Source organism: Triticum aestivum, chromosome 6B, assembly GCF_018294505.1.
Source record: "Triticum aestivum cultivar Chinese Spring chromosome 6B, IWGSC CS RefSeq v2.1, whole genome shotgun sequence".
NCBI lineage: Eukaryota > Viridiplantae > Streptophyta > Magnoliopsida > Poales > Poaceae > Triticum > Triticum aestivum.
In genome coordinates, this window is record NC_057810.1 from 382034798 (window position 1) to 382178976 (window position 144179).

A 144179-nucleotide genomic window follows, 5' to 3' on the forward strand; every position below is an offset into this window, starting at 1 on the left:
ACAGTTATAATTAGCATGATAATGATGTAGCTGATCAGGCTAGTAATGACGTGATGAAGTATTAAACTTATTAACAATAACGTACTGGAAGTACTGAATCACAGTGTTGATTTGATTCACAAATCGGTGTTCTCGGTTAACGACAACCTAGAACCCCTGGAGTGACTATGACGGGGAAAGGTACTACTTCATCAGAAATTCATAAGATGTAGTGTAATGGGTTGATATCCTCGAGATACCATGGGGTAATACTCGAAGGTTGATCAAAAATAGAGGTTGGGAAGGCGTACTGATCTGAAGAAAGCAAGTACTTTAACTTGTCTGAGAAAAGGAATTAATGAATAATAATATGATCGAAACCATGATTGCAAAGGACAAAATCATAGATACAAGTTCAAATTATGCTAAGTGAATAATTATTTGTTACGAGAAGCTATCATGATAAGCTCAACATCGTTTCCATGGGCATGAACACAAAGTTCAAGGTCGACTCCCACTTCTCCAAATGTATAACCTTTCATTCACCTCTCACTTTCGAAGAAGTTGTAGTGTTGAAATTTTATTTAGCAAAACACCAGAAGAGTATGACTCGTGAAAACTTTCGAGTTCACACATATTAAGGAAGGCATAGGTTCAACCCATGACGAGGACATGACTACCTTGGATATGACCAAATATATTGCATACATGTATACTTGTGAGGTGATTTCTAATGCAAACTATGCAATAGTTTATTTATGTCATCCAGGACAAAAATACTTCACAAACTTTTGTGCCATGTCTAATTGCAGGTGTATGGGACATTTGTACAATACACATATGAAGATAAGGGAGAAAGAGATGTTTACTTGCTGTTCAAAAAGTTCTCTCACGTCACTTTTGGCCCAAGAGAAGATAGAGTCCAAGTCTCTCACGTTCTGGACTCAGATTCGGACTACACAGACACACCTGATTCAAAACGCCAAGAACTCTTTCATCCGGACTCCGAATTGGGTGATTCTTCTTTTGTTGGAAAGTAGATTTCCTGCTCTTTCCAACCCAATTGGAATCACCTTCAAATCCGTCCGGAGCATCGAGTTATGGACGAAACAATCTGACACTGCAGCAGAATCCGAGTCAAACTACAAGTCCAAAGGTGTTACGTCATCTCCACTTGGGCCCATGAGCCTTGTACGACCTAGGGTTGGTTTTAGGCTGCCTTGGGACATTCTCCCATCTCCTTGGCCGCCACCCCTTGCTCCTATATAAGTAGATCCATCTAGTAGCCTTTTCCTTGGGATTTGTTTCGTTAAAAGTTAGCCATTGCAACTTCGTGTACTTTGTTTGTGTCCAACGAACAGACCAAGACCGCTTACGGATCCCCACCTTTATCAATACTTCATATATACTCGCAATATTCCGATTGCTTTTATCATATTCTTGCTTGTTCTTCGATTGCTTGCAGGAATAGACCTTCGTGGTCAGGTTGATTGTGCTCCGGCGTGGTCAATAACCTCTCAGAGTTGGTTTAGCGATTGCTAAGGCGCAACGAGTCGTGCATGTTTTTAGTCGGATCGTCAAAGTCGTCTCCACCAAATCGATAGTTATCATCTCATCGAAAGATCGGGACACCCCGCCTCTATCAACCCGTCAGGGTATCGTGGAAACATATACCACAAGCTTCAGGAGTAAATAACACAAGCTCGAAAGCAGAGCATGTTCGACAAGGCAGAGGATACAATTTACCAAAGGCATTATGTATCCAAGTAAAGACTTAGAAAGTTATCAAATATGAAGGATGTTGTCAGATAAAATCCAATAAGGATCTGGTGGTCCTCAAGGGATCTGAAGTGAGCATCGGTACTCAACCAGAAGAAGAAGAAAGCGAGAAGATCAGATTATCGAATCAACTGATTAATTCAAAATCAAATGCAAAGGAATTATGAGCTCCAACTCAAGGGATCAAAAGCAAACGCTCTGGTTAAGGATGGATAACTTGAATAGACTTAGGGGTACAATCGACAACAAATTTGATTGGTCGAGAACCAGCTCGAGCTAAAAATGATGGCTGAGCCGGAAAGATAATTCATAAGGATCATCTGATGATTGCGGGCATTCGCAATGTATTGAATCACGGACTCAAAATTGTAAAGACAAAGGATGCCAATGAAGATGACTAGATATATGGAATTAACTATATTGCAGGAAGGTAAGAACTTCAGTAGCAATAAGGTGCTTAGGATTTTTAGAAGGCCGAATAGCATTTCGAAGAATCTTTGTGAATTACATGGATTAACTGAGGATGAGTGGATACTCAATAAGTGCGAGAAATTATTTGTAGGGTGTGTTCAAGTGGTAAGAACTGCAAGGCAGTAAGCTCAAAGGATTCTCGGAGCAACGGAGAGCAGTTTGGGGCATCTTCTAATATCAAGATCAATGGGATTGAATGTAAGAATGGCACGTGTATATAGTTATCCATAAGGATATAACAATGGTAGGGAGTTTGTAAGGGCGGTGGGCACAAGTGTCTCGGGAGAACATCGTAGAGTATCTTCGAAATCTTCTGGTGCACTAAGCAATCATCAGGAGTGAGGGTTCTTTGGGAGGAAGTAGTTACGAGAACCGAGAGTCAGTGTTAGTAAAATCATTTAACCCGAATAGAGAAGAGATCGGAGTGCCAGAGTAAAGGTCGAGGAGTAAAAGATCCTAATACCACCCAATGGCGACGTGGGCCCATAAGACTCACAACCATGTTAGTAAAAGTTTTGTAGTGACTAGGGTCGACTTCGGCCAAGGAGCGTGGAAGGGGGATTCCTACAGGCAGTTGGCTCTGATACCAACTTGTGACGCCCCCGATTCAATCATACACTAATCATGCATGCAAACGTGTACGATCAAGATCAGGGACTCAGGGAAGATATCACAACACAACTCTAAAAGTAAAATAAGTCATACAAGCATCATGTTACGAGCCAGGGGCCTCGAGGGCTCGAATACAAGTGCTCGAACAGAAACGAGTCAGCGGAAGCAACAATATCCGAGTACAGACATAAGATAAACAAGTTTCCATAAGATGGCTCGCACAAACTGGGATACAGATCGAAAGAAGCGCAGGCCTCCTACCTGGGATCATCCTAAACTATTCCTGGTCATCGTCAGCGGCCTGCACGTAGTAGTAGGCACCTCCAATGTAGTAAGAGTCGTCGTCGACGGTGGCGTCTGGCTCCTACGCTCTGGCATCTGGTTGCGACAACCAGGTAGAAGGGAAAGGGGGGAAAGAGGGAGAAAAGCAACCGTGAGTACTCATCCAATGTACTCGCAAGCAAGGATCTACACTACATATGCATGGGTATATGTGTAAAGAGGCAATATCGGTGGACTGAACTGCAGAATGCCAGAATAAGAGGGGGATAGCTAGTCCTATCGAAGACTACGCTTCTGGCAGCCTCCGTCTTGCTGCATGTAGAAGAGAGTAGATTGAAGTCCTCCAAGTAGCATCGCATAGCATAATCCTACTCGGCGATCCTCCCCTCGTCGCCCTGTGGAAAAGCGATCACCGGGTTGTTTGTGGAACTTGTCTGGTTGTGTTTTATTAAGTATCCGGTTCTAGTTGTCATAAGGTCAAGGTATAACTCCGGGTCATCCTTTTACCGAGGGACACGGCTATTCGAATAGACAAACTTCCCTGCAGGGGTGCACCACATAACCCAACACGCTCAATCCCATTTGGCCAGACACACTTTCCTGGGTCATGCCCGGCCTCGGAAGATCAACATATCGCAACCCTACCTAGGCACAACAGAGAGGTCAGCACGCTGGTCTAAATCCTATGGCGCAGGGGTCTGGGCCCATCGCCCATTGCACACCTGCATGTTGCGAGGGCGGACGGAAGCAGAACTGGCCCCCTTAATACAAGAGCAGGCTTACGTTCCAATCTGGCGTGCGCCGCTCAATCGCTGATGTCACGAAGGCTTCGGCTAATACCACGACGTCGAGTGCCCATATCTTTCCCTCGTAGTTGGTTAGTGCGTATAGGCAAGTGGCCAGACTCAGATCAAATACCAAGATATCGTTAAGCATGTTATTCTTAAGTAACCCCGGACGCCGACCAGGGCCAGGCCCACCTCTCGCCTAGGTGGTCTCAACCTGCCATGTCGCTCCGCCACCAAAGTAACAGTCGGGGGCCGTCGGGAACCCAGGCCCATCTCTACCGGGATGGAGCCACCTGTCCTTCCAGCCCCCACATCGAAATCACTTGCGGGTCCTCAACGAGCTGACCCGACTTTAGTCACCATCTGTATAGTATATGTATGTATAGTATATACCCGTGATCACCTCCTGAGTGACCACGGCCCGATAGTATAGCAAGGAAGACAGACAAGAATGTAGGGCCAATGATGATAAACTAGCATCCTATACTAAGCATTTAGGATTGCAGGTAAGGTATCAAAAGATGTAGCAACAATGACAGGCTATGCAACATAATATGATTAATCGAAACAGTAACATGCTACACTACTCTAATGCAAGAAGTAGAGTGTAGAATAGGCGATATCTGGTGATCAAAGGGGGGGCTTGCCTGGTTGCTCTGGCAAGGAGGGGCCGTCAACTCCGTATTCGAACTGGGGTCGCCGGCAGTCTCGGGGTCTACCAGAAAGAAGTAACGGAGGGGGAACACAATAAATACCAAAGCAATCAAAGCATCACAAAGCGTAACATGGCAATAGGCGGTGTTAGGTGTGCCCTAACGCGGTAGTAATTGATACCGACGAAGGGGGGAAACATCCGGGAAAGTATCCCCGGCGTTTCGCGTTTTTGGACAGATGAATCGGAGGTGAAATGTTGCAGGTTCGCTATGATAGCGACGTGTGGCTGACGAATGGGTTGCGTATTCCGATTCGTCTCGTCGTTTTGAGCAACTTTCATGTACAAAGTATTTTCATCCGAGTTATGGGTTATTTTATATTAATTTTCAAAGTTTTAATTCATTTTCTAATTTATTTTAATTTGAAATTAAAGTTAAATTGCTAGATGTACCCAGCACAGTGCACACAAAAATTGTACACTGGCTGACAAGTGGGACCAGGGGGACCCAGTTGACCAGTCAAACTTTGACTGGTCAACAGGGGGTGGGGCCCCCTCTCATTGACTGTCTAGTTAACTAACAGGTTTAGTTAGGCTAATTAGATAGTTAATTGGTTAATTAAGCAACATTAATTAATTATTCTTTTTTAACAGGGGTGTGAGGGGGCCCCACTGGGCAGTGGCCCAGGCAGCCACTGGTGCGACTGGATTCGAGCACGCACCAGGGGGGCGAGGCCACCACCAGAGGCGAACGACAGGGGTCGGCGGCCATGGAGTGCGGGGAGCGGCGCCGAGCACCGACATGGAGGTGTGGGGATCGGTTGTCGAGCGGGGGATGCGGTCGCGGGCCGCCATCGGTGAACGAGCAGTCGCGGGTAGCGGCGATGGCAATCGGGTGCGGCCAAGGAGCGCGCAGCCAAGCGCGGGCGCACGTGCTAGAATGGGCGCGCTGGGCGAGACGTGCGTGTGATGGCCACGGCCAGGGGGTGCGCCCCGGCACGAGCGTGCGTGTGTGCGGCCAGTGGTGGTGAGCATGGGCGCCCAGCGAGCTCTCGACGCGGTGGTGCGGCGAACTCCGGCGACGAAGAAACGGAAAGGGGGAAACGGGGAGAGCGAGGGGGATCACATCAAGCGGCAGGGGAGGTCCGTGAGCTCGCGGGAGGCCATGGTGGGTCGGAGAGGTGGAGACGAGGCGCGGGCCGGCGGTGTTGAGGCGGTCGGGCAGGGGCGATGACGGGCGGAGCACAGGGGCAAGCGCGGGCATCAGGGGACGGAGGGAGACCAGATCCGCGATGGGGCCTCCGGCGAGGTGGGCTCCAGCGAGGTCGCCGGCGGGACGCGCGAGGCCGGGGGTGTAGGAGGCGCACGGGACGGGGCGTTCAATCCCGATCCCGATTGGATCGGGGGAGAGGGAGAGTGGGGGCGCGAGTGGGGGGGGGGAAGTGGGGGTGTCGATGCCTAGGGTTTCGGCACCAGGGGGTTAAGGGAGTGGGGATGGGCCGGCCTCGCACGTGGCTGGGCCGAGGCCCGGTGGGAGGGGGGCCTTTTGTCCTTTTATCTATTATGTTATATATATATTTTTACTTGTTCTTTCCTATTTCCTTTTATTCTTAATAGTTTATAGTTTTACCAAAAGAAAACCCCAGTTAAAATAGAGTTATAGTTCCAACTACTGCCACAAAAAGGTTTACCCCTCAACAAAATAGTTTAGTATTTTATAAAATCAAAAAGGCATTTATTTAATTGTTTTACCTATTGTTTTAATTACTTAAGTGCATTTAAATCTTTTATAAAAATGTGGTTTCTCCATCATAAGTACCTATGCATTATTTGGCACAACCCGAACAATTTAGTTTTAATATTTGAAAACTTTTGTTGTTAGCCTTTGATTTAAATTTGAATTTGAATCGGTTTCGAATCAACGCGAGATTAGCAACAGTAATCGAAGTGACGTGTCATCATTAGCAGAGGGTTGTTGTAGCTTAATTACCCGGCGTCACACATAATTATCAAGATTCATATTGCAAAACATAGATCTAATAGGAGACGCATCAATAACTTTAAGATCCTCATCATTATTTTCATGGAAACTAGAAGAACATGCTTTTATAAAGCTATCTTTCTTTGCACGATATCTAGTGGTTCTTTCCTTGCACTCATCAATGGAAATTCTCATTCCTTTGAGAGACTTTGATATCATGCTTGGGAGGAGAAGATCTAAGTTTAAGAGAATCAACATCAAGTGAAAGTCTATCAACGTTCCTAGCCAAATCATCAACTTTGAGCAATTTTTCTTCAAGCAAAGCATTAAAATTCTTTTGAGAAATCATAAATTCTTTCACACTATTCTCAAAATCAGAGGGCATCTTATTAAAATTACCATAAGAATTATTGTAGGAATTTCCATAATTATTAGAGGAATTACTAGGGAACAGTCTAGCATTAAAGTTTCCTCTATAAGCATTGTTTCCAAAACTATTCCTACCAACAAAATTCACATCCATAGATTCATTATTATTCTCAATCAAAGAAGACAAAGGCATATCATTGGGATCAAGAGGAGTATTCTTAGTAGCAAACAATTTCATAAGTTCATCCATCTTTCCACTCAAAACATTGATTTCTTCTATAGCATGCACTTTTTTACTAGAAGATCTTTCAGTGTGCCATTGTGAATAATTAGCCATAATATTATCAAGAAGTTTTGTAGCATCTCCTAACGTGATTTCCATAAACGTGCCTCCCGCGGCCGAATCTAAGAGATTTCTAGAAGCAAAGTTCAAACCGGCATAAAAATTTTGTATGATCATCCATAAATTTAAACCATTAGTAGGGCAATTGCAAAGCATCAATTTCATTCTTTCCCAAGATTGGGCAACATGCTCATGATCAAGTTGTTTAAAATTCATAATATCGTTCCTAAGAGTGATAATCTTAGTGGGAGGAAAATACTTAGAGATAAAAGCATCTTTGCACTTGTTCCAAGAATCAATACTATTTTTAGGCAAAGACGAAAACCAAACTTTAGCACGATCTCTAAGTGAAAATGGAAATAACTTCAATTTGACAATATTGTTATCCGTATCTTTCTTCTTTTGCATATCACACAAATCCACAAAGTTGTTTAGATGAGTAGCAGCATCTTCACTAGGAAGGCCGGTGAATTGATCTTTCATAACAAGATTCAGCAAAGCAGTATTGATTTCACAAGACTCAACATCATTAAGAGGAGCAATCGGAGTACTAAGGAAATCATTATTTTGGTATTCGAGAAATCACACAATTTGGTATTATCTTGAGCCATGGCAACAAGTAATCCAACACACAAGCAAACAGAAAAAAGGCAAGCAAAAAAGAGAGGACGAGATAGGGAAAGAGAGGGTGAATAAAACGGCAAGGGTGAAGTGGGGGAGAGGAAAACGAGAGGCAAATCGCAAATAATGTAAATGCGAGGGAGATGGGTTTGTGATGGGTACTTGGTATGTCTTGACTTGAGCAAAGACCTCCCCAGCAACGGCGCCAGAAATCCTTCATGCTACGTCTTGAGCTTGCGTTGGTTTTCCTCGAAGAGGAGAGGGTGATGCAGCAATAGTAGCGTAAGTATTTCCCTCAGTTTTTGAGAACCAAGGTATCAATCCAGTAGGAGGCTCCTCAAAAGTCCCACGCACCTACACAAACAAACAAAGAACTCCCAACCAACGCAATAAAGGGGTTGTCAATCCCTTCACGGCCACTTGCGAAAGTGAGATCTAATAAAGATAGTATGATAAGATAAATATATTTTTGGTATTTTATAATATAGATGCAAAAAGTAAAGATGCAAATAAAAGTAGATTGGAAGCAAATATGCTAAGAGATAGACCCGGGGGCCATAGGTCTCACTAGTGGCTTCTCTCAAGATAGGATAAGTATTACAATGGGTGAACAAATTACTGTCGAGCAATTGATAGAAAAGCAAATAATTATGAGATTATCTAGGCATGATCATGTATATAGGCATCACGTCCACAACAAGTAGACCGACTCCTGCCTGCATCTACTACTATTACTCCACACATCGACCGACTCCTGCCTGCATCTAGAGTATTAAGTTCATAAGAACAGAGTAACACATTAAGCAAGATGACATGATGTAGAGGGATAAACTCAAGCAATATGATATAAACCCCATCTTGTTATCCTCGATGGCAACAATACAATACGTGCCTTGCAACCCTTTCTGTCACTGGGTAAGGACACCGCAGATTGAACCCAAAGCTAAGCACTTATCCCATGGCAAGAAAGATCAATCTAGTAGGGCAAACCAAACTGATAATTCGAAGAGACTTGCAAAGATAACTCAATCATACATAAAAGAATTCAGAGAAGATTCAAATATTATTCATAGAAAAACTTGATCATAAACCCACCATTCATCCGATCTCGACAAACACACCGCAAAAAGAGTTTACATCGAATAGATCTCCACAAGAGAGGTGGGGAACATTGTATTGAGATCCAAAAAGAGAGAAGAAGCCATCTAGCTAATAACTATGGACCCGTAGGTCTGTGGTAAACTATTCACAACTCATCGGAGGGGCAAGGATGTTAATGTAGAAGCCCTTCGTGGTTGATTCCCCCTCCGGCACAGTGCTGGCAAAGGCTCCAAGATGAGATCTTGCAGATACAGAAGGTTACGGTGGTGGAAATTGTGTTTCGTCTGCCCCCTGGATGTTTTCGGGGTACGTAGGCTTATATAGGAGGAAGAAGTACGTCAGTCGACGCCCGAGGGGCCCACGAGACAGGGGGGCGCCCTATGGGGGGGCGCTCTCCTCTCTCTTGGAAGCTTCGACTTCTTCTTGACTTGCACTCCAAGTCCTCTGGATCATGTTCGTTCCAAAAATCACGCTCCCGAAGATTTCATTTTGTTTGGACTCCGTTTGATATTCCTTTTTTCGAAATACTGAAATAGGCAAAAAAAACAGCAATGTGGGCCGGGCCTCCGATTAGTAGGTTAGTCCCAAAAATGATATAAATGTGTGAAATAAAGCCCATAAACATCCAAAAGGGGTAATATAATAGCATGGAATAATAAAAAATTATAGATACATTGGAGACGTATCATTCACCAACTCTGAATTCCCACTTTTGGATTCTTTTGTCATGCCATCTTTTAACTTTCTCTTTGAATACTTTGGAATTTTCCTAAGCTTATGTTCTCCATTCATCTAGTGAGCTAATATCAAATAACCTCTTTTAACCGGCAATTTTGAAATCATAATTGAGTTCTTTAATTGTCCAATATGCTTTATGTTCTAACTTAAGAGGCAAATGACAAGCTTTTCTGTAAACCATTTTATAAGGAGACATACCCATAGGATTTTTATAAGCCGTTCTGTAGGACCAAAGTGCATCATCCAATTTCTTAGGCCAATTATTTCGGGACCTATTAATAGCTTTTTGTAATATTAATTTTATTTCTCTATTGTTAAGTTTAACTTGATCACTAGATTGAGTATGATAGGGTGAAGCAATTCTATGGTTAACATCATACTTAGCAAGCATTTTATGGAAATCACCATGAATAAAGTGTGAACCACCATCAGCCATTAAATATCCAGGGACTCCAAACCTTGGGAAAATAACTTCTTTAAGCATTTTAATAGTGGTACTATGATCAACACTACTAGTTGGAATAGCTTCTACCCACTTAGTAATGTAATCAACAGGAACCAAAATATGTGTATACCCATTAGAGGAAGGAAAAGGTCCCATGTAATCAAAACCTCAAACATCAAATGGTTCAACAACAAGTGAATAATTCATAGCCATTTCCTGACGCTTACCAATATTACCTATCCTTTGACATTCATCACAAGATAAAACAAACTTACGAGCATCCTTAATGAGAGTAGGCCAATAGAAACGAGATTGCAATACCTTATGAGCAGTTCTATCTCCTGCATGATGTTGGCCATAAGCTTCGGAGTGCTGTTTCCGTAGGATTTGTTCCTGTTCATGCTCAGGTACACACCGTCTAATAATACCATCTACTCCTTTATAAAGATGTGGGTCATCCCAAAATTAATTTCTAAAGAGAGTAGGCCAATAGAAACTAGGTGATATAAATTTAGCAACAATATAAGTAGCGTCGCCAGCATATCAAGGAGTATTATGACAAAAATTTATTGCAGCTAGTTGTTCATTAGGAAAGCTATCATCAATGGGTAGTGGGTCATCAAGAATATTTTCTAACATAGATAAGTTATCAGCGACGGGGTTCTCAGCTCCTTCCCTATCAGTGATATGTAAATCAAATTCTTGTAGCAAGAGAACCCACCTAATGAGTCTAGGTTCAGCATCTTCCTTTTCCATAAGATATTTTATAGCAACATGATCAGTGTGAACAATTACTATCAACAATGTAAGATCTGAATTTATCACAAGCAAACACAACTGCTAAAAATTCCTTTTTAGTAGTAGCATAATTTCTTTGGGCATTGTGTAGTGTTTTGCTAGCATAATGTATAAAATTTAATTTCTTATCAACTCTTTGTCCTAAAACAGCACCAACAACATAATCACTAGCATCACACATAATTTCAAAAGGCAAGTTCCAATCAGGTGGTTGAACAATAGGTGCAGAAGTTAAGGCTTTCTTCAGTGTTTCAAAGGCTTCTACACAATCATCATAAAAAACAAATGGAACATCCTTTTGTAAAAGATTTGTAAGAGGCCAAGAAGTTTTAGAGAAGTCTTTAATAAACCTCCTACAGAAATTAGCATGACCAAGGAAACTACGAATACCTTTAATATCTTTGGGAAATGGCATTTTCTCAATTGCATCAATTTTAGCTTTTTCCACCTCAATACCTCGTTCAGAAATTTTATGCCCCAAGACAATACCTTCATTAACCATAAAGTGGCACTTCTCCCAACTCAAGACAAGATTGGTTTGTTCACATATCTACAAAACTCGATCAAGGTTGCTTAAGCAATCATCAAAAGAAGTTCCATAAACAGAAAAATCATCCATGAAAACCTCAACAATCTTTTCACAAAAATCATAGAATATAGCAATCATACATCTTTCAAAGGTAGCAGGTGCATTGCATAGACCAAAAGTCATACGTCTATAAGCATAGGTTCGAAAATGACAAGTAAAAGTGGTCTTATCTTGATCAGGTTGTGAAATAGGTATTTGAGAAATACTGGAATATCCATCAACAAAACAAAAGTGTCTGTTCTTAGATAATCTTTCTAGCATTTGATCAATAAAAGGCAGAGGGTAATGATCTTTTCTAGTAGCTTTATTTAATTTTCTAAAATCAATTACCATTCTGTAGCCAGTAACAATTCTTTGTGGAATGAGTTCATTCTTATCATTAGGAACAACTGTAATACCTCTTTTCTTAGGGACACAATGAACATGACTTACCCATCTACTACCAGCTATGGGATAGATTATACCTGCTTCGAGAAGTTTTAGTATTTAAGTTCTTACCACTTCTTTCATCTTAGGATTCAGACGTCGTTGATGATCAACAATGGGTTTAGCATTAGGTTGTAGTCTTGTTTTGACATAGAGTGGGACTAATGGCCTTAAGACCATCAAGAGTATATCCAATACCAGCACGGTGCTTCTTCAGAATTTTCAATAATCTTTCTTCTTCATGTTCAAAAGGTTAGCACTAATAATAACATGATATATCTTTTTCTCATCAAGATAAGCATACTTCAAAGTGTCTGGAAATTGTTTTAATTCAAACACAGGATCACCTTTAGGTGGAGGAGGACCTCCTAGAGTTTCAATAGGAAAATTGTGTTTAAGCAGAGGTTGTGTTTCAAAGAAAATCTTATCTATTTCATTTCATCCACGCAAGTGCATATCATTTCATTCACGTAGGAGGTACAACAATATAAGGAAGACCAATTATTTCATCCTTACTAGGTCATTCTTTCTTATGAGGTTGTCTACTAATCTTAGATAAATTCAACTCATGAGACTCATCACCAAAGCTAACATTGACATTTTGTTTATGGCAATCTATAGTAGCATTGACAGTGTTCAAGAAAGTTCTACCAAAGATAATGGGACGAAAGTCATCTTGTAGGGAACCAAGAACTAGAAAATTAGTAGGATATTTTATTTTCCCACCCACAACTTCAACATCTCTAAAAATCCCAAGTGGCGTGATGGTGTCTCTATTGGCAAGTTTAATAGTAACATCTATGTCTTCTATTTGGTGCTATGTCATTCATAATTTCTTGGTATAAGGTAAAAGGAATAACACTCACGCTAGCACCTAAGTCACATAAACCATGATAACAATGATCTCCTATTTTAACTAAGACAACATGCATGCCAACAACATGTCTCTGTTTATGTTTTTCATCGGATTTAGCAATTCTAGCAGCTTCATCACACAAATAAATAATGTGCCCATCAATATTTTCTACCAGGAGATCTTTAACCATAGCAACACTAGGTTCTACTTTAATTTGGTCGGAGGGTTTAGGTGTTTTATATTACTTATGCGAACCATAGTTGATACCTTAGCATGTTCCTTTATCCTAACAGGGAAAGGTGGCTTTTCAATATAAGTTGTAGGCCCAACTGGATCAACATTGTAAATAATAGTTTCATCTTTAGCTTTAACCGGTTCTTTAACTTCTTCTTCAATAGGTGGATGATGTTTAAAGAACTTCTGCTTAGGGAGATCAACATGAGTAGCCAATGATTCACAAAAAGAGGATACTATCTCTGAGTCAAGTCCATATTTAGTGCTAAACTTGTGAAAAGCATCGGTATTCATAAAAGATTTAGCACACTCAAACTCAAGCTTAATACCTGACTTTTTACCTTTATCGAGTTCCTAATCTCTAGAGTTACATTTAATTCTATTTAAAAGATCCTACCTGAATTCAATAGTCTTCTTCATAAAAGAACCAGTACAAGAAGCATCGAGCATGGATTGATCATCACAAAAAGCCGAGCCTAAAAGTTCTGAATAATAATTTCTCTCGAGAGCTCATGATTGGGGCATGAATATAACATTGACTTAATCCTCTACCAAGCTAGTGCGATACTTTCTCCTTCACGAGGCCAAAAATTATATATATAATTCCATTCAGAATGAACAAGCAAACTATGTATTGAAAACAAAATCTATCAAAACAGAATATTCTGTAATGATATGGAAAACTACCATACTTATGCTACTCCAAAAATGATGAAAAATTAGGAGAACGTAGGTAATTTGTATATAAATCATTTGTAAACAATTGAAGAATTTATCATGTTCCATAAGAGCAGATCAATTCCTTTGCTGTGTGCAAAAGTTTCTGTTTTTGCATAGAATCAAGTCAACTATCCTCCACACTATCCCAAAGGCTTTACTTGGTACTTTATCGAAACAAAAGCTATAAAACATGATTAATATAGTAGTCTAATCATGTTAACACACAAAAACAGTAGGGGTAGATATTGGGTTGTCTCCCAACAAGCAGTTTTCTTTTATGCCTTTTAGCTAGGCATGATGATTTTAATGATGCTCACATAAAAGTAAAGAATTGAAACATAAAGGGAGAATCATGAATCACATGACAAGCACATTTAAGCCTAACCCACTTCCTATGCATAGGGATTTCATTAGCAAACAATTTATGGGAGTAAGAATGAACTAGCACAGGAAGGCAAAACAAACTAAACTTCAAGATTTTCAACACATAGAGAGGAAATTTGATATTATTGCAATACCTACGAGCATATGTTCCTCTCTCATAGTAATTTTCAGTAGCATCATGAATGAATTAAACAATATAGCTATCAGATAAAGCATTCTTTTCATGATCTACAAGCATAGAAATTTTATTACTCTCCACATAAGCAAATTTATTCTCATGAATAGTAGTGGGAGCAAACTCAACAAAATAACTATCATGGGATTGAAAATTAAATCATGATGAAAGTTTCATGGTTATGATTATTCCTTATAGCATACATGTCATCACCATATTTATCATAGATAGCAACTTTGTTGTCATAGTCAATTAAAACCTCTTCCAAAATAGTGGATTCATCACTAAATAAAGTTATGACCTCTCCGAATCCACTATCATCAATATAATCATCATAAATAGGAGGCATGCTTTCATCATAATAAACTTTCTCATCAAAATTTGGGGGAATAAAAATATCATCTTCATCAAATATAGCATCCCAAGCTTATGGCTTTGCATATCGTCAGCATCATGGATATTCAAAAAGTTCATACCAAAAACATTGCAATCATGCTCATCATTCAAAAAAATTTGTCAAACATTTTATAGAATTGTTCTTCTATCAATTGAGCACAATTTTCCTTTCCATCATTTTCATGTAAGACATTATAAAGATGAATAATTTGATGAAACATCGATTCAATTTTTTGTAGTTTTCTTTTTATAAACCGAACTAGTGATAAAACAAGAAACTAACAGATTCAATTGCAAGATCTAAAGATATACCTTCAAGCACTCAGCTCCGCGGCAACGACGCTAGAAAAGAGCTTGATGTCTATTACACAACTTGTTCTTGTAGTCTCATGTTGGGCCTCCAAGCACAGAGTTTTGTAGGACAGTCGGAATTTTCCCTGAAGTGGATGACCTAAGGTTTATCAATCCGTGGAAGGCATAGGATGAAGATGGTCTCTTTGAAACAACCCTGCAACCAAATAATAAAAATCTTCTTGTGTCCCCAACACACCAAAGACAAAGGTAAATTGTATAGGTGCACTAGTTTAGCGAAGAGATGGTGACAAAAGTGTAGTAATGATAGTAGATATTGATTTTTGTAATAGGAACAATAAAAAACAGCAAGGTAGCAGTTGATAAAACGGAGCACAAATGGTATTGCAATGCTTCAAAATGAGGCCTAGGGTCCGTACTTTCACTAGTGCAATCTCTCAAAAATGCTAATATAATTGGATCATATAACCATCCCTCAATGTGCCATGAAGAATCACTCCAAAGTTTTATCCAGTGGAGAACATAAGAAGAAATTGTTTGTAGGGTACGAAACCACCTCAAAATTATTCTTTCCCATCAATCTATCCTAGAGTTTGTACTAAAATAACACCAAGCCATTCTTTCCGATAGATCTAACCAAGAGTTCATACAAAAATAACACCACATGATACACATCATACAACTCTAATGTCACCTAGATACTCTAATGTCACCGCGAGTACCCATGAGTTGATTATACCATATGCATCAAACAATTTCAGATTCATAATACTCAATCCAGCATAAAGAACCTCAAAGAGTGCCCCAAGATTTCTACCAAAGAAACAAAGAAGAGACGTTCATCAACCCCTATGTATAGATTACCCCAATGTCACCTCAGGAATCCGCGAGTTGAGTGCCAAAACACATATCAAGTGAATCAATATGATGCCTCATTGTCACCACAGGTATCCATAGCAAGACATACATCAAGTGTTCTCAAATCCATAAAAGTATTCAATCCGATAAAAATGAAATATCAAAGGGAAAACTCAATTCATCACAACAAGATAGAGAGGGGAAAACACCATATGATCCAACTATATTAACAAAGCCCGCGATACATCAAGATCGTGACATCTCTAGAATACGAGATATAGAGAGAGAGAGAGAGAGAGATTAAACACATAGATACTGGTACAAACCATCAGCCCCGAGGGTGGACCGCTCCCTCCTCATCATGGTGGCCGCGGGGATGATGAAGATGGCCACCAGCGATGATTTCCCCCTCCGACACGGTGCCAGAACATGGTCTAAATTGTTTTTTCGTGGCTAAAGAGGCTTGCGGTGGCGAAACTTCTGATCTATCGACTCCTTGTGGGTTTCTGGAATATTGGAAATTTATAGGGCGAAGAGGCGGTGCAGGTGGTCACCGAGGTGGGTGAAGAAGTCCTGGATTAGGGGCTATCCGGACAGCCGGACTATATACTTTGGCCGGACTGTTGGACCGTGAAGATACAAGACTCAAGACTTTGTCCCGTGTCCGGATGGGACTCTCCTTTGCGTGGAAGACAAGCTTGGCGATCTGGATATTATATTTCCTTCTTTGTAACCGACTCCATGTAAACCCTAGCCGTCTCTAGTGTTTATATAAACCGGAGAGTTTAGTCCTGAGAGACAGAATCATAATCATCATAGGCTAGCTTTTAGGGTATAGCCTCTACGATCTCATGGTAGATCAACTCTTGTAACACTCATATCAACAACATCAATCAAGCAGGAAGTAGGGTTTTACCTCCAGTGAGAGGGCCCAAACCTGGGTAAAGCATCATGTCCCTTGCCTCCTGTTACCATCAACCTTAGACGCACAGATCGGGACCCCCTACCCGAGATCCGCCGGTTTTGACACCGACATTGGTGCTTTCATTGAGAGTTCCTCTGTGTCGTCGCTGCAAGGCTTGATGGCTCCTTCAATCGTCAACAACAACATGGTCCAGGGCGAGACCTTTCTCCCCGGACAGATCTTCGTGTTCGGCGGCTTCGTACTGCAGGCCAATTCGCTTGGCCATCTGGAGCAGATCGACAACTATGCCCCTGGCCAACAGGTCAGGTTCGGAAACCTGAACTACATAGCCGATATCCGTGGAGACTTGATCTTCAACGGATTCGGGCCTGGGGCAGGAGCGCCGGACAGTCACGATGAGCACGGCTTAGACTTGTTGTCGGACAATGCTCGGGATATCACCCCTGCAGAACCCCGGACCTAAATCCGGAGCAAATTGCATCGCCCGAGGACGGGTGGATGGACCCCACCCCGGAGGCCGCACACCCGTTGGCGGTAGAGCCGAACACAGACTTCACCCCCAAGGAAGCCTGTGACATCGGACCCCCAGACTCGTATCCGGCTGTAGGTTCCGGTCCGCGCACCTCCGAGCCCACCGAATTTGGCTGGGCTCCGGTAATGGAGTTCACCACTGCGGATATCTTCCAGCACTCGCCCTTTGGCGACATGCTGAACTCTTTAAAGTCCCTCTCTTTGTCAGGAAACTCTCGGCCGAACTATGTCCGGCTCGAGCGGGAAGCAGGCGATGAAGGAATTCGTTACCCACCCACCACCCACTTTGTTGCCACGTAACCGATGTGCTTGACTTCGACTCCGAAGACATCGACGGTATGGACGACGATGCAGGAGAAGAACAGGAACCACCGCTCATGGGGCGGTGGATATCCACCTCCTCATATGATATATATATATATGGTGGACACTCCGAAGGAAACCAATGGCAACGAGGCAATGGAGGATAACCCCTCAGGGAAGAAAGCAAAGCATGGGCGTCGTCGGCGCCGCTCCAAGCCCCGCCACACCAATACTGGCACAGGAGACGAAAACAATCCGGATGGTGCCAAAGAGGAATACAACCCCGATCAGCTCGCCTTCGAGTAGGCCGAGCAGGAAGACGGGCAGGTCAGCCCAGATGAACAGGCGACAGACTGATATCCGAAGGAGGACAACTACATGCCCCCCTCCGAAGACGAGATTAGCCTCGGCGATGATGAGTTCGGCGTGCCTGAGGACCCCGTGGAGCAGAAGTGCTTCAAGCACCAGTTTATGGCCACTGCAAGGATCCTGAGAAATGAGCAGCAGAAGCTTCAAGCTGATCAAGACCCGCTCACAGACAGATGGACCAAAGTCCTGGCAGCTGAGGAACACGGACTAGAACGCCACGCGGCTGACCGGCCACCTCGCGGCAAGAATAAAACGGCATATCAGCCCGAATACCAGCCCGCACCCCCACGCCAATACAATATGGCCCGGGGCAATAGGCAGGACCTGCAAGATATACTGGAAAACAAGTCAGGACAGCCAAGATCGATCTACGGATCGCGAGGGCGCGCCCCAACACGTAACGATGATCATCACACCAAATACACTATGAACAAGTCCGGTCGGGCCGAATACAGCCACCCAGACTCATTCAAACTGCGTAGCCACATAGCCCGGCATAGAGGCGCCGCACACTCCCTCTGCTTCACTGACGAAGTGATGGATCATGAATTCCCAGAAGGGTCTAAACCCGTAAACATCGAATCATACGATGGCACAACAGACCCCGCAGTATGGATTGACGATTTCCTTCTCCACATTCACATGGCCCGCGGAGACGACCTAAATGTCGTCAAGTATCTCCCCCTAAAACTCAAAGGACCGGCCCGACATTGGCTAAACAGCCTGCCGACAAATTCCATTGGCAGTTGGGAAAACCTAGAGGACGTGTTCCTCGACAACTTCCAGGGCACGTACGTGCGACCACCGGATGCTGATGACTTGAGCCACATTACCCAATAGCCCGGAGAGTCCGCCAGGAAATTCTAGACTCCGTTCCTAACCAAAAAGAACCAAATAGTCGACTGTCCGAACGCCGAAGCCCTGGCGGCCTTCAAGCATAATATCCGTGACGAGTGGCTCGCCCGACACCTCGGCCAGGAAAAACCAAAATCCATGGCGGCCCTCACGACACTCATGACCCGCTTTTGCGCGGGCGAGGACAGCTAGTTGGCTCGCGGTAGCACCACGTTTATAAATTCCGGCACCTCAGATGTCCGCGACAATAACGGAAAGCCATGGAGCAACAGGCATAAGCGGTGGAACAACAGCGACAACACTAAAGACACGGCAATCAACGCCGGAATTAGTGGATCCAAATCCGGTCAGCGGGAAAAGCCGTTCAAAAGAAACAATCAGGGACTGTCTAGTCTGGACTGCATACTTGAACGCTCGTCCCAAATTCACAGCACCCCTGGCAAGCCAGCAAACCACACTAATAGAGACTGCTGGGTGTTCAAACAAGCCGATAAAAAAATGCCGAAAACAAGGACAAGGGGCTGCACAGCAACGATGACGAGGAGCCCTGGCGTCCGAACGCGGGGGGACATAAGAAATTTCCTCCCCAGGTGAAAACGGTCAACATGATCTACGCCACCCACATTCCCAAACGGGAACGGAAGCGAGCGCTGCGGAACGTCTATGCGATGGAGCCAGTCGCCCCAAAAATCAACCCATGGTCAGCCCGTCAGATCACCTTTGATCGCAGGGATCACCCTACCAGCATCCGCTATGGCAGTTCAGCCGCATTGGTGCTAGACTCAATCATCGACGGATTCCACCTTACGTGAGTCCTTATGGATGGCGGCAGCAGCCTGAACCTGCTTTATCAGGACACAGTGCGCAAAATGGGCATCGACCCTTCGAGGATCAAGCCCACCAAAACCACCTTCAAAGGTGTAATTCCAGGAGTAGAGGCCCGTTGCACGGGCTCCATAACACTGGAAGTGGTCTTCGGATCTCCGGATAACTTCTGAATCGAGGAGTTAATCTTCGATATCGTCTCTTTACGCAGTGGCTATCATGCACTGCTTGGGCGAACCGCATTCGCTTGATTCAATGCAGTACCACACTATGCATACCTCAAGCTCAAGATGCCAGGACCTCGCAAGGTCATAACAATCAACGGAAACATGGACCGCTCTCTTCGTACAGAAGAGCATACTGCAGCCCTCGCAGTAGAAGTACAATGCAGCCTTCTCCGGCAAACCACCAATTCGGTGACAGCAACCCCGAACACCGTCAAGCGAGTCCGGAGCACCCCGCAACAGGATTGCCAGACACGCCAAGAGCACACTAGCAGTCCGGCCTCCGCTCAAGCCCTATCAAAGCAGCATTCGTGCCGCGCGTACACAATTACGCACTCAAAATACCATGGGCATAGGTGGAGGTGCAATAGCGACTCAGTCAACAGTATGGTATAGCCGCAACATACTTTAATAACCCCCCTTTATCTTTCAGGACACTGCTTTCGGGCAGCCTCTTCAGAAGAGCCTGATTGTCGGACTTACACAGGAGAGAAAACCAAGGAGGCAATAGGCTTTGCGCACAAAGGGAATACCCAGGTGGAATCTGTTCACGATCCTTATACCTGTTTTATATACCTACATGCAGCCCGCCCTTGGATAGGACATGTTAAATAGTCCTACTTATTTCTGCTTAAACGCATTCATTGTAAACATACGCTTAAACGTATTATTCATCAATGGGAGATAATATATAGCGTCAGCTTATTATTCCTATTTCCACGTTTCTCCTATAAATGTTTATTTAATATTGCATCCATACACCTTGGTACGTTCAGTTTGGCAGGGGCTTCTAATGGCGCCCCATAATACGGCAAGATAAGTCCAAACACTTTCAATAGTGCGGCACCCAGAACTTATAACATTATATGCATCAGCTCTGAATCATGTCTTGGGTCAATAGTTGGGTTTGGCCGGCTCCCTTGTTTTGGTACCTTACGTTCTGTTATATCGGCTAAGGTAGCGCAGGGAGAACTACTGCGATTGTGTCCCGGTTCTTCTGGACGAGCACCTCAGTAGAGAGAGCCGAAAACTGACCGACATGATGCGGCGAGAGCTGGTCGCTGTTCGAGAGGTCATAAAATCCTTAAAGATTTTTTCCGCTTTAGGTGAGGAACCGGCTTCATCCGATTTAGGCGTATATAGCGCCCCAGTTCGGCTTTCCGAATTCTAGGGGCTTCGCCGAAATTTAAAATTGTAGACTTCTATGGCTAGGTAAAAGTTATAAAGCCGCATAGTCTGATTGCATTGTTCGCTGCGCCAGACACCTCCTTCAGGGACCAAAAATTTGGATAAAGAGTTTCTGGGTTTTTCCAGGAACACCCCGGTACTAGTTACATGGGGGGCGGAAACCGACGACTGTCCTACTTTCAGAATTTTATAAACAGCCGCACAGAAGGTAATATTTTAAATCAAAAAGTGCTATATAGCGCAAGTAACTTCATCTTTATATTACAACAACGACAAAATTACATTTACTCAAGAATCGTGTCCTTGGTACATTCATCGGCCACGAGACGAGCGCCTTTCATAACGCCATCATAATATTTTTTGGGATAGCGATGCGCCTGGCCCTCCAGCGGCCCATCCTTCACCAGCTTCTCCGCATCCAGCTTGCTCCAATGCACCTTCGCACGGGCAAAGGCCCGGCGGGCACCCTCAATGCAAACGGATCGCTTGATCACCTCAAGCCGCAGATAGGCGTTTACCATCTACTTTATGAGGCCGAAGTAGCTGGCAGGAAAGGGCTCACCAGGCCACATCCGGACTATGAAATCTTTCATAGCCACTTCGGCCGCCCTGTGGAGTTCAACCAACTGCTTCAGTTGGTCACTCAGAGGCACCGGGTGTTCGGCCCAAGCATACTGGGACCAGAACAGGTTCTCCATTGAGCTCCCCTCCTCGGCATGGTAGAACTCCGCAGCATCAGACACGCTGCATGGCAGATCTGCGAATGCCCCTAGAGAGCTCCGAATCCGGGTAAGTAAAAGAAATGTCTCCTCCACATGCTTGCTTTGCATAAAGAATGTCTTACCCGCCGCTATCTTCTTGGCCGCCTGGATTTCCTGCTATGCCTTTTCGGCTTCAGCCTTGGCGTCTTTCATACTCACAAGGGCCTTCACAAGCTCAGACTCTTTCATCTTGGGATCGTGCTCCAAGGACTCGAACTTCTTGCCGAGCTCCTGAAGCTCTTGCTGTACCTCGCCCACTCTAGCATCTTGCTTTTCGCGCTCTTTGTGCTCCATGGCCGCCTTGTCTTCGGCCTCGGACAGCACTTTCTTCAGGGACGCCACTTCGGTTGTGGCCCCTATTTCAAAGTCATGACGCTTTGTCGTTAGAATCACCAATTTTGTCTATTCTTTATGATATGCGAACAGGGAATCACAAACCTTTGTTCTCTTTGAGCTGCCTCTTCGTGAGGTCGAGCTCTCCCTGTGTCTGCTCCAGGTCCCGTTTGAGTCCGGCGACCTCAGCCGTGCGTGCAGCAGCGACAAGCAACACTGCCTGCTTATTCACATGCACACCTACTATTAGACTCCTGCGGATTTTAATTGACCCTCCATTTGGCTTTTCTTTACGAACACCAAACAGAGCATCAGCGGATACTACCTATCGGGTGATAATTTCACACATTTTGATTACTTACCTCAAAGCCTATCAGGAGGATGGTGCAGGCTTCGGTTAGCCCGCTCTTGGCAGACAGAACCTTCTGAATCACCACACTCATAAGAGTACGGTGCTCTTCATCCACGAAAGCGCCGCGAAGCGCTTCCAGTAGACTAGCCGACGCCTCTGGCGTAACGGAAGTCATCGGCACGGATTGCTCGCCCTCCTTAGCGAGGGGCCGCATGCCTGAATCCGGAACCATTGGAGGTTCCTGCATAGTATCCGGCTGAGAGCCCGGCTTGCTGCGGCTCTCGTCGGCACAATCCGCGGGGATCTTATACCCCGTGTGACAGGCGTCTGGAATTCCGCCTTGGGGCATCTCCAGAGTCACTCCCCCCTGCTCTGGGAACCTCTGGGACAACACCTCTGTGTCATCCGTAGGCCGAGGGGTAGTGGCCGTCGGGAGCGAGTTCATCACTGAATCACTCAAGGACCCATCCAAAGAGGATACCTCAGGATGGACCCTGGCCGGACTGCATATACGTGTTCGGCGTTATAATAGACTATGAAGCAAAGTCGTACTAAAGTACAATAGAGTGCAGACACTTACGATCTTACTAGGGGCTTCCCCCTAGGCAGCCACTCCTCTTCGCTATAGGCGACAGTGGTGGAGTAATCCGGAAGGGACACCTTTCCCTTCTTGGGCGTCCTAGCCTCCCCCTCCAGGGCGACTTTCCTCTTCTTCTCCTCCCTAGTGCGGGGAGGCAGAGTTTCTTCGTGTTTCCCCCCGCCTCCATGGGAGGAATCTGCCTCGTCGTCTTCGGACGACGAGGGTATGACGGCCTTGCACCAGGGACCCTTCCCGGTCCCTAGGCCGCCTTCCTAGGCCCCTTGTCCTCTCCAGATGGGGCGGCCCTTTCCTCTTCCTCCTCCCCTTTGGGGGAGGAGTGTGCCTCATCATCTTTGGACGAGGCGTCCGGTGTGACCTTACGCCGGAGACCCTTCCTGGTCCCCGGGGCCTTCTTGTCACCCTTCTTTTCCGGCGCCTTGTAGGGCGCCGGGACTAGCATCTCCGTCAGGAGAGCATCTGCTGGACCTTCTGGCAGTGGAGCCGGACAGTCAATCTGCTCCGCCGTCTCCACATACTCCTGATCAAATGCACACAATGACTTAAGATTCCACCATGAGTACATTGGGAAAAACTGCATCCGGTGGTAGTCAGAAAACTCACCAGACGGGGAGTCGCGTGTCGTGAAGTCCGCGGTCCTCGGATGTGGGAGGAGGTATTTTAGAGGCCTTGAACAACACCTTCCATGCTCCCTTGTGCGTCATGCCGTAGAGCTTTTGAAGTGTCTGGTGTTCGATCGGGACGAACTCCCACAGATTAAAAGCCCGCCTTTGGCACGGAAGAATCCGGCGGACAAGCATGACTTGGACCACGTTGATGAGCTTGATTTTCTTGTCCTTCATATTCTTGATGCAGTTCTGGAGTCCGGTCAGCTCCGCAGGCTCGCCCCAGGCCAGGCCTTTCTTTTCCCAGGAGGTGAGCCGCATGGGGATTCCGGATCAGAATTTGGGGGCCGCCACCCAGTTGGCGTCGCGCGGCTCGGTGATGTAGAACCACCCCGATTGCCACCCTTTCAAGGTCTCCATGAAGGAGCTGCCAAGCTAGGTGACGTTGGGCACCTTGCCAACCATGGCACCTCCGCACTCTGCTTGCTGGCCGCTCACGATCTTCGGCTCCACGTAGAAGATTTGTAGCCACAAGCCGAAGTGAGGCTTGATGCGGAGGAAGGCCTCGCACATGACGATTAACACCGAGATGTTGAGGAGGAAATTTGGGGCTAGATCATGGAAATCTAGCCCGTAGTAGAACATGAGCCCGCGAACGAAGGGATGAAGTGGAAATCCCAGTCCACGGACGAAGTGGGCGAGAAACACGACCCTCTCATGGGGTTCCGGAGTTGGAATGATCTGCCCTTCGTCCGGTAGCCGGTGCGTGATGTCTGCGGCCAAGTATCCGGCTGCCCGGAGCTTTGCAATATGCTCCTCCTTCACGGCGGAGGCCACCCACTTGCCTCCTGCTCCGGACATGTTTGGCTGTGCGGAGAAGGCGTGAACTAGGGCGCTAGAGCTCGAGGGTGTGAGAATGGATAAGCAGAGGAGGAAGAAGGCATGGGTGAAAATGGGGAATCCTTATCCCTTTATAGAGGCGACAAGAACGATGCGCCTCCCCACTTTCCTGTTGAGAATCGCTTATTTCCCAAGCGCCGCCATTGATTACGCGGTTGGGTTACCCATACCCGTATTGATGGGAATCCCGTGATAAGCGGACATGATCTCTGCTTTGACTAGACGTGTCGAGGAAACCGCCTCGCAATATGCGCTAGGGCTAGTTGTGGGGAAACGGTTCGAATAATGACCCGACCGTAGTGTCGTGTCATGTTGTCTAAAGTTGTCAGTAGATTACATTTGTGAAATATCATTCTCTCTATGGTGGTATGTGAAGATCATCTTGCAGATCCGGACATGGTTTAAGTGTTCGATAATTACTTTGAAGTATTCGGAGATGGAACCCGCCTTGCAATGCCGAAGACAAAACTGCGCGCCGGACTCATCGTCATTGAAGCCTGGTTCAGGGGCTACTGAGGGAGTCCTGGATTAGGGGGTATCCGGACTGCCGGACTATATACATTGGCTGGACTGTTGGACCGTGAAGATACAAGACTCAAGACTTCGTCCCGTGTCCGGATAGGACTCTCCTCTGCGTGGAAGAAAAGCTTGGCGATCCGGATATTATATTTCCTTCTTTGTAACCGACTCCATGTAAACCCTAGCCCTCTCCGGTGTCTATATAAATCGGAGAGTTTATTCCTTAGAGACAGAATCATAATCATCATAGGCTAGCTTCTAGGGTTTAGCCTCTACGATCTCATGGTAGATCAACTCTTGTAACACTCATATCATCAATATCAATCAAGCAGGAAGTAGGGTTTTACCTCCAGTGAGAGGGCCCGAACCTGGGTAAAACATCGTGTCCCTTGCCTCCTTATACCATCAGCCTTAGACGCACAGATCGGGACCCCCTACCCGAGATCTGCCGGTTTTGACAACGACAGTGGGCACAACCCACATGGGCGCTCTTAGGCCTCCTGGCACGCCCAGGTGTCTTGTGCTCACCTCGACCCTCCCCTCCCATGCTTCTTTGGCCCACTGGGTGTCTTTTGGTCCAGAAAAAATCTCCAAAAAGTTTCGCTACGTTTGGTCTCCGTTTGGTACTGATATTCTGCGAAATAAAGACAAGCAAAAAAACAACAACTGGCACTGGGAACTATGTCAATAGGTTAGTCCCAGAAAATGATATAAAGTTGCTATGAAATGATTGTAAAACATCCAACAATGATAACATAATAGCATGCATACTTCATAAATTATAGAAACGTTGGAGACATATTAGTGGGCTCCTATTTCTATGACAAAAAATCATGATAGAAAATAGGCTTTTCGTACTAGGCTGGCTAGGGACGCACCTGCATGACATTCTGTGGGTCGTCCATGACATAAAAAATCATGGTAGAAGTGAGAGAGAGGAAATTTTAGCGGAGTTCCTGATTACGGAGGGTGGTCGGGCCAAGCGATGCAGTGTGGTTTGCGAGTTTCTCTCTCGTACGCGCGCGTGGTGCAAGCCGTGTTTGCTATAACTGAACCCGAGTGATCGCACTCCTACATACTGAAGTCGATCGATCGTTGATCCCTTCGCGGCTAACTGAACCCGACTGACTTCACTGCTAACTAAACCGGATCGGTCGTGCCGCTGCTGCTTACTGAAGCTGATCGAACCCCCGTGCAAGACGTAGCTAGCCAGTTGGGTTGCCTCTGGATGAACAGTGCCCATTACTTCCGGGCCTGCGATACGTAGAATGAGTTGAGACGTGGTGAGTCGAGCCGGTTGGGTTGGGTGTGGATGAACAGTTCCCTGTGGGGATTGGATGAACAGGACTCCGGCCGTGTGTACACAGTTGCCGCTGGATGAACAGGACCCCGTGGTTGTACGCGGTTGTGCTGGATGAATAGGACCCCGAGGAGGCTACCACACACGCCCAGCCGGTTGGGGTGGATGAACAGGACACCATGGAGTCTGGATGAACAGTAGCCCGTGGGTGAAAAGTGGCTGGTGGAGGCTGGAGGAAGTCGAAGGTGGATGAACAGTAGTAGTGGAGTCCCGTTTTGTGGTACCCCACACACCCCTCCATTGAACAGGACCTCATTTTGACCATAGGCAGTTAGAGAGAAGTTTGTTTCATCTATTTTGCGATATGCCAGACCCCTCCCAATGAACAGGACCCCATTTTGATCATATGAAGTTGGAGAGAAGTCCGTTTTGTCCGTTTTGTGGTACACGAGACCCCTCCCAACGAACAGAACCCTGTTTCGACCATAGGCGGTTGAATAGAACTCTGTTTCCTCTGTTTTGCGGGACGCGAGACCCCGAGTCGATGAACATGGCCCTAGTTGGGCTGTTCCGTCAATGTCGGTTGGCTCCTAATGAACAAGATGCATTCTGACCTAGTCGATTGCCTCCCGATAAACATGACGCGATTTCCTCTGTTCCGACCCAGACGGTTTGCTACCAATGAACAGGACGCTGTCGCTGTACGCGTTCGAGACCCCGCCCATATGTACGTATGTAGACATACTTACTTTCTTGCAGCGTGGTTGTACGTACATGTACACGATTTAGACAGGTTTGGGTCAACTGCTATGTCACATGTGCTGCTCCTAGCTCGACCATGGTTCATACTTGCAGAGAGACTGTCGATGCAACAAACCCTAGCGTATGTTGCCTGGACTGTACACAGGCTCGAGGGCAAGTTTATAACATCCAAGTCAAGGCCAAGCAGAAGATATAACTCTTTGAGGAACCAAAGGGCGGATCAAGAAAACCAAGACAAGCCAAAGGAGCGAGATATCACAAAGGAAAAACCTCCCTTGCCGGGCAGGCGAGCCCGGTCTGGTCAAGGCCACACCAAAGACAAGTCCCAGGACTTCCCTGTCAGGCTTGCCGGGGACGCCGGGGACGCCGGGGACGTCAACCCCGCCAAGACATGACTGCTCCACTAGACAGCGACTCAAATCACTTATAATTGCAGTGTCGAGCCCCCAAGTGATTAAGTAGCTGTCCACTGGCACGTGGTAGCCATTCAAGGAGAATATCCACCCTGCATGACACCCATCCTAAGGTGTGTCAGGAAGGCAGAGCAAGAGACAGCTAAAGTGGCACAACAAGGCTTCACTACAAAAAAAATATATACTTCTGTGATGATACATGTTTGTCACAGTAGGCCACGTTTTTTGTCATGCATGTACATCCATGACGATTTTATGACAGAATCAAGATAGTCATACATGTGCTGTTGTAGAAGTGTTCCCTGACATTACAAAATTATCATCATGGAAGTGTCCACTTCCATGATGATAAATCACGTGTCATAGAAGTGCTTTCGTCAAGGGTGACCAACACGTGGCATACACCGTAACGGGTCGCCCTTAAGCTATTGGGTTCCAGTTTGGATCCGATAACCCGTTAACAGCTGGGTCCAATGAGGATTTTACACATGTAAAATTATCATTGGCTATAGCAACCACGTGTCAGCACCTGAAAAGGACAAATGTCAACCTCCCATAAACGACCGTGCAGGATTTCAGTCATATTCAGCCATGTCTGACATTCGGCCTGTTAGAGGCCCACAGTAGATTTGGGCCACTTCTAGCCTATTGTGATTTTTGGCCTGTTAACATCGGACGAAATCCATGAGTCATATGTGGCCCAAAATCACATCGGGCCTATTAACAACCCATATAAAATTGATACTAATCAAGCCCGACCGAACTTCTGGCCCGTTAAAGGCATGTGTAGTAGGTCGGTGCATTTACGGCCCATCTGAATTTCAGCCTGTGAACGATCTGCATTGTAAATGGGCCACCACGAGCTGAGATACATTTTGGCCTGCTAATGACCACTGGGTTATTTGGCACAATCAGGGCCCAAACTCACTTTCGGCCCATTAAAGGCCCATGTTATTTATGGGCTCGAGATATCTGCACTGCACTTTAGAACCTGAACCTTGCTGGTGTGGCAATCCTTGAAGATTTGCACTACATTCGGTTCAGGTTCTTTTTGGTCCACACAGGCTTTCCTTTATATTTGGAACAAGTCAATATAGATACGATAATATGGCATAGAAAAAAGAAGGAAGTAGCAGCTACGTACAAGAGCCTCACAGTCTGCAATATAGCTACGAGATCCTGTTGTCTGTTGGAATTTCACTTTAGAAAGGTTGGTCTTGTTCTTCAAACAGTTAGCCTAGAAGAAGATACACTTGTAAGGCACATACGTAAATACTAGTTCAATATGTGATCTGATCAAATACATATACCCTACCTGATACTTTGGATCGGACCAGTGTTTAACAAGGGTTGTCCAGTCTTCATCTATAATATATTCCACTTGAGATGTTTGGGAGATTTCATTGTTAGCCTTGCCTTCAAAGTGAGTTTTTCTTAGGTGATACCAATACTATCGCGGAGCAGATTGAAAAACACGAGTGCATGCTTGTTTAGTTGCATCATCTTTCAGATCCAACTGGAACCTCATCTATTGAAAAAAGAATGTGACTCTTATTAGGAGGAAGCTAGAAACTATGGGACAGAGCAAGACAATATTAGCAATTGCGATGAATGACATTACTTACAGATAAATGGTCAAGGAAGGTGTAAAACTCAGTATCGTCTTTCTCATTCATGTACTGGATCCACATTGGGAGGATACGTGCATGATACATAATGGCAATGACTGCCTCTGATACTAACTTGGCTAACTCTATAGAATCACGTGGCCTTTTTAAACCTGCCTCAAAATGGATCTCCATTCTTCCTCCTTTATATTTTGTTCACCTGTTAAGCATTATCCCTGATGTCTGTTTCCGCTTGCACCGTGGTGCTAGTTCAACAACGAATATGGAAAGTGTTAGTGCACATCAAACTATGAGAGTACATATAAAGGAGCATGCAACTCCAACTTGACTCGGTCATGTACCGTCTTGGTGTTGATGCTCATGAGGTTCATCGGATCTTGCCAAGTCATGTTGTGTTTGTAGTGCTTCGGAAGTAGTGTTAGGTGTGAAGGCAGCTTGGGAACTGGCCAGTTGCGGAGCAAACGAACGAGTAACTTGTTGAGATGCCAGTACAGTTGAAGCGGATGCTGCAGCTAGTGGTGCAGGTGATACTGTGTTTGTAGATTTAGCCGGTGGACTTGGACCTTCTACTGCACTATAAGTACCAGCAGAATCTCGAGGGCAGATCCTTTTCTGTTGCACCCGACGAGTAACACCATTCGCTCTTCAGAACTCATTGATGCATGATACAGACAAGCAATGCTTTGATCTAAGACAACTGTATAAGGATGGAGTATGTAAGAAAAACAGGACAGCGTGACATATTCACAGCTACGATGTGTAAACTAAGCAGAAGGATTTTCAAGAAAATAGAAGTAATGCAAGCTAGACAACATTTGAAAGATGCAACCAATATCACTCAGCCAAGTTAAAAGTGTCTTGTCATAAGTGGCATTTCAAAAAATTAGAAGCAGTACAACCTAGAAATCAATGCAAGATGCAACCACTATCAAACTGCCATGTTAAAAACATCCAATCATGAGTGACTGATGCGGGATACACAACATCAGTACTTTGATATAAGAACATGGTATGATAGATAAATGCAGTGTATTCTAGACACAGAAAGGCATGTCATATGCGCATGTATAACGTATAAACTCAGCAGGTGCAATTTAATCAAAATATAAGAAATACATGCTAGATAACATACGCAACAAGAAACCAATTATCACACTGTCAACTTAGAGCAAGCACCTGCGATGGTGGAGTACGGGAGATGAACTCATCATGTAGACTTGGCACTTCAACTGCATTAGCACTAGGAGTGGCAAATCTAGAGAGTCTTTATTTGCGTCGGTCCGGAGGACCACCAAAATCCCCTAACTTACTCTTTTCCTTCCTCTTTTATGATATTGCCTTATGAAGTCAAAACCACAAGAAGATGAATAAAATTAGCTCTGCATAACTGGTTGGTGCATGATACAGACGAACACTCTACTTTGATGTAAGGCAAGCGCAGGGTAGGAGGATGGAATATATACAAAAAAGACAGCATTGCATATTCACACATACGATAGGAGGATGGAATATGTATGAAAAACAGTAAGCAGAAGGCATTTCAACAAAATTAGAAGAAATGAAAGCTAGGCAGCATATGAACATGCAACCAATATCACTCTATGAGGTAAAAAGTGTCGCGTCGTAAGTGCCATTTCAAGAAATTAGAAGCAGTACAAGCTAGAAGACAATGCAAGATGCAACGTACATCACACTCCCAAGTTAAATGTGTCTTATGGGTAAGTGATTGTTGCATGTATAAGTTGTAAGCTACGCAGATGCAATTCAACAAAATTAGAAGCAATACAAACTAGACATCATACGGAACATGCAACCACATATAATAGTTCCAAGTTAGAGCAAGCACCTGTGATGGTGTAGTAGGGGAGATGTGCTCATCATATACACAGCTACATTAACTGTCCAACCTTGTGTTGCCTTGCGAATCTTGTTGGGAGGATGGCGGAGTAGAATCTGTAGAGATCCTCTGTTTGAGTTCCTCCGAAGGACCACCATCATCCAATGTCGTACTAATTTCCTTCAGCCATATTGATTTTGCATTATGAAGTAAAACCGATAAGAAAACGGAATAAAATTCGCTCTTTAGAACTGATTCATGCATGATACTGATGAACACTACTCGGATGAAAGGCAAACACATGATACAAGGATGGAATATGTACGAATAACAGGACGTCGTGACATATTCACACCTATGATGTTGTAACTAAGTAGAAGGCATTTGAACAAATTAGAAGCACTCCAAGCTAGACACCATATGAAAGATGCGACCAATATCACTCTGCCAAGTTCAAATTGTCTAGCGTTTCAACAAATTAGAAGTAGTACATGCTAGAAATCATATGCAAGACGCAACCAAGATCACAGTGGCGACCTAAAGGTGCCTTATCATAAGTGACTGATGTGACATATGCCAGAACAATAGTCTGATGTAAGAACATGGTGTGATCAGATATAGTATGTTCTAGAAATAGGAATACATGTCATATTCACAGGCACTATGTGTAAAGTAAGCAGATGGAATTCAACAAAGTTAGAAGCAATACAAGCTAGACATCATATGCAACATGCAACCACATATAATAGTGCCAAGTTAGAGAAAACACCTGTGATGGTGGAGTAGGGGAGATGTGCTCATCATCTACACGACTACGTTGATGGTCTATCCTTGCATTGTCTTGCGAATCTTGTTGGGAGGATGGCTGAGTAGAATCTGTAGAGACTCTCTGTTTCAGTTGCTTGGAAGGACCACCATCATCCAATGCCTTACCAATTTCCTTCCACTTTATTGATTTTGCATTGTGAGGTCAAACCGACAAGAAAAAGGAATAATATTCGCTCTTCAGAACTCATTCATGCGTGATACTAATGAACACTACTCTGATGAAAGGCAAAGTGATGATACGAGGATGGAATATGTATGAAAAACTGGACGGCTTGACATATTCACACCTATGATGTGGTAACTAAGCAGAAGTCCCTTCAACAAATTAGAAGCACGACAAGATAAACACCATATGGAAGGTCCAATCAATATCACTCTGCCAAGTTAAAATTGTCTTGTCATAGGTGGCATTCATCAAATTAGAGGCACTACATCCTAGAAATCATATTCAAGACGCAAACCAATATCACAATGCCAACTTAAAGGTGTCCATAAGTGACTGATGCAGGATACACGAGAAGAGTAGTTTCATGTAAGAACATGGTGTGATAGACAGATATAGTATGTACAAAAAACAGGAAGGCGTGTCATATTCACACGTATCATGTGTAAGCTAAGCAAATGCAGTTTACACTAATTAGAAGCAATACAAGCTGGACACCATATGCAACATGCAACCAGATATCACACTGCCAAGTTAGAGGAAGCACCTTGGATGGTGGAGTAGGGGAGCGGAGACTTGGAACTTGTAATGCACTAGTAGTACGAGGAGAATCCGTACAGATGCTCCATTTACGTTGCTGTTGAGGGCCACCATCATCGCCTTCCTTACTCTTTTCCTTCCTCTGTTTTGATTTTGCCTTGTCAAGTCAAACCCACAAGAAAAAGGAATAAAATTTGGTCTTCTGAACTCACTGATGCATGATACTGATGAACACTACTTTCATGTAAGGCAGCCGCATGATAGGAGGATGGAATATGTAAGAAAAATAGAACGGCATGACATATTGACATGTATGTTGTATTAAGAGTAAACTAAGCACATGGTTTTTGAACTAGTTAGAAGCAATGCATGCTAGAAACCATATGAAAGATGAAACCAATATCACTCTGCCAAATTAGAAGGGTGGCCTCATAAATGTATTTGACCAAACTAGAAACAATACATGGAAACATGCTATAAATAATATGCACTATGCAACGAATAAAGGTGTCTCATCGTAGGTTATTGATGCAGGATACAAAAGAGAGGTAGTTTCATGTAAGAACATGGTTAACAGATAGATGTAGTATGTACCAAAAATAGGACGACATGTCATATTCGCAGGTATAATGTGTAAACTAAGTAGATGCAATTTACCCTAATTAGAAGCATTACAAGCTAGACACCGTATGCAACATGCAACCACATATCACACTGTGAAGTTAGAGCAAGCACCTACGATGGTGGTGTAGGGGAAATGCGGTCTTCAAATATAGAGCTACATTTAATATCTTCATTTAGGCTTGCTGATTCTTGAGAATCATGTGGGGAGGATGAAACTGCACTCCTTGTAAGAGTAGCGCGTCTCATACTAACACACGGGCATGACTATCTCATCATAAGTGAAAGATGCCGGATACACAAGAAAAGTAGTTTGATGTAAGAACATGGTGTGATAGGCAGATGTAGTACGTACCAAAAATAGGAAGGCGTGTCATATTCACATGTATAATGTGTAAGCTAAGGAGATGCAATTTAAAAAATTAGGAGCAATACAAGCTAGGCACCATATGCAACACGCAACCAGATATCACACTGCCATGTTAGAGCAAGCACCTGGGGTTGTGGAGTAGGGGAGATGAGATTTGGAACTTCCATTGTAGTAGGAGTAGCAGTAGAATATGCAGAGATCATCCTTTTAGGTTGCTCCAGAGTGACACCATCATTCTATGCCTTTGTCCTTTTAGATTTTGCCTTGTCAAGTAAACACACAAGAAAAAGGAATGAAATTCGCTCTTCCAAATTCGTTGATGCATGATACTAAACGAACACAACTTTTATGTAAGGCAACCACATTGTAGGAGGATGGAATATGTACGAAAAACGCTAAGCAGAAGGCATTTCAACAAATTGGAAGCAATGCAATCTAGACACCATATGAACGATCCAATCAAAATCACTCTACCAAGTTAGATGTGTCTCATTATAAGTGGCACTTCAACAAATTAGAGGCAATACATGTTTGAAATGATATGCAAGATGCAACCAATATTACACTGTCAATTTGAAGGTGTCTCTTCAGAAGTGATTGATCAGGGATACACAAGAAAAGTAGTTTGATGTAAGAACATGGTTAATAGAAAGACATAGTATGTAGCAAAAACAGGAAGGCATGTCATATTCACAGGTATAATGTGTTAACTAAGCAGATGGAATTTACCCTAATTAGAAGCATTATAAGGTAGACACCATATGCAAAATGCAACCACATATCACATTGCCAAGTAAGAGCAAGCACCTGCGATGGTGGTGTAGGGGAATTGCGGTCATCAACTAGAGAGCTATGTTGCCTATCTTCATTTAGCCTTGCTGTTTCTTGAGAATCATGTGGGAAGGATGACACTGCACTCTTTAAACGAGTAGCACGTCTCACAGGAACACACTAGGGTGGTTGTCTCATCATAAGTGATTGATGAGGGATACGAAACAACATTAATTTGATGTACGACATGGTTAATAGACATATGTAGTATGTATCAAAAACAAGAAGGCATGCCATTATCAAAGGTATAATGTGTAAAGTAAGCAGATGCAATTTAACCAAATTGGAAGCAATACAAGCTAGACACCATATGCAACATGCAACCACATTTGACAGCGCGAAGTTAAAGCAAGCACCTGGAATGGATGTGTGTGGCAATTGAGATCATCAACTACAGAACTATGTTTACTGTCTCCATTTGCTGAGACTACACCCTTTAGAGCGCTGAAACGCTTAGTGCTCACCTTCGAATTACACTGGAGCGACTTCTGTCTTTTCTTTTGTGTATTCGTCAACACCGCGTTAGAGTATGAAATACCCATGCATAGAAAAACAATAGTGTGAGTATGGGTGAAGTGTGTGCACAAGTAGTACAGTGTAAAATTAGCAGATAGCGGGTCGGTGAGAAATAAATGACGGGAGACATATGATAGCTCTATAACATGCATGGCACACAAAATTACTAGATTCTAGGATTTTGAAATATGATCACAGGGATGGCTGGGAGATGGAAATGCTCCTCCAGCACACCACAAGGTGTGGTCCAATGAAAATAATAGTCAACTTAAAACAAATACGTTAGTCCATTTTTTCTGCATCATCCGATGTACAAAGAACGAGCAGATCGCCTTCATCTACCTCCAGCCAGTCAGTGTTGACGATCTTCCTCGAAACGCCAGCGACCACCGGCCTAGTCCCCTGCCTACACCCCCCCTCGATCTCACCGCACCGCCGTGCTTGGCACCACCCCCGGACATCCCTTCAAGCCCCGCCGACCTCCAGATCGGGTGCAAGCAACTCCTGAGCCCCACACCCCTATGATAGACATCGATGTGCTACTTCCCCGGCGAACAGGCGGACTAGGTGCTACGCGCGCCTAAGCGGGTGTTGCTTCTTTTAATTGCGAATCAATTGAACCTGAATTGAAATCCAGGCGGGCTACTGACCTCTAGCCAAGGTGAAACAGTAAATGGGAGGAAACCTTGTGCATTTAGTATCATGAAGAAGATGCAGTAAGAAGCGCACAACTAGTTTCTTTCGTGGGATGAGTACAGTGTTAGAAGAGATGTAAGATTTGCACGAATAAGGGAAGAGGAGTGCCTCTTTCTACTGGCAGTGTTGTTTCCTCTTTCTGTTTTTCCAACGATCTTCTTGTGGTTCGCTGGAAACGAGAAGTTGTGGAGGACGATGGATCCTTGGACGAACCCATGGCCAAGTTGTTGAGTGTGGTGCGGTGGCCGTCTGTCGGCGGCGGGGAACTAGATCCAAGGCGGCGAACAACAACGTAGCGGGAACAGCTCCAGTGCGATGGACGGTTGTGACAGTGGAGTGGCAGCGGTGAGGCGTAGGATGGCATGGTCGAAGTGGTTCTGGTCGGCGCACGTCGGCGTCGATGTCGTGGAGCCAGCTGTGCCTTGGCTTCAGCTGCTAAGTCCTTGAGGGTGTTGCGATTGTAGTTGTGTTGGACTAGAACGTCGGGGTACCAGCTCCGGCATGATGGAGGAGGGCGACAGTGGATTGGGCACGATGGGGTGGAGGATGGAGGAGGGTGGGGTTTCACGGCTGGTGGAGAGGGTGTTTTTGCGCCTATGGAATATGAATGGGGAAATGAAGGGAGGGGGAACTAAGGGGGGACAATGTTTTGATTTCGGACGCGCTTGTTTGAAATTTGGGAAAGTTACAAACTTGCCCCCATCTAAAATTTCGGACATATTGCGGGTTGGGGGTAGGACAGTAATCTCAGGTGTACCAAATGGTGGGCTGGATAGATTTCGGCCGAGCGCATGGGTGTTTAGGCGCCCATGTCGTATGAATGCTTCTCAGAGGCGATTGAGACTGGCGTCTTGGTGAAGTTACAAACATTAGTCAAACTTCAGGCCGATAGGCTACAAGGGCCATAGTCAGGACAGTAATTTCCTACCACCAAACATTAGTCTCACGCGGTCTCGGGTGACCAGAGGCTTATTTGGTGCTTCGCTCAATATTTTTGAGCGGAATCATTAATGTTTTTGATTCTCTTGAATTGAATATTCAGGATTTGTCAAACATCACAAATCTTGACTCATGAAAATCCTAAAACTATGATTATTTTTGGAATGGAGGCGGTACATTTGAATATACATTATACATGAGTATATATTAAAAAAATATGCAACTTACCTCAATTCATGCATGGTTCCAGATATAATCTCCTTGGTTGCAAAAAAATAGTTAGACATGCATATGAATATATAGCACGTTCAAACGCACAACAAAGATTGATGCCCCATTTTAGAACTGATTTACAAATGCCATTATCTCGAATTCAAATAGATGAATGCACTTCCTATGAATTCGAATCTTCAAAACCCCCTTTATGTTGAATTAAACATGTATTCTACTTCGTAGCTAGCAATTTGGAATGTATCCATGTAAGTGACAAATGTATAAAGTGCTTGACACTAAGAACATGGAGTGCACTAATTAATGTGTATATATGAATTGCAAAAGCAATGCATTGTCTGGATTTCAAACCACTCTCACTCTATGGATCGATAATATGAAATAAACCCATGCACATGCTAGAATTCAATAGAGTATGGGCGTCTGATAGGCCGATGTTCGTTCATACGCAAATTGCAAAATTCATGATATCATCCAAAAATAACAATGCCATTTATATTTTAATTTAATGCGTAGAACCGCCTTTTACACGTAGATGCACTATGCGTCGGACCGTTCTCACACACGCGCTATATATCTCTCTATCTAACGCATAAGTGCACACACTTTATATACATCAACATTTCTCTCTCACACATGCTCGCAATCTCTCTAGGGGTGTCTCACGCACACACTCTCTATATATCTCCCTCTCTCTTTCTTACTACTATGTACCACCCTTTTCACTAATCTCAGTTGGAAAACACTATTTCTCTCACATGCATATATACAAACGCATGGTCTCTACTAGCCCTCTATAGGCACATATATGTGCCTATGTGTCTCCCGCACACACATTATCTTTAGGCCTCTGTCACACACATTGCCCCCCCCCACACCTCTATCTTAGTAGTTGGCAGATATGAGTCCATCAGATCATTCGGTAGGATATCCTAACTATTAGGCTAGATGGTAATACGAGGCAAAGTTTTACCCAAGTCCAGGCCCTTGCAGTTGAGGAAAAAGCCTACTCCTGGTACTGTATATTTGTGATGGGTGTGTGTGCAAAGTACACGTGAATACCAGGCATTGTGCATGTGTGTATACTATCAACGAACTAGCCCCCGGGCTTCTATGACATACTCGGGGACTAGGGTTACAAATCATATATAGTCGGCTTATCATCAATGGGTATAGAGTCCTCCACGACTCTGGTAGCTTCATCTTGTACGCTGAGTCCTCCACATGGGTCTTCGTATAATGCGTCTCGGTCCAACCTATGTGGTGCGGGATGGAACTGGCCCATGAGTCCTCACATTGACCCACCACAACTAGAAATGGTGTGCCCACCGCACCCCATACGCAATCGGCCACTAAGAAAATAAGCATATACAATTGTACAATGTTATACATGAAAGTTAATTGCATGGTGCATCCAATAATATTTGTTCTGCATTGTGAATGTTTATATTTTCTCCTAAAATATTAGTCACAGGAAAGAGAAACGAAGGGCATATCTCTCCTTGTCTCCACCAGACACCCCCTCTTTCTACACCACTTTCACGTACTCACACAAACTATCTCTCGACCCTCTAAAAGTATGCATGCCCCTGACACATTCACGCATGACAGTCATTGTATTTCAAACGAAAGCACTATACGGTCACTTGACTTCACAATATGCTCATTATGGTCACCGTATACATTCTCGTGGTGGTCATACAATATCTAGCTCATGACATGTCTCCGTATTTTGTTGATGACACCGACGGACATTGTATTTGATGTCTGCTTCGTATTTTTTTGGCGAAACTTACGGTCATTGTATTTGAAGCGAAAGCACGATATGGTCACTGGACTTAAGAATAAGCTCATCACGGTCACCATGTACATTTTGTGGTGCTAACCAACCTGTGGTTGGATGGTTAGGAGGACAGTGGTTTCCCCAGCCCACCAGGGTTAAAGTCCTGGTGCTCGTATTTATCCTGGATTAATTTCAGTATTTTCCGTCGATGTGCGTTCAGTGGGACAAGACGTTCCCCTTCACTACGAGGCACCTATGGTGACTTCATAAAATCTCAAGATCATATGTTGGCTCACTCTCTTGAAGGTGCTCATAGGGGTAGGGTCTGCATGTGTGCGCTTATAGTGGTGACTGTTTGCGCATATATATGAGCGCTTGCGTTTGTACTTTGTTTAAAAAATACATGCCGCGATCATACGGTCACTGGCTCACCCGTACAACTACGTAATTTGTTGATGACATGATCAATTGACCAGTCAAACGTTCCATGTGGCGCACCTAGTATTGCACCATCAGAGCGCGTAACTGTGGGGCCCACCTTTCAACACGTATATGAAAGATAGAAATGGTAGTTTGAGTCTGTACCGTGTTAATAAAATACATTTTATGGTGATCATACGGTCACTGGCTCACCATACAACTCCATAATTTCTTGATGACACAATCAATTGACCAGTCAAACGGTCCACATTCACCAGCGCACATTACCATAGGGCCCACCCGTCAGCGTGTATATGAAAAATAGAAATGGTAATAAATTAGTGGTCGGTGGGGGTTCAAAGTCGTGAGACCTCTGGTTTGTAGCCCGCGCCCCCTAACCAGAGCAGACAAGGATCGCCTTGTGATGATATGCTGAGCCGGCCGTTTTAATTGCACGCAGGCACGAGCCACTGTGGTGAATACAAACACATCACACATGCGAACAAACACGCCCGCAACGCCCGCAAGCATGCATGCAATAATGACACGTACACATGCACGCACACAACACTCACATGAACACACGCACGCATGCAGGCATGCAACACTGACACGTACACATGCACTCACAAACACACACACGCGCACACATGCATGCAACACTGAAACGTACACATGCAAGCACGAACACTCGCATGCCTGCATGCAACACTGAAATATACACATGCAAGCATGCAACACTCGCACGCCTGCATGCACACAGCACACGACGCAAGACACACGCTCAACCTATACGTGCATGCACCCTTTGTTAAGGATATGGATTGTTACGGGTATTAATCAATCTTATCTGTGATAAGCAGAACATTGATGTTTGCAGCGGTATTTATGAATCACAACATATCGAACGGGCTATCAACGTATATATGAAAAATTTAAAATTCTTTTACATTATATAGTAGGCTTATCTACTGAAATAGATGACGTCACACTCAATGAACAATCATCGGTTTATGAGATGCCCGCTTCTGACCCCCTTGGCCAACCAAAAGCTCCCCTGTCGTGCGCTGCCCGTGTTTGGTCACTGACATGCAGGCCAGGTACACAACGAGCCCACACGTCTGCGGAAAAACGTCGCATGTTGTACGTCAGAGTCGAGGGCGCCACTCGCTGCATGCCCGGCTGAACACGCCTTCTTGGTGCATTCAAATGCCTTCATGAAACCCGTGTGTAAGCCAAGAAACCCTCTCGAGACACACGTACGTTCATGACCGGGCCAGCATTAAATGCAACGCCAGCCGAGCTCCTCCTGTTCGCCATCTATTTAATCTCCAATTTAAACGAGGCCAGACGCCGGCCAAGAATCGCACACCTCCACCACTCCCCTGTCTCCTCCTTCACCATTTTCTCCACTCTTGCAATGGCTTACGTAGAGTAGTTATCCAACATCCAAGCCGGCTGGGTGGCCCGCTGAGCCCTCCACATATGAGGTATCTAGCTCGCTGATCCACCTCCTTCCCCTCGGCCGATGGAGCTAGTTGCCGCCCCAAGCTGGCGCGCGGTTCAGCAACTCGCCACTCCAGGCCAGCTTGACGAGGAGCGGCGAGCTGCTCGACGCCGGCACGACGGGGAGCACAGGCGTCGTTGCTACCGTCCAAGCCGCCGCCTCGTACCGCGCCTCCCATGTTTGGCACCGCGTCTCACATTTTTATGGCCGAGACTCCCATGCCTGCGGCCGCGCCATGCAAGTAGAGAAAAAAAGCGGGTGCGTGGAGAGCGACGAGTCGGTGGCCAGCGCCTCCGTCTCCGCCGCCATCATGGAGGAGAAGTAGAACACGGGAGGCCGCCACCGCTTGGGTCCCATGAAGGCCACCGCCGAGGAGACGCCGACGTACACAACAGGTGTCTTGCCAGATCATTTTTTTGCGAGGACCTTCATCGACCCCGCATGGGCTCCATGGAAGCGGAGAAGCCCCCTTCAGACTCTATCTTGGGCATCAGCCAATGATGTTAGTTGAGCGGTGGTGAAGCAAGCGGTCCTTTGCGCTGAAGCATATACCTTTGGGGCTCCCGGTAGTCTGGTGATCATGATGCCTGACATGAGGAAGACAAATGGATCGGCCGGCGACCATTTAGGCTAGGTATTATTATACATGTGTTGTTCAGGAGTAGCACCACTTAGTTGATTTGAATGTAATGAGATCCATCATGTTTGTATGAAAATCAGGTATTTTATATGAATTCCGTCTTTGTTTATATGAAATATCACCGTGTTTACATGAATTTCGTCTGGTTGCTTGAGTTGCTATCAGAATGTGTGCGGCTACGGTTGGATGGCGTAATTTGAGGGTCGCCGGTCAGTCTGCGACCGGCTCGGGCGGCGTGGTGGGACAAAAAAAGCACAGCTCGTGCGAACTCGTCTCCAACGTGTGCGCTGGAGGATGCATAAGCACCCGATCTCTTCCTTGTTCATCGGTTGTAAAGGCACGGGTGGACATGAGGGTCGCCAATATTTTGGCTAGCCCAGGCAAGATCCAAACAGCCCCTCCCAGCCCCACCCATCCTAGAACATTCAAATCCCTTGTTCGCCGTGAAATTTTGCCATGTGTTGTTTTCATGGATACTCCTGCTCGCTCGAGTATTTTGTCGTGTGAAAACAAATTTAAATATGAACAAATAATTGGTGTCCGCGGTCTTCTGCCGGGACACAGTTGGATGGCCTCATAGTAGTATTAGTGTAGAGTACTACTAGTACTACTAGATAGTGATTGTTTACTACTGTATCTACGTACTAATTGCAACGCATGCATGTGTTAGAAGTATAATGACCATGTACGAATTTGTTGGTAAGATTTGTGTAAGTTGGATGTCATATTCTTGCTCTAACATGTGGTCAAAGTTAGCCTCCAAAATGCATTTTAGACCCTATATGGATTGAGGGAGTACATGCAACTTTTTTATTGACGCTTGAAATGTGAACATGTGAATGGGAGGGACTACTACAACCCTTCCAAAAGAATTGTAGTACTAATGGTATCGTACTCCCTCCGTTCACCATCTCACAGGCTCAGTACTTCTGTAAACTATGGAAGTAACAAACTTATTCCACCACTCAGAATCTATTATGGATGCATTGTGGATTTCAAATTGAGTCATATAGACCAGAAAGTAGGCACTTAGGGCATCCACAATATATGCTTTTTGTTTAATCTAAGCCCTCTCTCCTCTTAGAGTCATGCCTCTATACATTGCATGAACTGCCTCTAACAAAAAATTTGCTAGCACCGTGTCTAACCTTAGAGGCTGCCTCTAACAATGTAACAATCCATCTGGTCCCACTTGTCAGCCTTAGGAAGCATAAGAAAATAGGAGTACAAGAGAAATATTACTAATTGGGCAAATGTGTTGCTAATCAATACTTTTTAAATTTCTGCTAGGGTCCACCTTAGAAGTTGGTTAGAGTCTCTATACATTGTGGGGTTTTCATTTGATAAGACACATACCATGTGGGGCCTACCTTAGAAGAAAGGCTCTATACACTGGAGATGCTCTGTACGTATTACTTTTGATGTGTCCCATCAACTCGCAGAACAGGGAGAAGCTTGCTTAGTACGCCCTCTCCCCAGTCCACAGGTGCGGTGGCTCGTAGAGTCCCAGGATGAGGAGAAGCTTGCTTACTACGCCTACGCCCGCTACCCCACCCATGGGCGTGGTGGGTTCCAGAGTCGCAGGACGATGAGAAGTTGCTTACTACGCCTATGCCTGCTCCCTCGCCCATGCGCGCGGTGGCTCGCATAACGAGGAGAAAATTTTACTACGGCCTCTGTTACTCCTCGTGACTACCTTTATTAGATAGATTATCATATTGTTTGAAATATATGTCTTTTAGTAGTAGGAGTAGTACAGTGGTACATAGGAGTAGTACTATAGCAATTTCCTTAGAGTCCGTGGTGCAGCAAGCTACCCTAGGCTATGTTACTACTCCCTCCTTTCCGGTTGATGGCTCAATTTCAAAATCTCTCCAACCAAGGTAGACGGTGATGGTGGAATTAATTTCATCGTTTGCACAAGTAATTAGTATGCTCATTTTTCTCAAGAAGTTATGTTTACCGATGCAATAATTACAACGGATGCATGCATGACCACTAAATTTCCATGAACTTCTACATGCATTGATGAGTTTTCTCTTGATACTGCTTGCATCGGGTGATTTAATGCACCTCGAAATCCAAACATGTGATGGTACTACTAGTAGAACTGAGACTTATAAAATGGAAAAACACATTTTTTGAGATGACCCCTATAAACCGGAGAGGAGGGAGTAGTAAGTAGTACTACCTCCATACTGGGTACGTACTCCGTAAAATCAGATTTTCCCAAAACTAAGTTGCTCAATCTTTATTTGCTTGTTTCCCTTCTTGCCTCGTTGCCTCGAACAGACTATGTCAAACTCCCATACCTGCCGCGCGGGAAAAGACCCGCGCTTGCCTTTTTTAGTTCGAGTTTCTATCGATGGATCACGCGAACTAGCAAAACCCAAGCCATGTCTTGTACTCCTCCGTCATACTAAAGGAGTGGAGACGCTCGCTTTCATGAATTCTATACTTCCTCTCGCCGACATATGGGACATATAGTAACCGGGTCGACGTGTCATGCACAAAATAACAGTGCAGAACAACAGGGGGACGCACCTCACTAGTCGTAGCGCCCTAGTAGTAGTAATGAGAAATGAGGCGTCAAATCACAATGCCGCTCCTTCCCAGACGGACGAAGCAACCATTATTTCACACTTCGCTGAATCAGCTTCGCCATCATCTCCTTGAAGAAAACCATGTATTGCTTCTGCCATTGTTCTGCCTCAAGAGGGGCGCGCATCGCCTTGGTACATCATGACACGTGGAACCGCATAATAGGCCATGCTCCCCAGCCCACCGCTCGATAAAGTCACCTCATTTTTACTACTTCCTCTGTCTCAGTTTACATGGCATGCACGTCATTCTAGGTTGAGAATTTAACTAGCTATATATGTGATGAACAATATATGTTTAGAAACTACATCCGCTTAAGAATCCAATGATATACTTTTTGTGACATAGTAACTCATATTTAGTTACTCAAATGGATGATCTAGAACTACATGCACGCCCTATAAACCGAGACGGAGGGAGTAGTATCTTTTAGATGAATATAGTCATGATTCACCAAGGAGCAAAACCAAGTGGTAGGCTGCTCCTATCATGTTGGCATAGCAACTCAAGCAGGGTCAATCGGCACACAAAATGGCGACACACTTAACAGGACCCCTTTGGCCGACATGTGGCTCATCCACCATCTTGCTTCACGTGTGGTGCACAAGATTACAGTTCGGAGCAGCGGTTGGACATGGAGGCACCCCGGTAGTACCGACCCAGTAGTAGTAAATGAGCGATGTGGTGTCAAATCACAAAGCCCCACCTTTCCCGCATTAAGCTAGACGGACGAAGCAACCATCATTTCACTCTAGGGCACAAGAGCATAAAGAATAGAGAAAACCAATGATGCATGCAGCAGCTACCTAGGTCACCCTAGGGTAGGAGCCTCCACTACAAATCCGCTTCTCCCTCGTCCTCTTGAAGAAAACCGATGATGCGTGCGGCGGGTATGGTTTGTAGGAGTACTATGGTGTGTGGGGCCTCAGTGTAGTAAACGGGAGAGGGATTGAGTTCGAGTCGATGCCTTAGCACGGTGGGCCGCTTGGTTTACGGGAACGAGGTATCATTTTGGGTTCGGGATCAGTGGAGATATACGTACTACAAAAAATTGTGGACGTAGGTTCGACCCAAAGGCAATGATACATGGGCCCCGCATTTTCATATACCCGCGGCCGCGTGAAATTTGCTACTCAAAATTATGCATAAAAGATCCTTTGGAAACATCTATAACTAATGGGAAGTGAATTTATGTGTCATGGGGGAACCACGGCCACCTATGGGGCTACGAGCCCCTTTCTGGTTCTGCGGGGGGACGGCACAATGCACAAAGAACGGAGGAGCATGAGAAAGCACGACAGAGATCACACGGGCAGTTTTTACCCAGGTCGGGCTGCCGCGAGGCGTAAAACCCTTGTCGGGGGAATGACCCCCGGGTACCCCAATGGTGGCCAAACAACGCTTCAAGATATCGGGGCGGCCAACGCCCCTCAGTCCGGCTGCTCCGGCCGGCTCGCCACCCGGCCACTCCAGACAACAGTTGGATGGGGTGCCCGCCCGCCCGAGCCGACCGCTCCTCTGGCCGGCTGCTCCAACTTGCGCCAGCAGCCGGCTGCCCCAGCCAGTCGGCTCGCCGAAGTCAACTGCATCCCCAACACCGACAAGATGGCCATACCATGGACGAGATGGCTGTAACCGACACTGCTATAGTGGTGCACTGTAGCACGTGTCACGCGTCACCTGGCATAGTGTCCCTTGTCCCTCGGCACTATTTATGAAGTGACCCAGGGGATAAGGATGACATCCATGCCATGCCCACCATGCCCCTCACCTAGCTTAGGAACTAAGCTAGCTCCCACTATATATATGAGCCTCCATCCATCCATCCATCTAGGATGGACTCACACACACCACGCGCACTTGCATGGCTCCCGACCACTAGCTCACTTGGCCACAGCCATACACACCCAAGCATTTATATACACATATACGAGATCAGATGCCCGTAGCATTGATCTCATATACAGCTCCAGGAGCACTTTGTATTGTCAGATGTACACTTCACATATATATTCAGACATGCAGGAGTAGGGGTATTATCTCTCGGAGAGTCCCAAACCTGGGTAAACCCCCGCGTGCTACTCGCATACCTGTCCCCGGATATTCCACGACAGTCTTGCCCTCACCTCAAGCCACCCTGTGGCACCTGTCGACTCGCAGTATCCCCTACCGATTGACTCGAGAATACCATGACAGTTGGCGCCCACCATGGGGCTAGCTACTGCTGGAACCACGATCTGGGCGGGACCCTCTTCGTCATCTCTGCCGCGACGTCGCCGCCATCTCTCTGGCCACGCTTGAGGGCTCGACATCAACTCGCCCCCGGGGCGGTCGCACGGAGCAGCGTGTCCTCGTCGTCGGCCTCGCCATGTTCATCATCATCGCCGCGACATCGCTGCTGTCTCTTCGATCGCGCTCGGAGGCTCCACATTAACATTCCTCCAGGGCGACCGTGCGGGACGGCGCGTCCTTGTTGTCAGCCTCGGCCTCGTCACCACCGCTGCAACATCGGTCATCCGTCCGCGCGCACCGCGTCTCCTTGCTTCAGTCGGCCGCATCCATCCGTGCGCCGCTCGCGTCCGCTTCCTTCCACGCTGTGTCCATCTCCGGCCGGAGCACGCAGTCGCTCCTCCAAACACAAGCCGTATAAGCCTCATACACTACACGTACACTGCCCATACTCATCCCAGACTATGGATATATGCTGCATATACCTTAGTCAGACACACGACGGATATTGCATGTACAATAGCCAGACGCAATCTCAGATGCAAGCAAGATATTCCCCATATACAAACCAGATATTGCGTGTGCCATGGCCGTATAATAGCCAGATATCGCACAGATACTACCCATACAGCACTCAGACACAAGCTATACAACAGGCAGACAATGGTCTTGCCTCCCATCTCGTCCGCCGGCGACTGCGCGCACAGCTCTGGTGCAGGCCCCGCTGCGTATGGCCTGGACCGGCCGGCACCCACCCCCGTCCTGCATTCCCGCATGCAACACCACGTCCAGCCAGGCGTTCTGCGCGTCTCTCCTGAAGCCACAGTGGCCGTGGCAAAACCAGCAGCACTGGCGCCCCACGCCTAGCTCCCCCGCCTCCATGCTCCTCCTGAGCGGCTGCTGGCCACAGGCTCCAGTGCGACCCCGCAACCCCGCACTTGGCCAGCGGCGAGCACGTCCGCCGTCGTGCGCCGCTACGCGTGGGGCCCCACCTGTGCTCCACCGCTTCGCGCATCGTGCCGCCTCACCTTGACCCTGCTATGCGCGCCCGGCCTCCCCGTATGTGCCGCCACCGCCCCGTGGCCGCTGCGCGTTGCCGGCTCCGGCCTGGCCGCCCTCTCCACGAGTGCCTCCTCGGCCTCTTGTGCGCTGCCTTGCCGCAGCCCTCTCCGGCTCTGCGCCTCCCCTCTACGGCAGCCTTGGCCTCCGCCCATGACCAGGCCGCCTTCGCCGTTGCCCTCCCGCGCGCAAGGCCGCCACCGCGCGCTGCTCCGCCCCACGGGCCTCACTGTTGAGGATATTGTTTGTGTATGTATATTGTCTTTCTTACGTTAGGCCCAACTCTCTAGTTTGTTGTATAGATTGACGTAGAGGCCCCACATTATACTTATATATACCGTTCACATTGCACCAAATCAATACATCATGCAATTCATACATCTTCATGGTATCAGTTTTTAGGTTCTAAACCCTAGCTTCCGCTGCCGCGCCGCCACGCCTCCTCACGCGCCACCACCGTTGCCCGTGCGCGCCTCCCTCGCTGGCCGCAGCCGCTCCTTCCTGCCGCATGTTCAAGTAAGGTCTCCATCGATCACTTCTGCCACTGTCCCGATCGCCATCAAACCCACTGGCCTCCATGTCCGGCGTCTCCGTCGCAGCTACTGCATAGGCGATTCCCGCACCGTCGTCTCCTATCCTCAGCGACGCCACCAAGCCGCCGCCGCCGCCCTACAGCACTGCCACTCTGCCGTCTCCCAGCTTCAACAACTCAGCCGTGTCACCGGTGCCCTACGGTGCCGCTGCTTCATTCTAATCTACTCGCGTAATTCCGCCGCCGCCGCAGGCATACGGAAGCCATGCGGTGTATGGCGCCCCGTACACAGCCATGCATGCGGCGTGTGGCCGTCCGGCTTCCTGGTAGGGCTCCCATGCGCCTGGCATCCAGCAGCCGACCATGGTGCATGCAGCTCATGGCGCGATGCATGCATCTCCTGGGGCTATGTAGCAGGCCACGGTGCATGCAGCTGGCGCCCAGCAGCAGGCCTCGATGCATGCATCTCCTGGCAACGTGGTGCACTCCCTCGGCTATGCAGCAACAGCGCCATCCCATGGCGCTGGCGCCGCGGCCCTCCCCGACTTGCCGCATGGCTCGGCCCCGCTGGCATATGTCGACGCCCCATCGCCGGCGCCCTCCGGCGCGGCTCCCGACACACCGTTCTCATGTACGGGGCGTATGAGGTTCCGCCCGTCTACGGGTCTCCCGGGTACTGGTGCAAGTCGTCAGTAGGCCAGCACTTACTCGCTAGGCAGCAGCCTGCCGGCCCTAGCACCTAGAACATCTATTAGCGGGCCCGCAGGGTCTTTCGCCGGACTATCCGGCCGGCCCTGCACCGCAGTTGCCGCCGAGGCTGCTATCCATACCGTACGCGGCTCCGTAGCCGTATGGCGAGTAGCCACCGCCGCAGCTGAGCGGCGGCTACGACTTCCCCATGACGTCTCCGTCCCCCCCGCCGGCCCTGCCGCCGGTGCCCTGGGACCCGGTGCTCCTCAGCGGGCTGCATCCCGCTCCTACGCCGCACAACTCTACTGGAGATGGTGACTGGTACATGGACACCGGTGCCACGGCTCATATGTTTGCTCATCCTGGTAATCTTGCCTCCTTCACTCTTGTCATCACCGACTGCCGCATTATTGTCGGTGACGGTTCCACACTCCCTATCACACGTGTCGGTCACACTTCTTTCCCTTCCAATTCCATGCCTATTACTTTGTCTAACATACTTGTTTCACCTTATCTTATTAAGAACCTTGTTTCAGTTCGTTGTTTAACTCGTGAAAATCATGTTACTGTTGAATTTGGCGAGGTTGGGTTTTGTGTCAAGGATGCTCGAACCAGGATGGTACTTCACCGATGTGACAGCCTCGATGAGCTCTATCTGGTGCATTCGCCGTCCACCTCCACCACCGCACCGGTTGCTCTCTCCGCCGGCGTCGATCTCTGGCACGCTCGTTTGGGTCATCCCAACCCCGTCACCCTTCGTCATATTCTTAGGAGTTTCAGTTTCAGTTGCCATAAGATAGAGGATCACACATGTCATGCCTGTCGTCTCGGCAAACATGTTCGCCTCCTGTTTAATACCTCCACCACCATCGCTTCTTTTCCTTTTCAGTTTATTCATAGCGATGTGTGGACCTCTCCGGTTCCTAGTAATTCGGGCTATTTATATTATCTGGTTATACTTGATAACTATTCTCATTATGTGTGGACTTCTCCTTTGCGCAGAAAATTGGATGCACTCTCCACCCTGACGGCTTTTTACTCCTATGTCAGCAGGCAATTTGGGCGTCCCATCCTTGCTCTTCTGACTGACAATGGAAAAGAGTTCGACAACCTTGCTTTCCGCAAATTTCTGTCGCATCACGACACAGTTTTCGTCTCACATGTCCGTATACTTCCCAGCAGAACGGTCGAGCCGAACGCGTCCTTCGCACTCCGAACGACTGCGTTCTCACACTCCTGTTTCATGCTAACGTGTCGCCTCATTTTTGGCCGGACGCACTCGCTACTGCTTCACTTCTCCTTAACCTTCGCCCTTGCCGCCCACGGTGGAACTATGCACCTCACCATCTTCTCTTTGGTACGCCCCCATCTTATGATGGCTTGCGTATTTTTGGGTGCCTTTGCTATCCGAGCATTGCCGACTCCGCTCCTCACAAACTCGCACCTCGTTCTGTCGCTTGCATCTTCATCAGCTACCGTCACATTCCAAGGGATATCGATGCTACGATCTCGTCTCCCATCGTCTGTTCACTTCCCGGCACATTTACTTTGATGACCATGTGTTTATGTTTCACCAGGTACCCCCGGTTGTTCCTCCCGCCACCGGTGATGCGAGCTCCTCGGTACCTCTCCCAGGGCGCTAGCGCACCTCTCTTGGCCCGCCCCCGGCTTTGAGGCGTGCCCCCCGCATGCAGCACCTCCTCCAGCCATGGCGCTAGCACCCCCGGCGCCCCTGACGTTGGCCCCCGCGGCCCCCTTGGCGCCCCCGGTGACAGCGGCCCCCTCGGCGCCCCCCCCCCCGGTGCCCCCGCCGCCTGTGGCCGGTCCAGTCACCCGCGCCCGTATGGGCGTCTTTCGCCCGAGCTCGCGCTATGCCTCGGATTACTACGTCCATGCGACATCCACCTCTGAGCCGTCGCCGTTGTCGTCCTCCGTTCGAGCCGCTCTTCGTGACCCGCTCTGGATGGCCGCGATGCAAGAGGAGTTTGGCGCCCTGTTGCACAACCGGACGTGGCAGCTTGTTCCCCGTCCACGGCATGCCAATGTGATTACCATGAAGTGGGTCTTTAAACACAAGCTCTGTCCTGATAGTACCCTTGTTCTCTACAAAGCACATTGGGTCGTTCGTGGCTTCCGACAGCGTGCTGGCATCGACTTCATCGACACCTTCGCTCCGGTCATCAAGCCCAGCATGATACGCACGGTTCTCCACCTTGCGGTCTCCCATGCTTGGCCGGTGCACCAGATGGACGTCTCCAACACCTTCCTCCATGGTCACCTCGAGGAGTAGGTCTTCTGCCAGCAGCCCAACGGGTTTGTTAACCCAGCGCTTCCCGACCATGTGTTCCTGCTTTCGCGGTCCTTGTACGGACTCAAGCAGGCTCCGCGCGCTTGGTACCAGCGCATCACGATGTTTGTCTACCAGCTTGGGTTCCGCTCTACCCGCTTGGATGCCTTGCTCTTCGTCTATCATCAGGGCTCTGACACGGCCAACTTACTGCTCTATGTCGACGACATCATCCTGACGGCATGTACGGCTGGTCTCCTAAGTCAGCTCATGGCTCGTCTTCGCGCTGAGTTCGCCATCAAGGACTTGGGTCCTTTGCACTACTTCCTTGGTGTCGAGGTGGTGTGCCGCCCGGATGGCTTCTTCCTTCATCAGTGGAAGTACGCTCATGAGCTCCTGGAGCACACCAGCATGCTTAACTGCAAGCCCGCCGCTACGCCTGTTGATACGAAGGCGAAGCCTTCTGCCACGGATGGTTCTCCCGCTTCGAATGCTGCTTTCTATCAGTCTATTGTTGGTCCTCTCCAGTACCTCAACCTGACTCGACCGGAGATACAGTATGTCGTGCAGTAGGTGTGTCTTCATATGCATGCTCCTCGAGACGTTCACTAGGCTGCCGTCAAGCGGATTCTCCGCTATATCTGTGGCACTATGGATCTTGGCGTAACGCTTCACGCCTCCGCCGACATCGCCCTCACCGCCTACTCCAATGCAGACTGGGCGGGCTGCCCTGACACTCGTCGTTGGACCTTGGACCCTCACTTAGCTTGTGGTCGTCCAAGCGGCAGCCTACCGTCTCTCGTTCTAGTGCTAAGGCTGAGTATCGTGCGGTGGCCAACGCCGTCGCCGAGTGTTCATGGCTTCGCCAGCTTCTTCAGGAGCTCTCTTGTCCTATTGATCATGCCATGGTGGTCTACTGCGATAACGCCTCGGCGGTCTACCTCTCCTCTAACTCGGTACATCATCGACGGACCAAGCATATTGAGTTGGATATTCATTTTCTTCGGGAACAGGTGGCCCTTGGCCATATTCGTGTTTTACACGTCCCTACTTCCCAACAATTTGCAGATATCATGACAAAGGGCTTGCCTACGGTGTCATTTGAGGAGCTTCGGTCCAGTCTTTGCATCAGCCGCGGTGCCGCTTCGACTGCGGGGGGGGGGGGGGGGGGGGTTGAGGATATTATTTGTGCATGTATATTTTCTTTTGTACATTAGGCCCACCTCTCTAGTTTGTTGTATAGATTGAGGTAAAGGCCCCACATTGTACTTATATATACCGTGCACATTGCATCGAATCAATACATCGTGCAATTTATACACTTCACTCATGATGCCTCCTCGTCCTCCCATGGCCGCCTCCCGCCTTGCAGCCGGCTCCGCCTACGACGCCCCGCCTCGCAGCTGGCTCTGCCTGTCCCGCGCCGCATTGCAGCGTCCGGGCCGTCTCGGCCTGCGGCTGCACGCTCCGGCCGCCCCTCCGCCAGCACAGCCGACTCCACGCCCGCAGCGCCTCGCGCCGCATCTCTGCCCGCCACCCATGCCGGTTGCCGCCTGCTCGGCCGTCCTCCCGCGCCGGCTTCCATGGCCGGTTGTGTCGCACGCGACATCCGCCTGCGCCAGTCGGCCCCGCGTCGGCCCGGCCTTCCTCCTCGCCATGCTCCAAGCGCGCTGGCTCGCCGACTGCCCTTTACTGTCTATTCGCTACCGCAGCAGGCCTCTGCATGCCCGCGCCGGTTCGCTGCGGCAGCTGGCCCCATGCACATGCGCCGGCTTCGTCCGCGGCCAGCTTTGTGCCCGCCAGCCATCTCGCAGCAGCTGGCTACACCTCGGCCGCCCTACTGCCGACTGCTTGGGCAGGGACAGACAAAGAAAAAAGAAAGGAAAGAGGTCTGGCTGACCAAGTCAACAGCCGTCTACTCGTGTAAAAAAAGGGAGTCCGGTTGCCCAGCTGGCTGAAAAACAAATATGTGTCCAGCTACCCACAGCCGACCAAACAGAGAGAGAAAATGCGTTCGGCTGCCAGCAGACGGCAGAAGAGAAAACATCTGAGAAAAAAAATCGTCCGGCTGCTAGCAGCCGGCCGAAGAGAAAAAGAAGATTTCATCCAGTTGGCCAATCCGCCTGCTTTGCCACACGGATGGCCAGCCGAGACCCACCCTGCCTGCCCGTTTCAGCGCCCGGTCGGTTGTGCCAAGTCGACCCGGTCGCCTTGATGTATCGCCGACTGTGCCAAGCCAGCTCGGCTGCGTCCCGCTCCGCCACCTGGCCGGTCGAGCCTGACCGACTAGGACCCCCCTTCGAGCACCCGGAGGCTCGAAGGCTACACCCAGCAGGTGCGTCCGCGCATTCTGCCAGCACCGTGCCGCGCCGGCTGTCTTTCTCAACCTCCGCCTCGTCTGCGTCAAAGCAATGTGAGCTCTTCACCCGCATATTTTTGCACCACGCGCAAGCCCGGATAACCTTGAGCGAGGCTCGGGGACCACCTTCTCCTTTATTTTACAGTTGCACCACTGTTCGCCCCGGCGCAAGCTAGAGTTGGCCCGGAGGCTGGCCGATTGGCCTGAGACATTCGTTCCCGCAGACGGCTTAGTAGCATGCGCGGTGCCAACGGCTCACTCTTCGTCTTAGCTACAGACTGTAGCACGACTGTCCGGATAGCAAGAGCAAATGCTGGAGGCCACCCACGCAAAACACGTCCGGGGAGAAAATGGTTCGGATGACCCGACAATATGTATTATAAGTATCTGTTCGGTCGAATCTGCCCCTAGAGTCTGAGTACTGTGCGCTTCACTCCGCAGCCCACTCTCAGCCACAGACCCCAGCGCGGCTGTCCGGCTAGCAAGAGCACAAGCCAAAGAGCGAAGGGGACATGAAAAAGATTGAAGGGGGCTTGGCTGAAGCTGAGTCGGTACCCTTCGCATAAATCTTGCACTACTAAAAGCAAACATTTGATATATCTACACGGACTAACCTTGTCTTTTGCACGACCATAGCCGAGGGAAACCCCCTCCTCGCCCGGAGGCTTGGAGGCTGGTTGCAGGCCCGACACCGGCTGCAACCGGCATCCCACCGCCTGCATCATCTACAGCAAGAACCCTCCGCCTGACTCTTCGAGTCGCCTGGAGGCTTGGAGACTACACCCAATGGGTGTGCTGGCGCACCCCACCGGAAACAAGCTGTGTCGGCTGCAGCCCGCAGTCGGCTGTCATCACCAACATGAGTCTATGGACTCAGCGTCCGCGCCTGATAGCTTTAGCTGGCGGAACCCGCGTCCGCGCACGACAACATCAGTCGGCAGACCCCGCGTCCGCGCCCGACAGCACCAGTCGGCGGACCATGCGTCCGCGTCCGACAGCATCAGTCGGCGGATGCTGCATCCGCGCCCAATAGCGTCAGCCGGTGCACCGTGTGTCCGCGCCCGGCTGGACTCCGTGCCCATTAGCCGACAGACTTTGTCTGTGCCCAGCACCCTCGACGCCATCACCGGCTTCATCGTCAACAACAAGACCCTCCGCCCAACTTTTCCAATTTTGCCTGGAGGCTCAGAGGCTACACCCAGCGGGTGCGCTTGCGTGCCCCCACTCAGAACATGGCGTGCCTGTTGCACGCGCGCCGCCGGCTGCAACCAGCACCCTCGACGCCATCGTCTGCGCCAACAACCGCGAAAAGCCTCCACCCAACTTTTCCAAGTTGCCTAGAGGCTCGGAGGCTACTTTCAGGGGAATGACCCCCCCCCCCCCCGGTACCCCAAAGGCAGCCAAACAACACTTCAAGATATCGGGGCGGCCAACGCCCCTCGTTCCGGCTGCTCCAGCCGGCTCACCCCCCGATCGCTTCAGACGACAGTTGGACAGGGTGCCCCCCGCCTGAGCCGACTACTCCAACCTACGCCAGCAGCCGGCTGCCCCAGCCAGTCGGCTGACCAATGCCAATCGCATCCCCAACACCGACAAGACGGCCATACCGCGGACGAGATGGTTGTACCTGACACTGCTATAGTGGTGCACTCTAGCACGTCTCATGCGTCACCTCGCATAGTGTCCCTTGTCCCTGGGCACTATTTATGAAATGACCCAGGGGACAAGGATGACATCCATGCCATGCCTACCATGCCCCTCACCTAGCTTAGAAACTAAGCTAGGTCCCACTATATATATGAGCCTCCACCCATCCATCCAGGATGGACTCACACACACCACGCACACTTGCATGGCTCCCGGCCACTAGCTCACTTGGCCACGGGCATACATACCCAAGCATTTATACACACATATACGAGATCATATGCCTGTAGCACTGATCTCAGATACAGCTACAAGAGCATTTTGTACTACCAAATGTACACTCCACATATATATTCAGACATGTAGGAGTAGGGGCATTATCTCTCCGTGGAGCCCCGAACCTGGGTAAACCCCCTCGTGCTACTCGCATACCCGTCCCCGAATATTCCACAGCAGTCTTGCCCTCACCTCAAGCCACCCTTTGGCATCTGTCGACTCGCGGCATCCCCTGCCGACTAACACGAGAATACCACGACAACCCTACTCCTGCTGTCGCGGGAAACCACGACCACCTATGGCACCAACGGTCCCTTGCTGGTTCGGCAGGGGGGATGTCGCATTGCACAAAGAGCAGAGGAGAGTTGGGGAGCGCGGTAGGGATCACACAAGATATTTTACCCAGGTTCTGCCCACCGCGAGGCATAAGACCCTACTCCTGCTTTGGTGGATTGATGGTGGAAGAATGGTGGTGGAGTGTAGTACACTTGCCCGGTAGGGGTGGTAGTGGCTACGCGCGTATGGGTTTCTATCTTTCCAGCCTCACGAACCCCTTCTACGGTCGCCATGGGCCTCCTTTGATAGGTTAAGGTGTCACCACAATGGCAAATCAGTCATTATTCACTGATAAGATAGCAAACAGTGCTATCATACTTAACTCTGCAGGCTGACAGGGCGCATTAAATGCGCCGCTCCACATTGTTGCTCGCCCGACAAGCCTTGCCGGGCTTGTTTTGCCAGCTCCACGCCTGCTTGTTCGACATGTCGCGGGACGGGTGTCGTTTGTAGGTTTTCCTGTAGAAAGGGGCTGCCATGTGGCGAATGGTTGCCACTTAATTACTTTGCGGATTTAAGCCGCACTGATCGACGACGTGGGTTGTGGGGAAGTTGGTGATGAGGTGTTTCTTGCCTCCATGAGTTCCGGCAGGCCCTACTGGGATGCCTTCGTCGCTTTCTTCCGGGGATGGCTCTGCCCTTTCCAAGCATGTTTGCCTGGCAAGGGAGGCTTTTCTCTTGACGGTGCCTTGCTCCTCTTGCTTGGTCTTGATCCTGTTGTTCTGTATGCTGGTCCTTCGAAGATCTTGGTGTCTTGTTCTCTGGCATGGCTTGATTGCATAATCTTGTTCCTGTGCCTGTGCACAGTTAGGTCAACATTCCCACGGTTTGCTGTGCCGACAGAAGCCCCAGGACCTACCCCGATCATGCTGCCGGACATCATCTGGGTAGGCCCTAATAAGTGCACAGGCAGGGGCGTTGAAGAGGCTGGTCCCTTTGGTGCCTTCTTTGCTTCTTAATTAATCTTGAGTCCTGGCTAGTTTCCGGTTTTCCCGCGCGTCGCACGCAATGTTATGGAAAAACTCAGATTGTGGCCTGCATGGCGCTCGCAACCCATGATCATGGGGTGAAAACTGCCACCCCACTTGCCTCCATGCTTCGGGCGCATCCGACACGTGTACTCCATGCATTAGGAGGAGTAGGTGGTGTATGCAAAGAGCAAGGGTGTGAGGGCCATGGTGGGAAATCAGGCGTCGTTGGTTGGAGCAGCGGGTTGGTCCTGATCCCCTACGCCTCTGCTTCTTCTCCTTTCCCTGTAGTCTTCCTTCGCTCGCCATGGCGAGAGGACGAGGGCGTGGTGGTACTCTAGTGAAGGCGATGAGGGCTTCTGCTCGACAGCGCATTCCCCCTCCTCTTGATCCCGTGGCGCCGGAACCGTTCGTGAGAGGCGGAGGGAGGGGGCGAAGCCATGGTCGCCGCAGTGCTCGAGGGACAGGAGGACGGGGCGGCGCTCTAGCCGCGCGCCAGTGGCTCCTTCCCTGATGGAAGGCCACGTTAGAGATCAGCCTCGGGAGTTCGTATTTAGGCTGTTCAAGCCTCCGTGCGCACCTCCGTCTTCGTACTCCATTTGCACGGGAAATGGAGCTTTATCCTCCACACGCTCTGAGGTTGCACATGAGGGGATGTGGGAACGGCGGCAAGTGGGTTGATGTCGACTTCCCTGCTCCTCATGTCATGTATCTCCGCCATGTTTGGAAGACCTTTGCCCGTGCCCATAGCTTGTCGGAGGGGCACATTCTCCAGTTTACATTAATGGAGAGCGTCCTGCTCTCCGTCAAAATCTTCGGGTGCTCGGGAATTCTCTTAGGGTGCTGCGTGGAGAGCTCCACCGACGATGAAAGATCCTCCCTAGCCGAGAGTGATGGGGAGGACAGTGGCGGCGATGATGACGGCAGTGAGCAGGAGGGCGTTGACTTTGACTCGGTTGAACATCGCCCGCACCGCCTTCATCAGGTGGCAGCACCATCATATGCACCTGCATCTCCTCCCCGGCAGGGTGATTTGCTGGGGAGTTGGATGCAGAGGTTGGAGTGGTGTCTCCTGTCCTCCTCCAGTCACTACTATAAAAAGGGCTATAGATGGAATGGCGCACCTGTCATGTGGTGCGCCATTACTATATTCTAATGGTGCACCATGTCTCGGTGCACCATTAGTAATATATTACTAATGGCGCACCTGGTGCCTGGTGCGCCATTAGTAGTTTTGAAAAAAAAACATAAAAAAAATTTGTTACTAATGGCGCACCGTTGTATAGTGCACCATTACTAGTTGACATAGTAATGGCGCACCACATCCGCCGTGCGCCATTAGTAGTTTTGAAAAAAAAAGTAAAAAATAAATAAAAAAATATTTGTTACTAATGGCGCACCATGTCTCGGTGCGCCATTACTAGTTTTAACTAGTAATGGCGCACTGTCCACTGGTCCGCCAGTACTAATTTTTTTCAAAAAAAATTCAAAAAAATATCAAGTTTTTTTTTCAGAACTAGTAATGGAGCACCGTGGGTGTTGTGCGCCATTACTAGTTTAACTAGTAATGGCGCACCACCCCACGGTGCGCCATTACTAACTTGCCCCAACACCGAATGCACCCCCCCCCCTCTGGATCGCCTTTTCAATTTTAAAAAAAATAAAAGAAAATGATGCAAAGGTCAAAAAAATAAAAGAAAATAAGTTTCCCATGTGATATGTGGTCTAGTTGTTGGGAAAATTTACAAATATGAATTTTGACTTTATTTGCAAAATCTCTCTGGAAATTTGTAAAATGGGCATAACTTTTGCATACGAACTCGGATGAAAAAGTTTTTTATATGAAAAATCATCTACTCGAAAAGTTACATCCAAATTTAATTGGGGGAACCCCGTTAAACATTTTCAAAATCCCCAAAAACCTAACAGAAAAAAGTTACGGGGCTTTCAAGATCTAGAGGCAAAAAAATTCAAAATAATTCAAACTTACTAGTGGCGCACCGTGGATGTGGTGCGCCACTAGTAACAGAAAAAAAATTGGTTTTGAATTTTTTTTTGAAATTTTCTTCAAAAAATGATACGTAATACGACCGGGAAGTTTGAAATATTTTTCAAAATTTCATCATAGTCATGAACATGAACAAAGTCCTAGACGTCAACAAGGTATAATAGGATTGATATGCTAGATATGTCAACAAGTGCCTGTGAAGTGAGCTGTTGCTGGGGTTGGATAGAACTTTGAAGTTAAGCGTGCTTGGGCTGGAGTAGTGTGAGGATGGGTAACCTTTCGGGAAGTTTGACCACGGACTGCGATTTGACCTGAGATTAAGCATATTGACCCGAGATTAAGCCATAGTGAATTGAGATTAAGGAAAAAACAAAAAAAAATTGAAAAAAAATTCTGAATTTTTTTTTTGAAAAAATATTGTTACTAATGGCGCACTTCTATGTGGTGCGCCATTAGTATACCAGATACTAATGGCGCACGAAAACAGGTGCGCCACTAGCAGCCATTTTTCTAGTAGTGAGTGGTCTCCCAGTTGGACCCCGGTAGGCTTCCTGTCGGGCTGTAGCTCTGTTAGCCCTGCCGTGCCCTGCTGGCCCTGGTGGCGGTGGTTGTTGGGTCGCCTCAGCCTTGCTCTCCATCGACGCGTTCGCCGGCGCCTCCTTTTGCCCTCTTTGCCTTCACCTGCCGTTCCTGTGAGGAATGGGAAAAGAGAGGGGATTACGGGGCACTTATCTTCATTTCAATCTTAAATCTGTATAAACTTGCCAAATTTTAATTCAAATAATGTAATATCTCGAGTCCATGTATGTGTTCTGTAAATCTTGTACTTGTACGATCAGGATATTAATGAACAAAATGAGCCTTGCCGGGAACTCGTGCATGTGTATGTCCATGCAGAGGTGGGATGCCTCTTTAGTTAAATAAACAAGTTTTGCCCGGCAGGCTATCCTACCAGTACCCTTTTTCTTTTTTGTTGCCGGGGACCGGACTCTACCAGGCAAAAAATAAAGGGATCAGCCCCCGCCAACTCTTTCTCAGCAAAGGCCACTGCGACCACCTAGGCTGAAGCAAAGTTCTAGCCAAAGGTGGGAGCACCTAAGATTTGAAGAGTGGCGAAGCTTTCTCATGCACAAGTTTTAGCTTACAGAACACTTATGGACAAGTGGTAGAACTTATCTATTTGGCTTGCTGGGGATCGCAGTGCTTGTCCATCTTCTCATCTCCTTGTAGAAGCCAAGTTCACGGTAGGAACGTGCAACTTTATGCATATGAGAATGATGCAGGATGTGATCTATCTATATGCATATGCAGATGCTCATGAAATGCTTATGCAAATGCTCTTGGAATGCTCATGCATGCAAGCAACTTGGTCGGGGCCCCCAGTGCTTTGTTTATTTCTCTGGTGCACAGGGTCCTCGCCCTGGCTTTGTACAAGGGGTTACATGCAACTGAGGCAAGGCCTGTACAAATGGGTGGCTGCCGGGCAGGGCCCGGCAGCCGCGCCTTACAGGTAGAACTTGTGGAGATGCTCAATATTCCATGAGTTTTGCAATTAAATGCCATCTCCGGTCTCCAGATGGACTGCACCAGATCTGGTGACTCATACTACCCGGTATGGGCCTTCTCGCGTCAACTTGTTTGTACCCTTGGCCGACTAAACGGGCCTAAGGAGAAGGTCGCCTTCCTCAAAACACCGGGCATGAACCCCGCGGCTATGATAGTGACGCAGGGCTTGCTGATACCGTGCAACGTACATCGCAGCCAAGAGACGGTTCTCCTCGAGTAGCACAACGTCGTCACGCCAGTGCTGATCTTGCGCTACTTCATCGTAGGCAAGCACTCGAGGTGACCCGTAAATGAGTTCCGTGGGGATAACTACTTCTGCCCCATAGACCAGGGAAAAGGAAGTCTGCCTAGTAGCTCGATTTGGTGTCATTCTGAGGGACCTATGGACTACCGGCAGCTCATCGATCCACCACCTGCCATGCTTCCGCAGCGTATCAAAGGTTCTTGTTTTGAGTCCCTAGAGCACTTCAGCGTTCGCACTCTCAGCTTGCACATTGCTTGTGGGGTGTGCGACAAAGGCAAATGAGAACTTGCTTCTAAGGGTGCGAACATATTGCATGAAGGCACGACTCGTGAACTGGGTGCCGTTATTGCTAATGATCCTTGCTGGAACTCCAAAGCGACACACCAATTCTTTCAAGAACTTGATAGCTGATTGAGCAGTCACCTTTCTCACGGGAGTCACTTCCGGCCACTTTGTAAAATTCTCGATGGCAACGAACAAGAATTCTAAGCCCCCGATTGCTCGGGGAAAGGGCCGAGAATATCGAGCCCCCAAACCGGAAATGTCCATGATAAAGGTATTGTCTGAAGAGCTTGGGCAGGCAAGTGGATATTCTTGGAATGGAAATGGCAGGTTTCACATTTTGTGACTAGCTCAACCGCATCTTGGAGGGCTGTGGGCTAATAGGATCCTTGACGGAATGCTTTCCCAACTAATGCCCTTGATCCAATGTGTGAGCCACACATGCCTCTGTGTATCTCAGCCAGCAGTTCCTTTCCTTCTTCCCGGCTGATGTACTTCAATTTCACACTGTTGGGCCTCCTTCTGTACAGAGTGTCATTGACAAACTGGTACATACTGACCCTCCGGGCTACTCTTTTAGCCTCATCTTGGTCATTGGGGAGTTCTCCGGTTTGGAGAAAGTGGACTATGTGCCTTGCCCAAGTTGGAGCCTGGGGCTCGGCAACAAGGACTAGCGGCACCTCCTCAATTGTGGAGGCACACTCCTCATCTGCGGGGACCGTGGTCCAGGCAGGAGGGTGCGGGCCAGCAAGTTGTGAGTTTCCGGCAGGGTCCCTGCTAGGAGCACAAGGCTCTACCGGGAGAGGCTTACCGGAGTCCATCTTTCTCCTCTTCCGGGACATTGTTGCTGGGGATACAGAGGTCTGAGTAAGATGGAGAACAAAAGTTCCTGGTTCCACATGAAGCTTTTGCGCAATACACTTTGAGAGATGATCAGCTATGCTATTTTTTGCATGGAGTACATGCTCTGTTTGCAATCCATCAAAGTGCTCCTCAAATCTTCTCACTTCCTCAACGCATGCCTCCATTAATGGACATGGATAATCCTTGTTGAATTGCCTCACCAAAAGCTGTGAATCTCCTCGAATGAGCAGCTTCTTGATTCCCAATTCTGCGACAATCCTAAGCCTGGCAAGGAGCCCATCAAACTCTTTTGTATTGTTGGTTGCCTCTTCCCGGGCAAAATGCATTTGGACGGCATACTTCAAGTGCTCCCCGGAGGGTGCGACAAGAAGCATGCCAGCCCCTGCACCTTGCATGGAAAAGGCACCATAGAAATACATGATCCATTTTGGGGTGCCTCCTTGTCGGGCATAACTGTTTCTATCACTTCCTCATCAGCGATTGGCATCCATTCTGCAATAATCTCTGCCAACGCCCTGCTCTTAATTGTTGATGTGCTCTCAAACTTCAGACCAAAACTAGGAAACTCCAAAGCGCACTCCACTATTTTGCTAGTAGCCTCAGGGTTTCGGAGTATCCTTTGCAACGGGAAGCGAGTGACAACCGTAATCTCATGGGCTTAAAAGTACTGGCACAGTTTCCTTAAGGCCATGTGAGACCAAAGATCAATTTTTGCACGCCAGAGTACCTCGATCGAGCCCCCTGTAATAGGGAACTAACGAAGTACACTAGGATCTATACCACTTTCTTCCTTGCCGTGTCCTTGGGGTTGCCATCACTGCCACGCTCACTTTTGTCCTGATCCTTATCTGACTCTGCCGGTCCTTGCTCATTCTCTTCCTCGTCCGCTTCCCGCCGCGCCACTAAGGCCGCACTAAGGTTGCCACTAAGCACAGCAGCAACGGCTCCTGTGGTTTGGGAGTGATAAGTAGGCATTCAATTCTTGCAGGGCTGCATCTGCTTCTGGGGTCCACTACATGGGTCCTGCCTTCTTCAAGATTTTGAAGAACGATAGGGCATGCTCGGCAGACTTAGAGATGATTCTGCTTAACATTAGACGCCTCACATCCTTTACCATCCTTGGTGCTTGGATATGCTCGATGGCTTTGATCTTGTCGGGATTGGCTTCGATCCCCTGATGGGACACAAAGAACACAAGTAGCTTGCCGGAGGGAATGCCAAACACACACTTCTCTGGGTTGAGCTTCAAGTTGATCTTGTGCAGATTTGCAAATGTCTCCTCCAAATCCTAGATAAGAGTTGCTCTGTCCTTGGTATTGACCACAATGTCATATAGGCTTCAATGTTTCTACGCAGTTGTGGCTCGAAACCAATCTGGTCTGCCCTTGCAAAAGTAGACCCAACACTCTTTAATCTGAATGGCATGCGAATAAAACAGTCGTACCACATGGGGTGATGAACGAGGTCTTCTCTTTGTCTTCCTTGGACATGAATATCTGGTGATATCCGGAATATGCATCCAGGAAGGAGAGCAAGTCACAACTTGGAGTGGAATCCACAATCTGATCGATGCACCGCAAGGGAAATGGGTCCATCGGGCAAGCCTTATTGAGATATGTGAAATCTATGCAAAGCCTCCATTTCCCATTAGCCTTCCGAACTACCACTGGATTTGCTAGCCAAGTGGGATGTAGCACTCCTCTGAACAAACCAGCTGCCTCAAGCTTCTTGATCTCTTCTGCAATAAACTGCTACCTCTCCAAGGCCCGCTTCCAGACTTTCTGCTTGATAGGTCTGGCGTGTGGGCAGACAGCAAGGTGCTGCTCGATTACCTCCCTGGCAACACCAAGGATATCATATGGTTGCCAGGCAAACACATTGATATTCGCTCGCAGGAAGGCAATGAGTGCGCTTTCCTATTTGTCATCGAGGGTGGCGCTGATGGTAAAGGTACCATCAACGCCAACCAGCACTGCCAGGACCTTCTTCACTTGTGGAGCAACAATCTTGGTCCTTTGATGTTGGAACTCTCTGGAAAATCATCAACAGGTGCAGCACACTCCGAAGAGGCACGCTTCCCGGATTCTTTGCCAACGTCCTTGCTATCCTTATTTTTTTCCTCTGCTTTCCTTGGCGGGAACTGCTGCTGTTGCCTCTACCAGGACCGCATCCTGGTGCATCTTGTCCACACGAATGATAGCGTCCTTCTCATCCAATGGGATGGAGATGACTCCAAGTGGCCCAGGCATCTTCAAGGTATTGTAGACATAGTGGGATGCCGCCATGAATTTGGCTAGGGCTAGTCGTCCAAGGATCCCATTGTACGGCAAGGGGAGGTCAACCACATCAAACACGATCAAATGTCATGAGCAACATGATCTTTACCTTAGGATGACTCCTGCCTGGATTAACTCCTTGAAACGTGCTGGTGACCTCTAGCTCCTCTTCTGCTATCTGAAGCCTACTGATAACCTTTAGGGAAATCAGATTCATCCCAGCCCCACCGTCCACCAATATCTTCGTGACCTTGAGGTTGCGAATTGTTGGAGAGACCAACAATAGCAAGCATCCTAACGCAGTGGTACGGTCAGGATGATCCTCTTTGTCAAAGATGATGGGCGTGCATGACCATTTGAGTTGTTTCCAGGCCTCTAGTGCTAGTTCAACGACATTGACCTCATGCTCCCACCGCTTGAGTTGGCGGTGAGAGGAATGCAAGGATGCACACGCATCAATGCACAAGGCATGAGTGGCCATCTGAAACTCTTGCTCACTGGTTTCCTCCTCATCCCCTCCATCACTCTCATCATCACAAACTTCCTTCTTTGACCTCTGGCGGGTTTTCCTTTGTTCTGAAAGGGTTTGTCAGGGCGATTTTCTTCACCACCTCGACCCTTGCCACCAGCGGCATTCTGACCTTTTTCCTTATCATGCTTCTCGTACTCAACTCTTTGCCTCTTGACAAGCTGCTCAACCTAATAACACTCTTGAAGGTCGTGGCCCTTGGTCCAATGGATCTTGCAGTACGGTCCATCGCCCTTCCCGGCCTTCTCGGCAGCCGGAGCTTCCCGGCAATCATCGCACATGGAAGCTTCCTTGCCGAGGACATCAGCCTTGGCGGTCTTGTCGATACTAGGCATGCCCGATCCTTCAACAGTCATCACTGCCTTATTCTTGCACCTTTTATTGCGCTTCTTGCTCTTCTTCTGACTGGTGGATTCATCATCATCTTCTGAATCAATATGGATGCAATCCTCCTCTCCATGTAACTTCCTCCCTTCCTCCATCCGAGCACACTTATCCACTATGTGCGACGTTGCTCAGCGACAATGTGCGCGTCTTCTCTCTACCTGCCCTCTGAGGCTTGCCGTTGATCTGGATGCGCTCGAGGGTCAGAGGAGGCCATCGAGACGTCACCAGCTTCTTGATGCTGTCGAGCTCGTGATGGTGGCCGTTGCGGGGACTGCACCATGAGGGTGGCCCCTTCCGTTGACCAGCAACACGAGCCATTACCGTCGCTTGGGAAGGCCATGGCGGGCTGACTCGCTGTGAGCCCCCAGCCTCGGTGAAACTGAGCAGGCTCTGGATGGTGGCACGGCACTCGTCCATCTACTCAGCTGCTGGCGGGAACCTGAGTAGCAGCTGAGCCCGCTCCATTGCCTCCGTAGCCATGCTCGCCATGGGTGATGATGACGCAGATCGCACCGTCGCTTGGCTTCTGATGGTGCCAATAGCGACAGCGCTGCGCCCCCGCTATTGCGGAGCGGCCACCTGGATGGCATGGTGGCGCGGCGAAGGCGCTTGAGGGCCAGCGGCTCCGTTGGGCGCAGCGGCTTGGTCGACTCGCCCAAGGGAAGGTGCACGCGTAGCAGTCGTTCCCGTGACAGGGGTGGCCGAAGGGCGACGGTTCGCCCCAAACCGAGCGCCATCACTGCGGCTGTGCATGCCGGAGAGAGGAGGGAGTGTGGATGGAGTAGCCCCTTCACCCATACCTCGTGGAGCATGGCTATCGGGGTGTTGCTGATGTCGCTCTCCTCCGGTGCCTCCTACTTCTACTTCAGCTGCAGGGGAAATTGTGACGGTGTCGCCTGCTCCGACCACATCCTAAGTGGAATCGACATCCTCACGTGCCTTCGCACCTCCCATAGAGTTGGCAGCTGCGGGGGCGGAGCCTGTGGATGGTGGAGCTGAAAGACCAGACTTCTTCTTGGGCGCCATGGCTGATGGCGCCGTCGAAGATGAAGATGGTGATGAAGATGACACGCTACACACGCTTTCAGGTTCGCGCAAATGATCCCCCTACCTAGCACGCCAAAGATGTCGCGGAAAACCACAACCACCTATGGGACCAAGGGTCCCTTGCTAGTTTGTCATGGGGATGTTGCGTTGGACAAAGAGCAGAGGAGCGTGGGGGAGCGTGGCAGGGATCACACGAGAAATTTTACCCAAGTTCATGCCTCCAAGAGGCGTAAGAACCCACTCTTGCTTTGGTGGATTGATTGTGGAAGAATGGTGGTGGAGCATAGAGCACTTGCCCGGCAGGGGCGGCAGTGGCTACGCATGTATGGGTGTCTAACTTTCCAGCCTCGCGAACCCCTTTTAGGGTCACCATGGGCCTCCTTTTATAGGTTAAGGGGTCACCACAATGGCAAATCAGTCATTATGCACTGATAAGATAAAAAACAGTGATATCACACGTAACTCTATAGGCTGACAGGGTGCATTAAATGCGCCGCTCAACGTCACATCATTGCTTGCCCCGCAAGCCTTGTTGGGCTTGTTTTTCCAGCTCCACGCCTGCTTGTTCGGCACGTCGCGGGACGAGTGTCGTCTGTAGGTTTTCCTGTAGAAAGAGGTTGCCATGTGGCGAATGGTTTCCACTTAATCACTTTGCATCTTGACACCGCACTGATCCATGACTTGGGTCGTGGGGAAGTGGGTGAAGAGTTGTTTCTTGCCTCAGTGAGTCCCAGCAGGCCCTGCCGGGACGACTTTGTCGCTTTCTTCCAGGGGTGGCTCTGCCCTTGCCAAGCCTGTTTGCCCGGCAAGGGAGGCTTTTCTCCTGACGGTGCCTTGCTCCACTGGCTTGACCTTGTTCCTCTTGTTCTTATGCTGGTCCTTCGAAGATCTTAGTCTCTTGTTCTCTAGTATGGCTTGATGTCATAATCTTGTTCCCGTGCCTGTGCACAGTCAGGTCAACATACCCAGGGTCTGTTGCACTGGCACCTGCTTTGGTGTATTTATGGTGGATGGTAGTGGAAAAGTGCAATGCTCTTGCCCGACAAGGTTGCCTTGGGACGAGAACGACTACGCCCGTATGAGTGTACAAGTGTCTGAATCCTTTCTATGGTTGCCATGGGCCTCCTTTTATAGATAAAGGGGTCACCACAGTGGCAAATCAGTCATTATGCACTGATTAGATAGCAAACAATGCTATCGTACCTAGCTCTGCAGGCTGACAGAGTGCATTAAATGCGCCGCTCAATGTCACATCACAGCTCGCCCGACAGGCTCTTTCGGGCCGTTGATACGTCTCCAACGTATCTACAATTTATGAAGTATTCATTCTGTTATATTATCATTCTTGGATGTTTTACATCGCGGTAAATCAGTGCCAGCGCCTGTAGCTTTATATCATTTTTTGGGACTAACCTATTGACCCAGTGCTAGTTGCTGTTTTTTGCTTGTTTTTTACATCGCGGTAAATCAATATCAAATGGAGTCCAAACACTGCGAAACTTTTTGTGGATTTTTTATGGACCAGAAGACATGCAATGGGCCCGAGCAGCACCTGGGGGGTGCCTCAATCCCCCAGGCGCGCCCTGGTGGGTTGTGCAAACCTCTGTGGCCTCCCACACCCCCTCTTCGCCCTATAAATCACCAAATATTCCAAAAACCAGCGCGGAGACCCTGGATTAGAAGTTCCACCATCGTAAGCCTTTGTAGCCACAATAAACCAATCTAGACCATGTTCCGACACCCTGCCGGAGTGGGGAATCATCACCGGTGGCTATCTTCATCATCCTAGCGGCCACCATGACGAGGAGGGAGTAGTCTACCCTCGGGGCTGAGGGCATGTACCAGTAGTTACGTGTTTAATCTCTCTCTCTCTCTCTCTCGTGTTCTTGAGATGTCAAGATCTTGATGTATCGCGGGCTTTGTTAATATAGTTGGATCATATGGTGTTTTCCCCTCTTTATCTTGTTGTGATGAATTGAGTTTTCCCTATGAGATTTCATTTATCGGATTGAATACTTTCTTGTATTTGAGGACACTTGACATATGTCTTGCATATGAATACCCGTGGTAAAAATGGGGTATTATTTTGATTCACTTGATATATGTTTTGGTACTCAACTTGTGGATTCTCGAGGTGACATTGGGGTAATCTACGCAGAGGGGTTGATGCATGTTCTTGTCTTTGTTTCTCCGGTAGAAATCTTGGGGCACTCTTTGAGGTTCTTTGTGTTGGACTGAGTATTATGAATCTGAAATTATTTGGTGTTATTTTAGTATGAACTCTTGGATAGATCAACGGAAAGAATAGCTTCGAGGTGGCTTGGTACCCTACAAACGATTTCTTCTTATGTTCTCCACTAGGAACTTTAGAGTGATTCTTCATCGCACGTTGAGGGGTGGTTATGTGATCCAATTATATTAGCACTGGTGAGAGATTGCACTAGCGAAAGTACGAACCCTAGGCTTCATTTTCAAGGATTGCAATACCGTTTGTGATCACTTTTGTTACTTGCTACCTTGCTGTTTTTCATGTTCCTAACACAAAAATTAATATCTACTATCATCACTACGCTTTTATTACCATCTCTTCACCGAACTAGTGCACCTATAAAAATTACCATTGTATTTTGTGTGTTGGGGACACAAGAGACTTTTTATTATTTGGCTGCAGGGTTGTTTGAGAGAGACCATCTTCATCCTACGCCTCCCACGGATTGATAAACCTTTGGTCATCCACTTGAGGGAAAATTGCTACTGTCCTAGAAAACTCTGCACTTGGAGGCCCAACACAAGTCTAGAAGAACAAGTTGTGTAGTAGACATCAAGCTCTTTTCTGGCGCCGTTGCCCGGGAGGTGAGTCCTTGAAGGTGTATATTTAGATTTTGCAATCGAATCTTTTAGTTTCTTGTTTTTCGCTAGTTTGGTTTATAAAAAGAAAATTACAAAAAATGGAGATTGGGATACCTCAGGTTGTTCTTTATCTTTATGATGTCTATCTTGAGAATAAGGATTCCGATAATTGTGCTCAATTGCTAGAAAAAGAATTCAACAAAATTTATGGCATGAAAACGTTGGATGATGGGCATGATTGCAATATTGCTAGTATGAATTCTTTGAATATCCATGATGTTAATGATGATTGCATTAGTCATGATAACCATGTCTCCTATAAGAATGTCAATCTTTGCGGAGTGAATTGCAAGTGCAAACACACACCAAAAAGGGAAGATAGATTTTGTAAGAAGCATAAATATTTAGAAACGAAAAAGTTGCAAGAGAGGCTAGATGATTGTGCTGAAATATTTTTTTTTCGCCATCCTTGTGAACTTTGCAATGAACATGGTCATTTAAATCTCCAATGCAAATTGTTTCATGACCAAATCAGGTCCAAAATTTGTGATAACTTGATTACCCTTGAGCATCATAAAAAGCTTAGTCTTCTTTTGGGGTATGAAGAAATGAAACGTATAACTAATGGTATTCCAAAATTTAATCTCAATAGATTTCTTGATTTTGATCTAGAGGAAATTTATATGTTTTGTGTGGTAAATTGCATTGAGAATCCTTATATTGCCAACTATATAAAGATAAGAAAACAAATAGAGTATTAAGAGAGTACTAGTGAAAGGGAAAATATTTCCCAATACCCTCCTAGTGTTTATTATGATAAATCAGGTAATGAGGAGGAGCTTCCTATCCAATCAATCTCTTCAACAAGAAGCTCAAAAAAATTGATTAAGCCCACATGTGAGGTGGTGAAGAAGAAAAAGAAAAGAAGAAAAGTTAGTGGTAAAAAGGTAACTCTCCCAAGTAATATTGCTCCTATCACCATTGTGCCTCATGAAAGTGAATCAAATATGTTGACGGAGGATGATGAAATTGAGTATGATTCTTTGATGCCTACTTCTTGTTGTGATGGTTATGATTGGGAAGACAATGATGTCTCTTATGATCTTGAAAATATTTTTGGCACTTGCTTGGAAGAATATGATAATAATGTTTACTATACTATTGGTGCCATTCATGCTATTGATAAGAATGATTATGATGATATGCAAAGCCACAAGCTTGGGGATGCTATGTTTGATAAGTATGAAATGTATGAAGATTTATTTGCTGAAAATAATACTTGTCCTAATCTTGGGGATGCTTTGCATAATGAATATGATACTTTTGTTCCTTCTACTTTCGATAAGAAAATTTATTATGATGATAGCATGCCTCCTATTTATAATGATTACAATGATGAAAGTGGGTTTGGAATAGTGTCAACTCTAGGTAGTAGTGATCCCACTGTTTTGGAGGGTGTCGAATCTTATTACAATATTTATGAAAGTGGATTTGGAGAGGTCATGACTTTATTTAGTGATACATCCACTATTTTGGAAGAGGTTTCAATTGACTATGACAATAATGTTGCTATCTATGATGATTATTATGATGACATGTATGCCATAAAGAGTAATAAATCTTCTATGCTTTTGGATCATGAAAAGAATGCATTATGTGATGGTTACATGGATGAATCTATTCATGATGCTACTAAAAATTATTATGAGAGATGAACTTATGATTTATGATGCTCTTGTTATGTTTTAATCCTTAACTTTTATGCGAGCATCATCGAACTCATCATTCCTAGCTAAAAGGCATTAAAGAAAATCACTTGTTGGGATACAACCCAACACTTTTACCTACTATTTTTAGTGTGTTAACATGATTATGCTACTGTAGTAATCATGTTTTACTGCTTTTGTTTCAATAAAGTACCAAGTAAAGCCTTTGGGATAGTGTGGATGATAGTTGACTTGATTCTGTGCAAAAATAGAAACTTTTGTGCTCAGTCGAGGAAATTTGAAAATTCACAGGAACCTGATTTTGATCTGAAATATTTACAGGTGATAGATATACAAATTATCTACATTTTCCTAATTTTTCAGAATATTTGGAGTAGCAGAAGTATGGTTGGAGTACAGATTACTACAGACTGTCCTGTCTTTGATAGATTCTGTTTTCCATGCATAGTTTGCTTGTATTCTAGTTTCTATGGCTTATATTGCTCAATATAAATTGTGAAAATGATAGGCTACAGTGGGCATTGTATGGAAACAATTATGAATCTTGTCTTTCACAGTACCAAAGTGAAATGGTTTGCTCTTTATCATACTAACCTATCTCACAAAGTTCTGTTAAGTTTTATGTGATTGAAGTTTTCAAGGTTTGGGTGAAATATCGATATGAGGAGAATAAGGAGTGATAAGACCCTAAGCTTGGGGATTCCCAAGGCACCCCAAGTTAATATTCAAGGAAGATCCAACAAACTAAGCTTGTGAATGCCCCGGAAGGCATCCGCTCTTTCATCTCCAACATTATCAGTAACCTCACTTGCAACTATGTTTTCATTCGTCTTATGATATGTGTTTTGCTTGGAGGATCATTTTATTTTGTTATTATTTTCTTGCTGTTATTTACAATAATGTTTTGCATCTCTATTTTCAACAAAAATGGCAAGGATAGCCTTTACCATGCTTATTTTGCAAGTATATGGGTTGTTGTTTCAAAACAGAAAGTTTGTCGTTGTTGCAAAAATTCCTGAGAAAAGTCAGAATTTGATAAAATGTTTAAGATTTTTACACAATAAGCACTTATAAATTTTCTACCGTGTGTTAAATTTTCAGAATTTTTTAAGTTGAATAAGTATGGATCCTATTGTACTCTTTACAGACTGTTTTGTTTAGACAAATTGTTGTTATGTTTGCATTGTTTGCATATGTTTGCTTGTTTAATGATTCTATTTGAGGATACAGTACTGCAGGATGCTGCTAACACGACACTACGATCAGAGACCCATCGAGAAACTGTGTGTGATGCAAGAATCGCAAAAGGTGGTGTCAGAGAACCGTCAAAAATGTCCAAAACATTTGTGATGACGGATGCATGAAACATGGGTCAGATTTTAGTTGTGTGTGCGATGCAGGACATACAGTTGATTCGGCAGAACCGTTTGTGATGAGGAAGAACAACAAAAATGTGCGGCCATATCAAAGTGTGTGCGATATATGGCATACAGTTCACTCTGATGAACCGTTTGTGATGATTGAGGTGAACACAAACGATTCAGCATAACAAGATGTGTGTGATACCCGGCAAACAGGTCGGTAATCAAAATTGTGTGCGATCATTATAGATAGCCCATACGGTATCTTTTTGTGAATTGTGTGTTCGTCAGGGCACACAGTTCAACTAACCAACCTGTGGGCAATAATGTAGAAGATCTTTGTCGAAAACATATTACTAACTGTATGCGATGAGATTGACAGGATAAACAGAGATATATACAGTCTGCCTAATTTAGTCCTTCTTCTTATTGTTGTTGTTGTTGGATGACCCCATTGAGGGAGTCCTGGATAAGGGGGTATCCATACAGCCGGACTATATACTTTGGCCGGACTGTTGGACCGTGAAGATACAAGACTCAAGACTTCGTTCCATGTCCGGATGGGACTCTCCTTTGCGTGGAAGACAAGCTTGGCAATCCGGATGTTAGATCTCCTTCTTTGTAAGCGACTCTGTATAACCCTAGCCCGCTCCGGTGTCTATAAAAGCTGGAGGGTTTAGTCCGTAGGTCAAGAATAATCAGAATCACAGGCTAGCTCCTAGGGTTTAGCCTCTACGATCTCGTGGTAGATCAACTCTTGTAATACTCATATCATCAAGATCAATCAAGCAGGAAGTAGGGTTTTACCTCCATCGAGAGGGCCTGAACCTGGGTAAAACATCGTGTCCCCTGCCTCCTCTTACCATTAGCCTTAGACACACAGATCGGGACCCCCTACCCAAGATCCTCCGGTTTTGACACCGACATTGGTGCTTTCATTGAGAGTTCCTCTGTGTCGTCGCTGCAAGGCTCGATGGCTCGTCTCGTTGTCAAGGGCAACATCACTTCTGGGGGAGCCCTGGTGGTAGGCCAAACTCTCCGACTAGGCGGCTTCGTCATGACCGCTCGATTAGCTGCCGCACCAACGATGACCTCTCGGGTCATCAAAAACGGCCTCCACGTCAATTTGGAACTCGCCGAACAGATGGATCCAATGGAGCTCTCCTCCCTTAATGAGCTCTTGGATCGCATCGCCGCTCTAGGAGTCGCTACAGACTATGGTCGGATTGGGTTTAAACCCGACCAAAGGGATATCAAATCCTCACCGGTCACCCATGAGATAGCGGTAGTGGAAGAGCCACACATGGATTAACCCTCTACTTTGAGGACGAACTATGTCCGGATTACCGAGCTCTCTGGGCCGGATACCCGCTCGCGGGAGGACATGACCCAGACCCCGGACTTAGAATCGGGTAAGGGGCCATAAAAATTGGCCAACATCCCAGAGTCCAAGCTGTCAAGCCCAGAAGCTCCTCTGCCCCTGGATGTCAAATCGGGTCAGAATCCAGACTTACTACACCCACCCACCCAGCCTTATGCCGTCTTTCCCATCTCAGGCAAGAGCCCCAAGAGACAGTACATCGCTACTGGGCCAGATTGCTCCTTGTGATAAACAGGGTCAAGGACTATCGCGAGGAGGACGCAATCTCACTTTTCTGCAAAAATTGCACGAACAAAGGGATCCTCAATGCTATAAGTCGCCGTGACATAGTGCACTTCGCTGACTTCCCGCCGAAAACAAGAATGCAGTACTGACAGTCTTTGAGACTTTCGCCTCAAATAATAGCCGCAAGCGAGCTCATCAAAGTTTCGCTGACATCTTCCACGTGGCAAAAATAAATCCATGGAGTGACACTGCTATAACCTTCAGTGCCAGTGATGAACCTCAATTCCAAACAGTCCGGGCACCAGCCGCTTTGGTCCTTAGCCCAATCGTGGACGGCTTTCGGCTCACTAAAGTACTCATGGACGGCGGAAGCGGATTGAACCTGATCTATGAAGAAACCCTCAACAAGATGGAAATTGATAAAAGTCGCATTGAGCAAAGCAGCACAACCTTCAGGGGAATCAACCCTTGTCGGGAGGCATGGTGTGCGGGAGAAATCAATCTGGATGTGGTATTCGGCACGCCGGAGAATTACAGGTCCGAAGAAATCACGTTCTAAGTGGCCCCGTTCAGCAGCAGATACCACGCCCTTTTAGGGTGGGACGCATTCACGAGCTTTCAAGCTATACCACATTACGGGTACATGAAGCTCAAAATGCCCGGACCCAATGAAATCATCACTCTAGCCAGTGATCCGGACGTCGCCCTCCGTGCCGAAAATAAAACCGCCGCACTAGCCCTGGAAGCGTTATCCAAAGCCCTAGCGGCCGAAGAACTAACAACGCTATGCGCCACAGTGGACAAAGACGACATGATACTCGACAAACGACCCAAGTCCACCTCATTCAATCCTGCGGACGAGATAGTCAAATTCCAAGTCCATCCAACAGACCCCACAAAGACAGCTTCCATCGGGACACAGTCGAGCCCCACAATGGATGCTGCACTACGAGATTTTCTACGTGAGAATTGGGACATTTTCGCCTAGCATCCTTCAGACATGCCGGGCATCCTACGCAGGCTGGCTGAACATAGCCTCGCAAGCCAGTCAAATAGACTCTTAGGTGCTTCTTAGAGCCTAAATGGCAAGCCATGGGAGAAGAGCTAGCCAAGCTACTTGAGGCCGGATTCATCAGAGATATAAAGCATATGGATTGGCTGGCAAATCTGGTAATGGTACCAAAGAAGGACAAATCCTGGCACCTATGTGTCAATTTCAAAGACCTCAACAAGGCTTGCCCCAAGGATCCCTTCCCCCTCCCTCGCATCGACCAAATCATCGACGCCACCGCAGGACACGACTCACTATGTTTTCTCGACAAATACTCCAGATACCATCAAATAAAGATGGCGGAGTTCGACCAAGCCGCAATGGCCTTCATAACACAAATGGTCCTTTCTGCTTCAACACTATGCCTTTCGGGCTCAAAAATGCTGGCGAAACCTATCAACGCATGATTCAAACATGCCTGGAGAAGCAAATCAGCAAAACAGTGGAGGCATACGTGGACGACGTGGTCATAAAAACAAGACACGTCGAAACCTTAATAGATGACTTGAGACTTACGTTCGACAACCTCCAAACATACGACATCAAGCTCAACCCGGAAAAATGTGTCTTCAGCATACCCTCCGGGAAGTTGCTCGGCTTCATCATTTCCAATAGAGGAATCAAAGCAAATCCGGCAAAAATCCGAGCTCTGTCGCAGTTGGCTATCCCAACAGACCTCAAGCATATCCAGAAACTAGCTGGATGCGTGGCTGCCTTAAGCCGCTTTATCTCCCGATTAGGAGAAAAGGCACTACCTCTTTACCGCCTTCTTCGATGCACCGAACACTTCGTGTGGACGGATGTAGCCGTGGCCGGACTAGAGGAAATAAAGACCCTATTGGCCAGCAATCCAGTCCTAACCGCGCCAAATACTAGCGAACCTATGCTATTATGCATAGCTGCAACACATCAGGTTGTGAGCGAAGTGCTCGTCGTCGAACGAGAAGCAGACGGATACAAGTTCCCACTCCAAAAGCAGGTATATTACGTGTCCACTGTCCTCAATCCATGCAAATCCCGATGCCCACACTATCAAAAGATAGCATACGCGGTCTTCATGGCATCCTGGAAGCTACGACACTACTTTCAAGAGCGTTCGATTACGGTGGCCTCCGAAGTGCCACTCAACGACATAATAAACAACCGCGACGCCACAGGACGGATTGCTAAATGGGTTATGGAGCTCTTTCCGTTCGACATAACATACAAACCACGGCGCCATTAAGTCGCAAGTATTGGCTGACTTTGTCGCTGAATGGACAGAAGTCGAACTCCCTAAAGAGTACGGCGCGTACTCCAATTGGATCATGCACTTCGACAACTCTAAAATGCTGGCCGGATTGGGAGCGGGTGTAGTCCTGACATCCCCACCGGAGACACGGTCCAATATGTACTCCAAATATTATACACAGACTCCAACAACGCAGCCAAATACGAGGCTCTGTTGCATGGCCTTCGGATGGCAGTGTCTATGGGCATTCAACGCCTAGAAGTGTGCGGGACTCAAACCTCACAATATCACAATAAACAGAGATTTTGATGCTAAGGATCCGAAAATGGCGGCCTACCGTAATTTCCTCCTCAAAATGTCAGCTCGGTTCGAGGGGCTCGAATTCCACCATGTTGCTCGAGAAAACAATCAAGCGGCGGATATCCTCGCCTGCATCGGCGCTAAACGCGACCCTGTCCCACCTAATATATTCTTGGAAAGGCTGTTCAAGCCATCCGTGGTATGGGAAGGGGAGTCCTGCAACGCCAGTCCGGCTCCGAATACAACCCCAGATTCCGAACCATCTGACGTAATCGGGGGCTTCGCCACCGAAATAACACCTTCGGCCCACGAAATCATGGATGTAATCACCCCGTGGACCGAGCCTTTCTTTGCTTACCTAAATAGGCAGGAGCTCCCCGAGGACCAAAATGAAGCACGTTGTATTGTGCGGCGTTCCAAGGCCTACAAGTCCATGAGGGAGAACTCTATAAGAAAAGTGCCACCGGAGTGCTCCAAAGATGCATCTCTGAAGAGCAAGGGCGGCAGCTCTTGGCTGAAATCCATGCCGGACTCGGCGAGTGAGGGAGTCCTGGATTAGGGAGTATCCGGAAAGTCGGACTCCATACTTTGTCCGGATTATTGGATCGTGAAGACACAAGACTCAAAATTTCGTCCCGTGTCCGGATGGGACTCTCCTTTGCATGGAAGACAAGCTTGGCGATCCATATATTATATTTCCTTCCTTGTAACCGACTCCATGTAAACCCTAGCCCTCTCCGGTGTTTATATAAACCGGAGAGGTTGGTCCTTAGAAGGCCGATCACAATTACAATCATAATCATCATAGGCTAGCTTCTAGGGTTTAGCCTCTACAATCTCGTGGTAGATCTACTCTTGTACTACTCATATCGTCAATATTAATCAAGCAGGAAGTAGGGTTTTACCTCCATCGAGAGGGCCCGAACCTGGGTAAACATCGTGTCCCTTGCTTCCTGTTACAATCAGCCGAAGACGCACAGATCGGGACCCCCTACCCGAGATCCGCCAGTTTTGACACCGACATTGGTGCTTTCATTGAGAGTTCCTCTGTGTCGGCGCTGCAAAGCTTGATGGCGCCTTCAATCGTCAACAACACGGTCCAGGGTGAGACTTTTCTCCCCGGACAGCTCTTCGTGTTCGGCGGCTTCGCACTGCGGGCCAATTCGCTTGGCCATCTAGAGCAGATCGACAGCTACGCCCCTGGCCAGCAGGTCAGGTTCGGAAACATGAACTACACGGACGATATCCGCGGAGACTTGATCTTTGACGGAGTCGGGCCTGTGCCAGGAACGTCGGGCAGTCATGATGAGCACGGCTTAGACCTGCTGTCGGACAATGCTCAGGATATTACCCCTGCAGTAGTCCCGGACCTAAATCTAGAGCAGACTGCGTGGCTCAAGCACGGGTGGATCGACCTCGCCCTGCAGGCCGCACACTCATCTGCAGTAGAGCCAATCATAGGCCTCACTTCCAAGGAAGCCTGTGACTCCGAACCCCCGGACTCGTATCTGGTTGTAGGTTCCAGTTCGTGCGCTCCTGAGCCTGCCAAGCCTGGTTGGGCTCCGGTAATGGAGTTTACCACTGCGGATATCTTCCTGCACTCGCCCTTTGGCGACATGCTAAACTCATTAAAGTCTCTCTCTTTGTCAGGAGGCTCTTGGCCGAACTATGTCCGGCTCGAGTGGGAAGCAGGCGATGAGGGAATTCGCTGCCCACCCACCACCCACTTCATTGCCACGGTCGATGATCTAACCTACGTGCTTGACTTCGACTTCGAAGACATCGACGGTATGGACGACGATGCAGGAGAAGTACATGAACCACCGCTCACAGGGCAGTGGACAGCCACCTCCTCATACGATATATATATATATATATATATATATATATATATATATATATATGGTGGACATTCCGAAGGAAACCAATGGCGATGAGGCAACGGAGGATAACCCCTCAGGGAGAAAATCAAAGCATGGGCGTCGTTGGCGCCGCTCCAAGCCCCACCACAGTAATACCGGCCCAGGAGACGAAAACAATCCGGATGGTGCCGAAGAGGAATACAACCCTGATCAGCCCGCCTTCAAGCAGGCCGAGCAGGAAGATGAGCAGGTTAGCCCAGACGAATAGGCAACGGACGGATATCCGGAGGAGGACAACTACATGCCCCCCTCCGAAGACAAGATTAGCCTCGGCGACGATGAGTTCGGCATGCCTAAGGACCCCGTCGAGCAGGAACGCTTCAAGCATCGGCTTATGGCTACTGTGAGGAGCCTGAAAAAGAAACAGCAACAACTCCAAGCTGATCAAGACCTGCTCACAAATAGATGGACTGAAGTCCTGGCAGCCCAGGAATATGGACTCGAGCGCCACACGGCTGACCGGCCACCTCGTGGCCGGGATAAAACGGCATATCAGCCCACACCCCCACGCCAATACACTACGGCCCGGGGCAACAGGCAAGACCTACAAGATATACTGGAAAACAAAGCAGGACAGCCAAGAACGATCTACGGATCGCGGGGGTGCGCCCTAGCAGGCGACGATGACCGTCACACCGGATACATTTTCAACAAGTCCGTCCAGGCCGAACACAGCCACCCAGATCAATTCGAACTGAGTAGCTAGATAGCTCGGCACAGAGGCGCCGCGCACCCCCTCTGCTTCACTGACGAAGTAATGGATCATGAATTCCCAGAAGGGTTCAAACCTGTAAACATCGAATCCTATGATGGCACAACAGACCCTGCAGTATGGATCGAAGATTTCCTTCTCCACATTCACATGGCCCGCGGAGACGATCTACACGCCGTCAAGTTTCTTCCCCTTAAGCTCAAAGGACCCGCCCGACACTGGCTAAAAAGCCTGCCCGCAAATTCCATTGGCAGTTGGGAAAATCTGGAAGACGCATTCCTCGACAACTTCCAGGGCACATATGTGCGACCACCGGACGCCGATGACTTGAGCCACATTACTCAACAGCCCGAAGAGTCAGCCAAGAAATTCTAGACTTGGTTCCTAACTAAAAAGAACCAAATAGTCGGTTGTCCAGACGCCAAAGCCTTGGTGGCTTTTAAGCATAATATCCTCTATGAGTGGCTCGCCCGACACCTCGGCCAGGAAAAACCCAAGTCCATGGCAGCTCTCTAAACACTAATGACCCGCTTTTGTGCGGGCGAGGACAGCTGGTTGGCTCACAACAGCACTATGCCACATTCTGGCACTTCGGATGTTCGCGACAATAACGGCAAGCCACGACGCAACAAACATAAGCAAGAGAACAATGGCGACAACACTGAAGACACAGCAGTCAACACCGGATTCAGCGGATCCAAGTCCCGTCAGCGGAAGAAGCCGCTCAAAAGAAACAATCAAGGACCATCCAGTCTGGACCACATACTGGAGCGCTCGTGCCAAATTCATGGCACCCCAGACAAGCCAGCCAACAACAACAATAGAGACTGCTGGGTGTTCAAACAGGCCAGCAAAATAAACGCCGAAAACAAGGACAAGGGGCTGCACAGCGACGATGACGAAGAGCCCCGGCGTCCGAACACGGGGGGACAAAAGAAATCCCCCCCAGGTGAAAACGGTCAACATGATCTACGCCACTCACATCCCCAAGCGGGAATGGAAGCGAGCACTACGGGACGTCTATGCGATGGAGCCAGTCGCCCCCAAATTCATCCCATGGTCAGCTTGTCTGATCACCTTTGATCGTAGGGACCACCCTACTAGCATCCGTCACGGCGGCTCCGCCGCATTGGTCCTAGACCCAATCATCAACGGATTCCACCTCACGCGAGTCCTTATGGATGGCGGTAGCAGCCTGAACCTGCTTTATTAGGACACAGTGCGCAAAATGGGCATCGACCCTTCAAGGATCAATCCCACAAAAGCAACCTTTAAAGGTGTCATTCCTGGAGTAGAGGCCCATTGTACGGGCTCTATAACATTGGAAGTGGTCTTCGGATCTCCAGATAACTTCCAAAGCGAAGAGTTAATCTTCGATATCGTCCCATTCCGCAGGGACGAACCGCATTCGCCAGATTCAATGCGGTACCACATTACGCATACCTCAAGCTCAAGATGCCAGGACCGCGCGGGGTCATAACAGTCAACGGAAACATGGACCGCTCTCTCCAAACAGAAGAGCATAGTGCATCCCTCGCGGTGGAACTACAATGCGGCCTCCTCCGACAAACCAATCCGGCAACAACAACTTCGAGCACCATCAAGCGACTCCGGAGCACCCCGCAGCAGGATCATCAGGCATGCTAGGAGCGCGACTAGCAATCCGGCCTCCGCTCAAGCCCCATCAAAGTAGCATTCGTGCCACACGTACACAATTACACACTCAAAATACCATGGGCAGAGGCGGAGGTGCAGCAATGACTCAGTCAACAGTGCGGTATAAGCGCTACATACCTTCATAACCCATCCTTTTTATTTTTCAGGACATTGCTTTAGAGCAGCCTCTTCAGAAGAGCCGGATTGTCGGACTTACATAGGAGAGAAAACCAAGGAGGCAACAGGCTTTGCGCACAAAAGGAAATACCCAGGTGGAATCTGTTCACGATCGTCATACCTGTTTTATATAACTACATGCAGCCTGCCCTTGGATAGGACATGTTAAATAGTAATATTTACTTCTGCTTAAATGCTACCATTGTAAACATACGCTTAAATGTATTATTTATCAATGGGAGATAATATATATAGCGTCATCTTATTATTCTTATTTGCTCATTTTTCTTGCAAATATTTATTTAATATTGCATCCGTACACCTTGGTACGATTAGTTTGCCAGGGGCTTTATATGGCGCCTCATAATACGGCAAAGCAAGTCCGAACACTTTCATCAGTGCGGCACCCCGAACTTATAGCACTATATGCATCAGCTCCGAATCACGTCTTGGGTCCATAGTTGGGTTTGCCCGGCTCCCTTGTTTTGGTACCTTATGTTCTGTTATATCGGCTAAGGTAGTGCAGGGAGAACTACTGCGATTGTGTCCCGGTTCTTCCGGACGAGCACCTCAGTAGTGAAAGCCGAAAACTGACCGACATGATGCGGCGAGAGCTGGTCGCTGTTCGAGAGGTCTTAAAGTCCTTAAAGATTTTTTCTGCTTTAGGCGATGAATCGGCCTCGTCCGATTTAGGCGTATATAGCGCCCCAATTCGGCCTCCGAATTCTAGGGGCTTCACCGAAATTTAAAATTATAGACTTCTATGGCTAAGTGAAAGTTATAAAGCCGCATAGTCCGATTGCCTTGTTCACAGCGCCAGATACCAACTTAAGGGACCAAAAATTTGGGTAAAGAGTATCCGAGTTTTTCCAGGAACACCCCGGTACTAGTTACGTGGGGGCAGAAGCCGACGACTAGCCTACTTTTAGAATTCTATAAACAGCCGCACAGAAGGTAATATTTTAAATCAAACAATGCTACATAGCACAATTAACTTCGTCTTTACATTACAACAGCGACAGAGGTACATTTAGTCAAATATATTGTCCTTGGTACATTCATCAGCCACAAGACGAGCGCCCTTCATAACGCCATCATAATACTTCTCGGGATAGCGATGCGTCTTGCCCTCCGGCGGCCCGTCCTTCACCAGCTTCTCCGCATCCAGCTTGCCCCAATGCACCTTCGCGCGGGCAAAGGCCCGGTAGGCACCCTCAATGCAAACGGATTGCTTGATAACTTCAAGCCGCGGCCATGCATTCACCATCCGCTTAATCAAGCCGAAGTAGCTAGTGGGCAGGGGCTCACCAGGCCATATCCGGACTATGAAATCTTTCATAGCCACTTCGACTAACTGCTTCAGTTGGTCACTCAGAGGCATTTGGTATTCGGCCCCAGCATATTGGGACCAGAACAGCTTCTCCGTGGAGCTCCCATCCTCGGCACGGTAGAACTCCGCAGCGTTTGAGACGCTGCGTGGCAGATCGGCGAATGCCCCTGGAGAGCTTCGAATTCGGGTAGGTAAAAGAAACGCCTCCTCCACATGTTTGCTTTGCATAAAGAATGTCTTACCGGCCGCTATCTTCTTGGCCGCATGTATTTCTTGCTGTGCCTTCTCAACTTCGGCCTTGACGTCTTTCATACTCACAAGGGCCTTCGCAAGCTCGGACTCTTTCATCTTCAGATCATGCTCCATCGACTCGAACTTTTTACCGAGATCCTAGAGCTCTTGCTGTACCTCGCGTACCCTAGCATCTTGCTTCTCGCGCTCTTTGCGCTCCAGAGCCGCCTTGTCCTCGGCCTCGGACAATGCTTTCTTCAGAGACGCCACTTCGGTGGTGGCCCCTGTTACACAGTCACGAGGCTTCGTCGTTAGAATAACCAATTTTATCTATCCTTCATTACATGAGAGTGGGGAACCACTCACCTTTGTTCTCTTCGAGCTGCCTCTTCGTGAGGTCGAGTTCCCAAGCGCCTGCTCCAGGTCCCACTTTAGTCCGGCGACCTCGGCTGTGCGAACAGCAGCGACAAGCAGCACAGCCTGCTTATTGACATACACACTTATTATTAGACTCCTGTGGATTATGATTGACCCTCAGTTTGGCTTTTCTTTCCTAACACCAAACAGAGTATCAGGGGCTACTACCTATCGGGTGGTAATTTCACACATTTTTATTACTTACCTCAAAGCTTGTTAGGAGGCTAGTGCAAGCTTCGGTTAGTCCGCTCTTGGCGGACAAAACCTTCTGAATCACCGCACTCATCAGAGTACGGTGCTCTTCATCCATGGAAGCGCCGTGAAGCGCTTCCAACAGATAATCCGACGCCTCGAGCGTAACGGAAGTCCTCGGCACGGACGGCTCGCCCTCCCTAACGAGGGGCTGCCCGCCTAAGTCCGGAACCGTTCGAGGTTCCGGAATAGTGTTCGACTGAGAGCCCGGCCTACTGCGGCTCTCATCGACACGATCCGCGGGGATCTTGAACCCCGCATGTCCAACATCTGGAATTCCGCCTTGGGGCGTCTCCAGAGCCACCTCCCCCCGCTCTAGGAGCCTTTGGTACAACACCTCCGTGTCATCCGCGGGCTGAGGAGTAGTGGCCGTCGCGAGCGATTCATAGCTGAATCGCTCAGGGACCCATCCAAACACGATACCTCGGGATGAACCCTGGCCGGACTGCATATATGTTCGGCATTATAAAAAGACTATGAAGTAAAATCATGATAGAGTGCGGATACTTACGATCGCGCTAGGGGCTTCCCCCTGGGCAGCCACCCCTCCTCGCTATGGGCGGCCGTGGAGGAGTAGTCCGGAAGGGACACCTTTCCCTTCTTGGACGTCCCAGCCTCCTCCTCCGGGGCGGCTTTCCTCTTTTTCTCCTCCCCTGTGCGGGGAGGTAGAGTTTCTTCTTGCTTCCCCCCGCCTTCACGGGAGGAATCTGCCTCATCGTCATCAGACGACGAGGGTATGACGGCCTTGTGCCGGGGGCCTTTCCCGGCCCCCTGGTCCGCCTTCTCAGGCCCCTCATCCTCTCCCGACGGGGTGGCCCCTTCTTCTTCTTCCTCCCCTTCAGGGGAGGAGTGTGCCTCGTCGTCTTCGGACGAGGCTTCCGGTACGACCTTAAGCCGTAGACCCTTCCTGGTCCCCGGGGCCTTCTTTTCCGCCTTCTTCTCCGGTGCCTTGTAGGGCGCCGGGACTAGCATATCCGTCAGGAGAGCATCAGCTGGGCCTTCTAGCAGCAGAGCTAGACAGTCAATCTGCTCCACTGTCTCCACACAGTCCTGTTTAAATATGCACAACTACTTAAGACTCCCCCATGAATATATTGGGAAGAACCGAATCCGGTGGTAGTAAGAAAACTCACCGGATGGGGGGGGGGGGCGCGCGGCATGAAGTACGCGGTCCTCGGATGTCGGGGGAGGTACTTCGGAGGCCTTGAACAACACCTTCCATGCGCCTTTGTGCGTCATGTCGTAGAGCTTTCGAAGCGTCTGGTGTTCGGTCGGGATGAACTCCCACAGATTGAATGCCCGTCTTTGGCACGGAAGAATCTGGCGGACAAGCATGACCTGGATCACGTTGACAAGCTTGATGTTCTTGTCCTTCATGCTCTTGATACAGTTTTGGAGTCCGGTCAGCTCTGTAGGTTCGCCCCAGGCCAGACCCTTCTTTTCCCAGGAGGTGAGCCGCATGGGGGTTCCGGATCAGAACTCGGGGGTTGCTGCCCAGTTGGCACCACGCGGCTCGGTGATGTAGAACCACCACGACTGCCACCCTTTCACGGTCTCCGTAAAGGAGCCGTCAAGCCAGGTGACGTTAGGCATCTTTCCCACCATGTCCCCTCCGCACTCCGCTTGCTGGCCGCTCATGATCTTCGGCTTCACGCAGAATATTTGCAGCCACAGGCCGAAGTGAGGCTTGATGCGGAGGAAGGCCTCACATATGACGATGAACGCCGAGATGTTGAGGACGAAATTTGGGGCTAGATCATGGAAATCTAGCCCGTAGTAGAACATGAGTCCACGGACGAACTGGGCGAAAAACACGACCCTCTCGTAAGGTTCCGGGGTTGGAATGGCCTGCCCTTTGTCCGGTAGCCGGTGCGCGATGTTTGCGGCCAAATATCCGGCCGCCCGAAGATTTGCTATATGCTTCTCTTTCACGGTGGAAGCCACCCACTTGCCTCTAGCTCCGGACATGTTTAGCTGTGCGGAGAAGACTTGGGCTAGGGTGCTGGAGCTCGAGGGGGCAAGAGTGGGCAAAGGAGGAAGAAGGCGTGGGTAGAAATGGGGAACTCTTATCCCTATATAGAGGCGACGAAAGCGGTGCGCCTCCCCACTTGCCCGTTGAGAATCGCTTACTTCCCAAACATCACGATTGATGGCGCGGTGGGATTACCCATACCGGTATTGATGAGAATCCCGTGATAAGGGGACATGATCTCTGCTTTCACAAGACGTGTCAAGGAAACCGCCTCGCAATATGCGCTGTGGCTGGTTGTGGGAAAACGGTTCAAATAATGACCTAATCGTAATGACATGTCACATTGTCTAAAAAAGTTGTCAGCGGATTGCATTTGTGAAATATCATTCTCTCTATGGTGGTATGTGAAGATCATTCTGCGGATCCGGACATGGTTTAAGTATTAGATAATTACTTTGGTGTATTCGGAGAAGGAACCCGCCTTGCAATGCCGAAGACAAGACTGCGCGCCGGACTCATCGTCATTGAAGCCTGGTTGAGGGGCTACTGAGGGAGTCCTGGATTAGGGGGTATCCGGACAGCCTGACTCTATACTTCGTCCGGATTCTTGGAGCGTGAAGATACAAGACTCAAGAAACCGTCCCATGTCCGGATGGGACTCTCCTTTGCGTGGAAGACAAGCTTAGCGATCCGGATATTATATTTCCTTCCTTGTTACCGACTCCATGTAAACCCTAGCCCTCTTCGGTGTCTATATAAACCGGAGAGGTTGGTCCTTAGAAGGCCGATCACAATTACAATCATAATCATCATAGGCTAGCTTCTAGGGTTTAGCCTCTACGATCTCGTGGTAGATCTACTCTTGTACTACTCATATCGCCAATATTAATCAAGTAGGAAGTAGGGTTTTACCTCCATCGAGAGGGCCCGAACCTGGGTAAACATTGTGTCCCTTGCTTCCTGTTACCATCAGCCTAAGACGCACAGATCGGGACCCCCTACCCGAGATCCGCCAGTTTTGACACCGACATTGGTGGTTTCATTGAGAGTTCCTCTGTGTCGGCGCTGCAAAGCTTGATGGCACCTTCAATCATCGACAACACGGTCCAGGGCGAGACTTTTCTCCCTGGACAGATCTTCGTGTTCGGCGGCTTCGCACTTCGGGCCAATTCGCTTGGCCATCTGGAGCAGATCGACAGCTATGCCCCTGGCCACCAGGTCAGGTTCGGAAACCTGAACTACACGGCCGATATCCGCGTAGACTTGATCTTCGACGAAGTCGGGCCTATGCTAGGATCGCCGGGCAGTCACGATGAGCACGGCTTAGACCTGCTGTCGGACAATGCTCAGGATATTACCCCTGCAGTAGTCCCAGACCTAAATCTAGAGCAGACTGCATGGCTCAAGGACGGGTGGATGGACCTCGCCCCGCAGGCCGCACACTCATCGGCGGTAGAGCAAAGCATAGGCCTCACTTCCAAGGAATCCTGTGACTCCGGACCCCCGGACTCGTATCCGGTTGTAGGTTCCAGTCCGCGCGACCTGAGCCCGCCAAGCCTGGTTAGGCTCCGGTAATGGAGTTTACCGTTGTAGATATCTTCCAGCACTCGCCCTTTGGCGACATGCTGAACTATGTCCGGCTCGAGTGGGAAGCAGGCGACGAGGGAATTTGCTACCCACCCACCACCCAATTCATTGCCACGGTCGATGATCTAACCGACGTGCTTGACTTCGACTCTGAAGACATCGATAGTATGGACGACGATGCAGGAGAAGTACATGAACCACCGCTCACAGGGAGGTGGACAGCCACCTCCTCATACGATATATATATGGTGGACACTCCAAAGGAAACCAATGGCGATGAGGCAACGGAGGATAACCCCTCAGGGAGAAAAGGAAAGCATGGGCGTTGTCGGCGCCGCTCCAAGACCCGCCACAGCAATACCGGCCTAGGAGACGAAAACAATCAGGATGGTGTCGAAGAGGAATGAAACCCTGATCAGCCCGCATTCGAGCAGGAAGATGAGCAGGTCAGCCCAGACGAACAGGCGACGAACGGATATCCGTAGGAGGACAACTACATGCCCCCTCCGAAGACGAGATTAGCCTCAGCGACGACGAGTTTGGCGTGCCTGAGGACCCCATCGAGAAGGAACGCTTCAAGCGTCGGCTTATGGCCACTGCGAGGAGCCTAAAAAAGAAACAGCAGCAACTCCAAGCTGATCAAGACCTGCTCACAGATAGATGCACAAGACCTTGTCCAACATTGCATCGGTTGCCAGCTCTTCGGTAATTAGAGCCATATGCCCCCTACCGCTCTCCAAACAATCCCCATAACTTGGCCCTTCGCGTTCTGGGGGCTGGATATGGTCGGACCTCTTAAAGTGGGAAGCCATAAGAAAAAATACTTATTGGTCATGGCGGACAAGTTCACCAAATGGATAGAAGCCAAACCAGTTAAAACGGCCGAATCCGGACCAGTGATAGACTTCATATCAGGGATTGTACACCGTTACGGTGTCCCCCACAGCATCAGCACTGACAATGGCTCAAACTTCATAGCCGATGAAGTGAAAACTTGGTGCGGCAACATGGGCATTAAGGTTGATTACGCCTCTGTCTACCATCCCCAAACAAACGGCCAGGTCGAACGTGCAAATGGTCTCATCACGAGCGGCATCAAACCCAGATTAGTGCGATCCTTGACAGAATCGGACATGCACTGGGTCGAGGAGCTTGAAAGTGCAACTATCCCTAGGTGGTTTTGGTAATTCATAAAAACATATAGCTCATGGAGCTAATGCTATTCCAAGACTATTATTTCACGAAAGCTCAATGAATGGCATGGCATGGATGATGAAAGTGGATCCCTCAAAATATCAAGGACAAAGGATTGGCTCAAGCTCAAAAGCTCAAGACTCTTCATTTTAGATTTTAGTGATCCAAGATCACATTGAGTCTATAGGAAAAGCCAATACTATCAAGGAGGGATGAGGTGTTGTTTAATGAGCCTCTTGCTCCATGCGCTTAGTGATATGCTCCAAATACCCTCAACTACTTTCTCACATCCACATATTACCTAAACCCAAAGTCAAAATCGGTCCCACTGATTCTTTCTATCCGGCGCCTCCGAGTTCAAATGTCATAGCCACTGCCACAAACCCTAGGCAAATTGGTCTTACCGATAGGGATCTCGGTCTCACCGAGATGGGGTTGTAATCTCTCTGTTTCCCTTCGTAACGTTTCGGTCTAACCGAAGTGAGCGATCGGTCCCACCGAGATAGCAATGTAAACTCCCTGTTTCCCTTTCGTAACATTTCGGTCTCACCGAAATGAGCGAATCGGTCCCACCGAGTTTACCTGACCAACTCTCTGGAAAGCTTATTACCAAAATCGGTCTCACCGAGTTTGTGTATTCGGTCTCACCGAGATTACGTTATGCCCTAACCCTAACCATACCGGTCCTATCGAGTTGCATGTCGGTCCCACCGAAAATCCTAACGGTCACTAGGTTTACTAAATCGGTCCGACCGAGTCTGTTGAATCGGTCCCACCGAGTTTGGTAAATTGTGTGTAATGGTTATATTTTGTGTGGAGGCTATATTTACCCCTCCACCTCCTCTTCATTCGTGGAGAGAGCCATCAGAACAAACCTACACTTCCAACTTACCATTTCTGAGAGAGAACCACCTACTCATGTGTTGAGGCCAAGATATTCCATTCCTACCATATGAATCTTGATCTCTAGCCTTCCCCAAGTTGCTTTCCACTCAAATCTTCTTTCCACCAGATCCAAATCCGATGAGAGAGAGTTGAGTGTTGGGGAGACTATCATTTGAAGCACAAGAGCAAGGAGTTCATCATCAATGCACCATTTGTTACTTCTTGGAGAGTGGTGTCTCCTAGATTGGCTAGGTGTCACTTGGGAGCCTCCGACAAGATTGTGGAGTTGAAGCAAGGAGTTTGTAAGGGCAAGGAGATCGCCTACTTCGTGAAGATCTACCGCTAGTGAGGCAAGTCCTTTGTGGGCGACGACCATGGTGGGATAGACAAGGTTGCTTCTTCGTGGACCCTTCGTGGGTGGAGCCCTCCGTGGACTCGCGCAACTGTTACCCTTCGTGGGTTGAAGTCTCCATCAACGTGGATGTATGATAGCACCACCAATCGGAACCACAACAAAAACATATGTGTCTCCAATTGCGTTTGAATCCTCCAAACCCTTCCCTTTACTTTCTTGCAACTTGCATGCTTTAATTTTGGCTCCTCATATACTCTTTGCATGCTTTCTTGAATTGTGTGATGATTGCTTGACTTGTCCAAAGATAGCTAAAATCTGCCAAACTCTAAAATTGGGAAAAGGTTAAGTTTTTAATTGGTCAAGTAGTCTAATCACACCCCCCCTCTAGACATACTTCAAGGTCCTACAAGTGGTATCAGAGCTTTGGTCTCCATTTGCTTTGATTTCCATAGCTTTTGGTGGTCATAGCCTTGGTTTCACAACCTAGGAGAGTATGGCGTCTAGCGAGGGAAATTATCACCGTAGAGGTCCTTACTTTGATGGTACTAATTTTGCTAGTGGGAAGCATAAGATGAAAATGCATATTCTTGGACATAACCCCGCCGTTTGGGCTATTGTGTGTATTGGCTTGCAAGGTGAATTATTTGGTGGGAGAGAGCCAAACCGTGAAGCTAGCACGGAAGAATTGAAGATGCTGTAATACAACGCTCAAGCTTGTGATATCCTCTTCAATGGCTTGTGCCCCGAAGAATTCAACAAAATCAGCCGTCTTGAGAATGCAAAGGAAATTTGGGATACTTTGATAGATATGCATGAAGGTACCGACTCCGTCAAGGAATCCAAGTTGGATGTGCTCCAAAGTCAGCTTGACAAGTTCAAAATGAAGGATGGTGAAGGTGTCGCTGAAATGTACTCTAGGCTTGATCTTATCACAAATGAGATTGCCGGCTTTGGGAGTGAAGAGATGACCGACAGATTCATCATCAAGAAGATCCTAAGAGCATTGGATGGAAAGTATGATACCGTGTGCACATTGATCCAAATGATGCCAAACTACAAAGATCTCAAGCCAACGGAAGTCATTGGAAGAATTGTTGCTCATGAGATGTCACTCAAGGATAAGGAGGAACTTCACAACAAGTCAAGTGGTGCTTACAAAGCCTCATGTGAAGCCCCCACATCATCAAGTGAGAAACAAACATTCAATGAAGAATTGAGCTTAATGATGAAGAACTTCAACAAATTCTACAAGAGTAGAAGCAAAGAAAGAAGCTCTAAGTCAAGGTCCTACAATGACAAAAGATCTTCTAGTCGAGAGCGCAATTGCTACAATTGTGGGAGACCCGGACACTATTCCAATGAGTGTACGGCACCCTACAAAATAAGAGAAGATTCTCCAAAAAGAAGAAGCCAAAGAGAAGAATCACCACCAAGAGAGAGGAGGAGTAGAGATGATCGTTATGACCGAAGACCCTCACGGAGAAGCAAGGATTCGGAAAGGAAGGACAAGTCATCAAGGAGCTACACAAAACAAAGACATCAAGCTCATGTTGGTGAATGGGTATCCGGCTCCGACTCCGACAATCACTCCGAGAGAAGCTATCACTCCGACTCCGAATATACTCAAGATGAAGGTGTTGCCGGTCTAGCACTTGTGTCAACCAACTCCTACGACATATTTGATTCACCAAATGAAGGAATTGGAAGATGCTTCATGGCCAAAGGTCCAAAGGTAACACATCCCGAGTATGTTGATTTCAATAGTGATGAAGATGACTTGCTAGGTGATGATGATTTACTTGTTGACAACTCTAGTGATGAATACTATGATGAAACATCAATTAATCATGCTAAACAAAATAAAATGAATAACAATGATAAGGAGAAGATTGAGCTTCTAACTAAAGAACTAAACACTCTTAAGTTAGCTCATGAAACTATCTTCGAAGATCATCAAGAACTTTTAAGGGCTCATGAGAAGTTATGCTTTGAAAAGCTCAATCTTGAGCAAGAGTATGAGTTCTTAAAGGAAATCAATGATGATCTCCGTAAGAAAAGTTCTTCTTACATTGCCAAGCATTTACTCTTATCTACTTACATGCCTCAAGTCAAGTCTAGTAACAAGTACAAGAAAGATCCTTCCTCTAGTAGTAACAATAATAATGCCAAATCCAATATTGTTGCTTCTAGTAGTTCTCTTGATTCCACTAATGATTCTCTTAGCCAAGTTACACTTGAGCAAGAAAATAGCTTATTGAAGGGAATTATAGAGAAAGGTGTAAACAAGAGCCTTGCCGGGAGTAAGCAATTCGAGGAAATTGTACGCAAGCAAGGAAGGCACCGGAAGAATCAAGGTGTTGGTTCAAAATGAAAGTTCAATGCCAATGGAGTTGAGTGGGAAGAAGATCAATACCCCTAGACGAAGTTTGTTCCTCAACAAGAGAAGTATGATCCTACTTCCTTCAAGGGAACACAAGCACAAGATGATCTTCCACCACAAGACCACAAGAACAAAGGCAAGGACAAGCTTCAAGAGGAGATTGATGCATTTGAAGAAGCACCTAAGGCCTTAGTCAAGTGGGTTCCCAAGACTACGTCAAGTTCTACTTCATCAAGTACAACTATAACTCCAAGGATTCCCATCAAGATGATGTGGATCCTGAAGAAGAAGAACTAGAGAGTTTTTGAGGGTGACTCCACCAACATTCTTCACTCATATCATTATGGAAAGGACAAGTGCAATCAACTTCCACATCTTGCACTAGTTCAAGGAGTCACAAACCCTCATGTTGGTAAGGCAAGGGACAAGGTAACCTAATGATTTCATGGACATCATCTTGTGTGTGCATCACTCTATGTCTATGGATATTCTTGTTTGTTCCTTGTGGGACTAACCCATGTAGGTATGTTAAAAGTGCAACTCACTCCAAAGGATTGCTCCAAATGATCTACATCAACATTGAGCACCCACATCTTCAACACCTACATGAAGTCCTCATCGACAAAACCCAAGGTTAGTTCATCCCTCTAAAAGGGGATCTCACATCTAGGGGGATATTAACTCTAAGAATTGAGTCAAAGCAACTCTAATGGTGTAAACACATCAATGCATTATGTAAAAGTGGTAACCCCACTTGAGCTTAAACGATGAGTACGACCTATGATCAAATGTTCTCATTTGACTCCTAAGTCAATATACTCATATATAGATGACCTAGTCATCGCCAATTGTTTGATAGATGCTAGAATTGGTTGTGCATGCTTTGCCACATATTTTATTTGCCATTCTATTGTGTGAGCATGTTGGTTGCATATTTTACTCATTCGAGGACATCCACTTGGTGCTTTGATTGTTTGGGTTCTTTTTCTTTTTGCCAAGTGGATGGACCAGAATGCCTAAGAACCTTCTCTAGCTATCTATGCTTTTCTCGTCTCAAACTCTATTCATGCTACATCACAAAATTTGATCAAGTCAGATTCGAACCACTCTGTGTGAGGAGCACTCGGAGTCCCCGATTCGTCATAGACTTAAACTTCCAAAACTTCTTTGTGATTCTCGGTCTGGCCGATTCCTCCATTTCGGTCCTACCGAGATCACTAAGTCGATCTAGGTTTTCAATCTCGGTGCAACCGATTTGAACTTTTCGGTCACATCGAGTTGATGTAACTGTATACAGTTATGCATCTCGGTGCCACCGAGTTGTTCCACTCGGTCACACCGACAGGGTCGGGCTATATATACTCACAGGCAAAAATTTGGAAATTTCTCCGAACCTCTTCACCCGCGCATAGCTCGCTCTGCCTCCAGGGTCTCCGGATCGTCTCCTCGTCGCCAGCCGCCTCCTGTCGCTGGTCTCCACCGACGTCAACGGAATTCACCCCCGTCGTTGCCGCTGTAGCGAGTTCATCGCCAAGCTAGGGTATGGACTCGATCATAGTGCTATCCTCGTCCAATTCCTAGCACATTGTGTTCATTATGATTCTTGCCACGATTGAAACACTCCTATCGAGTCAATACAATCCTTAGATTAGATGCGACTTGAAAATTTAGGGTTAGATTTCCGCCAAAACCATCTCGGACCCACCGAGTTGAAAAACTCGGTCCCACCGATTTGGCTAACGCCATTGCACTAGTAACTCTCGGTCTGACCGAGAATTGCTAATCGGTGTGACCAATTTTAGGACTTTGTGAAACGCTAGCAGTCTCGGTGCCACCGAACTGTGACTCGGTTCGACCGAGTTCACCAGTTTAGGTTCCAAAAACTGGTTTGGCATCACCGAGTTTGAAAATCGGTTGATCCGAAATGCTTTCTGTGGAAAACTAAAACTGAGTTTTTGAATCATTCTTTTGCAAAAATCTCTGCATTTTGTGATGCTCATCCATTCTATCTCATCTATAACTATTCACAGGGTCAGCAGTCAGTGATTTGCAGCATGTCAGACCAAATGATAATCAGAACAAGTCAGAAGAGCACAATCACATGAGTGAGGGCACTAGTCCCTCTAGCACTTCAGATTATGGCAGCAGGAGCACCCCAAGCAACTTGCCTAAAGCTTCCACCAGGACAAGGAAGAAGAGAACCTCAGAATCTAAGGATGAGGATTATATGGCAAAAGAAGATGAGGCTACTTCCAAGAAGGTAGTGCTCAAAAAGGAGTATGCCTCAGCAAAGAACACAAAGCCTGGACTCAATAGGAAGATTCCTGCCAAGAGGACACCTATGCTGAAGGTCAGAGGATCAACTCATGTGCCTGAAAAGAGTGATCCCAAAGAGGCACCTGCAAGAAGAGTCACAACTTCCAAACCCAAGAAAGATCCCACTTGAGAAACTATGAAGTTTACCATTGAATCAGAAGATGAAGCTGTTGGTCAAGATAAGAAGAAGAAGAGAGCCAGAACCACTACTGCCCAGGTTCTTGGAAATCCCTCTATGAGGAGAGACTCTGAAGAGGAAGAAGAGGTTGCTGCACTAGCACCCAAGGCACAAAAGCTAATGGGTGATGCTATAAAGTTAGGGGTTGCAACATCAAAGCCCAAGGAAGCACCCAAAGCTGCCCCCAAGCCCAAGATTGCACCAAAGAGGAATACCAGGAGTATTCCAGCTGCTGAGAAGAACAAGACCCCAGTGCCTGAAGTTGCTGATGAGGAAGATGATGAAGGACAAGTCTTGAGGAAGCTAAAGCCCAAGATTCCAGACCACAATGATGCTCATCCTGTGGCTGAGAACATGAAGTTGAGAAAGGATGTAGGACTCAGATTGTGGAGGCTGTCAGATCCATATGCTACCAGGAGAAGGACTGCTGTTGATTACAGGTTCCACACTAAGGAACAGCAGGACTTCTATGAGACAGTGTTGTTGGACAAGAAACCAATAGTGTGTGATATGAGGTGGGTCGACTGGACCTACATGAAGGAATGAGGAACACTATCCTGGAGTGCAAGACAGTTTTGTTGCTTGTGGAGTTGCAGACTTTGTTGGGCAGAAGCTCACAAAGTGGAATGATGAGCTCATTATGCAATTCTACTCCATAGCACACTTCTGTCCAGATGGCGGGATAGTTTGGATGTCTGAAGGTACAAGGTACCAGTCAACAATTGAGGAATGGGCCAGTCTGATCAATGCCCCAAAGGAGAGTGAAGATGACTTGGATGTCTATGCCAAGAAGAAGATGGACCACAATACCATGGCTCATATGTACAAGGAAATTCCTGATGCTCCAGTTGAGACACATAAGTTTGGGTCAGTTCACCTCCTTCTGTCAGGGCTGCCAACAATCAACTGGATCCTAAGGGACACTCTTTTGCCCAAGTCGGGTGACCACAACATGATTAGAGCCAGGGCATGCTATCAACTTGCTGCACTTGTTTGATGTGCCACAAAAATTCAAGGTCATGAGCCTCATTGTTGAGACCATTAAGAGGACAGTAGCAGACCAGAAGAGAAGTTATGGGTATGCCCCATAGATTCAGGAGTTGATTAACTCAAAGATGGGCATAGGAACATACTTGCTGGATAAGGAACATTTTGCTATCTATCCAGACTTTGAGGACAATCAAGTTGTAATGAATGAGAATGAACCATCATCAGTGCAAGCTCAAGAGAAGAATGAGAAAGCAAAGAGAGAGAAGGATGCCAAGATGCCAACTCAAGAGGAGGCATCTGAGTACTTTTTGAAGAACAAGCAGGAGCAGCTTGGTTACTTGATAGCATCAACACTGAGGATTGAGAAGGGGTTGGCCACCCTAACTCAAAACCAGGAGAGCCTGGAAAGAATCATGGAACAAAAATTCTATGATCTAGATGTCAAAGTAACTGAGATTCAGTCAGTTGTGGAGTAGCTCCAGGATGACATGCAGGAGAGGAAGGGCAAGACAACCACTGATGCATTTGCAAGAGTGACTAGAGCTCATAGGTTAGCTGCAGTGCCTGTGACAGACACCAGAGCCACATCATCTACACCAGCTACAGCTCCTACAACTCCAATGCAACCAGCTCCAGCACCAACTCCTCCAGCTCCATCCACATCAACTGAAGCCTTCGTCCAAGGAGCCATCTCTACACCACCACCTGAAGATCAAGCCTGAGAGTCGATCTAGCACTATGCATTTTCTATGAACTTTTTGGTAACTTGTTGCCAAAGTGGGAGAAAAATGTATAGATCATAGGCTTCGAGAGAGAGAGAGAGAGTGTTGCTTTTGTTCTCTCTTGCTTTGGTGGTTAAACTTTGTTTGCTTTTGATTGCTTGAGATACTATGTTGTTATCTGTGAGACATTGATGATCATGTGTTTGATCATAAGCTACACTTATGCTTGTTAGATGATATTATCTTACCTATCCTTATATGATCATTCACTTTGCTTGGTGATGAGTGCATGTATGCAATCTTTATTATTTTGAGCGCTCCACCAAGATGTATGTGACATGGAAGAGTAACCCATGAGCCTAATTCCTTGTGCATTTGCAGTCCAAAGCAAATTTTAAACTATGCACAAATTTAGGGGGAGCTCTTGCTTATCACATACTTCTCAAAGAGACGATGTTTTTCAATCTTATTATCATTTGTCGAAGCTTTGATATATATGTTGTCATCAATTACCAAGAAGGGGAGATTGAAAGTGCAACTATCCCTAGGTGGTTTTGGTAATTCATAACAACATATAGCTCATTGAGCTAATGCTATTCCAAGACTATTATTTTAGGAAAGCTCAATGAATGGCATGGCATGGATGATGAAAGTGGATCCCTCAAAATATCAAGGACAAAGGATTGGATCAAGCTCGAAAGCTCAAGACTCTTCATTTTACATTTTAGTGATCCAAGATCACATTAAGTCTATAGGAAAAGCCAATACTATCAAGGAGGGATGAGGTGTTGTTTAATGAGCATCTTCCTTCATGTGCTTAGTGATATGCTCCAAATACCCTCATCTACTTTCTCACATCCACATATGACCTAAACCAAAGTCAAAATCGGTCCCACCAATTCTTTCTATCCGGCGCCACCGAGTTCAAATGTCATAGCCACTGCCACAAACCCTAGGCAAATCGGTCTTACCGATAGGGATCTCGGTCTCACCGAGATGGGGTTGTAATCTCTCGGTTTCCCTTCGTAACGTCTCGGTCTAACCAAAGTGAGCGATCGGTCCCACCGAGATTGCAATGTAAACTCCCTGTTTCCCTTTCGTAACATTTCAGTCTCACCGAAATGAGCGAATCGGTCCCACCGAGTTTACCTGACCAACTCTCTGGAAAGCTTATTACCAAAATCGGTCTCACCGAGTTTGTGTAATCGGTCTCACCGATGTTACGTTATGCCTTAACCCTAACCATATCGGTCCTACCGAGTTGCATGTCGGTCCCACCGAAAATCCTAACGGTCACTAGGTTTACTAAATCGGTCCGACCGAGTCTGTTGAATCAGTCCCACCGAGTTTGGTAAATTGTGTGTAACGGTTAGATTTTGTGTGGAGGCTATATATACCCCTCCACCTCCTCTTCATTCCTGGAGAGAGCCATCAGAACAAACCTACACTTCCAACTTACCATTTCTGAGAGAGAACCACCTACTCATGTGTTGAGGCCAAGATATTCCACTCCTACCATATGAATCTTGATCTCTAACCTTCCCCAAGTTGCTTTCCGCTCAAATCTTCTTTCCACCAGATCCAAATCCCATGAGAGAGAGTTGAGTGTTGGGGAGACTATCATTTGAAGCACAAGAGCAAGGAGTTCATCATCAACGCACCCACTACTAGGGAAAAGCCTATACATAGAATCTTATCAGCAGCGCGCTTTAAAATAAGGCGCTGCTGCTAATTAGCAGTAGCGTGCTCACCAGTAACTTGCTGCTGAAACAAATATAGCTGTAGCGCGCCCCTCAGAGACGCGCTACTGCTACAATTCCCATGAGGCCGCCGCGAGGCTAGTTATAGAAGCAACGCGTTATAACGCCGGGCGCTACTGCTACATAGCATAGTAGCAGCGCATTTCTCGAATAAGCGCTACTGCTAAGTTTACTACAAAAATTTAGTCCCACCTCGCTCCGTGAAGAGAGTTTTTACCACCTTAAATATGTTACTTCTCAAACTTTGACAAGCACTTGGTCTTCATTGAACTCTATGTGTAGAATTTGTGGCTGCAATATGAGTCTTCACCTGTTCCTAAACCGGTGAGGACTCATATTGACAAATCAGATTGTACACAAAAAGATCATTGATGATCAATGTATTTTTGATATATTGAACAAAGTCTATTTTTACATGCTGACACATAGTAGTAGCGCTCTATTGTGAAAGGCGCTGCTGCTACATAGCTTAGCAGTAGCGTCTTTTCCTACAGCGCGCTACTCCTAAGCCATTCATATCCCACCCCATCTCCTCTATCCGATCCACTCACACAGTCACACACTCATCACTGGATCCCCTCTCAATCCCCTGCGCCGGTCCACCCCCGTCGCCCCTCCTCCGTCTGCGCCGCCGTCACCTCCTCCTCCTTGCTGGACTCGGTACCGGCCTCCTCCTCCGTCCTCCCTCTCCATTCGCCGCTGGCCGGCCCCTCCTTGCTCCGCCTTCCTCCTCCTTCCTCCCTCCACTGGCCGCGCCGGCCGGCCCCTCCTCGCTCCGCCTTCCTCCTCCATCCTACTCTCTTCTCCCTCCTCGAGTCGCCCCTCCTTCTCCCTCCTGCCCGCTACATTTTGATTTAGTAGGCTAGTTCATATGCAACATTTTGATTTAGTTGATATAATTTAGTTGATTTAGTAGGCTAGTTGATTTAGTTGACTTAGAACATTTTGATTTAGTTGATTTAGTAGGCTAGTTCATTTAGTTGATTTAGTTGACTTAGAACATTTTGATTTAGTTGATTTAGTAGGCTAGTTGATTTAGTTGACTTAGAACATTTTGATTTAGTTGATTTAGTAGGCTAGTTCATTTAGTTGATTTAGTTGACTTAGAACATTTTGATTTAGTTGATTTAGTAGGCTAGTTTCATTTAGTTGATTTAGAACATTTTGTTTTAGTTGATTTAGTAGGCTAGTTGATTTAGTTGATTTAGAACATTTTGATTTAGTTGATTTAGTAGGCTAGTTGATTTAGTTGACTTAGAACATTTTGATTTAGTTGATTTAGTAGGCTAGTTCATATGCAACATTTTGATTTAGTTGATATGATTTAGTTGATTTAGTAGGCTAGTTGATTTAGTTGATTTAGAACATTTTGATTTAGTTGATTTAGTAGGCTAGTTGATTTAGTTGACTTAGAACATTTTGATTTAGTTGATCGTTAATCCTTTGCTCATATTGCTTTAGGAAAAATGCCACCACCACCACCACCACTATGTCGACTGTGCAAGTCAAGATGCACCAGCAGCCTTGCAACTGGCAAGCTGTTCGGCATCTACTTCTAGCCGAGTTTTCGTCATGCGGCGGTAAGAAATTAGATGAAATGTAATAACTATTTTATTTTTAGTGCTGGCATTACTGCATTGTGTCATTTTTCTTATTTTACACGGATCGTCCCATGCAATGTGAGGTTGAAATTCAACAAGCTGATAGGAGACACTGTGACATTTGAGGCTCCTGGGGGCCGTACACTATGGAGGTCGAGAAAGGACGCAATATGTCGCAGATTGGAGGAGATGGATGGGCCCGTTTCGTCGCTCGCATGCGTCTTACTGGTGGTGAGTTGATCAGCTTCTCCTTCCGAGCAGAAAGACCCAAGCTAGCTGTCATTTATCTCAACCTGGTGGAAGATGATGAAGATGACGAAGATGATGAAGATGATGAAGATAATGAGGACCCACTCGATGTGATGAGGACCCACTTCATGAAGCCATCGTAGGTGAAAGAACAAGGCTAAGTGAGGAGGAGGTGTTCCAATCTGTGGGACATAATTCCGCCACGTGCTGACTTTGTCGGGGTGCCATTCGTTACCCGCTTGACAAATACCATGGTTGATCGACATGATATGGTATGTTATACTTACAAATGCAAATTATCCGATGAATTACTTAGTGTACAGTCCATTGATATGGTATGTTGTGTGGAATCTAGTCGATGATATGTTTTAGTGTAGAGTTCGATCACATGCTTATGAGTGTAGAATGTAAGGAAACTATTAATAGTGTAGATAATCCATATGTACTTATTTGCGAGGCTATTTATTAATTGATATGTTTTTCTTATTCAGAAATTGGCAAAGAGCATATCTGTGAGTTATGGTATCGAGCCTGATGAAGAAGGCTCAGCTGGACTACGCCTTACTGTAAGGGGCTCCGTCACAACCTGTACTTACCGCGTGGGCACGGACGGTCGCACACGCTTAAACTTGGTTGGGTGGAAGAAATTCCTCGATGGTAAGAATCTTCGTGTTGGACAGGCCATCCTAATTACTATCAGGAACACCAACCGCCCAGGCTTAGAGGATGATGATTGTCTTCGATATCATCTAGAATTACATATGTGTGTGTGGCTATATCATCTAGAACTACATATGTGTGCGTGGCTATATCATCTAGAACTACATATGATGATCGTCGTCGATATCATCTAGAACTACATATGATGATGGCCATTGATATGACCTTGTACTGCTTGAGGATGCATGTTGACTATGCATGAAATTGTTATCTAGTACTCCCTTCGTTCCAAATTACTCGTCATGGTTTGAACTAAAACCACGACGAGTAATTTGGAACGAAGGGAGTACTACCTAGTAATGGTTTATGAATTTGATATCTACTAGCAGTACCTAGAATCTAGTATCTAAAAGGGAAACTGAAAGGGAAAGGGGTGCTGGGAAAATGATGAAAGATATAGCAGCAGCGAGGGATGGAGAAATCGCTACAGCTGGGTAATAGTAGCGTGTTCTTAAAAAGCGCTACTGATATCATCAACAGTAGTAGCGCGGGTAAGGGCCGTGCTACTACTATGAGTTAGCTGTAGCGCCTTATTAGTAGCACGGCCACCCACGCTGCTGCTAGCCTCAAAACCCGCACTACTACTAGGGTTTTCCCTAGTAGTGACCATTTGTTACTTCTTGGAGAGTGGTGTCTCCTAGATTGGCTAGGTGTCACTTGGGAGCCTCCGACAAGATTGTGGAGTTGAACCAAGGAGTTTGTAAGGGCAAGGAGATCGCCTACTTCGTGAAGATCTACCGCTAGTGAGGCAAGTCCTTCGTGGGCGACGGCCATGGTGGGATAGACAAGGTTGCTTCTTCATGCACCCTTCATGGGTGGAGCCCTCTGTGGACTCGCGCAACCGTTACCCTTCGTGGGTTGAAGTCTCCATCAACGTGGATGTACGATAGCACCACCTATCAGAACCACGACAAAAACATCAGTGTCTCCAATTGCGTTTGAATCCTCCAAACCCTTCCCTTTACTTTCTTGCAAGTTGCATGCTTTAATTTCCGCTGCTCATATACTCTTTTCATGCTTGCTTGAATTGTGTGATGATTGCTTGACTTGTCCAAAGATAGCTAAAATCTGCCAAACTCTAAAATTGGGAAAAGGTTAAGTTTTTAATTGGTCAAGTAGTCTAATCACCCCCCCTCTAGACATACTTCAAGGTCCTACAGAGCTCGACTCCGTACTCTAGGGGCTGTGGACCACGCCGAATCGTACCACCGGATATACAACATTGTTTATGGTGTACGGCGCAGAAGCAGTACTACCCTGCAACATAATCCATGACTCACCTCGCGTGCGCATGTACGAAGAGAAGGAAGCCGAGCTAGACCGGCAGGACAACTTAGACGCCCTGGAGGAGGAGCGCGACGTCGCAAAAGCCCGTTCCGCATTCTATCAGCAGCAGGCTCGAAGGTATCAAATCAGAGAAATGCGGGCCAAAACTTATAACGTTGGCGAACTCGTTCTACACCTACCGGAGAAGAAGAAGGACAAGCTCAAACCCAAGTGGGAGGGCCCCTTCATCATTGATAAAGTTCTCACTGGAGGAGCGTACCGCCTGTGCAATGTATCCGATAACAAACTCGAGCCGAACCCATGGAATGCGGCTAGACTACGGAGATTCTACGCCTAGTGCCGAACTCAGTGTTCATCTCCTTACCCCCGCTCTTTCAATTATGTTCCACCTTTTTTACTTTCTCGCCTTATTTACCTTCTTCACACAAAGTATTAAGTACAGTGCGGATGCTCAGATAACTCCGGCCGCACTATGTGTGCTCACCATACCTGGGGGCTTCCTATACAGAAGCTAAATATAATTATTTTCACTGCTTCCTGCCTACCACATATGTGTTCTTTTTTCCATATGTGCCTTTTCTTCACCATTATATGCATCGATATGACTTAAGATGTGGCCATGCTAGGTTGCCTGGCTCTTGTGTTTACGCCTTACGTTCCCGTTAATTTGGCTAGGGCATAAGGGGAGCACCTCTGTGATTGTTACTGCCGGTTCAGCCAGATGTATACCTCAGACTGGGTGAGGCCGAAAGCTAGCGTTCTTAAGGGAATATTCGGTCGGTGAACAAAAGATGTTTCTTTCATTTATTACAACGCAAATACCCAGATGTTTTGTATCCTATGTTTCTGTTTGCAGTTCGGACATGCACATCGATGCATGTGTACCCAGGGAAAGGAACCCCTAACAGAACTATTCTCCCTGGAAGATGTTTCTTACTACCCATGTAATATAACATAACTAGTTGGGTACTTGTCTGTTCAAGCACTTATGACCCCTACGCCTGGTTTCCACGCATACCCCGGTTTTACATAACTGAGCGGGTATTCGGATACACCGCGGACTGTCGGATCCGGGGGGCTAAAGCGAAAAGGTCCGCCATGACAAAAGATTCTTAATCCGGCTAGGGACTACATATGTCCGTTGAATTACATAGTTACTTGGACTGGCTATATTCTTCCTCTATACCATCCAACAGACTATCTAGCTTGCAATCCTATAGGGAATACTTTGAAGCCAACGCTACCTGGTCATACACCAGACTTACGGGAATCTCTTGCCCATCTGGCCCCGCCGGTCCAACTTCGGCCATATGGTTCGGGTCAACCTTGGTGTATCGCGTATTCACCATGGCCCAGGCTTCCCTTGCACCTCGTCGGCAGGCTGATACCTTCCACAAACGGAAGAGCCGCCGTGCTCCTTGGAGCATATCCACGAGCTCCCCCATGCCTCCTGGCAGGGAAGTGGATGGCCACAAGGCCTGGGCAATACCCTGCATCACCTGCCGAGCTCGTTCGTGCAGCTGTGAGAGATCTTGCAGTAAATCGCCTGCGGACCCGGGCATCTCCTCTTCAGGACGGCCCGTGAGCACACCTACAGATATAAACTCTTTTAAAATGCTTCCCCGCCGAACTGTACTGCAGTTCGTTTAGGCACTTACCATAAATGTCGCGACGAAGCCTCATGTTCTCCTTCACGGAGTCCACAAGCTGAGCTCGAACATCTGCTAATTCGACGCCCAGCCGAACGTTGGCATCTTGGAGATTCTTTTTCTCCTGCTTAACCTGCATAGGCACATGCTCGCCGGCCTTTAGCTGTCTTTGGAGATGTGACTCACTATCTCTAACAATCTCCGGATTCCCCCCGGGATTGTCTGCAGAATTTTCTGTTAGACTTATAAAGCAAGCCAACTACTAACTGGTATATTTCCTTAAAATTTCACTATTTGAGACAAATGTTACCAGATGAGGCCTTCTAGGATTCCTCTAGTTTGGCAACTGCGGCCCTCAGCTAGGTCTTGCACTCCTCTAGCTCTTGAGACAAATGGGTATTCTTCTCTACAAGAACCTGTGCATACAATGATCCTTAAATCAGTTGTTCCAACTGTTTCAAGTCTCAGGGGCTACTGCTATACATGCATATCAAACTTTCTTACCCTTATATCTTTCCCATACTGGTCCGTCGCTCGGGCGAGTCCGTCTTGGGCAGCTCGGATGTATGCGTCTCCCGAATTGAAGGCATTAAATGCCTCTTCGTAAAAGATACCGTTGCAAAGTATGGCCCATTGGCGCCGGTGTTTCATGGCGCTCTCTACTTCGGAATTTGTGGCGAAGAGCATATCCGCATCCTCTGTAGGAGGACAATTCGGCACCGGCCCCACGTTGGCCTCCTCTCTTGAAGCCGGTTCTAGAATCCGGCTGGTGGAGGCGTGACCGGTAGGATATCCGGATATAGTCCGGCGACTACTCTTTCTGCCAGGACACGAAGGACGCCATTACATTTCAAACATGATAATCACAGAATAGCTTTTAACTGTACCTCTGTGATGGCGTTTCAACCCTAACCGCCTTCCTCTTGAGCCTGCCTGGCCTGGATGCCCTTTGCTGACGAGCCCCCAGGGGCTCGGCGCCGCATTTTGATGGTCATCTCTATAAAATATGGTATTTTGTGCATAAGGCATGGTATAAGAAAGGAATCCCCTTCAGAGGCTAAGGCTTCAGCTTTGCTTACACGCGACGCAGGGAGCAGTCCGGGATAGTCGGTGATAATAGCCACGAACGCACCATCGCAGCTGGCCTGATAAAATGTCCCGTCGACAAGCTCCACAGACATATCTGGATCTTCTTCAAGTCCGGGGTCGAAGGCCCGGCCAGGGTCCTCTGGCTGTGGAGAGGGGCTGTTGAGCTCTTCCACGGCCCTCCTCAGTTCATGCTTAGAAATATCAAAGTAAATGATTGTGATGAAGGGCACCAGAATGTATAGAGTAACGGCTTACCCAGCTTGGGGGGTTGTACATGGAAAATCCATCCCATGGTTTGATACGAAGGAACTCTTCTTCTTCTCCTTTATATAAATCGGATAATATTCTCGCCAGAGCAGTGGCGGTGTCCGGACCTTTACGACCACAGCGGGTGGCATCGTCTTCCCCGTTGAAGTCCCACATGGGCTTCCCCCAATATGGAAGTGGCTGCACCCCCCGCATTATGCATATTGATATAACCACAACTATTGTCAGTCCTGATTGAGCCAATGTCTTTATCCTGCTCATCAGGAAGTGGACTTCTCTGGTGTCTTCCTCCTGGGGACTCCGAGGGCGCCAACTTCGGCGTTTCTTCAGCGGAGCATTATTAAACTCAGGAAGGCCCGTCCGGATTGGATCCGGATCTACATAAAACCACTCTGAGGGACAGTCTTCGGATGCCTTCTTTGGAGTACTGGACAGGTATCCGGTCTAGGCAACGCGCCATATCTCGGATCCGCCCACTTGATATATAAATTCCCCCTGATTGCAAGGGACGAGGCAGAATAACTTCTTCCATAATCGAAGTGAGCCTTGCAGCCCAGGAATAATTCACAAAGGGCGACGTATCCTGCGATGTGCAGCACGGAGGCAGGGGTGAAGTTGTGCAACTGGAGGCCATAGAACTCCAGGAGCCCGCGAAGGAATGGGTGGATTGGAAACCCGACGCCTCTTAGCAAATATGGGATGAGGCAGACTCGCTCCCCCTGAGATGGGTTAGGAGATCTCTCCGCTTGCTCCCCGCCATTGTAGGTGGCTACTCTGGCTCGGACGGTGACCATGTACACCGGCGGAAGAAACCCTTGGGTCTGCAACTCTACTAAGTGGCTGTGGGCGACAGAACATTTTTCCCAATCGCCTGGCTTAGAGAAAAGGGAGCGAGAGGAGGAGCTGCGGCCACCGGCCATGGTGGAATGATTTTTCGGACGCGCTCTATCGAAAGCTTGCTTGAGGGAAGAAGGTGACATTCGGATCTGAGGATCCCCGTCTCTTCAAATAGACGGTTTTCCTGCAGGATCGGGGTGGCAAATCTAAAAATGCTCCGGCTCCTCGTATTCGCCCGACGCGTGGAGATGGCCATTATTGAGGCACAGAAGCCGAGGAATGCTACATTGATGGGAAGCCGGACACTGTTGGCTACGACTGGTACTTTGGATTTGGAGAAGAACCCGCCTTGCAATGCCGAAGACAATCTGCGCGCCGGACTCATCGTCATTGAAGCCTGGTTCGGGGGCTATTAAGGAAATCCCGGATAAGGGGGTAGCCGGACAGCCGGACTATAAACTTTGGCCGGACTGTTGGACCGTGAAGATACAAGACTCAAGACTTCGTTCCTTATCTGGATGGGACTCTCCTTTGCATGGAAGACAAGCTTGGTGATCCGGATGTTAGATCTCCTTCTTTGTAACCGACTCTGTATAACCCTAGCCCCTCCGGTGTTTATATAAACCGGAGGGTTTAGTCCGTAGGTTAAGAACAATCAGAATCACAGGCTAGCTCCTAGGGTTTAGCCTCTATGATCTCGTGGTAGATTAACTCTTGTAATACTCATATCATCAAGATCAATCAAGCAGGAAGTAGGGTTTTACCTCCATCGAGAGGGCCCGAACCTGGGTAAAACATTGTGTCCCCTGCCTCCTGTTACCATTAGCCTTAGACACACATATCGGGACCCCCTACCCGAGATCCGCTGGTTTTGACACCGACACCCGTTACATCATCTTGGCACGGACGCTTCTTTCCGCTGACCGTTGGCTATTCATCGCCGCCTCCATTGTCATTGTCGTTGTTGTCGTCATCGTCCTCCTCCTCATTCGACCATTCCTCCTGCTCCTCATCGTCGTCCCGATCTTCTTCGTCCTTCGATGGCTCCTCATCCATCTGGTTGTTGTCTGGCAACTCCGGAGGTGGCGTCCCTTCCATGAACCGGATATAATGGAGGTCTGGGCTCGACGCCGGACTCATGGAAGACGAGCGGGATGATTTAGATGTTGACCAATCATCGGGCGCTAGACTACTGGACGAACTATCGTCTCGTTGTCGCTCGACATGGCTGCAAAGTGCGTGCCAGTGTGTAGCGCAGCCTGTCAGGGACAATGAAGATGGTGGACACTTAAGCAGGGTATGCAGAAAAGAGGAACTGCCAGTTGAAGTGGGGGTTGACGTATTATCTAACCGCAATTATTTGTACCTAGTCGCTCCAAATTCCCAGGGTTGCACAGGACTCCTATTGGCTATTTGGCTGGTTTCCTTTTTCAGGACAAAACAAGGAACGAGTTTTGGGATTATGCACCGGTAACGGTACGAACGGAGTAGGACAGTTGGCAAGCAATACATTGAGCTCTTCTTATTGATAAAGCCAGTAATACTCAAACTAGAAAGAAAAATAAAAAGACAAAGAAAAATATATGCACAAATCTTCGCGTAACATCAATGGCATAGGAGTACCTATATGTGCATTATTTAGAGCACATCTAGATGTGCTTTAGCAATACTGTCAAACAAAACCCCCAATCATCATTGCGAACAGCGCATAGAACATGGCTAATGTGCCAACCACAACTACACATGCTAGTTTCTTCTTGTCTCTTGCTTTCATCTGTTGCCTGTGATTGATTCTTTCTTGCTTCATCGTACTGATTGTACATTCTAGATCAGCCAGTTTCTTCTTCGGCTTAACATTATCTTCTGTGAGCTTGGTGATAACACTCCGAGCCCTGCCATGCCATTCTTCATCCAACCAGTTAACAAAGGCACAAGCCTGATATCCCTGCCAATGTTAAATAGTATTAAGGATGAGCGGTGGCATTAACTCAAGTAAAACGATGAACTTAGCACTAACCTCTAAGGGGCAACTGAGAAATAGCCTGCCAATGTCGAATCCCTCCGTGCATACACGTCGAGCGGGAGTGTGCCCGTGCACACAACTCAGCTTTTGGTACTTCTCGGTGGCGCAAAACTCGGAGTCGAACTCGTGTTGCAGGAGTCTGGAGTCATGCTCCGGATCCGGTAGCAGATCGCTTTCCTGCACGGGGGGGATTCAATTCAGGATGGATTCAGCAAGGAGCTACTTTGGACATGCTAAAAAAGATCGGGATAGATTGGAACCTGACAGGACGATTCGGATCCGCAGTACACCTGCCTTCTGATGACCTTAGGCAAGTGCTCGGCGGCGACTATCGTCGTGGCGGCGATACGAGTAGGAGCAGCCGCACCGAAACCATCAGCACCACTCGCCCACACTCCCCCAATGTCAGCTCCACGTGAGGGAATTTGGAGGCTATGTAGAGATTTGGGGGAAGTGGGGAAACTGTGGGGATAAGCTAACGGTCGGGAACTACTTATGGCACTATATGTTGGAGTATACGGCACACTGATTATACATGTCGTTTGTGTCAGGTATTACAACATCACACATGATTTGCGCACCAAACCGTGTGAGAAGACAATGTAGGTGAGACACGGTTGCTGTTACATAACTGTATGTGATGTACTAACCTGTACATATAATTGAGTTACAATGATACCGTGTAAACAGCCGCTCTGCTGATATCCGTAAAAAAACAGTCGGTACGCATCTATAGATGGCGGAGGCATCCTAGGCAAGGGCTACCGGAGAAGAGGTCAATCTTGGGTCGGTGGGCAGTGGCGGCATCATAGGAGGTCAATCCTTGGTTTGTGGTGGGAGATAGGAGGAGCTCAACCATTGAGGTTGGTGGCGGTGTGATTCGATCACATCCATCACAGTCGATGGCAGCAGGATAGTGGAGGTCGAACTTCAGGCGGCAGCCGCACTAATCTTTGCTCCTCGACCCTGCAGTCTTGGCGTGCCGCCGCATCGCGCTTCTCTGTCTGCTGGGTGGAGGTCGCCGCGCGGCTACTTAATTAAGGTATTATTTTTATGAGTGGCTTAATTAAGGTATCCAATTCCTAGGGTAGTGACGTACTAGTACTCTACGTGTAAATTGACTGGCCATGAATTTTTGTCATTGCACGTCTGGATAACAATATGGAGCGCCCTTAGTAATTATGAAATTAAAGCCTTGTGATTTTATGCACACAACATTGGGCAACAGTTAATCCGTCTATCAATGTTGTTGTTTTGTTTTAATTACCATTCATGTGGTGCAGATAGAAGGATCTAAATGGATGAAGGATCGGAATATCGTAGATTTTATTAGTGGCGTGACAGAGTTCATGAATTTGGCTGAAAGTACAAAGAAGAGAATCGATGATGCGGATTACATCCTGTGTCCATGTGCTGATTGTGCCAATACAGAGTCACGTGTAGTTGCAGATGTCCAGTGGCACTTAGTCTCTCGGGGATTCATGGATGGATATACACGTTGGACTAGACACGGTGAAGACGAGGTCATGGATGAAGATACCCAGGGCTGCGAGATGCCAAACTCCGTTCAATGTCACTTGGATGTTGAATCTAACATCGGGGCAGAGGCGTCAAGATACCAATGGAAAACCGGAAAGCCGAAACGCCCACTGGAAAACCAAGACACCGACATAGATGACGACGATCTTGATATGCCAGATTTTACTGCTATGATTGCATATTTCGAGGGCCCGGACAAGGATATTATTGGGTACAAGGATCTGCCAACCATTGATGCGGACTCCAAGAAAGAATTGTATCCAGGTTGTAAAAAAAATATTCCAGGTTGAGTGCCACCCTGGCGCTTCTCAGATTTAAAGCAGCAAACAGTCTATCAAACAAGGGCTTCACGAAGATGTTAGGTATTTTCAAAGAAATTCTTCTGGAAGGTAATGTGCTCCCCAGAAGCACGAATGAAGCAAACAAAATTGTTTGCCCATTGGAACTTGAAGTATAGAAGATACACGCTTGTGTGAATGATTGTATATTGTACCATGGTGATCACAAATATTTGCGTGCATGTACCGAATGCAAGCATGCACGATACAAGCGCAGGAGAGTAAAGGACAAGTACAAATTGGACAACAAGATCAAGACAGGAATCCCGTTCAAGGTTGTTTGGTACTTGCCTTTAATTCCAAGGTTGAGGCGATTGTTTGCAAACCCTAGAGAGGCAAAGAGGTTCCGGTGGCATCATGATGAGCGAATTGCGGATAAGTATATGAGGCACCCGAAAGATGGGGATCAGTGGGAATTAATCGACAACAAGTTTGAAGACTTTGCCAAGGATCCTAGAAGTATAAGGCTCGGGGATTGTACTGACGGGATGAATCCTTTGGCGATATGAGCACCAATCACAGCACATGGCCGGTGCTTCTGTGCATATATAACCTAGCTCCTTGGTTGCGTATGAAGAAAAAATACATTATGATGTCAATGATTATCCAAGTCGGAAGCAACCTGGAAATGACATCGACATTTACTTTCAGCTACTGGTAGAAGAACTGCTGACACTGTGGATAGATGCACCTGCTGTAAAATGTTATGATGCTTACAAAAAGGAGATTTTCGATCTACATGCGATGCTAGTGCACACCATTCAAGATATGCAGACATTAGGAAACACATCGAGGCAGAAAACAAAGGGAGATGTAGGGTGTGTCACACGCATGGATAGGACAGCTAGCTGAAGACTTCCCAACTCGCGCGAAACTGTGTATTTGCGTCATCGTAGGTTCTTATGGAAAAATCACCCATACCAAAAGATGAAAGCTGAATTTGATGGTATGGCAGAGGTAGAAGTAGGCCCAAGACCCTATGATGGGGAGGTGGTCCACAATATGGCCAAACAAATTAATGTTGTGCTTGGCAAGAATCACGCTAAGACGGTGAAACAAACACCCAAGGGTCAAGTGTTTAAGAAGAAATCGGTGTTCTGGAAATTACCTTACTGGAAGATTCTACGTGTACATCACTGCATCAATGTCATGCACGTAGAGAAGAACGTATGTGAAAGCATCCTTGGTACTCTGCTCAAGATTAAAGGTAAAAGAAAGGATGGTGAGGGTTCACGGCTCGATATGCTTGCTGATCAATCAAAAGGCAAGAGTGAAGTAGAAGATGATGACAAATTCATCAAAGCTCACCAGAGTTACAATTTTAGTACAAAAGAAGCAACACAGTTCTTCACCTATTTGTTGTCAGTTAAGACACCCTCTTCCTACTCCGCAAACATCAGAAGTCTCGTGGGTGTGAGCTCAGGTAAAATGAAGTTGGGACACATGAAGTCACATGATTGCCATGTAAGGTTGACACAAATCCTCCCGGTGGCCATCAAGAATCTGTTCGACAAAGATATAAGGAACACACTCATTGAGCTCCGTGATTTCTTCAACCAACTGTGGCAGAAAGTTGTAGATCCTGAAGAGCTGGATCATATGCAAGATGATATTGCAAGAATATTGTGCAACCTAGAGATGTTTTTCCCACCGTCATTCCTTGATGTCATGGTCCATCTCACTATGCACCTTGTTGACGAGATAAAGTATTTTGGTCAAGTGTTTCTTTGCAACATGTATCCCTTTGAGCAGTTCATGGGAATACTGAAGCGCTTTTGTCAGAACCGAAACAATCCAGAGGCAAGCATCCTACAAGGTTATACCGCAGAGGAGGTGGTTGAGTTTTGCACCGAATACATGAAACGACGACCTATAGGTTTGCCCCTCTCTTGCCACGAGGGAAGGCTGAAAGGTAAGCTGGTCCTTGCTGGCATGCAAATGGCTACACCCGGAGAATTGGCAGAGAAAGCCCATTTTACGGTACTGCTTAACAACCTAGTTCTCACCGCTTACGCCAAAGAACACTTGGCGCAGATACGCCAAAGCTTCTTACCAATGGTGCCTTCATCAGATGTGGAGATGAAGGAGCACACTAAGAACTATGCCGAATGGCTGAAGAAGTGTTTGGCACAAGGATCCATTGATGACATTGCTACGTGGTTGGCACAAAAGCCATCACCTATGGTGTTAACGTACCAAACATATGACATAAATGGATACATGTTCTACATTGATGAACGTGATCAGAAGACCCCATATCAAAACAGCTCTGTTCGAATAGAATGCATGACTGTAGATGAACATGATAAAAGGGTATACTATGGAACCATCAAAGAGATTTGGGAGGTTGACTATATGAAAGTTACACTACTAGGGAAAACCTTACACACAAAATCTTAGCAGCAGCGCGGCACAAAAAGAAGCACTACTGCTAATTAGCAGTAACACGGGTACGATACACTCGCTACGGATACCAATTTAGTAGTAGCGCGTGCTGGCTAAACCGCGCTACTACAAAAATCGACCGACAGTACCCACCAACCTAAGTTTAGCAGCAGCGATGTGTCATGACACGCGCTACTGCTAATGCAATAGTAGTAGCGTGCTTTTTACTCCGGTCGCTGCTGGTAATTTTGAAATTGGCCACACGGTTGGCCCCGCTTAGAAGTAGCGCGTGTGTGAAAAGCATGCTGCTGCTACGCTCTTATCAGTAGCACGTTTTGCCTCCCGTGCTACTGCTAAGACGCAACACACCACCACCTTTTCCCACGTCCTTCCCTCCCCCATCTCCTCTCTTCCCTTTCCCCTACCTCCCACATCCTCTCTCTCTCACTCTTCTTCTTCCTCAATACTTCTCCCCCCATTACTCTCCCTCTTCTACCTACCTTTCTCTCTCCTCATTACTCCTAGCTAACTACACCACCTCCATTAATGCATCTCCTTTCTCTTTTTCCTTCCCCCTCCACTAGTTGAAGTTGTCTCCTCCAAATTAGCTAGCTAGGTAGATGTAGCATTTAGTTAAGTGACCTATTTGCCCCCTACCTAGATATATCTTTGTCAAGAAGAGCTTTGTGCACTTTTGATCTCCCTACATCATCATCTCCACCGTGTGCTCGATCTCGATATATAGAGGTGGTTAAAATTTCATGTTTTTGCAAAATGGAAATATGTGTATGTGTGTGTGATCCGATAATTGGGCGATATGATGGAAATTGTGTGTGTGGCATGAGTTAACGCCAAATTGTGCTTTTGAGTTGCCTATGTTTTGCCGAAATGTTGATTTATTTCCGTTTCGGCGAATTCCGGGCAAACTCTAGATCTATATATCCTATTTTTAGGGAAGGTCATGCCGAATTTTTGTATGACTTTGATGCATGCACGCATTTTTATAATCAATCTGTTTATTATTACCGTGCAGATGTTCATGATGGTTAGTGGAACGATGGTGGGCAGGTGGTTGCGGTCAGCGGTGCAGGACATGAAAGAAAATAACCTGACAGAGGTTTTATGTCCGTGTCAAAAATGCAAAGGAATAGTTTGGCTCGACCCCTATGACGATGGTCGTGTCGAAGCGCACCTGCTCATGACTGGTTTCATGGATGGCTATACTCGGTGGATAATTGAAGATGAGGATGACGATGTTGAGGACGTCGATGGGGCAGGCAATGATGACACGGGGCAAGATGAAGAGATGATCGATAATGGCAGCGGGGAAGAGGTCGGACATGGCGGCGGAGAAGGGGCCGGGCATGGTGGAGGAGAAGGGGCCGGACATGGCGGCGGAGAGAACATGGACTCCACGCAGCAAAGTTCATCGGTACTAAGTTCAATCATGTGGGACCCTCATGTTCAAGCACTGCTTCGCAAGGAGACGAGTACTGAGAGAGCTGCTTCTAGAGAGGAGGCTAAGATGCAGCAACGAGTGGTAGACTCGAACACTCCATTGTATGACGGTTCCAATCTTGAGGTGACCGCTTGAGTTTCACGCTCCAACTTCTAAAGATGAAGGCTAAAAACAAATGGACCGACACTAGCCTCGATGAGCATCTCAAGTACCTAAAGAATGTTCTTCCTGCGGGGAATCTATGTCCTACTAATGTTGATCAAGCCAAGAAGATCGTGTGCCCTCTTGATCTGCCACACGTTAGATGCCATGCATGCATCAACGATTGCATAATTTATTGGAAGGAGCATGCGGAAAAAACAAGCTGTCCGGTGTGCAATGCTTCTCGATACAAGAAGGCCGGGAAGAAATGTCCCAAGAAAGTTGTATGGTACTTACCGATCACTCCCGTCTCCAGCAGTATTTCGTAGATCCCAAGGAAGCAAAGCTAATGTGATGGCACGCAGAGAGGAAGAAGCCCGATGATGGAGATGATCCGAAGCTAAGACACGTCAAGGATGGAAGCCAGTGGAGAGCGTTGAACAACTTCTATCAGTATTTCAAATGTGATGCAAGGAACATCGTGCTCGGCGCGTGTACCGATGGCATGAATCCGTTTGGCAACCAGAACACCAACCATAGCACATGGCTCGTGTTTGTATGGCTGTACAACCTACCCCCCTGGTTGTGCATGAAGTCAAAGTACATTCACATGAGCATGCTGATTCAAGGGCCGAAACAACCAGGAAATAATATTAATCTATATCTGGGGCTACTTCAAGAGGAGTTAGACATGTTATGGAAAACACCGGCCAAGACATGGGATGCCAGCAAAGGCGAGTATTTCTACATGAAAGCCGTGCTGATCACGACGGTGCATGACTATCTTGATTACGGATATGTCACACGCCAGGTGTGGCATGGATATTGCAGATGCACGCGGTGCATGGATAATACGACGTCTCAGCCGCTAACGTCAAGGAAAGATGGCGGGTCTAGGAAAATCATGTACATGGGGCATCGAAGATGGCTCGAACCGGACGACCCGTGGAGAAGCCATGGAGATCTATTCAATGGTCACACTGAGCATCGAGGACCTCCACGTAAGCGGAGCGGCGCGGAAATCGATGAGCTATTGAAAAACTGGAAACTGTGCCCCGCGCCGCGAAAGACGATGAAAAAGGCGCCGGAGCCGCTTCTGAAGGTATGGAAGACGAGGTCTGTGTTTTGGGACTTGGAGTGCTGGCACAACTCGATACACCTCATTGCCTTGATCAAATGCATATCTATAAGAATATCCTTGAGAGTTTGCTCGCGACACTGATGAACATGCCAGATAAGACCAAGGATGGGCCGAAGGCAAGAAAAGACTTGCAAGATTTGAATATCAGGGAAGATCTGCACATGCCACCCCATAAAAAGACAGACGAGACAGAGACAGAGATAGAGGCGCGGGAGAAGAAGGGCAAGAAAATAAAGGAAGAGGATTATTGCCCCCCTTCTTGCTTCACCTTAAGTCAAGCTGAGATCGATCAATTCTTTAAGTGCCTTACCGGAGTCAAAGTTAGTTCCGGTTACTATGGCAAGATAAGCAGATATCTAGACATGGACAAGAAAAGGTTCAGCGGGATGAAGTCCCACGATTGTCATGTGATGATGACGCAGATACTACATGTTGCCCTTAGAGGGATAATGGAAAAGCACGTCCGTGACACGCTTATTGGTATCTACAACTTTTTCGACGTCATCTCTTGAAAGTCGATCAGTGTGAAGCAGCTCCGAAGGCTACAGGAAGAGATCGTTGTGATACTGAATGAGCTTGAGATGTACTTCCCACTCGCATTCTTTGACGTGATGGTGCATCTGTGTGTCCATATTGTGGACAACATAATAGACCTCGGGTCGTCATTCCTACACAACATGATGTCGTTTGAGACGATGAATGGGATCATCAAAGGATTCATTTGTAACATGTCCCATCTGGATGGAAGCATGGTCCAGGGCTATCTGACACAAGAGTGCATCTCTTTCTGCAAGAATTTTCTATATGGCGCAGACCATCCGCCTGGTGTTAGTGTTGGTTTGCCTGTTAACAAGCACTATGGGAGGCTCGAAGGAGAAGATCAATCCAACGGTCGCACGGAACTGCACGTGGCATACTCAGATCGACTCAGCGACTTTGACAGAGCAAACTTGGTAGTGCTACAACACCTAGACGAGGTAGATCCTTTCATGGAACTGCACAAAGAAATTATCGCAAAGAAGTATCATGACCCGGGGGTGTGCAGGACGGACGGTGAAGTTACTAGAGAGCACAACTCCACTTTCCTGCATTGGTTCAAAGAGCATATTATTGCTAATCCCCCGGAGGAGGGATCTAAGGACAGATTGCTCATATACGCCTTAGCACATGGCCCCTCGCCCAACCTCATAACCTATCAGGCATACGATATCAACGGATACACGTTCTACACGCAGGCCAAAGATATGGACAGTAATGATCAGAACTCAGGGGTGGCGATGGAATGCATGACCGGCAGTGACAATGGCGCAACTGAAAGATTTTACGGAAGGGTCGAGGAGATCTGGGAGCTTGACTACTCTGGACTGCACAACACGATGATGTTCATGTTAGATGGGCTAAGAATGTCGAAAGAGAAAACCGGAATTTCACTACCATGACTATACCCAACGCCAAGATCGTTACCGTGAATGCTATCACAAAAAACGAGCCATGGGTACACGCTAAGGAAGAAGGGAAAGAAGATGACTCAAAAACGAAAACATCAACGCTGAGGAACCGTATGTTATCAGCCAAATGATGTAATATATATGTTCCTATTTTGTATACACACTTACCCATTATTATGCATGGGTCCAATGATGTAATATATATGTTCCTATTTTGTATACATACTTAACCGTCAAATGACGCAATATATATCGCCTTCCCTTCGTTTAGTGCCCTCAGAAAAAAAGAAAAGAAAAGTTAGAGAAAATAAAGGAAAAGAAAATAGAAGGAAACAAACAGGAAAATTGCTATATAACGGCAGTGCTTTTGTGAGAAAAGAGCTACAACTAGTCAATATAGCAGTAGCGGTTTCTACAATAAACCGCTATAGCTACCTGGAGTAGCTATAGCGTGTTTTGTTTAAATGCGCTACTGATATGCCCACTTAACCCCCAAAATCTCCACCCCTCTCTTCATCCCGCCTCTTTCCCCCAAATCCCCACACTCTCTCTTCATCGTCGCGCCGTTGGTGCCCTGCCCTCGCTGCGCCCCTGCGCTCGCCCCCGACCCCGGCGCCGACCCCGGCTCCCGCCCCCGACCCCGGCCCCGGCCCCGGCCCCGACCCCGACCCCGGTTCTGGCCCCGGCGCTCGACCCCGACTCCGACCCCAACCCCGACCCCTCCCAACCTCGGCCTTCGTCGGGACAGCACCCTCTGTAAGCCCCCCACCGCTCCTCCTCTCTCTGTTAGCTAGGGTTCTTTGGTTAATTTACTAAGGTTTTAGTTAGGGCAGATGGTTAATTAGGTTATATGTTTAGTTATGAATTTAGCTAGGTTTTTTCTTCAAGTTCTACATTTTTCTTCCTTTTATATGCAAATTTGAAGTGGACATGTGATATGTGGACATGTCATATTTGGAATTTGGGCTTGTCATTTGGAGATGATGATTATGTGCAGGGTAAATGATCCGAGTGGCCTATGTTACACCGGAATGCTGATTCATTTCCGTTCCGATAAATGTCAGGCGCTCGATATGTCCATTTTTTAGCAAAGGTCATGCCGAAATTTTCCGTGAATTTTGGCATGATTTGTGCTAGATAGTAGGCATATAGAGTGTCGGGAGTTGCTAGGAAACGACATTCCAGCAAACATAGATTTCTTTTTGTATGCCATTTCTCATTTTTTTAATAGTTTTAGAATTAAACGAGGAGACTTAATCATAGGAAACATGTCGAACAACGAAGAAACTGGGCCTTCTGACCAAGATGCAGACGAGATGGATTATGAGGGTGAACAAGAGTACCTCAATTATTTGACTGCTAAGAAAAGTCAAGGTTTGCAGGTCGGCCTCGATGATGGTACTGACGCCGACATCGACACCGACGGTGCTGGCACCGATGGCTGGAAACCGGCGGGGAAGATACCAGCGGGGAAGGTATCAGCGTTAATGCTGCTACCGAAAAGAAGAAGCAGAAGAATTAGAGGATTTGAAAACCTAACAAACTAGGGATTGGACGACTGGTGATCACAAAGATGGCACCTGGCAAGTTTGAGCCATTAGATCTGGAAGAACCTTGCAAGTGCTATGGGAACCAAGTAGGATGCATCCTACGGGAATGCGCGAGCATCAATGACAATGACTTAAGGAGTAAAGAACATTTGACACAGTTGCTCCTGACGAAGTTGCACAAGAGATTCAAGTTCCCCGACTGGATGATAACATAGAACAACCGTGGGATGATCCGAAGATGAAAAACATTAACAATCACGCTATGGGCATGTACAGCAATGATTTGGCCTCCTGGAAAGGGAGGGTGAAACGAGCTATTGAGGCTGAGGAACCCCCCTGTCCAAGATTCTGGAGGAAAATCCGACACTTGCGGCAGAGGAGTTCGAAAAGTTCAAAGACACTTGCGCTACCGAGGCAGCCAAGGCTAAGGCTGCGAAATTCAAGAGCCTTCAGCAAAGGAACACGGGGAATCATCGCCTCGGAAGCCGTGGCTACCTCGGTAAAAGTCCCATATGGGATAAGGAGGACGCGGAACATGAAGCCACGGGTATCCCAGACCCCTTCGCAAAGCTCACCAACCCCTTGGAGCGTGACTTCATGGGAAAGTAGGTTTTTTACACGGACCAGATCATGGGGATATTTATTAGACTACTGGTAATTATTCTTTTACCACCTTACATTTAGCTCCAGATCTAGTCGACTACACATTCCTAAACGGTTCATGTTTCTTCTGCAGGAGAAGCAACACTAGCTTGCAGCCGAAAGCACTACTTCTCCGATGAGGCTCAAGTGGGACACCCCTCTCAACCGGGCCTTGAACAAACTTAAGGGACTCCCTTTGGGCCGGCGACCGCAATATCGTTGTGTGCACAGCGCTGGAGACGATGCCACGTGGAAGGTGTTTTAAAACGAGGGCCCGGAGGCCAAGAAGCAGAAAAAGAAGTTTAGTCAGGCGGACATCAACGAGAAGGTGAAGCTTGCGGTCGAGAAAAAAGCAGCTGAGGACGCGAAAAAACAGCCGAGGAGAAAAATGAGTTGCTACAGCAGGCAATCAATGCAGCTGTAACTGCCCGCAGAAATGATTTCGCTACTAACTTGGTTCCAGCTATCATCAACTGGACGAAGGAAAATCCAGACAAGACGGTACATGATTTCCCGTTGCCTAGTTTCGTCGCGAGCAACTCCGTGAACAACAACACCACAGCACCATCACTTGCTCACGTAACCAGGTGTCCTCTCGCACTCGCACCCGCTCATAGCAGCCCGTCCTCAGTCTCTTGTGCGCTAGGTGGGCCTTCGTCTTTGGCTGAGCTCGACGCCCTCACGGTAATTACATGTCACACCATTATATATATATATAGAATATTCCATTTTTGTTGTCTTTCAGATGTTTTATGCCATAGACATGTGTTTGCAGGACGACAAAACCCCGTGCACCATACTCTACATGATCAAAGGGTAGAAGGTGGACGTGTGAAAGGGGGTGATAATGAACCCCTTGTAACCCACGTTCCACAACCAGTCGATCCCCGCTGGGCACTTCAAGGTTAAATTGTCTAGTGTGAAATCGGGGCACGAGGATTTGCCACCTCCAGTACGACATGTGGGAGAGGACGACGAGACGCCGCTGCGGATTGGAAGTTGCAAGGGTTGGGTGCTGCTATGGCCGAAGAATCTTCTTCGTTCAGAGCCGGCCGAGAGCACAACAATAACCACACATCAACAAGCATGTGCGAAGACCACCACCCCGCCTATGCAATTACCACCTCCTATAGTGCCAGGTGAGAGCGGCGGACGACATGATGAAGGGGGTGCAATAGTACTGGCTGATGTAATCGGTCCTGTAGAATAGAGAATGGATGATGAGACGGAGGTTGAACCAATGGCTTTCCTCAATACAAACGCGTATGAGTGTGACTTAGATATGATGAGTCAACCATATGACGACTCGGGCTATCAGCATGCTAATGAGGATATGGATGATCTGCCCGGGCAGGAAGGTCGTAGCAGGGATTGCAAGAAGTCTCTCTTCATGAAATCCTCACAGGACACGCCTGAAGATGCCGCCTCAACACAGGCTCAACTAGTCGGGGGTCGTATAGTGCTTAGCCCAGCAACACTGGGGCAGGGGTTAAGGAAGGGTCTGGAAGGTGTGCCCAAGAAAAAGGAGAGGAAGAGATCTGGGAAGATAGCTGCCTCCAAACAAGCGAGAGCACATAGCTGCCAGACGATGGATTCTGAAGAGCGTGTACCCATGAAAGGGGCGGCCATGTTCCATCTCACGGGCAAGCCGATGCTACCGCCGAAACCGCTGGAGGCACTATCAGGAGATCTCAGGAGACTACACGACCATGTGGTGTCGACTGAGAAAAGCCTACTAGCCTCGAAGGATCCAGGATATCCGACATACGCGGCTCGTGTGCCTGAGGGGAAGTGCTACGTCGACAAACGGCCCGCGGAGGTGTACTTCCTGCGGTTTGACCATATCTTGGAGATGTTTCTGAAAATGCGGCTCGATTTAACAATCGTCTGCCTTTTTGCACTACATATGAGCTCCGTCATGAAGAGAGGAGAAGTCTTGCAAAACTGTGTGGCGGATCCATACTACATACACGAGTCTTTCTTGAGTCTCGGCGACTTTGAGCGTGAAACTGCTAGGGAGTACCTCCGAAACTTCATGGTACAAAATAAGGACCAGGAAACTGTCCTCCTGCCTTATCATTCAAAGTAAGTCAGTTCCGGACATCCCTTTCGTACATTTCAATCATTCCTTCTCGCTCATATGGAGAATAATTTGAGGTGTGTTTTCCCCGCAGCAACGGGCACGCCGTCCTTATCGTTCTTTGCCCGCGAGTCTCCCATGCCGTGTATTTCGACCCTTCCAGAGACTACGAGAAGAAGGACTACACCCACATAATGAATATTCTAGATGATCCCTCCAAGGCTTCGGCATTAGAGGTGGCCACGTGCAGATCAGGAAACAAAGGAACAAGAAGATGGGTTTCGCGCATAAAACTAACTTCTGCTGCATCCATGTCCCAAAACCAAGCAAGAAATATGGATTCTACATCCTCCATCTCATGATTGAGTTCAGCACGGATCACCAAAAGCTTCGCATCACAAACAGAAATGATGATCATATCCACAAGTGGGTAGAATCTCATGGAGAAGCAGATTATAAACTTAGAGATGACGTCTTTTGCATCCAAAGGGACATTGCAACAATCATCATGAAAGAAGTCATCAATGAGAAGGGGATGTTCCACCATGGCCCTATATCATGAGGTAACATCCGAAATCGCATAGGCATGCAACAACATGACCTCACGCCGTTCAAGAAGCTAGGGTCCATCCTCGATGATATGGAAGGATGGAACTACTAGTGATTTACGATGCCGATGATGATGATATGTGTCGGTTGAACTTGTATACTTTCTGTAGCGATGAAACTTTGTGATGTCCATGGTCCCTGCCGAACTTGTGTAACGCTACTTTGTTAGTTTGGGTACGATGACCTGCATACTTCTAGTTATTTAGTTTGCATACTGTATGTTGCATCCAGTTGCTAACCCTTTCTTTTTCATGTTGCTGTAGTATATTTTATTGCATATGATTGTACATCCTCTTGATGAAGATGCATCTCTAACAGGTACCTAGCTTCTTGATGGCGATATGGCAGTGCTATGTCGTGTACAAAGGGAAGGTTCCAGGGGTGTACAACGAGTGGCATGAGTGTCAGGCGCAAGTGAATGGGGTCTCGGGCGCCAGCCAGAAAGGCTTCAAAAGCAGACAAGAAGCAAAAGCTAGTTACTTGAGGTTCACGCTAGTGTGAGAGAGGACTTGTAACCGCCGCCTCATGTACTGCATAGTTCCACTCTCACACATAGTGATAGCTCTTCTCGCGTATATCATTTTTTAGATGGAAGACATTGTTGTTGCAAGTATTCGATACTTGCATGTATTGCTATTTTCGAGATGATGACGAGATACCACTTTGTGTTGGATGATGATTATGATGAGACTATTTGTATGTATATGCTATGATTAGATTTGTGGTCTCGCAGCCATTTGTATTTGTATGATGATGACATTTGTATGTGCTAAAGATTATTGTATAAAGCATGTTCAAATACAAAACAAATATGCAGAAAAAAATTAGAAAACTACTAAATTAGCAGTAGCGAGTGGAGAAAAGTTAGCAGCAGCATGACAGTAGCAGTAGCGCGTCCCAGCAAAGCGCGCTAGAGCTATTAGCAGTAGCGAGCTTCCATACAGCACACTGCTGCTACACTTGTATAGCAGTAGCGCGGGCATACACGCGCTGCTGTTGCGGGTTAGCTGTAGTGCCTTATTACTAGCGTCGGTCCGCGTGCTACTGATATACCTAGAACCCGCGCTTCTGCTAGGCTTTTCCCTAGTATGTTAAGCTGGCATTATTCAGGTGTTCATGGAGCCCTCTTGGTCAAGTAAAGGTTGATGATTACAGGAAGACCTGTGTTAATAGGACAACGATGGCATATCACGCGGACCCGTTCATTCTTGCCAGCGATGCTACATAGATTTTCATTGCGGAAGACCCTTTGCATAAGAACAGCCATGTAGTGATGCATGGGAAGAGGAGGGTACTGGGTGTCGACAATGTTGCCGATGAGGACGAGTATGATGAATTTGATGAGTTGCCAACCAAGGGATCATGCAACCCTGTAACAGAGAAGCATAAAATCATCAAAAAACCCAAGTTCATTCGGGGTCAACTTAATGATCCCAGTTCCCACATGTACATGGGAATTAAGCCATAAGACTAGTCTTTATGCCTACCCTGCAACTTAATTCGTTCAATTTAGAACTGTCGCGTGTACTGAATTTTTGAGTTATGCCCAGTTTTTTGTTGATGTAAGAACCGTTAATATGTTGACCTTGATATGCTGTCAGCTCAGGCAATGAATATGAACTATTTTTTGTTGTTGTTGTTGTTGTTATTATTATTATTATTATTATTATTATTATTATTATTATTATTATTATATCATAGAGGTAGCACACTCAATTGATCTCACTACAGCATGTGTGAACAAAAATATGTATGCAATCTGGATTGCGAATAGAACACGGTTCGTTGATGAAAGCCGTGTGCCGACAAAAGCCCGCCCACGATCTGAGTCGTGCGTTCTGATTGGCCAGAAACCAAACCCCACGGATTGTACGTCTACACTGTTGGATGCTCCCGGATCGAACGGCGATCCTCATCCCTTTCGTGAACACATGAAGTTCCGGTTATAATTTTATTTTTATGCACAAAATGCACCTTAAACTCAAAAAAATGTCTTAAATATAGCTAATAATACCCGAAATGCGCCAGAAAATAAAACTCGTGGTATAATGGTGATTGCGTACCATGGAAATATTTATGAGGCCAAACGATGAAGTCAACGGCCACAGGAGTTTGAATTGACACGTCTCCTTTGGGAAACCATGATCCTTCATGTGAGATGCTCCGGTTTAGAAGGAACGATCATCAAAACTTGTGCCAAACTTTACCATTTTTTCCACAGGGTCGTGATAGCACGCCACAGTCACACATCGATTTTCATGAGATGTCCGAACTCCATCTAAATTTCCTGTAACTAAATTATCAACTAGGCCTACACCAGTGGCCGCACCTCGCGGCCGAAATGTTTGAAACTTCTCCCCACTGCTCGAACAAACGGGTGAAAACTCGCAAAGCCACACACAAATGATCTATACACCTTCTTTGCTAGGCTGGTCGTAATGGGATATCATAGCTAGTATCATTCCAACTAGGCAATTTTGATGAGCTGTCATAGAATTAAATGAAGAAAGAGAGGGTTAAGTATCATATCATGAAACCGTGTGTCATAATAAATGCTATATATGCTACTATGTGTCATGCCTGATACTAGTATATGATCGATACTCCCTCCGTCCAGGTTTATTAGGCCTAAAGACAACTTCTCTTAGACCAAGAAACATAGTAATTTGCTCACATTAATTATTCCATTCCACTCCCAATGCACTCTCTCACATGCATACAACCAATGAAAAAGCATGCATGAAGTGTATTAATTTTCCAACCATGGCACCAATAACAATGGCTTTCAATGCAACCAATGAAATGGTTGCATTGAAGGAAATATGCCCTAGAGGCAATAATAAAGTTATCATTTATTTCCTTATATCATGATAAATGTTTATTATTCATGCTAGAATTGTATTAACCAGAAACATAATACATGTGTGAATACATAGACAAACATAGTGTCACTAGTATGCCTCTACTTGACTAGCTCGTTTATCAAAGATGGTTATGTTTCCTAGTCATGGACAAAAGAGTTGTCATTTGATTAACGGGATCACATCATTAGGACAATGATGTGATTGACATGACCCATTCCGTTAGCCTAGCACTTGATCGTTTAGTATGTTGCTATTGCTTTCTTCATGACTTATACATGTTCCTGTAACTATGAGATTATGCAACTCCCGTTTTCCGGAGAAACACTTTGGGTGCTACCAAACGTCACAACGTAACTGGGTGATTATAAAGGAGTACTACAGGTGTCTCCAAAGGTACATGTTGGGTTGGCGTATTTCGAGCTTAGGTTTTGTCACTCTGATTGTCGGAGAGGTATCTCTGGGCCCTCTCGGTAATGCACATCACTATAAGCCTTGCAAGCAATGTAACTAATGAGTTAGTTACGGAATGATGCATTATGTAACAAGTAAAGAGACTTGCCGGTAACGAGATTGAACTAGGTATTGGATACCGACGATCGAATCTCGGGCAAGTAACATACCGATGACAAAGGGAACAAAGTATGTTGTTATGCGGTTTGACCGATAAAGATCTTCGTAGAATATGTAGGAGCCAATATGGGCATCCAGGTTCCGCTATTGGTTATTGACCAAGAATAGTTCTAGGTCATGTCTACATAGTTCTCAAACCCGTAGGGTCCGTGTCGGGGATATACCCCGCGGTATAAACCGCCGGATGTATGACCCGGCTAAGACTTGATGACTCACTGGCGACCCGTTTGGGCCTGGCGGTTTACGGTTCATTGGTAATCCGGCAGGCGGGTCAGAAGAACGACAAGACTCGGTGGCCCAACAGGCGGTTCATGAAGGCCGGTTCATACTATGGTGGGCCGGTTTAAGGAGAAAGGCATGACGAATATTTACCTTACAAGGAGTTAAGACCAGGACTTGTATCCGGTTTGTATTAGAGATAGACTAGTCCTAATCCTAATAGGACTCCACATGTAACCCGCCCCTTCAACATATATAAGGAGGGGCAGGGCTCCCCAAAGAGGGACAAGCTACAAGCAAGAAGAAACAATCTTAGGGCTAGACACAAAGAGGAGAGCCGGTTTACGACGACTCCCTCGTGATGATAATGAGACCTAGCCTCAAACAGCATGTAGGGCTATTACTGGATGATGTTTCCCGGGGCCTGAAGCTGTCTAAATCCTTGTCTTGCGTGTTGATCCGCCCTGCGTCTCTCGTCCCACTCAACCCCTCTCAAGCTACCACATAGATGCGTTGGCCTCGGGACTAAGTCCTGACACTAAGGACATCTGCCGTGACAAATCCACGACAGTTGGCGCCCACCGTGGGGCCTACGCACGGTGGTGTGGAGTTCTTGAAGGGATCTTTTTCTGGGATAGAGAAGTTGCGACCCGCCAGATCAGCAAGAGCCGGTCTGGAAGTACAAAGATCATCAGTCAAGATTGAAGAAGTTTTCAGCGGCGGTGTATAGAAGATTGAGCAGAACCAGCAAAATTCATTGTTTTGCGGTCAGGATCATAGTTAACTTTGGAATTGGCAGTACAAGGTTTTACGGAAAATTAGGTTTGCGTTTTGTGCGGCGGACATGATCTAACGATCCGTCAAATCTGAAGACAGATCGACACCTATTGCAGCGGTTGTCGTACAAACTGAGATGATATCTGATTTAGCAAGTTAGCCGTGTCCTGGCCGGACTCTTTGATACTCGCCGGATAAACAAAGGCAACAAGCAGCGACAGGATCAGCTCCCAAGAAGATTGGATTGATCATTGATGTTGCTGCGCTCACAGAAAAGTCATGGCCAAGTATTAGGACTGATGGTTGCACAGTTTACGAGGTCTGTTTTTAATAGTGCTGCTGTTACTGCTAACACGTGAGCTCTAATCAGAACAAGATCAGTTCCTGTTGGTCATGAGAAGATGTCTGAAGCGTTAAGGAAAGATTCCAACGCGTTAAGCCACCTCCGAGTCAACCCGCCTCGCCGCTGTTGAAAAAAATAATAGTAATAATATTACGGCGACAGACGCCCAAAGGCCCCGGACAAAGACGTGCTCAAGGCATGTGCCCACTAGCCATGTTTGATGATGCACACACATACAGCAGCAGTCTACGGAAGTCAAAGGCTAAAAAAAGGGAGAATAAGAAAGGTACTACTAGTATACATCTCACAGAAGGTCTAGTACAGATAAATATCAGACCGGATGAGGACAGGCGTCAGACATCACAGGTCCCAAGGTCAACATGACCCGTGACCTGGAGGCTCTGTCCTAAACCGCCCGGCTCCAGGCCCCGTGACGGCCACAGTTACCGCAACATGTTCTAGCGTTCGTATTCACCAGACAAAATATACCAGGTGCTATCTTTTTTATACCTTATCAGCACATATTAAATTACTTGAGAACAATTAGTCTGGCCTATATCTTTTTATACAGGACAAGTGCTCACTATAAAAGTGATGCCCTACTGCGGACGGCGCGCGCTAGCTGTTCTACACCAGCATCTGCGTATATCACACTGATAAATCGGACACAAACCGCCGCCCCGTAGTCCAGTTTACATCAACGCGCCGGCCAACTCGCCCGTCCGTACCACCTTACAGCACCACGAACGACTCGACCGTCCACCCTGGCCACAGGTTCATGCGTCCGGCCCAGTTTACAACACGGAGGACAACTTGCTCGTCCGCACCGGTTTACAACACCGCGGCCGGATCATCCGTCTGCTCGTCTAGCCGACTCGGCCGTGATTAATTTTAGCATCACTGTGGTGATCATCAACTCCATGGCGGATAATTTCTGGCCTAACACATCAGGTGATATCCATCTAATATATATTTTATTAGTGCATATTATTTTTGTCAAAGAGCAGTTTATCTTTGCCTTGGTCTGCAATATTGTATGCAGGAAAATTATTCATTATAAACGTGGTTTATACCATGGGTACGAAGCACGCGCTGGCAACGTCCTGCCTGGTGTTCGTACGTTCCACATTACACGGTGAATGGACGCGTGCAAGACGCTGCCCTTACGGCCCGGTTTACATCAACTCGCCCGTCCGAACCGGTTTACAACACCGCGACTGACTCATCTGTCTGTGCGGCCTCTGATGCTGCGGTCGTATTTTCCGTCCGTCTCTCGCGGCCTGGTCTACATCAACATACCGGGTCGCACATGTCTGCATGAGCTGGTTATTGGGCGCACAAATCGCCGCCACTACAATTTTTGATTAACTTCAAATCGCCAGTTGGAAGGAATCATTGGCCGAGCTGCTGACACGGCTTATATGGGATCATTTACAACCCGCCGCAGTCACCTCAACCTTCTATGGATTCACATCGTGTTATCAACGCCAATGATATACAAGTTATGCCGGTTTATATCACGGTCAAATATGGAGAGTCTCAAGCCAACTCCTCGAGTCACCTTTGAGACTCGGGGGCTACGATGACATGGCTCAGCGAATCTTGCCAGTTTCAGAAAATTTAAGAACCCCAGGACGATGGAGGGAAGGATAACCCGGTCCCGGAGGCTACTGTTATATTGATGAAAGTTTAAAGACCGTCAGAAAATTTCCGGCTTAGGAAGTATATGACAGTTATACAATCCCAGCTCGAAGAAGTTCCGGGTCATCAGAAATGACTCCGGTTTACAATCTGGTTCAATAAAAATCTATTCTCCTACAAAGCTCTGAAACACTCAAATCCGGTTTAACAATGTCTGGTTCAAAAGGAAATTAACTTCTCGCAAGTTCGAGTTTAAAGGCCGTCAGAAAATTTCCGGCTAAAAATAAGGATTCTGATTTGAAATCCGGTTCAAGGGAAAGATGTCTCCTACAAAGCTTTGAAGATCTCAATATCCGGTTCAAAATCCCGGTTCAAGAAGGATTTATCTCTTGCAAAAAGTTAAAGGGTGTCGAAGAAGACTTGCTGCCATGATGCGCGGTCCAAACATGGGTATCATGCCTTATTGGCTTATCATATTATTGGTCACTTGGGGGCTTGGTCGTATCCGAACCATAGCCACGCCTCTTGATCGGCCTAGTGCCATAACATCACTGGGGGCCTTGGTCGTGTCCGAACCAACGCGACACCTTTTGATAGGCGACAGCCACCAGATCACTTGGGGACATGGTCAAGTCTGAACCAGTCACGCCTCTTGGTCGGCCTAAGGCCACAAAATCACTTGGGGGCTTGGTCGAACCCGAACCATTACCACGCCTCTTGATCTGGCATATATGCCACGAATCATTTGGGGACCTGGCTGACTTGAACCATAGCTACACCTTATTGGGAGCTTGGTCGTGTCCGACCATGGTAACACCATCTGATTGGCTCAGTAAAGCCTCTTTTTGCAAATGGTCTTATCATTGCCTTTGCTTCCATATTTTTTCATAACTGTTATTTGATTTTTGTTGCGTTTTTAAACTGACATTGTTAATCCGTTTCAAACTGTCAATTACAAATTGGCGGAACACGGTCAAATCCTAATCCGGAGACTATCTGCCCGGTTTGATTTTATGTTATCATCCTATTATGGAGTAAACCGGCATTCATAAACCCGGCTTGACTTTCAATTACAAGTTGTCAATACAGGATCAAGTTATAATCCGGAGACTATCAGCCCGGTCTGGTTTGACTACGAGTCGCCAGTATTATATATGGTTAAACCGGTGTTTATCACAACCCGGTACGGTTTATCATCAACCGGCACAGTATGAAAGGAGTTATCATTACTCAAGATTGGGGTTATCACTCTTACTACAAAGAGTTGGTAAAACCAGCAATGTGATTCAATATCACAGGTATGATATATTTCATATTTGATTATTCTTAAGTGCAACCTTGGTTATAAACCCAGGTTATATGTTGGGCATTATGACCGTCCGGCGGTAAACCGCTAGGACACTTTAAACTTGTTGTATGCAGAAACAGGTTGAATAAAGCATGATGATAAATTATCCGGTGTTTATTAAACCGGCCTGGCTTTAAGACGATAAGTTGCCAGTATATGATGAGAAATTATCCGGTATTTATTAAACCGGCCTGGCTTTAAGACGATAAGTCGCCAGTATATGATGAGAAATTATCCGGTGTTTATTAAACCGGCCTGGCTTTGGACTATAAGTCGCCAACATATATTTGGACTGCGCCATTGGAATTATGCGCTTATAAATCATTGGGTATATTATTCAAATAGCCAACATGGCTGGATTTTTATTATGGTTATCAATAACCAGTATTATGATTAAGGTTTTCAAAGTCGCTTTAGCGCAATGGCTATCATATTATCAATGGATATGATTTTTATTCTACAATTAAAGGAATAGTCCTGAGTTGCTGCAGGCTTACAACCCGGCACTTGGGGGCTACATTATTTAAGTTGAGATTACATCAATTATGCAAGTCTCATGTCGCTGCAAGCATGCACCATGACACTTGGGGGCTATATGATGTTATTTTCATTGAAGTATATATCAAGTCCCAGCTCAATATTATCTTACTAAGCCGGCCCTTGGGGGCTACACATCATTGCTCAAATCTACATGATTATACCTACAAAGTCCCTGCTCATTATTGCATAATGACCCGGCCGTTGGGGGCTACACTGGTTGAAGTTTTCATGAGTATAAGACAATTACAAGTCCCAGGTTGCTGCAAGCATGACAACCCGGCACTTGGGGGCTACATAGTATGGAGTATTCAGTTTTTACTAGTGACTGGGATGAACAACATGGATTTCTTCAAAAGTGGCAGTATTGATATTGAAGCAAGTCTTAAACCATAACTTTGTTTTGTTCAAGACTTGGGGGCTACAGGTAATATGGATATAAGGGAGAAGTATCTTCCAAATTTTTAGTTTGGAGTAAACCAGATTAAACCGGCGTTGGGAACAATCATGACCCGGAATTATCAGTTTTTATAACCCGGCAATGGTGGTAATCATAAACCGGCAAGTTCTACATCTTCAAACCAGATGAATTTCAGATGAGTATTTCAAGACCAAAATTTCTTAAACCAACGCTTTGGAAGCCGATTCAAGTGGATTATTCTTCACAATACTTCTCTGTGAGAAACTAATGTCAGCAAATTGTGTATGAAGCTGTTTATTGACCCGGATTTTCTAGAAGAAGGAAATGACAAGGACTCCAGAATGATCAGATACCGGTTCAAAAGAATTCTTAAACCGGAGCACAACCCGACAAATTTGTTCTTGTTGCAGATCAGTTTAACATGGATGAATCCAAATTAAACTGGGGGCTAATGTCGGGGATATACCCCGCGGTATAAACCGCCGGATGTATGACCCAGCTAAGACTTGATGACTCACTGGCGACCCGTTTGGGCCTGGCGGTTTACGGTTCATTGGTAATCCGGCAGGCGGGTCAGAAGAACGACAAGACCCGGTGGCCCAACAGGCGGTTCATGAAGGCCGGTTCATACTATGGTGGGCCGGTTTAAGGAGAAAGGCATGACGAATATTTACCTTACAAGGAGTTAAGACCAGGACTTCTATCCGGTTTGTATTAGAGATAGACTAGTCCTAATCCTAATAGGACTCCACATGTAACCCGCCCCTTCAACATATATAAGGAGGGGCAGGGCTCCCCAAAGAGGGACAAGCTACAAGCAAGAAGAAACAATCTTAGGGCTAGACACAAAGAGGAGAGCCGGTTTACGGCGACTCCCTCGTGATGATAATGAGACCTAGCCTCAAACAGCATGTAGGGCTATTACCGGATGATGTTTCCCGGGGCCCGAAGCTGTCTAAATCCTTGTCTTGCATGTTGATCCGCCCTGCGTCTCTCGTCCCACTCAACCCCTCTCAAGCTACCACATAGATGCGTTGGCCTCGCGACTAAGTCCTGACACTAAGGACATCTGCCGTGACAAATCCACGACAGTCCGCACGCTTAAGGTTTCGATGACAGTTTTATTATGAGTTTATGAGTTTTCATGTACCGAAGGAGTTCGGAGTCCCGGATGAGATCGGGGACATGACGAGGAGTCTCGAAATGGTCGAGACGTAAAGATCGATATATTGGATGACTATATTCGGAGTTCCGAAAGGTTCCGAGTGATTCGGGTATTTTTCGGAGTACCGGAGAGTTACGGGAATTCGCCGGGGAGTATATGGGCCTTATTGGGATTTAGGGGAAAGAGAGAGGAGAGGTTGGGCGCCCCCCCAAGGCCTAGTCCGAATTGGACTAGGGGGAGGGGTTGTGCCCCCTCCTTCCTTCTCTTCTCTTTCCCCTTTGCTTGACTCCTACTCCTACTACTTGGAAGGGGGGAATCCTACTCCCGATGGGAGTAGGACTCCTCCTTGGTGCGCCTCCTCCTAGGCCGGCCACCCCCTCCCTTGCTCCTTTATATACGGGGGCAGGGGGCACCCCATGACACACAAGTTGATCTACGGATCATTCCTTAGCCGTGTGCGGTGCCCCCCTCCACCATATTCCACCTCGGTCATATCGTCGCGGAGTTTAGGTGAAGCCCTGCGCCGGTAGATCATCATCATCGTCACCACGCCGTCGTGCTGACGGAACTCATCCCCGAAGCTTTGCTGGATCGGAGCCCGGGGATCGTCATCGAGCTGAACGTGTGCTGAACTCGGAGGTGCCGTACGTTCGGTGCTTGGATCGGTCGGATCGTGAAGACGTACGACTACATCAACCGCGTTGTCATAACGCTTCCGCTTACGGTCTACGAGGGTACGTGGACATCACTCTCCCCTCTCGTTGCTATGCCATCACCATGATCTTGCGTGTGCGTAGGAATTTTTTTTGAAATTACTACGTTCTCCAACAGTGGCATCCGAGCCAGGTTTTATGCGTAGATGTCATATGCACGAGTAGAACACAAGTGAGTTGTGGGCGATACAAGTCATACTGCTTACCAGCATGTCATACTTTGGTTTGGCGGTATTGTTGGATGAAGCGGCCCGGACCGACATTACGCGTACGCTTACGCGAGACTGGTTTTACCGCCGTGCTTTGCACACAGGTGACTAGCGGGTGTCAGTTTCTCCAACTTTAGTTGAACCGAGTGTGGCTACGCCCGGTCCTTGCGAAGGTTAAAATAGCACCAACTTGACGAACTATCGTTGTGGTTTTGATGCGTAGGTAAGAACGGTTCTTGCTCAGCCCGTAGCAGCCACGTAAAACTTGCAACAACAAAGTAGAGGACGTCTAACTTGTTTTTCCAGGGCATGTTGTGATGTGATATGGTCAAGACATGATGCTATATTTTAATTGTATGAGATAATCATGTTTTGTAACCGAAGTTATCGGCAACTGGCAGGAGCCATATGGTTGTCGCTTTATTGTATGAAATGCAAACGCCCTATAATTGCTTTACTTTATCACTAAGCAGTAGCGATAGTCGTAGAAGAAATAGATGGTGTAAACGACAACGATGCTACGATGGAGATCAAGGTGTCGCGTCGGTGACGATGGTGATCATGACGATGCTTCGGAGATGGAGATCACAAGCACAAGATGATGATGGCCATATCATATCACTTATATTGATTGCATGTGATGTTTATCTTTTATGCATCTTATCTTGCTTTGATTGACGGTACCATTTTAAGATGATCTCTCACTAATTATCAAGAAGTGTTCTCCCTGAGTATGCACCGTTGCCAAAGTTCGTCGTGCCCAGACACCACGTGATGATCGGGTGTGATAAGCTCTACGTCCATCTACAATGGGTGCAAGCCCGTTTTGCACACGCGGAATACTCACGTTAAACTTGACGAGCCTAGCATATGCAGATATGGCCTCGGAACACGGAGACCGAAAGGTCGAGCGTGAATCATATAGTAGATATGATCAACATAGTGATGTTCACCATTGAAAACTACTCCATCTCACGTGATGATCGGTTATGGTTTAGTTGATTTGGATCACGTGATCACTTAGATGACTAGAGAGATATCTGTCTAAGTGGGAGTTCTTAAGTAATATGATTAATTGAACTTAAATTTATCTTGAACATAGTCCTGGTAGTATTTTGCAAATTATGTTGTAGATCAATAGCTTGCATTGTTGCTTTCATATGTTTATTTTGATATGTTCCTAGAGAAAATTGTGTTGAAAGATGTTAGTAGCAATGATGCGGATTGGATCCATGATCTGAGGTTTATCCTCATTGCTGCACAGAAGAATTATGTCCTTAATGCACCGCTAGGTGACAGACCTATTGTAGGAGCAGATATAGACGTTATGAACGTTTGGCTAGCTCAATATGATGACTACTTGATAGTTTAGTGCACCATGCTTAACGGCTTAGAATCGGGACTTCAAAGACGTTTTGAATGTCATGGACCATATGAGATGTTCCAGGAGTTGAAGTTAATATTTTAAGAAAATACCCGAGTTGAGAGATATGAAGTCTCCAACAAGTTTTGTGGCTAAAAGATGGAGGAGAATCGCTCAACTAGTGAGCATGTGCTCAGATTGTCTGGGTACTACAATCGCTTGAATCAAGTGGAAGTTAATCTTCCAGATAAGATAGTGATTGACAGAGTTCTCTAGTCACCATCACCAAGTTAGTAGAACTTTGTGATGAACTATAGTATGCAAGCGATGACGAAAATGATTCCCGAGCTCTTCGTGATGTTGAAATCGACGAAGGTAGAAATCAAGAAAGAGCATCAAGTGTTGATGATTGACAAGATCACTAGTTTCAAGAAAAGGGCAAAGGGAAAGAAAGGGGAATTTCAAGTAGAATGACAAGCAAGTTGTCACTCCCACGAAGAAGCCCAAAGCTGGACCATAGCCTGAAACTGAGTGCTTACACTGCAAAGGAAATAGTCACTAGAAGCGGAAATGCCCTGAATATTTGGTAGATAAGAAGGATGGCAAAGTGAACAAGGGTATATTTGATATACGGGTTATTAATGTGTGCCTTACTAGTGTTTATAGTAGCCCCTGAGTATTTGATACTTGTTCGGTTGATAAGATTAGTAACTCGAATCAGGAGTTACAGAATAAACAGAGACTAGTTGAAAGGGAAGTGACGATGAGTGTTGGAAGTAGTTCCAAGATTGATATGATCATCATCACACACTCCCTATACTTTCGGGATTAGTGTTAAACCTAAATAAATGTTATTTAGCTTTTGCGTTGAGCATGAATATGATTTGATCATGTTTGTTGCAATATGGTTATTCATTTAAAGTCAGAGAATAATTGTTGTTCTGTTTACATGAATAAAACCTTCAATGGTCATACACCCAATGAAAATAGTTTATTGGATCTCGATCGTAGTGATACACATATTCATAATATTGATGCCAAAAGATGCAAAGTTAATAATGATAGTGCAACTTATTTGTGGCACTGCCGTTTGGGTCATATCGGTGTAAAGCGCATGAAGAAACTCCATAAAGATGGATTTTCGGAATCACTTGGTTATGAATCATTTTGATGCTTGTGAACCGTGCCTTTGGGCGAGATGACTAAAACTCTGTTCTTCGGAACAATGGAACGAGCAACAAACTTGTCGGAAATAATACATACTAATGTATGCAGACCAATGAGTATTAAGGCTCGTGGCGGGTATCGTTATTTTCTAACCTTCACAGATGATTTGAGCAGATATGGGTATATCTACTTGATGAAAAGTCTGAAATAGTTGAAAGGTTCAAAGAATTTCAGAATGAAGTGGAAAATCATCGTAACAAGAAAATAAAGTTTCTGCGATCTGATCAGGGAGACAAATATTTGAGTTACAAGTTTGGTCTTTAATTAAAACAATGTGGAATAGTTTCACAGCTCACGCCACCTGGAACACCACAATGTTATGGTGTGTCCGAACATCGTAACCGTACTTTATTAGATATGGTGCGATCTATGATGTCTCTTACTGATTTACCACTATTGTTTTGGGGTTATGCATTAGAGACAGCTACATTCACGTTAAAAAGAGCACCATCTAAATCTGTTGAGACGACACCATACGAACTGAGGTTTAGCAAGAAACCCAAGTTGTCGTTTCTTAAAGTTTGGGGCTACGATGCTTATGTGAAAAAGTTTCATCCTGATAAGCTCAAACCCAAATCGGAGAAGTGCGTCTTCATAGAATACCCAAATGAAATTGTTGGGTACACCTTCTATCACAGATCTGAAGGCAAGTTATTCATTGCTAAGATGGATCCTTTCTAGAGAAGGAGTTTCTCTCGAAAGAAGTGAGTGGGAGGAAAGTAGAACTTGATAAGGTAATTGTACCTTCTCCTGAACTGGAAAATAGTTCATCGCTGAAATCAGTTCCAGTGATTCCTACACCAATTAGTGAGGAAGCTAATGATGATGATCATGAAACTTCAGATCAAGTTATTACAAAACCTCGTAGGTCTTCCAGAGTACGGTCTGCATCAGAGTGGTACGGTAATCCTGTTCTAGAAGTCATGTTACTAGACCATGATGAACCTACGAACTATGAGGAAGCAATGATGAGCCCAGATTCCGCAAAATGGCTGGAGGCCATGAAATCTGATATAGGATCCATGTATGAGAACAAAGTGTGGACTTTCGTGGACTTGCCCGATGATCGGCAAACCATAGAAAATAAATGGATCTTCAAGAGGAAGACGGACGATGATAGTAGTGTTACTATCTACAAAGCTCGAATTGTCGCAAAAAGTTTTTCGACAAGTTCAAAGGTGTTGAATACAATGAGATTTTTCTCAGTCGTATCAATGCTTAAAAGTCTGTCCGAATCATGTTAGCAATTGCCGCATTTTATGATTATGAAATATGGCAGATGGATGTTAAAACTGCATTCCTGAATGGGTTTCTGGAAGAAGAGTTGTATATGATGCAGCCAGAAGGTTTTGTCGATCCAAAAGGAGCTAACAAAGTGTGCAAGCTCCAGCGATCCATTTATGGACTGGTGCAAGCCTCTCGGAGTTGGAATAAACGCTTTGATAGTGTGATCAAAGCATTTGGTTTTATACAGACTTTTGGAGAAGCCTGTATTTACAAGAAAGTGAGTGGGAGCACTACAACATTTCTGATAAGTATATGTGAATGACATATTGTTGATCGGAAATAATGTAGAATTATTCTGCAAAGCATAAAGGAGTGTTTGAAAGGAGTTTTTTCAAAGAAAGACCTCGGCAAAGCTACTTACATATTGAGCATCAAGATCTATTAAGATAGATCAAGACGCTTGATAAGATTTTAATGAGTACATACCTTGACAAGATTTTGAAGTAGTTCAAAATGGAACAGTCAAAGAAAGGTTTCTTGCCTGTGTTGCAAAGGTGTGAAAGTGAGTAAAACTCAAATCCCGACCACGGCAGAAAATAGAAAAGAGAATGAAAAGTCATTCCCTATGCCTCAGTCATAGGTTCTATAAAGTATGCTATGCTGTGTACCAGACCTATTGTATACCTTGCTCTGAGTTTGGCAAAGGAATACAATTTTGATCTAATAGTAGATCATTGGACAGCGGTCAAGAATATCCTTAGTGAGGACTAAGGAAATATTTCTCAAAAATGGAAGTGATAAAAGAGCTCGTCGTAAAAAAATTACAATTATGCAAGCTTTTACACCAATCCAGATGACTCTAAGTCTCAATCTGGATACATATTGAAAGTGGGAGCAATTAGCTAGAGTAGCTCCGTGCAGAGCATTGTAGACATAGAATATTTGCAAAAATACATACGGCTCTGAATGTGATAGACCCGTTGACTAAGCTTCTCTCACGAGCAAAACATGATCACACATCAGTACTCTTTGGGTGTTAATCACATAGCTATGTGAACTAGATTAATGACTCTAGTAAACCCTTTGGGTGTTAGTCACATGACGATGTGAACTATGGGTGTTAATCATATACAGATATGAATATTAGTGTTAAATCACATGGCGATGTGAACTAGATTATTGACTCTAGTGCAAGTGGGAGACTGAAGGAAATATGCCCTAGAGGCAATAATAAAGTTATTATTTATTTCCTTATATCATGATAAATGTTTATTATTCATGCTAGAATTGTATTAACCAGAAACATAATACATGTGTGAATACATAGACAAACATAGTGTCACTAGTATGCCACTACTTGACTAGCTCATTTATCAAAGATGGTTATGTTTCCTAGCCATGGACAAAAGAGTTGTCATTTGATTAACGGGATCACATCATTAGGAGAATGATGTGATTGACATGACCCATTCCGTCAGCCTATCACTTGATCGTTTAGTATGTTGCTATTGCTTTCTTCATGACTTATACATGTTCCTGTAACTATGAGATTATGCAACTCCCGTTTGCCGGAGGAACACTTTGGGTGCTACCAAACGTCACAACGTAACTGGGTGATTATAAAGGAGTACTACAGGTGTCTCCAAAGGTACATGTTGGGTTGGCGTATTTCGAGATTAGGTTTCGTCACTCCGATTGTCGGAGAGGTATCTCTGGGCCCTCTCGGTAATGCACATCACTATAAGCCTTGCAAGCAATGTAGCTAATGAGTTAGTTACGAAATGATGCATTACGTAATGAGTAAAGAGACTTGCCGGTAACGAGATTGAACTAGGTATTGGATACCGACGATCGAATCTCGGGCAAGTAACATACCGATGACAAAGGGAACAAAGTATGTTGTTATGCGGTTTGACCGATAAAGATCTTCGTAGAATATGTAGGAGCCAATATGGGCATCCATGTTCCGCTATTGGTTATTGACCAAGAATAGTTCTAGGTCATGTCTACATAGTTCTCGAACCCGTAGGGTCCGCATGCTTAAGGTTTCGATGACAGTTTTATTATGAGTTTATGAGTTTTGATGTACCGAAGGAGTTCGGAGTCCCGGATGAGATCGGGGACATGACGAGGAGTCTCGAAATGGTTGAGACGTAAAGATCAATATATTGGACGACTATATTCGGAGTTCGGAAAGGTTCCGAGTGATTCGGGTATTTTTCGGAGTACTCGAGAGTTACGGGAATTCGCCGGGGAGTATATGGGCCTTATTGGGCTTTAGGGGAAAGAGAGAGGAGAGGTTGGGCGCCCCCCCAAGGCCTAGTCCGAGTTGGACTAGGGGGAGGGGCTGCGCCCCCTCCTTCCTTCTCTTCTCTTGCCCCTTTCCTTGACTCCTACTCCTACTACTTGGAAGGGGGGAATCCTACTCCCGATGGGAGTAGGACTCCTCCTTGGTGCGCCTCCTCCTAGGCCGGCCACCCCTTCCCTTGCTCCTTTATATACGGGGGCAGGGGGGCACCCCATGACACACAAGTTGATCTACGGATCGTTCCTTATCCGTGTGCGGTGCCCCCCTCCACCATATTCCACCTCGGTCATATCGTCGCGGAGTTTAGGCGAAGCCCTGCGCCGGTAGATCATCATCATCATCACCACGCCGTCGTGCTGACGGAACTCATCCCCGAAGCTTTGCTGGATCGGAGCCTGGGGATCGTCATCGAGCTGAACGTGTGCTGAACTCGGAGGTGCCGTACGTTCGGTGCTTGGATCGGTCGGATCGTGAAGATGTACGACTACATCAACCGCGTTGTCATAACGCTTCCGCTTACGGTCTACGAGGGTACATGGACATCACTCTCCCCTCTCGTTGCTATGCCATCACCATGATCTTGCGTGTGCGTAGGATTTTTTTTTTGAAATTACTACGTTCTCCAACATGCATGCATGCACCTTTCCAAAGCGGTGCCTTATAAAAAGGGACATGCATGTTTGTGTTGCTGAGAGGCCTAATAAACCCGGACGGAGGGAGTACTAGATACCTACCTATGTTATGCTCGCATAGTATCAAAAGTTAGAGTAGGTATATCCAGAGTGGGAGTAACATAGGTAGTAACATCACACCTAGATAAAATAGATGATGTGGCATGCAATAAATGAAGAAAGAGAGGCATGTGGTAACATAGCTAGTTACTAATTAAGACTAGCCACCGTGCATAGTAACATACACTAGTAACATACACATATCCCTAGTCCATGTTACTACCTTCATAGTGGGTAGTAACATAAGTGTGGTGTCATGCAAAGCTTCATTTATTAGCTTATAGACTCATAGTGCATTGAGACATGTGATGTTACGGTAACTACCTAAGTTACTCAAACTACCTCTCCTCATTAACTCATTGCCACATAAGCATATTTGCTTAGTTGGACTTGATGTTACTGCTGAAGTTACTCCCATTGTGGCTAGTCTAATAGTATGAGTAACATCACACATATCAAGGCAAGATGAGTTTATAGCTTAATAAATGAAGTGTTGCGCATGTTACCACACATATGTTACTCCCCACTATAGAGGTAGTAACATGGGCATGTTACACTACACATTGTGGCTAGTCTTAGACTACCCACAGTGGGAGTAACATAGGTGGTAACATCATACATTTTTAGGAAAAACAGATGTTGTGGCGAGTAATTAATGAGGAAATAGGAGCATGTGGTAACATAGCTAGTTACTGTAAAATCACACATACCAAAACAAGGTGAGTCTACAACCTAATAAATAAAGTGTTGCATGACACCACACATATGTTACTCCCCACTATAGAGATAGTAACATAGACTAGTATGTTACTAGTCTAAGTTACTACCCATTGTGACTAGTCTTAGTATCTTAGGTTGCCTTATTAATTGCCATGCATGACACAAAGTAGTACAACATTTAATATGTGATACAGTATATCATGATATGATACCTGGCCCACACCCTCTCTTTCCTCATTTAATTGTGTGTCACATCATCCAAAGAGTCTAGTTGGCATGCATATGATGCCGCTTGATACTCCCATTACGACCAACCTTAGGGGTGCCCATAGTGGGGGTATCATAGCCGGCATCATGCACTTGAGAATAACAAATATGATGATGCATGGCAAAGAAGCAGTAACATAGATACTGTAACATATATAATATAAATGTTATACTACTTTGTGTCATGCACATGGCCATAAATGCGGTCATCTATGGTATATATATACTAGCTCTATGATATTATATAGATGCACTATAAGAAAGTGCGTACGTAGTATCATACACTATATAGTATCATATGCATGATACTATAGTATAAATGATACTCCCTCCGTTTCTTTTTACTCCGCGTATAAGTTTTGGTCAAAGTCAAACTACACAAAGTTTGACCAAATTTATATTAAAAAATATGAACATCTACAATACTTAAACTATATAATATGAAAATACATTTCATGGTGCATCTGAAAATGTTGATTTCATGTTGTGAATGTTGATATTTTTTAATATAAAGTTAGTCAAACTATGCAAAGCTTGACTTTGACCAAACCTTATATGCAGACTAAAAAGAAACGGAGGGAGTACTTCCCTACTATACAAAGGCTAGTCATAGTGGTGGTATATATATATAATTTGGAGGCCAAACGATGAACTCATGTTTTCATTCAAACAAAAAAATGTTGTTAGTTAATGTAAATGTTTTCAAATAGCACACGGTTCACTCACGAAAGTTGTGTGTCCACTAAACCATGGTCGATGCCCTCCTGCCACACGCGCGATCTGAGTCTTGCGTTCTGATTGGCCAGAATCCAAACCCCATGGATCGCCCATCTGCACCGTTGGATGCTCCCAGATCGAACAGCGATCCTCATCCCTTTCGACAATAGATGTAGTTCCGGTTGTGAATTTTTTTATGCAGTTCCACCTTCTCCTCCGACTCCTTCACCACCCGGTTACACAGTTAGTTAATATAAGTGTTTTAAAATAGCACACGGCTCACTCACGAAAGCCGTGTGCCTACCAAACCGTGGCCGATGCCCCCCTTGCTACGCGCGTGATCTGAGTCATGCATTCTGATTGGCCAGAACTCAAACCCCACGGATCATGCGTCTACTTAGTTGGATGCTCCCAGATCAAACGGCAATCCTCATCCCTTTCGACAGGAAATGCAGTCCGCCTAGGAATTAATTTATATTCCAAAATGCATGGTAAATGGCAAAAAATGTCTTACATATAGCATACGAGATCTGAAATGCGCCAGCAAATCAAACCCGTGGTATAATGGTGATTGCTTAACATGGGAAAAATTTAGAGGCGAAACGATGAACTCACGTCTTTATTTCAAAATTAGTACGTCTTCATTTCAAACGAAATTTTTCTCTTTGTGCGCACGAGCACTTAGAGGCAACCGTTTGCATAGGCCTTTCCGCACGGCGACCGTCGATATTTTCCACCCTTTTCACCTAGGCCGCGAACACCCCCCTTGGCCTGCCCACATTTCACTCAACTAGTCCACCCAATCTCCATCACCAGCCCCCCCTCCCCCAGATCCGCATCAGAACCCTCTCAAGCCTACCTCCACTGTCGTTCCCAACACACGGCTGTCCGCGCCTCGCCGTCTTCGTTTGCTTGCCAGCCACCCTCGAGCATATCGATGTTGTAGTCCTCCCCTCTCCTGTGGTCCGGCCGGGTTTGCATTAAGAAGCCTGTTAGTTACTGCTCTCCATCGCTATGAGGCATATTTCCTTGCAATCCCTCTTCCTATTTCGCTCAGTATGTTCCCAAATTGGCTATAAAATTACGGAGAGCGTATATATATTAATTATTTACCTTCCTAACTAGTACATATAAGCTATATTTGTTCCAATAAGTTACTGCCGATTTACAGATCGCGGGTGCCCGAGTCACACAAACTTAACAAATTAGCCATACATTTTCTAAATTATTGCATGATATGTTTAGAAAGCATGATACCAAGTTGTTAGTTTTATGCTTATCCTCCTTTCCTGAGTTTCGCATGTGTTCTCTCTAGATGTCGAATAGCAGCGACAACACTCATGCTTCAGGCGATGTATCTTCATCTGATTCCGACAACCCTATGTCTTCAGAAGATGGTGAGGGATCAAGTAATCTTGAACAGGATAGAGCTGCAGCAATTACCCTTCCGGCCAGGACACGGAGGTACGCTCCAAGGAATCCCACACACCAGCCTAAAGGTGTATATGAAGTAACTGAGATCGATATAAAGTGTTGGGCTCCAACTAAACTAGATAAAGCACGCACGAGGTTCAGGAGTGTGTGTGGATTTGTTGGCAGGGCAAGGCCCAACATAAATCTGTCGGGGTTTCGGAAGACTGACGCAGAAACATGGCGACAGATAGTCCGGGAGATCATGGATCACTTCAATGTTCTAGAGCAGTGGAGAATGCAGGCGGAACACCCTGCACTGAAGAAGGCTAGGTAGGCTTGGAGAAACTAGAAGCACGTGTTGTACAAGAAGTACTTGAGTGAAGGCAAGGACCCAATCCCCACATACCCCCAAATTACAAAGGCAGACTGGGCAGAATTCAAAAGGGTCAGGGCAACTAAAGAGTTTGCTGAGAAGAGTTTCAAGAAATCAGAACTTCAGAAGAAGAACACACACCCCCACCATATGGGTGTGGAAGGATACTACGGCATGAAACCGATATGGGACTGATACATCTCCAACGTATCTATAATTTTCGATTGTTCCATGCTATTATATTAATTGTTTTGGATGTTTATGGGCTTTACTCTACACTTTTATATCATTTTTGGGACTAACCTACTAACCGAAGGCCTGGCCCGAATTGCTGTTTTTTTGCCTATTTCAGTATTTCAAAAGAAAGGAATATCAAACGGAGTCCAAACGGAATGAAACCTTCGGGAGCGATCTTTTTGGAACAAACGCAATCCAGGGAACTTGGAGTGGACATCAAGCAACAAACGAGGCGGCCACGATGGTGCCCGGTGCGCCCCCCAGGGGTGGGCATGCCCCCACCCTCGTGGGCCCCTTGTTGCTCCACCGGCGTACTTCTTCCTCCTATATATATGCATGTATCCCAAAAACATCCAGGGGCACCACGAAAAACTATTTCCACCACCGCAACCTTCTGTATCCGCAAGATCCCATCTTGGAGCCTTCGCCGGCCCTCCACCGGAGGGGGAATCGACCATGGAGGGCCTCTACATCATCTCCAAGGCCTCTCCGATGAGTTGTGAGTAGTTTACCACAGACCTTCGGGTCCATAGCTATTAGCTAGATGGCTTCTTCTCTCTCTTTGAATCTCAATACAAAGTTCTCCTCGATCTTCTTGGAGATCTATTCGATGTAACTCTTTTTGCGGTGTGTTTGTCGAGATCCGATGAATTGCAGGTTTATGATCAAGTTTATCTATGAGAAATATTTGAATCTCCTCTGAATTCTTTTATGTGTGATTAAGTTATCTTTACAAGTCTCTTCGAATTATTAGTTTGGTTTGGCCTACTAGATTGATCTTTCTTGCAATGGGAGAAGTGCTTAGCTTTGGGTTCAATCTTGCGGTGTCCTTTCCCAGTGACAGCAGGGGCAGCAAGGCACGTATTGTATTGTTGCCATCGAATATAAAAAGATGGGGCTTATATCATATTGCATGAGTTTATCCCTCTACATCATGTCATCTTTCTTAATGCATTACTCTGTTCTTCATGAACTTAATTCTCTAGATGCAGGCAGGAGTTGGTCGATGTGTGGAGTAATAGTAGTAGATGCAGAATCGTTTCGATCTACTTGTCATGGACGTGATGCCTATATACATGATCATGCCTAGATAATCTCATAACTATGCGCTTTTCTATCAATTGCTCGACAGTAATTTGTTCACCCACCGTAATACTTATGCTATCTTGAGAGAAGACACTAGTGAAACCTATGGCCCCCGGGTCTATCTTTTATCATATAAGTTTTCCATCTACTTTTATTTGCATCTTTTACTCTCCAATCTATATCATAAAAATACCAAAAATATTTATCTTATCTTATTATCTCTATCAGATCTCACTTTTGCAAGTTACCGTGAAGGGATTGACAACCCCTTTATTGCATTGGTTGCGAGGTTCTTGTTTTTTTTGTAGGTGCGTGGGACTTTTGAGGAGCCTCCTACTGGATTGATACCTTGGTTCTCAAAAACTGCGGGAAATACTTCCGCTACTTTGCTGCATCACCCTTTCTTCTTGAAGGGAAAAACCAACGCAAGCTCAAGACGTAGCAAGAAAGATTTCTGGCGCCGTTGCCGGGGAGGTCTTCGCTCAAGTCAAGACCTACCAAGTACCCATCACAAACTCATCTCCTTCGCATTACATTATTTGCCATTTGCCTCTCATTTTCCTCTCCCCCACTTCACCCTTGCCGTTTTATTCGCCCTCTCTTTCCCGTTCGTCTCTCTCTTTCGCTTTCCTTTTTGTGTGCTTGAGTGTTGGATTGCTTTTCACGATGGCTCAAGATAATACCAAATTATGTGACTTTCCAATACCTATAATAATGATTTCCTTATCACTCTGATTGCTCCTCTTAATGATGATGAATCTTGTGAAATCAATGCTGCTTTGTTGAATCTTGTTATGAAAGATCAATTCTCTAGCCTTCCTAGTGAAGTTGCCACTACTCATCTAAACAACTTTGTTGATTTGTGTGATATGCAAAATAAGAAAGATACGGATAATGATATTGTTAAATTGAAGTTATTTCCGTTTTCACTTAGGGATCGTGCTAAAGTTTGGTTTTCGTCTTTGCTTAAGAATAGTATTGATTCATGGAATAAGTGCAAACATGCTTTTATCTCTAAGTATTTTCCTCCCGCTAAGATCATCTCTCTTAGGAACGATATTATGAATTTTAAACAACTTGATCATGAGCATGTTGCCCAATCTTGGTAAATAATGAAATTAATGATTCGCAATTGCCCTACTCATGGTTAGAACTTATGGATGATCATACAAAGTTTTTATGCCGGATTGAATTTTGCTTCTAGAAATCTTTTAGATTCGGCTGCGGGAGGCACTTTTATGGAAATCACCTTAGGAGAAGCTACTAAACTCCTTGATAACATTATGGCTAATTATTATCAATGGCACATCGAATAATCTACTAGTAAAAAAGTACATGCTATAGAACAAATTAATGTTTTGATTGGAAAGACGGATGAACATATGAAATTGTTTGCTACTAAGAGTGCTCCTATTGATCCTAATGATATGCCTTTGTCTACTTTGATTGAGAATAATAATGAATATATGGATGTGAACTTTGTTGGTAGGAATAATTTTGGTAACAATGCTTATAGAGGAAACTTTAATCCTAGACCGTTCCCTAGTAATTCCTCTAATAATGATGGAAATTCCTACAAAAACTCTTATGGAAATTTTAATAAGATTCCCTTTGATTTTGAGAATAGTGTTAAAGAATTTATGATCCCTCAAAAGAATTTTAATACCTTGCTTGAAGAAAATTGCTTAAAGTTGATGATTTGGCTAGGAACGTTGATAGGCTTTCGCTTGTTGTTGATAATTTGAAACTTAGATCTATTCCTCCTAAGCATGATATCAATGAGTCTCTCAAAGCAATGAGAATTTCCATTGATGAGTGCAAAGAAAGAACTGCTAGGTTGCGTGCTAAGAAAGATTGCTTTATAAAAGCGTGTTCTTCTAGTTTCCACGAAAATAATGATGAAGATCTAAAAGTTATTGATGTATCCCCTATTAAATCCTTGTTTTTCAATATGAATCTTGATAATTATGGGACTGGAGATGAGTCAACTTTAGTTAAAAGGCGTCCCAATAATTCGG